At 37.0% G+C, this 121721-nt stretch overlaps 28 protein-coding genes across 28 annotated transcripts; 13 read left to right on the top strand and 15 right to left on the bottom strand.

Moving 5' to 3' along the window:
• Positions 1–1642: 1642 nt before the first annotated feature.
• GCK72_022748 (uncharacterized protein) lies at positions 1643–2308 on the top strand (the record flags this gene model as incomplete). The annotated part of the gene is made up of 3 exons (XM_053735038.1): positions 1643–1727; positions 1931–2156; positions 2212–2308. The coding sequence occupies 3 exons, from the start codon at positions 1643–1645 to the stop codon at positions 2306–2308; spliced, it is 408 nt and encodes a 135-aa protein (XP_053578604.1).
• A 222-nt stretch (positions 2309–2530) lies between these two features.
• On the bottom strand, positions 2531–3232 carry GCK72_022749 (uncharacterized protein; the record flags this gene model as incomplete). The annotated part of the gene is made up of 4 exons (XM_053735039.1): positions 2531–2661; positions 2716–2829; positions 2875–3087; positions 3136–3232. The coding sequence occupies 4 exons, from the start codon at positions 3230–3232 to the stop codon at positions 2531–2533; spliced, it is 555 nt and encodes a 184-aa protein (XP_053578605.1).
• Positions 3233–9432: 6200 nt separating this feature from the next.
• On the bottom strand, positions 9433–9729 carry GCK72_022750 (uncharacterized protein; the record flags this gene model as incomplete). Its single annotated transcript, XM_003095984.2, has 1 exon — positions 9433–9729. The coding sequence occupies one exon, from the start codon at positions 9727–9729 to the stop codon at positions 9433–9435; it is 297 nt and encodes a 98-aa protein (XP_003096032.2).
• Positions 9730–9980: 251 nt separating this feature from the next.
• Positions 9981–11183, top strand: GCK72_022751 (uncharacterized protein; the record flags this gene model as incomplete). Its single annotated transcript, XM_053735040.1, has 5 exons — positions 9981–10001; positions 10704–10763; positions 10806–10885; positions 10930–11107; positions 11154–11183. 5 exons carry the CDS (start codon positions 9981–9983, stop codon positions 11181–11183), a joined length of 369 nt encoding a protein of 122 aa, XP_053578606.1.
• A 4784-nt stretch (positions 11184–15967) lies between these two features.
• Positions 15968–18422, bottom strand: GCK72_022752 (uncharacterized protein; the record flags this gene model as incomplete). The annotated part of the gene is made up of 3 exons (XM_053735041.1): positions 15968–16027; positions 18077–18271; positions 18327–18422. 3 exons carry the CDS (start codon positions 18420–18422, stop codon positions 15968–15970), a joined length of 351 nt encoding a protein of 116 aa, XP_053578607.1.
• Positions 18423–19030: 608 nt separating this feature from the next.
• On the top strand, positions 19031–23108 carry GCK72_022753 (uncharacterized protein; the record flags this gene model as incomplete). Its single annotated transcript, XM_003096012.2, has 5 exons — positions 19031–19120; positions 22541–22682; positions 22734–22824; positions 22870–22987; positions 23031–23108. 5 exons carry the CDS (start codon positions 19031–19033, stop codon positions 23106–23108), a joined length of 519 nt encoding a protein of 172 aa, XP_003096060.2.
• GCK72_022754 (uncharacterized protein) lies at positions 19824–27244 on the bottom strand (the record flags this gene model as incomplete). The annotated part of the gene is made up of 7 exons (XM_053735042.1): positions 19824–19895; positions 20197–20432; positions 23699–23848; positions 23896–23979; positions 24030–24125; positions 24180–24275; positions 27235–27244. The coding sequence occupies 7 exons, from the start codon at positions 27242–27244 to the stop codon at positions 19824–19826; spliced, it is 744 nt and encodes a 247-aa protein (XP_053578608.1).
• Positions 27245–28220: 976 nt separating this feature from the next.
• Positions 28221–28928, top strand: GCK72_022755 (uncharacterized protein; the record flags this gene model as incomplete). Its single annotated transcript, XM_053735043.1, has 2 exons — positions 28221–28681; positions 28727–28928. 2 exons carry the CDS (start codon positions 28221–28223, stop codon positions 28926–28928), a joined length of 663 nt encoding a protein of 220 aa, XP_053578609.1.
• Positions 28929–33009: 4081 nt separating this feature from the next.
• Positions 33010–34889, top strand: GCK72_022756 (uncharacterized protein; the record flags this gene model as incomplete). The annotated part of the gene is made up of 2 exons (XM_053735044.1): positions 33010–33014; positions 34460–34889. 2 exons carry the CDS (start codon positions 33010–33012, stop codon positions 34887–34889), a joined length of 435 nt encoding a protein of 144 aa, XP_053578610.1.
• On the bottom strand, positions 34506–34910 carry GCK72_022757 (uncharacterized protein; the record flags this gene model as incomplete). Its single annotated transcript, XM_053735045.1, has 1 exon — positions 34506–34910. The coding sequence occupies one exon, from the start codon at positions 34908–34910 to the stop codon at positions 34506–34508; it is 405 nt and encodes a 134-aa protein (XP_053578611.1).
• Positions 34911–35982: 1072 nt separating this feature from the next.
• Positions 35983–38729, bottom strand: GCK72_022758 (uncharacterized protein; the record flags this gene model as incomplete). Its single annotated transcript, XM_053735046.1, has 3 exons — positions 35983–36145; positions 38025–38088; positions 38588–38729. The coding sequence occupies 3 exons, from the start codon at positions 38727–38729 to the stop codon at positions 35983–35985; spliced, it is 369 nt and encodes a 122-aa protein (XP_053578612.1).
• A 64-nt stretch (positions 38730–38793) lies between these two features.
• Positions 38794–39156, bottom strand: GCK72_022759 (uncharacterized protein; the record flags this gene model as incomplete). The annotated part of the gene is made up of 3 exons (XM_053735047.1): positions 38794–38879; positions 38928–38975; positions 39030–39156. 3 exons carry the CDS (start codon positions 39154–39156, stop codon positions 38794–38796), a joined length of 261 nt encoding a protein of 86 aa, XP_053578613.1.
• Positions 39157–47267: 8111 nt separating this feature from the next.
• Positions 47268–49384, top strand: GCK72_022760 (uncharacterized protein; the record flags this gene model as incomplete). Its single annotated transcript, XM_053735048.1, has 8 exons — positions 47268–47319; positions 47372–47434; positions 47483–47598; positions 47648–47746; positions 47794–47821; positions 48372–48481; positions 48528–48626; positions 48677–49384. The coding sequence occupies 8 exons, from the start codon at positions 47268–47270 to the stop codon at positions 49382–49384; spliced, it is 1275 nt and encodes a 424-aa protein (XP_053578614.1).
• Positions 49385–53332: 3948 nt separating this feature from the next.
• GCK72_022761 (uncharacterized protein) lies at positions 53333–53688 on the top strand (the record flags this gene model as incomplete). The annotated part of the gene is made up of 3 exons (XM_053735049.1): positions 53333–53457; positions 53505–53595; positions 53644–53688. The coding sequence occupies 3 exons, from the start codon at positions 53333–53335 to the stop codon at positions 53686–53688; spliced, it is 261 nt and encodes an 86-aa protein (XP_053578615.1).
• A 3832-nt stretch (positions 53689–57520) lies between these two features.
• Positions 57521–59030, top strand: GCK72_022762 (uncharacterized protein; the record flags this gene model as incomplete). The annotated part of the gene is made up of 6 exons (XM_053735050.1): positions 57521–57616; positions 57664–57780; positions 57846–57956; positions 58361–58759; positions 58815–58935; positions 58978–59030. The coding sequence occupies 6 exons, from the start codon at positions 57521–57523 to the stop codon at positions 59028–59030; spliced, it is 897 nt and encodes a 298-aa protein (XP_053578616.1).
• An 8104-nt stretch (positions 59031–67134) lies between these two features.
• On the bottom strand, positions 67135–67407 carry GCK72_022763 (uncharacterized protein; the record flags this gene model as incomplete). The annotated part of the gene is made up of 2 exons (XM_053735051.1): positions 67135–67296; positions 67348–67407. The coding sequence occupies 2 exons, from the start codon at positions 67405–67407 to the stop codon at positions 67135–67137; spliced, it is 222 nt and encodes a 73-aa protein (XP_053578617.1).
• Positions 67408–67600: 193 nt separating this feature from the next.
• Positions 67601–68314, bottom strand: GCK72_022764 (uncharacterized protein; the record flags this gene model as incomplete). The annotated part of the gene is made up of 3 exons (XM_003096029.2): positions 67601–67732; positions 67835–68162; positions 68244–68314. The coding sequence occupies 3 exons, from the start codon at positions 68312–68314 to the stop codon at positions 67601–67603; spliced, it is 531 nt and encodes a 176-aa protein (XP_003096077.2).
• Positions 68315–69211: 897 nt separating this feature from the next.
• Positions 69212–69487, top strand: GCK72_022765 (uncharacterized protein; the record flags this gene model as incomplete). The annotated part of the gene is made up of 1 exon (XM_053735052.1): positions 69212–69487. One exon carries the CDS (start codon positions 69212–69214, stop codon positions 69485–69487), a length of 276 nt encoding a protein of 91 aa, XP_053578618.1.
• Positions 69488–70317: 830 nt separating this feature from the next.
• On the bottom strand, positions 70318–70557 carry GCK72_022766 (uncharacterized protein; the record flags this gene model as incomplete). Its single annotated transcript, XM_053735053.1, has 1 exon — positions 70318–70557. The coding sequence occupies one exon, from the start codon at positions 70555–70557 to the stop codon at positions 70318–70320; it is 240 nt and encodes a 79-aa protein (XP_053578619.1).
• Positions 70558–70860: 303 nt separating this feature from the next.
• Positions 70861–71297, bottom strand: GCK72_022767 (uncharacterized protein; the record flags this gene model as incomplete). Its single annotated transcript, XM_053735054.1, has 2 exons — positions 70861–71016; positions 71175–71297. The coding sequence occupies 2 exons, from the start codon at positions 71295–71297 to the stop codon at positions 70861–70863; spliced, it is 279 nt and encodes a 92-aa protein (XP_053578620.1).
• A 969-nt stretch (positions 71298–72266) lies between these two features.
• On the bottom strand, positions 72267–74130 carry GCK72_022768 (uncharacterized protein; the record flags this gene model as incomplete). The annotated part of the gene is made up of 4 exons (XM_053735055.1): positions 72267–72392; positions 72473–72593; positions 73974–74066; positions 74117–74130. 4 exons carry the CDS (start codon positions 74128–74130, stop codon positions 72267–72269), a joined length of 354 nt encoding a protein of 117 aa, XP_053578621.1.
• Positions 74131–75812: 1682 nt separating this feature from the next.
• On the bottom strand, positions 75813–81495 carry GCK72_022769 (uncharacterized protein; the record flags this gene model as incomplete). The annotated part of the gene is made up of 7 exons (XM_053735056.1): positions 75813–75926; positions 75974–76072; positions 76128–76190; positions 76234–76341; positions 76981–77065; positions 77943–80371; positions 81421–81495. 7 exons carry the CDS (start codon positions 81493–81495, stop codon positions 75813–75815), a joined length of 2973 nt encoding a protein of 990 aa, XP_053578622.1.
• Positions 81496–96966: 15471 nt separating this feature from the next.
• GCK72_022770 (uncharacterized protein) lies at positions 96967–97776 on the top strand (the record flags this gene model as incomplete). The annotated part of the gene is made up of 2 exons (XM_053735057.1): positions 96967–96993; positions 97489–97776. The coding sequence occupies 2 exons, from the start codon at positions 96967–96969 to the stop codon at positions 97774–97776; spliced, it is 315 nt and encodes a 104-aa protein (XP_053578623.1).
• Positions 97777–101518: 3742 nt separating this feature from the next.
• Positions 101519–102321, bottom strand: GCK72_022771 (uncharacterized protein; the record flags this gene model as incomplete). Its single annotated transcript, XM_053735058.1, has 3 exons — positions 101519–101662; positions 101710–102117; positions 102166–102321. 3 exons carry the CDS (start codon positions 102319–102321, stop codon positions 101519–101521), a joined length of 708 nt encoding a protein of 235 aa, XP_053578624.1.
• A 4705-nt stretch (positions 102322–107026) lies between these two features.
• Positions 107027–107720, top strand: GCK72_022772 (uncharacterized protein; the record flags this gene model as incomplete). The annotated part of the gene is made up of 3 exons (XM_053735059.1): positions 107027–107060; positions 107108–107619; positions 107667–107720. 3 exons carry the CDS (start codon positions 107027–107029, stop codon positions 107718–107720), a joined length of 600 nt encoding a protein of 199 aa, XP_053578625.1.
• Positions 107721–108069: 349 nt separating this feature from the next.
• GCK72_022773 (uncharacterized protein) lies at positions 108070–108891 on the bottom strand (the record flags this gene model as incomplete). Its single annotated transcript, XM_053735060.1, has 1 exon — positions 108070–108891. One exon carries the CDS (start codon positions 108889–108891, stop codon positions 108070–108072), a length of 822 nt encoding a protein of 273 aa, XP_053578626.1.
• Positions 108892–111575: 2684 nt separating this feature from the next.
• GCK72_022774 (uncharacterized protein) lies at positions 111576–112240 on the top strand (the record flags this gene model as incomplete). The annotated part of the gene is made up of 3 exons (XM_053735061.1): positions 111576–111692; positions 111738–112002; positions 112164–112240. 3 exons carry the CDS (start codon positions 111576–111578, stop codon positions 112238–112240), a joined length of 459 nt encoding a protein of 152 aa, XP_053578627.1.
• A 358-nt stretch (positions 112241–112598) lies between these two features.
• Positions 112599–114816, top strand: GCK72_022775 (uncharacterized protein; the record flags this gene model as incomplete). Its single annotated transcript, XM_053735062.1, has 4 exons — positions 112599–112651; positions 112924–113044; positions 113098–113966; positions 114726–114816. 4 exons carry the CDS (start codon positions 112599–112601, stop codon positions 114814–114816), a joined length of 1134 nt encoding a protein of 377 aa, XP_053578628.1.
• Positions 114817–121721: the final 6905 nt, after the last annotated feature.

Consider the following 121721-nt stretch of genomic DNA (forward strand, 5'->3'; position numbering starts at 1 on the left):
TCAAATCGCTGTTTTTAGTGCGACATAGAGTGATTTTGAAGATGCATAAATTGATAGACTGTAACTATTCTGAGTGGTTTTGTACAAAAAAGTGGTCAACTAGAGAAGTGAAGCTCTATGCTTGATCTATATATTACAGTACCGCTCAAAAGTATATTAAGTTTTGCCTTTTTTAGTTGAAAACGCCCAACTTTGAGAGTGTGTCATAGAAAAACTAACTGTCCCACAAAAAACTTTTTATGGTATCAAACAGAGCAAGAATAGAACTCCATTTTTGTAGTTGACAACTTTTTTGTACGGACACTCCCTAGCAAGTTACATATCGTCGTAATTTCTCCCTCAAATCGACCAATTTCAGTGCAAAATAGTGCGATTTTTGAGCTGTCGTCGAAAAATGACCATAACTCTCTAGGGAGTGTCCGTACAAAAAAGTTGTCAACTACAAAAATGAAGCTCTAATTTTGATCGGTATAATTCATTAAAAATTTATTTGATTATTCAATCAACATTACCATGACACACTCTTAAAGTTGGACCTTATCAACTGAAAAAACCAAAACTTAATATACTTTTGAGCGGTACTGTATATAAGTATTGACATTATGGGATTAAAAGTGAGACCAAGACACACTCTGTTATTTACCACCAAAAACAATGAGAATGAACAACCTTTAGACCGGTACAGTTGCTGAAAATTCGAAAACTTTAAAATTAACTTAAATATTGTATTTATTCAAAGCCATTTCAGAGTTTTCTTTGATTGTATTTGATTTATCTTCACAATTCTTTAAATGAATTTGAAAAATCTTATCTAACAAATTAAAAATTAACTTTGAAATTTGAAATGTCTCGAGGACGCATTTGAACATGGATTCTCGATTAGGATCTTCACATAACTTATTTTTGATCTACCAGAATATTATCAAAATTGAAACTACAAACTAGTTCAACCACAAATTACACCCGTCGCGAAACTTTAATCACCGGGTACCAATTATCTCACGTTGAGATCCAAAAAAACAAGAAAATGGGTGTAGTCAGTGTCTCCTTCTCTGTTTACATTTTTATTTATGTTGGATAAAAGCGTCGACAAAATTGTTAGGATTTCAGATCTTTAAAAATTGGAATTTGTTTATTTTCCAATATTTCTTTGTTCCCTTTTACGTAATCACATGGTAGCTTCCACCTGTTGAAACTTCATCGAAGAAAAAAAAGAGCAATCAGATAAGCGTGCCTCATCAAAAAGAGGGTAATAATTGGCGATGAGATTAACAGGAAATGACAGAACACCATATGTTTTGGTGTAATATGAAGGGTACTTGGATAATTGATGGTTTTTAATAGGAGATACCCGTCTCTACTTTTTTTCTTGCAGACTTCCATAACTCATAGATTCATAAAAGATCGACAATCTTACCAACCACTACTACACTCATGTTGTCGTCATCCAAGGAATGAGTGAGGGTATGTTATCTCCGCCTTGATCTGTTCAATTCAACACGTTCGCATTTCAGAGATTCACAAACTGAAACATGAAAATTTCTCATAGAAAGCCTATATTGAAAACAGCTACAGGGCATCGGACGCCGTGAAAGCGGAGTTGAATTTGAAAATTAATTTCTATTGCAATAATTGTGGTATAATGGCGAATGATGCGACTGAAAACATGAGAAAAAAGGACAATCGTGTAAAGGAACTTGAAATGGAAATAAAGCTGTTGAAGAAAGGTAGATATAATATTATTATGAATTCTTGATTTGAAAACTCTTTTTTTCAGGTCCACCTGGTAACCCGTTTGTTCCATTACTCCATCAACTGACTAGGATCAAATCATAACCTGTTGACTATGAATCGTCCCTCAGTTGGTACAGTTGCTCCAGAACCCTGAAAGCCCTTTTTCATACTGTAAAGACAAATCAGTAATTTCCAGCACATTCGTCTACTCAATTTCGTTTGTCTCTTCTCCTTGAGCCCTCACCACCCAATGACAGCAATGGCTTTCAGTCACAGTCATTCCGTATCAAAATTGAACCCTTGGATGCACCAGAAACAGAGATTACTGTACCAGAAGCAGTACGTGAAGAAATAATCGGAGAAGAAAGTAAAGAGAAAGAAAACAAGCCGCCACCAATAACCACAATGAAAGATACAATCGAGTGATTGTGAGCTGAATCCGAACGTACTGGAACTACGTATAAACTCTAATTTCAGTTGTTCAATGGAGTCCATTCCATCGGTCTGGACAGGAAAACTGGGCAAGCAAATGGCGAAAGATGAAGTTCATCCAAACGAAACAGGAGTGGCATGACTCAATATAATTTGACCCCCCCCCCCCTAAAAAGGAGAAAAGAAGAGAAGCAGCGACAACACCATTTTTTAAATTCCACTTTTGCATTCTATTTACTTTATTTTAAACCAGTTGAGAAAAAATAAAAATATATCGTCAAGCTATGAAAATTTCAAATTTTTTTCCAATTAGAAGACACCATCCTCCTTGTCCTTGACTTTCCTCCTTGCCGTCTTTCGATTTTCACACTGGCACCGCCGTCACCAATCTTGCCTGCACTTGAGCGTAGTGCTCGTTGTAGAGCTCTGATGCTCGGATGGTCCATTCCTTGTATTCGTCCCATTTTTCCTCTTTGATCACTTTCCATTCTTCATCTGAAAACCGCAACTTATACATTTAATGTTCTTCTAGATTTCAATTCACGGGACTTTTCTCTATCATAGTCAAGGAATGCGGTGAAGCTCCAAAAGAGGTGGAGACGGGGTTATGTACCTCTTGCGGCACTTCTTGCTTTGATGGGTCGAACAGAGATGACGAGGTGACTGAAAATATTACTTTCGTATTAGTAATCTGATTAGTTAACATACCCAGCTTTGGGTCATTATAGCATGGAGCCTCCTTGGCGTTTTTCATCGCTATATCCAGACGAGCCTTTTGCTCCGGCGTTCCTGGAGCGACTGGAGCTGCATTTTTCAACTTCTTCTGAGCTTTTCCTCGAAAGTTCCTAATAGAACTGAGCTCAGTGATCGAGTGGAAGTCGGGTGTCGGTAGGAACGCTGGTGGGATGCGATTGCCGACTGCTGTAAGTTAGTTTCAGTTAGTACTGAAATTTTAGAAGGTTGTCTAACTCGAAAGTAAGAAAATGTTTACCTTGAAGAGCTGGACGATTTGCTGGCTGTCTTTTAGATTTTGATCGGTTTGAAGGTCCAACCAAGATCTCCACATCCGTTCCTACATCTGAAAATCAAACTATGCAAAAATCATCTTTCTATCCGTACTCAAACGTACAACACAAAAACATTTGAAAAAATTCAGAAAAACGTTAATTTCGGGTCTTGAAAATGCTCATTTTTGCACTGAGAAGCCACAAAAACGCGAATAACTTTTTGAAAATTTTCTAAAAACCTTGTTACCGCACAAAAAAACAAGTTTAGCTTTTCATTGAAGATATCCAGACTTGCAACGAGCCGGAATTAAAATTTCTCCCGCCCGGAAGTTCTGAAGATGACGAACATATGATCCGTAAATAATTGCAAAAAAAAAGAATTTTGTCTGATTATTCCAAAATGTACGTAAAACTGTTAGAAAATTAATATTTAATGGACTAGCATTGCGAAATTTACTTTTTTTTCAAATTTTTCCACTCACCATTTAGAATTCGAATAAAATCAAAAGTTTGGGGTAGAGCAGCTACATACACACGCCGCTCACGGGGAGAGTGAATGGAATAAATGGTGTTTGAATGTCGTTGCCGCCCCCTCATTAAATGTGACCAGCGGGGCGTGCTTTCCCCAAAAGACGGAGTAAACAACATGAGGGAAATTGAGAAACAAGGAGAGATGAAAAAGCGAAAAATAGAAAGAAGAGAGTAGAAGGAAAATAGAATAATAAATTTTCCGATGGAGTGTTTTGCCTACTTGGCATCTCACTAGGGAAGGATCCCGAGTCAAGATAGAGTTACAGGTCGAGATATATATCACTAGAACCGAACTTTTGCGCTGATTTCAAATCTGCTTTCCAATTTTGCTAAACGATCTCTTGAGAAAAGTTATTCGCCTTTTTGTGGCTTCTCAGTGCAAAAATGAGCATTTTCAAGACACCCAAAATTAACGTTTTTCTTATTCTTTTTCAAGTTTTTTTGTGTTGCACGTGCAGTTCCAATCATGTAAATTGTATTGTTTGTGCTGGAACTTCAGAAAATTTTCAGAAAAATTTTTTGTAGATGGGTCATTTTTGAAAATTTAAGAAACTCCACAAAATTTTTTCTGAAAATATATTCTGAAATTAAACTATGCTAAAACTATTTTTACATCCGTAGTCATACGTACGAAACAAAACAATTTGAAAAAAATAAGAAAAATGTTAATTTTGGGAGCCTTGAAAATGCTCATTTTTGCACAGAGAAGCGACAAAAACGGCAATAACTTTTTTCACGAGTTCGTTTAGCTAAATTGGAACGCAGATTTGAAATCAACGAAAAATTTCGGTTCTAGCGATATCTATCTCGACATGTAACTCCATCTCGACTCGGGATCCTTCCCTAGTCAATTTGTTACGAAATCCGGTTTACGTTGTCATGAAACGTAAAGTTCTTTCAGTTTTTTGAGTTTCCATGACGTTTGTATTTTTCAGCATTCTCCATGTACTGAACAGTTCGCGGTACTAACTGATAAGATCTTCTATAAAGCCCCTGCCCCAACCACTCCTGCTGCTCTTCTAGTGGATACCCTTTCTCCAGTGAACTAAATTTCAAACACCATAAATGTTGAATCGAATGAGCTATCGTGAGGAAAAAGGGCAGGTGGCCACATCTGTAATCCACGACACAGAATGGGGAAGGATAGGGAAGAAGGAGCAGCTGGCAGAGTCAAAAGGTGAATAACAACCCCCAAAGTGAAAAACAACCCCAGCTGGCCGGTTGTTATTCACCTTGCTTCATAATCCGAGCTTGTGCAACTTTTGAACAAAAAGCTGTTGCGTGATGAGAGGAATGGAGAATGAGAGAAATAGAAAAAAGATGGGCGGAACGATCCGTTCCGTGTATAGAGGATATATCTCAAATATGAATGTAGTCACTCATTATCCCCAAGGCTAACTACTGAATGATGGCCGACAAATTGCTTTCTGATTATTATTGAATTAGTTATATTTTACAAATTGTTTGGATGTTTTGAAGGTGAGTTGTTTTGTTTTCGGACTTATTTGTTTCAGAAACATCATAATGTAGTTTTTATAGGTTTGGGAAAAATGTGAAACCTTGACTTTTTCTTAATATACTTTTTTGAAACTTGGGATCTTGACGTGAAATGGAACTGAAAGTGAGTATTAGATTCTATTAGTTTATTTATTTGAACAATATTTTGAAAAGCTGAATGTAAGTTCATTCAGAATATCATCCACTACGGATAATAGCTCTTCTTCACTATTTTTTTGCTCTCACTAGTCAGTATGTTGTCATTTGTTTTCAGTATCATCATTGTTTCTCTTCGTAAGTTGTAAAAACTTTTGAATTTGGAAATTGAAATTTGTCTTTCTCTGTTTCCGAACGGTCTTGCCTCACGACCAGTTGCTGAAGCTGCCGCGGTACGAAAACATTCAGTTTCGCACGTGGGCATTTAGTAGATCAGAGATTAAGCATTTGGACTCTTCATAGTTTTATAAATTCTTATTTTCATTCTGATTTAGCTTTTTTTTCTCTAGGGGCTTGGTTTAGCAACACTTACAAGGGAAGTCTTTGGAGACGCCACTTTCAAACGACCTATAAATTTGGTCATAGGTATTTTCGACCACGGGGAGTCCATTTCTGCAGTCAAAACCTGCTAAATGTCTCTGTGAGCCGAGTTATGAGCTTTTAAACTTTTCGTATAGATAAGCTTTTTCACATGAAATTCTAAATCGACAAGCAGTATACGCTAGATTTTCTCTTTTTTGCAACTTACAAACACAGGTAAACCGCTGGGGAACACAAATTCAACTGTGCAGTGGCGTATATACGTCCGATTTGGAATTCCATGTGAAAAAGCTTGCCCATATGAAAAGTTTAAGAGCTCATAACTCGGCTCACAGAGACATTTAGCAGATTTTGACTGCAGAAATGGACTCCTTGTGGTCGAAAATACCTATAACCAAATTTATAGGTCGTTTGAAAGTGGCGTCTCCAAAGACTTCCCTTGTTAGAGAAAAACCAAAGAGAAAATATTGGCACTAGCGGAATAACATTTTGTTAACAGTGACTGATGTTATCTGTTCTGTCTCTTCTATCTTTTTCAGGATCGTCCAACTCGTCCAGGATTTACACCACCATACTCTCCTGATCCAGTTGCTTCATAAAAATTGATAAACTCGCACTACATTAAGTTCCACTCCTTCCCGATACTCTTTTCCAATGTTTCCCTGTGACTATACATGATTTCGATTCCCTTCCTAAAGATAGTTTGCTCTCTGTTTCATCTCCATACTACTCCCCACCTACATATAATCCCGAAACCTCTCCAATATTTCTCAACCTCATCTTCAAGTATTACTATCTATAGCATTACTTTGTATGTATTTTTACTTTTCTACTCCACCCCATCTCAATTTTGATGCTGAACTTGTGAAACTAAAAAGACCAACTTGAATCAAATGTCAAATCTAACCAATAATCATCATTAAAATAAAATAAATGTTTTGCTCACTGTTCATTGACCAAAAGAAGGCAACATGAATAAAGAATATAGTACTTAATAATAGGGGAAGTTCACTCGAAATCTAGATTTAATTATAGAGGAATTGGATCTTCTCAGAATCAATTTCTATAAGTAACTCAAAGTTCTGAAAATCCTTTGATTCAGCAATTTATTACTTAATCTGACGTTTCGTCTCCCTGCAGAACAAAATCAGTTAGTTTTATTTTTGAATATCAACAGATAGTTATTGATTTTTGAGTTCAACGATGATAGAATGCTGGAACCATTAGAATTGTATTCGTCTGTACTTCCTTCGCTTGTTCACTTTCTCTCTTTTCAACTTGGAGACATCGATAGAAAATGCTGTCAACCACTAAAATGATCCACAAAAAATTTAGTACATTTTTGTAGTTGACAACTTTTTGATATCTCCGCAACTTTTAAGATACACGCGCTTAAAGATGGTAGCTGAACGGCGCGAGAAGGAGAAAAAGGAGTGGAGACGCAGAGAAACGAGACGCACTCCTCGTTTTGCACGCTCTCTTGCCCTTTTAGGAGCTATCAAAAATTGTCAACTACAAAAATATAGCCCTGGTTTTGATTCTCAAGGAAAATGTAAATTTTAACGATTTGAGTACAATTTCGGAAAGTGAAAACAGTTCGAAGTTGGACAATTTATCAATAAAGATGTCAAAAGCTTTGTTAAAACAAATACTGGGATTGACGTTTCGTGAAGTCGTTTTTCTGGCAGATTGACAAATTTTCGCGGCCGCAGTTTCCCATTAGTTAGCTAGTGATATATTATGATTTCCTATTTTTATCTTGAGTAAATGAAGTAGATCACACGTTTGGACTCACATGGAATGTACTTTGATTGCCCCCCCCCCCCCCTAAAGTACCGATTTTTTTTGCTCATTCGATGAGTTTTGCGAAGAATATATGAGCCATAACGGGTTTTCCTGTGACGTGACCTGGTTTTTGAGAAATTGAGATTTTTCGAAAAAAAAGTTTTTTTTCGAAATTTTTAAAAAATCATATTTTTTCTCTGTCTAGAAGTGTTATTGAAAAAAAAAGGTTTATGACATAAATGTAGCAAATTTCAAGTGCTTTAAGAATAAAAATTGAATTTGTTCAAAAAAAATTTTTTTGAGTGTGAAATTTTCCAAAAACTGACACCAACTCAAATTTTCGAAAATTTCAAACCGTTCTAAAAAAATTTAACGGGATTATTCATTTTTTTCCCGTTGAGGGTAAAAAATGCAAAAGATGTACATTATTGTTATGCAAAAAAATTAGGGGGGTACCCCCCATTTACGAGAGAAATTTCGATTTGAATGCTTTTTTCAGTATACAAAAAGGGTCTGTAAGATAAGAGGTCAGAATTCTAGCAAGACATATATTTTAAGAAAACATAAAAGAAATTTTTTATTTTGATGATGCATTGTTGATTTTCTAAAGATTATCGTGCCGTCTAGTCAACTTTCCTTTTCACAAAATTTCATCAAAAATCATTAATTTTCAATGTTTTGAAACTTCAAACACTCATAACTTCTTCAAAACTGTGAGCAAAGAGTTGAAACTTTGGGAAAAAGTTTTTAAACGTGTTCTTGTTTGAAAAAATTAGTTTTGGTCTGTTTTTTGGACAAAATTTTTTTTTCGATTTTTCATAAGGGGGGACCACATGAAATTTCGGTTAGAAATGGGAAAATTTTTTTTTTCCTAAAACGACCCAAGACGGTTTTCTGTTGCTTTGAAGCTTAAATTATCTTTTGAAAACATTTTAGGGTCGTTTTAGGAAAAAAAAAATTTTTCCCATTTCTAACCGAAATTTCATGTGGTCCCCCCTTATGAAAAATCGAAAAAAAAAAGTTGTTCAAAAAACAGACCAAAACTAATTTTTTCAAACAAAAACACGTTTAAAAACTTTTTCCCGAAGTTTCAACTCCTTGCTCACAGTTTTGAAGAAGTTATGAGTGTTTGAAGTTTCAAAACATTGAAAATTAATGATTTTTGATGAAATTTTGTGAAAAGGAAAGTTGACTAGACGGCACGATAATCACTAGAAAATCAACAATGCATCATCAAAATACAAAATTTCTTTTATGTTTTCTCAAAATATATGTCTTGCTAGAATTCTGACCTCTTATCTTACAGACCCTTTTTGTATACTGAAAAAAGCATTCAAATCGAAATTTCTCTCGTAAATGGGGGGTACCCCCCTAATTTTTTTGCATAACAATAATGTACATCTTTTGCACTTTTTACCCTCAACGGGAAAAAAATGAATAATCCCGTTAAATTTTTTTAGAACGGTTTGAAATTTTCGAAAATTTGAGTTGGTGTCAGTTTTTGGAAAATTTCACACTCAAAAAAATTTTTTTTGAACAAATTCAATTTTTATTCTTAAAGCACTTGAAATTTGCTACATTTATGTCATAAACCTTTTTTTTCAATAACACTTCTAGACAGAGAAAAAATATGATTTTTTAAAAATTTCGAAAAAAAACTTTTTTTTCGAAAAATCTCAATTTCTCAAAAACCAGGTCACGTCACAGAAAAACCCGTTATGGCTCATACATTCTTCGCAAAACTCATCGAATGAGCAAAAAAAATCGGTACTTTAGGGGGGGCAATCAAAGTACATTCCATGTCAGGAACAGGTTTATTGAGAAGAAAAAGAGGAGATACAAAAATGGAAGGGAAACCTTGAGGAAAAACAATATTTATAATCTCTCCTGGAGTAATAAGTAAAATAGTTTATTTTCTCTCGACTTTCATCTCAAAACAACGCGTTTTCCAAGAAATAATCGCTTTCTTCTCTCCATCATCACTTTGAATAATCTCATCAGTTTCATCTGCTTCAACATCAATCTTCTTATATGAAATCTTAAGATACTCCAGATTCTGAAGTCCTCCAGCTGTCTTCCAATTCTCCAGAATCTCCTCCAAATCCTCATTTTTCAATTGAGAGTTCTCAAGCTCAATTCTAAACGAAGTGGAGGTAAGAAGGGTTGTCAGGGTGACCCAGGAGGCGTCTCGAATACTAATTCTCATTGGCCACGTGGAGAAAATTGGAATCGAGGAAGGCAATGATTGAATTGTGAGATGCTCCGCGAGCTGCAAGTTTCCACAGAAAAAAGCTTTTTCATTTTTTTTTTCTCGCGGCCGGCCGAGGCCGCGGCCCTACCTCGCCCGTTCTTCTACTTCTTTCTTCAGCATTGTCTCATACCATCCTTTTAACTTTGTCTTACTGACTCATGTATAATGGTTGAGTGACAAGTGAAAAAAGAGTCGTTTTATTCCTCATGTTGGGTACATGTCTTCCAGTTTGTGCATTGTTGTTACCAAGACCTTTTGTGTAATCTAGGATGCTATCGTTTCATTTAAATTCCATAACAGAAAACAAATTACTGTAAAGAGGTTTAGAGATTTACTGGATGAGAAACAAAAAATATTGATACCCCCTGTGTTTCTCCTTTCCGTGTTGTATTTCTCCGGTGACCTCATTCCCAGTGTGTACACTGCCCGCACTACTCACTGCAAGACCATTTGGTCGTTTTGTGTGTATGCTAGAGAGAAAAGAAAGGAGTGATTTACTCTCTTCGTCTAACTCCCTCCTCATTATACTCCGCCCCCTTGGTCCTCTTCTCGTCACTTTACTCCCATTTTCATTTGCAATACCCCCCCACAGACTTTCTCCCTGCATGAAGGTCAAAATAATAATGTATTCTTGATTTTCTTTGAAATCTAGTGTTTCGTGTTTATTCATATCTAATTATTTTATTAACTATTTGCCGGACAATGTGGCAAAAACTGTGGTGAGTTTCATTTTTCAAATTATTCAGAATATGGACTAGACAGCTGCCTAGAATAAGTTCAATTGAGAAACGTTGTCTGTAAGATGATGATTCCTCTTGGAACAGTTTCAAAAAATTGCTTTGATCATTTTTCTTGACGAGTATTCCATTAAAAGCAAAGTACTAATTTTTCCCAAATGAAATCTTACAATAAAAACGTATTAATTCCAGATCGCAAAAGCTCATTGTGGTTCAAATCTTACGGTGTTTCAACGCATTGATTACGACAAGGTAACAATGAGTTTATCTTAATTCAAAAAAAACTTTTTTCAGGTCGATCGTCTAATCCGAAGTGATTCGAGAAACAAAATTTTGGTAAGAAGAGATGGAAAGAGCAAAGAGACAAAATCACGGTAAGTATAGAACAAAATGAAAGTGCAGTATTGCGGAAGTTTAGGAACCAGTTGAGGTGGATCAGTCTTTTGACGCTGAAATATTTTATGGATTGCATAAGCCATTTTCCAGGGTCAACAAAAAGCAGAAGTATTGTGAGAGAGAAGCCGAACTTGAATGAATCCGTCAGCCGTGAGGTCTTCCGTCTCACACCAGCGTGTCCAAACATTTGCCGTGATCAGGTAATCACGAGGTGAATCAAGCTTTAGAAAATCTTCATAATTTTAGCTCACCACCTACTGCCGCAGCTACACCTGAAACGAAGAAATATTTTCATTTTATCACTAATCTATTATTATTTTTTGTGTTAATTGTTTAATTATTTTATTTAAAACTTTAAAAAAATAAACAGGGTAAAAATAATGAAACGTAAGAATATGCAAATAATTCAAAATTAGTAAAATAACTATTTGGATCAATTTCCCAGATTCTAAAAATTTCAATTTTTAAAGTTGAAGTTTGAAAACTTCCTCATTATGAAATATGGACACTTTGTTCTAGATTTTTTTGTGTTTTCAATCAAAAATGTTAGGAACTGAAATCCCAAAAAAAAAAACAGATTTACTGACGTTTTTCCTTCCGAGCACAGACAGAATAACCTTGAAAACACAATTAATGGCAATGCAGGTAGCCAAGAAACAATGTTTGAATGATGTTTACAATCAATAGGAATAAATCATGAGAAACTAAGTGGTCACATGCTTGATTAATCGTTTTATCGACTCCACTCAACTTGTTGGATTAATTCTTATATAGACAATTTGAGTGTATCCATTAGGGATCAATGTCACACTAATGATTTCTGCCATGAAATGAAACTTACAGTACGGGTCAAAAGGTTATTGACTTTGACCGTTTTAAGTTGAAGTTGTCCCCTTTTGAGAGCGCGCCATAGTAATTCTGATTGTCATGTCCAGTAAATTTTTCATGAGTCATGCAGATCAAACCATGCGCTCCATTTTTGTAGTTGACCACTTTTCTGTATTGACACGTCCTAGAAAGTTACATATCGTCAAAGTAATTTCTCAACTATAAAAATGGAGTTCTACTCTGAATGTTTATGATTCATTAAAATCTATTATATTTTATGCGACAATCAGTATTATCATCACACACTTTTGAAATGGACAATTTTAATTAAAAACGGTCAAAGGCGGTACTGTACTCTACGAACGTTCTTCTCTAGAACGTGACATTGTTATTTCAAATGACTTTTTTAAATTTTGAGGAATTTCTGTCAACAATTAGATAAGGCCAAATAGTTTTTTGCGGAATATCATTCCTTCAGTGGGGTATGCGCCAAATGACTCCCGGAGACAGCTTTTTAAAACTTGAAAAATACATGTATAAATCAGCAAACAAGCATAACGAATTCAACGTTGAAACCAGTCGTCAATGTTTGTTACTGAACCGGTTATTGTTCTGAACACTACATTGTTCTCCGCATTCTTCAAACTCCTCCTTTCCCATGCATAGGTGTTAATTGCACATTTTCCCATCTGGCAACAATTTCATCTTATTGATACAATCATTCTTATATATAAAACGCATGGGGAGTCTGTCCATCTGTCCCAATGTCCGCAAATTTTGAGAAATGAGAAAGAAAGACGGCCGGGGCCAAAATCGAACTTGCGCTCTTTGCGCAGAGACCGCCGCCTTAGACCACTCGGCCACGCGGACAGATTTTTGAGAAAGTGAAAACGAAAATAAGGGGAGGCCAGCCGGATGAAACGCCGAAGGCGCGGCAGCCAGGCTGGTAATTAAATAAATAAATGCCATATTGAAACAAAGAGAGATGGTTGAAAAATTCAAGATATACATCTTATCTCTGAATATTACCTTAATATTACAATTATCATTCTTATATATAAAAGACAGTTGGGCGTTGTCTGAGGCACTGTCCGCAGCGGTTTTGGAAAGAGAAGAGAAACTGAGCCAGCGGGCAAAACCGAACTGGCGTGCTTTGGACAACGACCGCCGCTTTAGACCACTCGGCCAAGCGGGCACATTTGAAAAGAGGTGCCCACGTGAATGAGGAGATACCAGCCGGCTCAACCGCCGAAGGCGAGGGAGACAGGCTGGTTTTTCATAAATGAGTAACAGATGGGGAAATATCAAGAAAAGACAGTTTTCTGCGTTCAAATACTCACGAAGAAGAATATTTACCTCGTATTGGGTATTCGACTTCCAACCTGTGCATGGCTGTGCGGGAGTGGTTTGGATTCTTTGATATACATTTATTGAAGAAAACAATTGTCATAAAGAAGTTTATTAGATAAGGGATAGTGCATAAAATAATCATACAAAAATAGTTGAGATGTCAAAAAACATAACGTTGGAACACGTAGATCACTCTTTCTGTGTATTTTGTTGGACTTCTTCCATAGATCTTTCGGAATTCCTTTTTGAGGTGCTGGGGCTTCTCTTCCACCGGAATCCTTCTTTCCAGAATTCCAACATGAAATGCAACACATTCAAGCCATTCCGTTTTCATCGAGTTATTAGTAGTAAACAGATGATTTTTAAGGCGTCCTTAACCACATAGGGGGCGGGGTTTAGGGGTCTGGATTGGATTTAGGCTAGAATAGCCCTATGTGGTTAAGGACGCCTTAAAAATCATCTGTTTTTGTAAACTCCGCCCCCTGTGTTATAACTTTGCCACGTCATCATATGGTTAAGGGATGTCTTAAAATAATTTTTTTCAGTGAATCTGGAAAATACAGTATGATATGATATAAAATGTTTCAAAATGTGTGAATTTGTTTTTTGATATCATAAATCAAATAATATTTCGATATTATTAATTTCATGTTATTTCACCTTTACACTATTTTGATTTACACCTACCTGTAACTAAAAATATTAAAATAATGAAAAATTGAGTACTGTTTGTATATATATACCCCCGGATCTCTAAACCTAGTTTTCGAAATACCCCAATGATGTGAAAACATGTGAGAATTACGAAATATGGAACAATTGTGAAATAACAAGTGTTCAATAAAACATGTTGAAAATGTGTTTAAAGTTGCTGAATTATGAACGAACCGTTAAGCTATCAAGGTTCGTTTCATTTTCTCGTTTGTTAAATGTAAAATGTCTATTTTCAGAATCTATGAATTTCTGGAAAGAAACTACCCTGATGGACTTCTAGAGTACCATGATTGGCTCAAGCAATTGGAAACCTGATTTTCTTTTTTCATCTGAATAAAAAGTATTTGAATAGAAACTGTTTTTTGATGTTTTATTTAAAAAAAAACATGGAATTCCATGAAAAAAAGTTATATTATATGCACACTATTTAAAAAAGGTTAGGATACTTGGACCAGCCGGTCTTTTTTTGACAATCAAAAAAGAAATGTTCATAAACATTATTCAATAGAGATTACCTCCATAGGATATAAATTTTCGACCTTCACTTCCTCCTCTTCAAGGATGTTTCGTGGGATGATTCTTATGACCGGGCGATTAGCAGCTGTTAGTCTTCGTCCATATCGTATCATAAAATACTCTTCAATCGTTATATATTCTCTCATGGGACGATAAAAGAACATGGCCACGCGAGAACTGCAATATACAAAAATAATTTATGAGTAATACGGCACGACAAACTTACTTGAACCTCTCAATTATGATATTTCCTGGGACTAAGTCTCTTGTACGGTGTAAAAAATAAATTTTCACCCAGCCTATTTGGTTGAGGCGCGCGTTGACCACGCGTGTCCCCATGGTTTCCCAATGGGGACACACGCGGTCCAAATATTGAAGTAAGGTCTCAGCCATCACAAGGAAACACTGAAAGAAAAGTATGTGAAAAAAAAATTGCCGAACAAAATCTAAAAATGAACAACTTACCCTAGCAGGCACATATAACGGCCCACCCACTTTTGACCAAAAAATCCGACACTGAAAAATGTCGAATGTAAAGCACTATAACAAAGTGGTCCCTCCCACTCCTACAGGTGCTCATTAGATGTCGCGCTTTTCAAGGGTCAAAAGGATAGACTAATTATACACTCCGACACAATAGGTGCACTATAACAAAGTGGTCCCTCCCACTCCTACAGGTGTTCATTAGGTGTCGCGCTTTTCAAGGGTCAAAAGGATAGACTAATTATACACTCCGACACAATAGCTGCACTATAACAAAGTGGTCCCTCCCACTCCTACAGGTGTTCATCAGGTGTCGCGCTTTTCAAGGGTCAAAAGAATAGACTAATTATACACTACGACACAATAGGCGTCACACCTCGAGAAAGAAAACCTCGTCCAATATTCAGACAGGGCGGAGTTTACAAAAATAGATAATTTTTAAGGCGTCCTTAACCACAGAGGTGGCGGGGTTTAGGAGTTTAGAGGTCTGGATGGGATAGGCTAGAATAGCCTAAATATAATATAAAATTAAAGACTATTTTCTCGTTGACTAATTGTTTCCCGCCCGTTTTAACATACAAACAAGCTCCTTTTTCTTATCTTACTCTTACTAGACGTTCATCTTTTAACATTGATATCTCCCACCAGCTATATGATATCTAAAAACTGTCAACTACAAAAGCATAGAAAAAAAATTCTGAAGCTTTCACTAGTTAACAATATTTTTCTAGCTCTGTCGGTTCTGAAAATACAGACGGAGCAAAGCCTGCGATCTTTCTCCCCATCTCCTTGCCGCATATCTTCAGATACCAGAAGATGGTTGACTTTCCTATCTTCTTACGCTTATATCTATCGACTCTTTGAGACTATTAAAAAATTGGAAACTACAAAAATGTAGCTCTTATCATGATCCAGTTGATTATTTGATATAAATTCAAGTGACGCTTTGGACACCATGCTCCTTTGCGCCTTCTAGAAATTAGGCATCGCCTCTTACTATGATAACGCTTACCTTAGACGTCGATGGTCTTTCCTGGTCACATTTCTGTCTTTTCGGCATCGCTTCCATTTCCAATGCCTCGTCTCTTGTTCTTCTCTATTTCGGTTCCTCCTTTCTCTCTTTTTTCAAAGATTTGACCTTCTTGTAGTCCATTTTCATTTTCCGTTTGTTATCCGTTGTTCATTGAAAATGCTCGTTCCAAAACGGATTTTTTAGCATTTTCGATGTTCTGGAATTATTCAGTTCAGAATTATTAAGAAATGTATAGTTGAATACCCCCGAATTGTTAACTTCCCTTCTAAACTTGGACTAGCTATCAAAACATTTTTAACTACCAAAATATGTGTTAATATAGATTTCAGAATTAGCGGATTTCTTAGTACCGTAAGCGGCTAGACAGTCGGCTTACCCAACGCCGGGTGGATGGGTTATGGTAGATTATATATGTATACAAAAATACGGGAAGGGATTTACACAATTCTCAATCAAAAATCTCACCTTTAAAACGAAAAAATAATGTAACAATAAGTTAGTCACAGTGAGAATTCAGTAAAAATCAGGATACATTTTTTCGAAGGCCATCCAGTAGGCCCTCTATGGACAAGAATACTAAATCTAGATGACGGAAACCGTCTACGAGCAGTGGGCGTGGTCTTCTTTGTGAGTATTTGAACGCAGAAGACACTCTTTCATTGTGTCTGCCCCATCTGTCACTCATTTATACAACATAAGTGTAATATTAAGGAACCATTATGTGATTAGATGCGTATCTGGGGTTTTTCAACCATCTTTCTTTGTTTACATATGACACTTATCCACTTAATTAATATATCAATAAGATGTAATTGTTGCCAGATGGGAGAACGTGCAATTAACACCTACGCATAGGAGAGGAGAGAGGCGGAAGAATGCGGAGAAGAATGCTACTCAGAACTATTACCGGTTGAATAACGAACACTGGCGACTGGTTTTAACGATGTATTTGTTGTTCTGGTTCACTGATTTGTTCATGTATTTTCAACCCGTGTGCAAATTTCACAAAGAGATCACCGGATGTCGTTTGGCGCATACCCCGCCGAGGGAATGATATTCTGAAAAAACTATTTGGGCTAATGTAATTGTTAACAGAAATACCCAAAGTTAAGAAGAATCATTCAAACTAACAATGTCATGTTCAAAAGAAGAACGGGCGTAATATACAGTACCGACTATGACCGGTTTCAGTTAAAATTGTCCAATTTTGAAAGTGTGTGATAATAATACTGATTGTACCATCAAGTATAATAGATTTCAATGAATCATTAAGAGTAGAACTTCATTTTTTAGTTGACAGTACTGATACTTCCTGGAGAAATCTGATAACTTTAAGGCGACAGCTCAAAAATCGAACTATGGCACCGGTGCGGGTCGAAGTCTGGTTGTACGATTGGCAGTAAAAATTGATTGAACAAACGAGATATCAATCTAATGCTTCTGCTTGTTCATGCCTGTGTACATATTTATAAAGAAATATACAAATAAAAATGGACAATTGAAAGAAGGAATGCTGATTTATTCGATTTCAAAAGTTGAGGATAGGCAAACATAACAGGATGAAAAAATATACGAATGAGGTGGATAGAACACAAAAAAAATTTCGTTTCCAATGAATAACTCGCAAGTGATGCATTGGTTCAAAATGTTGATGTTCGCATACTTTGAGTCAACATCGGCTCTGGAGCATCTAAAAGAGAAAAGTAAATATAACTAAAAACTTATTTTTTTGGAGTTGGTGTGTTTTTGTGTCAAAATTTTGCAAAATACCTTTTCAAAGTAAAAATTATGCTGAACTGGTTTCTGTGACCTATATCTTTGGAAAGCTGAGAAAAAGCTGATTTCAAATATAAATTCCGTTTTTGCCCTCCAGGCCTGGTATTCGATAAGAACAAAATCAAAGTTAGAAAATGAAAAGTTATTGCCTTTCTGAAACGCAAAAAAACTTTGAATTTTTTGCAATTTTCGCGTGTTAAAAAGGCAATAATTTGTCATTTTTCCAACTTTGACCTTGTTTTTCTCAAATACCAGGCCTCAAGAGCAAAAACCGATAATAAACTTGTGATCAGTTTTTTCTCAGCTTTCCAATGATATAAGTCACGATCCCTATTTCCAGACCAAATCTATGACCTCCCCTAGTGAGTATAGCGTTTTGAAATAATTTCAAAAAGAAATAGAAACGGTTACCCAAAAAGTATGTACCCAAAAATATCAATACGCATTCAGTATTGGCCTGAAAACATACCTTGCTTTTGGCTCCTTTCTCGATCGATTTCTTCGCAGTAGTAGTGAGACCTTCACCTTCACAATTCTGTGCGATGTATTCGTAGGAGGCGGTAGCAGGCCATTTTGAGACATCGTTCTCTGAACTTCCCGGCACCACGAAAGTTATCTCGACTAGTGGAGGTGGTAACTGCGAGTTCTTGACTAGTGGTGCTGGCTGCAAGTATTAATTGTGAAATGCTCTCTGACCTTGATATTAAATTATCACTTACATTATTATCACTTCGACTCTCGCCATCTGCGAAGTCTTCCATGTACATCACGAGTTTCAAAATGCTTATAGCATCTGGTACATCTGTAGTTGACATGTTGAGGCACTACTAGATAGTCTGAAAATAGAAAAGATATGAGTAGTCTCATACGTAAGGTAGAAAACGTGCTCAGGTGCGATGACTTATCCCATTTGCTTCTAAACCTGGGCAAGCTATCAAAAAATTGTCAACTACCAAAATATGCATCTAGATTTAAGATTTAGCGAATTTTTTAGTTTCGAAAACGGCTAGACAGTCGGCTTACCCAAATGATGGGTTACGGGAAGGGAGTTAAACACTTTTCAATCAGAAAGTCTTACCTTTAAAACGAAAGAATAATTTAACAATAAGTTAATTACAATGAGAATTCAGTAAAAATCAGGATACATTTTTTCGAAGGCCATCCAGTAGGCTCTCTATGGACAAGAATACTACATCTAGATGACGGAAACCGTCTACGAGCAGTGGGCGTGGTCTTCTTTGTGAGTATATGAACGCAGAAGACTGTCTTCCAACGTGACTGCTCATTTATACAACACAAGTGTAATATTAAGCAACCATTATGTGATTAGATGCGTATCTGGGGTTTTTCAACCATCTTTCTTTGTTTACATATAGCACTTATCCACTTAATTAATATATCAATGAAATGTTATTTTTGCCAGATGGGAGAACGTGCAATTAACACCTATGCAGAGGAGAGGAGGGAGGCTAAAGAATGTGGAAATGAATGTGGTGTTCAGAACTATAACCGGGTGAGTAACGGACATTTGCGACAACGTTGCATTTGTTATCCTTGTTAGCTGACTTTTACATGTGCATTTCGACAGAGGAAACCGGTTTCTCTTTATATGCCTTACAGAAAGCGTAAACTCAGAAAGTTGGTTAAATGCATTGAAACTACACAAAACCGAAAATGGTGAATTTCTAAAGTGATTATTTTCAAAAAAGTAAGAGCCATTCCTGCTCAACACTTGATGCAAAAAGCGATGAAAACAAAGTAAACATTTTATGACGAGTCGCAGTTTACTAAATTAAGTTCCAATTTTTTTTTAAACCCAAACTTATTTATGAACAAATGACGGGTGCTTCTAATTATCAGAAACATTCAACTAATCATTTTTGCCCTAAAAAATCCGAATAATTGGTAAAAAACAAAGCTTAAAAACTAGTTTTGAAATATTTTAAGAATTCATTTAAACTAATCAAAATTTGCCAAGCACAATCAAACACTCTTACCTCAAAAAGTTTAGAGTTACAGTTAAAAATCAGAAGAAGAATTAGAATTCAATAACAATCAAAACGCAATTCGCCGGCCGTCATTCAGTAGTCAGCCTGGATTGTTTATAACAGATACTATCAAGATATGTTATTGAGAACTTTGGGCGGAGCCGAACAACCTTCTTGGGCGCTGACGCAATCAGTCCACGTTCCTTCTCCTATTTGCTATTCATCTGATTATGCAACATTCAACGCAACATGACATTTGTCCTTGAAAGTCTTTAGCATATCTTCGAATGTTGTCCATGGCTGTGTAAAAAAATTAGAGTATTTTTACTATTAACAAACGTTGTATAGAGAAACACAATAAATAGACGGTAGAAATACATTTAACAGAAAATAAATTAATTGGAGATTCACTTCACCTTGCAGTCCATGGATTCTCCAATTCAAATTTTTCCAATGTCCCAAGCATCCCAGTCGTCGGTACTCTTTCGATCCGCGTTCGTCTCTTCGCAATCTTCATCGCATCTTCTAGGCGTATTCCAGGCGCAAAAAGTCTCAGAAAAACGGAATTCATCATATGGAAAAGTAAATTTCAAAAACTCACCTTGGCACGTGTCTCCAACGCTGACTTGAAGCAGTATTGCGTGGGATTGTCCGAACTAATTTTTCGAACTTTCGGAAAATTCGAAATACTTGCGGAAATTCCTTCGTGGCGCTTCCTTGTCTTTATCGAGCAAGGATTTTGGCTCTCTTCAGCTTCAGTGATATTGTTTGCTTCATTTGTAGCAAATACATCGTCTTCAATGGTATCGAATTCCGGATGAAGAATTCTGGTCCACTCTGAAACACGTTAATGATAAGGCGTTCAAAATTATTCAAACATCAAAATAATTTCTACAGTTATTATGCTAAAATACGAAAAATCACCTAAAATCGATGAATCGAAACAAGACGCCGGCGACAGCTAATTGAAAGTTGGAAACAATGAAAAAACGGTGAAAACTTATTTTTCAATTTAAATTAATGCAAAATTTGACGAAAAACAAACAAAAACTTCGAAAAATTCAAAAGGTAAGCTGAAAATCGATAAATCTAGCACAGGCCATGGAAATAGCTAATTAAGAGTGGAAAAGGATAATTTGCTCACCAGAAATTGCAACTTCTTAGGATCCTTAACTTTTCAACAAAAAATACTTGATGCTGTCGTTGTTGTTGTGTCGCCCAGACGGCTTCGGCATTGAAAACTGTAAAATTTTAGTTTTTGAGAAATACTAACAAATAGGGAAGAAACTTGACGTGTTACAGCGAAAATAGGAAAAAACAGCCAATTTTGACAAGAAATATGGAAGATAACCTCAAAAACCACACAAAAAATCAGAAGAAAGTAGTGAAAATTCCGAATGTTCCTGGAAAATGTATTTTTTCGCTCAAAACGGGAGTTATTGGGTTATTCAGCGGAGCGCACTTGCATCACACACTATGAGATGACAGGTCTAAAACCTTGATCAAGAGGAATTTTGAAGCATTTTTACGAATTATATCAACTGAAAGTCAATTATGAATAAAAATAAGTAGGTTTTTGGAAAATGTTTTCACCCACAATTATCGATTCGTAGCGAAAAGTGTCAAATTAAAAATATACATTTTAAAGAAAATGTTTGCTTTTTTTAAGTTCAGCCTAGTCTATTTTTCGATAAGTCTGATAACAGTAACTGCGCAGAAAATCACAAACAAGCATACTTGTCAAGGGCCGGTCAGGCCCGTCCTTTTGGAGGGATTTTTTTTTTCAATTTTTTTTCAAATTTTTTTCCGAATTTGATTAAAGGTGTACTAAGATGAACTCAGAGTTTTCTCATAGAGTAATATGTTTGTCTTTTTGCCAATTTTCCGCTTGAAAAATTGAAAATTGAAAAAAAAATTGAAACTTTTTCTCAAAAATCCCATATCCCTGACAAGACGGGCCTGGCGGGGGCCGGGCCGCCCGTCATTTGACAAATATGCAAACAAGATTGTTCTGTGCATAGATGCAAATTACTCTAAGCTATAGCTTGTGGGTACTGGCTAGAAGAATCTGTCCTAAAACATGAAATTCAAAGAATGGGAAACAAACTTCGCGATGAAAACTACAAAAATCAGGGTTACTGTAGTTTTCGGGGTGAGTTTCAAATCACTTCAAACAAACTATAGCTCGTGGTTACTTTTTGGAGCCGGAGAACAATCTGACCTCAAATATGAAAATCTGTACATGTAAAATGCTTGAAAAAAGACACTTACGTCATTAGAACTGAAATAACGTTACTGCTCATGACAACCTAAACCGGATTTCGTAACAATTTTAGATGCAAAGTAGACAAAACACTCCATCGAACAAAATACTCTCCTATTCGCGTCTACTCTCCTTTTTTATTTTTCTTCTATTCTACCCCCCTTGTTTCGCAATCGCCTTCATGTTGTTCACTTTCCGTCTTGTGATGAAAGAGCGCCCCGCTGGTCATACTTCATGCGGAGGAGACAGTGACTCGTTCAATCAACATTTGTTTCCTTCACTTCACCTTGAGCGGCATGTAGCTGTTCTACCTTCAACTTTTGAAGTTTTCCTTCTGAAAACTCTTGATTTTATTTGAATTCCAAATGGTGAGTAGAAAAAAATTGAAAAAAAGAAAGAAACTTACATTAGCTATGTTAGTAGCATAGTTCACCAATGGCGTCAAATTAACACCCATACAAAGCATAAAAACTAGTTTCGAAAATGTATTTTTGTCTCGTATTGAATAGCAGTTACAATTTTGAATGAAATAAGTTTTTTAAAAACAATCACCTTTTCCGTGCTTTATCGAGTGAATTCTGTGAAAATTCTGATGGATTTTTTTGGTTTTTGTTTGTTTAGGCTAAAGTATGTTGTCGATGATTCACTTTTTATACCTTATTTCATCTATGCTTTATTTCAGTTGAATCCTACATGTTCATCTTCTGTAAAAAGTCCAGGACCATCAGTTTCAACTTCTTTCTCTGCTCACACCTCTCCCATTCCTGATGCTCCAATAGCACATATGATGGCTCCATTCGATGACAAACACACCGAGAGCCTCAGTAAGTTTTACAGTGTCTTGCGTAAACTAGGTACTAAAACTTGAATTACAGAATTCTACAAAGTTCAAGTAGTCAGCAGAATCCCCCATTCAAAGCAACTTTTCGACATTTATAATGAGAGTCTCCCCGCTGAACAAAAAAGGTGTGTAATTTATGAGTTATACCTCACAAGCAATTATTATTTCAGAATATGGCGATGTCGAGAGACAATTGGAAAGAGGAAGAGAGCTGCTGAGTTTGAGATGCCTGAGGATCCATCGCCGAGGTACCAAGCTACTCTAGATGCTCATGAACTCTTTGCGAAAGTAAGGTTGTACAGAGTTTCAAGTTTTAACTCTTTATTTTCAGCGAGAGAAAAATGAGGATAAGAATCGCCAGTCATCGTCTTCCTCTGACGTTGTTCAACATTCTATTGCTCCATTTTAACAATTTTTCATCCGGTTTTAATTGATTTTCTCAACTCAATTTATTGTCCGCTTCCCTTCCGTATTTTGTCAAATTTTCATTTTTTTATTCCAATGAACCATAATCATCAAAAGTGAATAGTGTTTTCGAATTTTCTGGAAAGAAAAAAATGAAAGAACACTGGTGGTGTCTGCGTGTGCGGTCCTTGTCATGAGTCACTTTTATACCAGCTGTTCAATTGAAGCGGTGTTTATAATACTCCAAACATACTGAACTATCTTGCCTCTCCACGAGATATGGCTAGTCGCAATGATGACGTTGATGGTCTAGTGGTCTGGTGGTCTAAACATGCCTACTCAACGGAGGAACGGGTGTTAGGGAAATAAATAAATTATTTTTTGTGAAGAATTTATTAAAACAAAAAAAAGCCTGGATAAACTATTATACATATTGTTCCTCGTGACTTCAACTCGGTAGTAAGCATTTGGTAGAAATTCTGGAGGTGATCATCATGCATTCCTTTGAAATCTGAAAATGGTAATTGTTGTAAAATGTCAGAAATTCCTGAAACTAATAAAAATGCTTATTGATGTCCAAAAAATTTAACTCACTCTGTGCAACAAAAATTTCATTGTTCTTCCTCTCAGCTCTCAGTTTCTCTTTCGCTTTCTTCTTTGCGTCCTTTTGTTTTTCGATTTCTTTATCCTTTGCGGCCGTGTCGGCTTCGTGCTGGCTCACGAAGTATTGCCGCATGTTTTTATCTAAAATCAGTCATTTTTAGAGAATTTCTAAAATTTGAATTCCTTACTGTCCAATTTCAGTTGCTCATTATATCTTGTCAGTGTTCTATTGTTCACTCGCAACGCAGCAGACTCTTCTCCAATTGCGGTGTCTAAACTCATGAATCGAAATTGTTGTGTTAGTTCTAATTGAGTATCTTACTGATTTCTTCCAGTTCAATCAAATTCTTCACTTTGACCAACGCCTCCGGATCGTATCCTTCAAAGACCGGAATCCCTTGACTTCTTCTCAATTCCGCTGCAAAGAAACATGTGTAAATATTTACTTTCGCAATTTTGAAATAAAATTTACCCATTTTCTCTTTTTCAACAGCCGTCAGATAACTTGGGTCAATATTCTGACATATTGTTCCACCGATTCTGGTTCCGTCATAGAATATCTCTCGAGCTGTAATTTCGTATCATAGAACATCTCCTACTTTTTTTGTCTAAAAATCAACTTTTTCTGAAAATTTGGCTACCCCACAAAAACAAATTTAGTTTTTATATTGAGATTTTGTTCACATAATTTGTAAATAATTCCAAAAAAAGATTTTGGCTAATTAGTCCAAAATGTACTTAAAATATGCGAAATTGTGAGAAGCTTGACATTTAATGCTACTAACTATTATAATATTGCGATTTTTTTTCTCACCATTTAGAATTCAAATAAAATCAAATGTTTGGGGTAGAACAGCTACACGCCGCTCAAAGATGGGAGAAAATCATGAAATGATATTTGAAAGAATCGTCGCCTTCCCATTATAAAGTACGACCAGCGGGGCGCGGTTCTCACCACGGGGCTGGGAACAAAAACACTCACACAAACATCTAAACAGGCCGATAAAGACATAAGGTAAAGGAAGAAGAGAGTAGAAGGAAATAGAAATGTTTTTTTTCAGATGGGTTGTTTTGTCTACTTGGCATCTCAATGAAATACGATATAGGATTTTAGTTGTCATGAATCGTAACGTTTTTTTGAATTCTCATGATGGGAGTATCTTTTTTTTAGCAGTTTTCATGCACTGAACAAATTCCGATACCAACTGATAAGACCTTCTATACAACCTCACCAACCGCTCTTTGTTGGTTTTCTTATCTATGTTCAATAGACAAATAGTGTCTCACTGAACTTAAAAATCATACTAATCACACTAAAAGAAGAAAAAACTTTATATTACAGGGTGCATATAAGAGGCACTATCTGTAATAGTGAGAATGTTTGTGTTAGGCCTTGGCACAGTTGCAAAAAGTTGTTTCAATCCGAACTCTTTTTGCAGCATATATACTCCTATGGTAGTGATTCACAAACAATAAGTCACCAGTCCCCTATGACGTCATCATAGGAAAATATGACCAATAATTGACTTTTCACCCAAAAATTCACAAAAATTTTAATTTTCCAGATAACTCTGCGAAACTTTCGGTACATGTTAGGAGTGTTCTTGACCTCCTCTACACAAATTTCCAGCCCTCTAGACACCCCAGAAACCGTTCAAGTAAATTTTATTTTTATGTTTTATCAACTTTTCTCAAAAAATCCCTCTAGAAGCCATAAAATTTTAAATCGTATTCATATTCCCCGTAAAGTGTTCTATCAAATCCAATTGGAATCATCAAAAAGTGGGTGGACCATTTTGAGATATTTCGATTTTTTTCAAAAATCACATAAGGGTCCCCCCTTATGAAAATTTTTTTTGGTAAGAAATTTGAAAAAAAAATTTGTTACGAAAATGATCAGAATTTTAATAACACACGTGAAGTAAACCAATTCCAAGATTTTACACCTCAGAAATTGGTTTGAACAGATTTCGTCATTTTCTTCATCAAAATTTTTACCCATTTTTTGACGTTTTCATCAATAATTTGTACAGAAGCCATAAAATTTCAACTGGTGTACTAAATTCCCGCAATATGTAACATACGATCCAGTTAAAATCATCAGAAAACAAGTGGACCATTTTGAGATATTTTCATTTATTTTGAAAATCACATAAGGGTCCCCCCCATGGAAAGAAAATTTTATCTAAAAAATAAGTCGACATTATTTTTATGTAAAAACGTTCAAAACTTTTATACAAATAATTTTGTGATATTTAATCAAAGCTCTGAACGTTTTTACATAAAAATAATGTCGACTTATTTTTTAGATAAAATTTTCTTTCCATGGGGGGGACCCTTATGTGATTTTCAAAATAAATGAAAATATCTCAAAATGGTCCACTTGTTTTCTGATGATTTTAACTGGATCGTATGTTACATATTGCGGGAATTTAGTACACCAGTTGAAATTTTATGGCTTCTGTACAAATTATTGATGAAAACGTCAAAAAATGGGTAAAAATTTTGATGAAGAAAATGACGAAATCTGTTCAAACCAATTTCTGAGGTGTAAAATCTTGGAATTGGTTTACTTCACGTGTGTTATTAATATTCTAATCATTTTCGTAACAAATTTTTTTTTCAAATTTTTTACCAAAAAAAAATTTTCATAAGGGGGGACCCTTATGTGATTTTTGAAAAAATCAAAATATCTCAAAATGGTCCACCCACTTTTTGATGATTTTAATTGGATTTGATAGAACACTTTGCGGGGAATATGAATACGATTTGAAATTTTATGGCTTCTAGAGGGATTTTTTGAGAAAAGTTGATAAAACATAAGAATTAAATTTACTTGAACGGTTTCTGGGGTGTCTAGAGGGCTGGAAATTTGTGTAAAGGTAGTCAAGAACACTCCTAACATGTACCGAAAGTTTCGCAGAGTTATCTGGAAAATTAAAATTTTTGTGAATTTTTGGGTGAAAAGTCAATTATTGGTCATATTTTCCTAGGATGACGTCATAGGGGACTGGTGACTTATTGTTTGTGAATCACTACCATAGGAGTATATATGCTGTAAAAAGAGTTTGGATTGAAACAACTTTTTGCAACTGTGCCAAGAGGAATCCTCATCTTACAGACAACGCTTCATAAAAGATGAAATAACTAAACAAATACAGTTGATTATGGTCGAAATTTTAAAAATTCATCTTCCAGGTTCCATTATTTTGTTTTGAAAACGTATAGCTTTTACGAAATTCTTATTTTTTTCCTGAAGGCCACTCTTTCGTGTTTACATCAGGGCTGGGCAAATTAATTGAGTGAGTGTTTCAATATTTTAATATTTGGAATAAACACAATACATATAGTTTAGACTAAAAATACATGGAAACACGGTTGTAACTTTGTTAGATTGCACAATTTTAGTTGAGCCATGTTTCAAATGTCGTACTTTTTTCATCTAACCACTCGAACAATTTGCCCAGCCCTGGAGTACACCATGAATGATATGTTTGTCTACTTGTAGTTTAAAAAATATGACTTACTTACTCCCATTTTTTTGATTCTTTACCGTAACGTACCTTATTTCAGATGTTGAAAAACAACAAAAAGTACAATAAAAGCATTTCAGAATTGAATAAAAATAGAGAAGAGGGGGGACCGCTACACGAAGCGGTCGAAAAGGGGGTAGACTGACTAGTCGTCTTATTGACAACTTATTTCGATAGAAATTGAGAGACGCAGACAGATGGAGATGACATTCAAATTCTGTCTGTCGTGACCTTTGAATGTAAGTGAAAAGAGAGGGACACCGACAAGACTACTGCTCACGTTTCCTCTAATTGAATTGGCTGGACGCTTACTATTAAATCGATGATATTATACATTAGAACATTTATTTATGTGGCCCTTGTGAACAAGTGGAGAAAACTCTTTTCTTGTAATAAAAAGAAGAATGTGGTTTAAATAAATACTAATTACTGTAATAATATATATATATATATATATATATATATATATATATATATATATATAAAACGCATGTGGGCTCTGTTTGTGGATTTGTCTGTCTGTTTTTCAGTATGTCCGCAAGAGGGTAACATTCAAAATGAGCCCCCACCCTAATTCAAATACAGCTCCCCATGTTGTATATAAGTACAACCCCCCACCTCCATCCAACACTCATCAACTTGTTTTTCAAGTTGCGCCCCCCACCGTGTTTTTCAAGTTGCGCCCCCCACCGGTCGTCATAGTTTCGAATGGAAATGTGTTCGACGACTGGTTGTTTTTTAATTTTTCAAACTTGTTTTGTTGATTTTTTTCTATAATTTTTATTCTTTTCATTTAAAATTAATTCCAGAAGGTAAAATTCGAGAGATTTAAAAAAAATCAAAAAATTAAAAATTCGAACAATACGTTTCAGTGGCGTTGTAGAATTGGGAAAGGCGACTGCAGTTCGAAAAGCATCAAAACCGGCTCGTTTTTCTCATCGACTCGACTCTCTCTAACACAGGCGCTCAAAATTGTGGTCATGTGGACGGGAAGTGAGTGTGAATGGATGTTTAATGTTCACGACCTGCTTTCTAGGTATTCATCTCTTCAAATCGCTCGCGAAGTCAAAACTTCGCCTCAAACGGTCTGTGACTGGCGTAACTTTTTGAGAGAACTCTGTTCTGAAATTGAATCGACGTATCCTAAGATTGGAGGGAACGGACACATCGTGGAGATCGATGAAACTAACGTGCATACCCGCAAGTACGGGCGCGGAAAAGAGAAAAGTGACGACTGGATACTGGGAGGTGTCGATAGAGAGTCAGGAAAGGTGTTCGTATGTCAAGTGCCGAATCGCACAGCCTTGACACTGGTGCCATTGCTGCAGGCGAATATCGATCGTGATAGCATTGTGTATTCAGACAAATGGGCTAGTTACTCCCAACTGAAGAAGTACTTTACCAGTCATTTCACGGTGAAACACAAAACCCAGTTTGTAAAGTAAGCTTTAGAATCGCTAATGGAGAGAATTTAGTCTTTTTTCAGTCTCGTTGGTACACGATTAGTGTGTACAAATGGAATTGAAGGATTGTGGAGTCGACTCAAGAAGCCGTTCAAACAAGGGAACGGAACAAGCGAAGCGCTAATCGGCTCATATTTGTCAGAGTTTGTGGTTCGTGAAAACGAAAAGGATGGATTCTTCAAAGCGATTATCGAACAACTCAAGACGAAAGCGTGTAAAAACTAGAGTGTGAAAACTAGAAAATTTTCTTTCAAAAATCTTGATCTTTTAACCAACGAGTCCATTCATATCAATTTTTTCCTTCTAATGATTTCTCAATTTTTTTGTTTAATTAAATGATGTTGGTTTTTAACAACTTTTGATGCTCGAAAGATTGTTTACTGTGCCAGTTAATGTCAAGTATTGGTGGGGGACTAATATTGAATTGGTGGGGGACTAATATTGAATTGGTGGGGGACTAATATTGAATTGGTGGGGGGTTAATATTGAATTGGTGGGGGGTTAATATTGAATTGGTGGGGGGTTAATATTGAATGAGTGGGGGACTAATATTGAATGGGTGGGGGGTTAATATTGAATGAGTGGGGGGTTAATATTGAATGGGAGGGGGGTTAATATTGAATGGGTGGGGGGTTAATATTGAATGAGTGGGGGGTTAATATTGAATGAGTGGGGGGGTTAATATTGAATGGGTGGGGGGTTAATATTGAATTGGTGGGGGGTTAATATTGAATGAGTGGGGGGGTTAATATTGAATGAGTGGGGGGGTTAATATTGAATGGGTGGGGGACTAATATTGAATTGGTGGGGGACTAATATTGAATTGGTGGGGGACTAATATTGAATTGGTGGGGGGTTAATATTGAATTGGTGGGGGGTTAATATTGAATTGGTGGGGGGTTAATATTGAATGAGTGGGGGACTAATATTGAATGGGTGGGGGGTTAATATTGAATGAGTGGGGGGTTAATATTGAATGGGAGGGGGGTTAATATTGAATGGGTGGGGGGTTAATATTGAATGAGTGGGGGGTTAATATTGAATGAGTGGGGGGGTTAATATTGAATGGGTGGGGGGTTAATATTGAATTGGTGGGGGGTTAATATTGAATTGGTGGGGGGTTAATATTGAATGAGTGGGGGGGGGGGGGTTAATATTGAATAAGTGGGGGGTTAATATTGAATGGGTGGGGGGTTAATATTGAATGGGTGGGGGGTTAATATTGAATTGGTGGGGGGTTAATATTGAATAGGAATTGCATGGAAAAAGGCTTAGCTAGGCTCTCGTGGGAGGCTCAATTTAAGAAATAGGGGGTGGGGGCTCATCTTGAAGTATGCCTAGAGATTCAATATTAACCCCCCACTTTTGCACTGAGGGGGACTCTGTTTGAATAAGTTGATTCAATATTAGCCCCCCACCTTCCAGTTGGAGCCCCCATCGATTTTGTACTGAGTGGGGGGCTCTACTAGGGTTGGTTACAACGTGGGGGGCGATATTGAGGTGGGGGGCTCTACTTGAATTATACCCGCAAGAGTTTTGAAAAATAAAGGGGAGAGCGGGCCATGGGCAAAAGTCGAACTCTCGCCCTTTCAGCGAGAGGTGTGACCGTTAACCACTAGGCCACGTGAACGCTTCTTTGAGAGGGGCGAACACAAAAATAAGAAGATGCCAGCCAGGCTGGTAACAAAATAAAAGGTGTTAACTTTTAGCGTATTCCGCAAAGAACAAATTTATTTTACTGTCTATTTCTACGGAGGTGAACGGTATTTCCGGTTTTTGGAAATTTCTCTAAAAGGATCCCATATCTGGAAAAATTGGAAATCTTTGAGTGTTTCCATAGAATTAGAAACAATTATATCGCTTCAAAAGTGATATGTACATCTAGATCAAGTCCAGGGCTACATTTTTGTAGTTGACAATTTTTGATAGCTCCGCCCACTTTTGAGATACACGTAGTCAAAATTGGGCATCCATGCGGCGAGGAAAGAGGGCGAGAGAGCGTGCGAAACAAAGAGGGCGTCTCTTATCCTCCTCTCTCAATTTAGCACATTTTCAAACTGTAACACGTTTCCAATATAAGCCGTTTTCAAAAATGTTTATTCTAGCCGCCGCACAAAATTTTGGACACCGCCGACTTTCATTTACCTGGATTGCATTCGAATCTCTCAACAGAGTCGAATTAAAAAATTGTTAAAATCTGGCGATATGATTCCAGTAGCATTTCTCCCACAGTTTCAGGTAAGCCTTCTGAAAATGACTCCAATTTGACTAATGTCCCATATGGAATTATGCTCTTCAATGTTGCAAAAATTCTGATTTCAGGCAATCTGCACCACAGAAAAACCTACATTGACAATAACGGAATTGTTCCTGAAAGTTTTACATCTGAATCTGAATTTTACATCTGAATCTGGTGAATTCAATTCTCGACCCACATCCTTTAAAAATCAACGTGACGAACCTCTGGGAGAGCAACAGAAATAAGCGAAAGAGAAATTAGGATCTATGAACGTTTGAAAGTATTCGAAACTACACGAATGTCTGTCTATTTTTTAGCAATGAACAAGAAGATATTGTTGTTCAATGATTTGAATGGTACGCCGTAAAATGCAATTTTAAAACTGAAAATTGTCCTCATGAGGATTAAAACTAGCTCTACATTTTTTTTGTTTACTTTTTTTTTGTTCCGCCCACTTTTAAAATATGCGCTTTTAAAGATAGCAACCTAGAAACGATAATCCAAGAATGCTCAAAAAGCCTCGAAGCCGTATTTTTTTCATGTTTCTCAAAGGCCGAAATATTTGAAATCAGTTGAAACTGTACCTGTGCAGGTCTCTCCAGTACCTCAATGTGAAGAACAGATTACAAGTGTTGAAAAATCCTTTTTAAAATTGCTTACTCTTCCTAATTTGTTGTTTTGTTTAGTTGTTCAAAGTTTCCTTTAATATAAATTGTTGATTATAGCATAAACGCATTGTTAAATCCTATTTCCGGCAATATTTTATTGAAATATATCTGAATACATACATTGGAACTATTGCATCAGTTCCAATTGGCTATCTTACTTTTTTTTTGCTTTTCAATGTAGCATCATGAAAACGCTATCTTGTGCGTCGGTGGCGCAGTGGTACAGGGCGAGGGTGAGAATTTATGGGGTAATGGTTCTGATCCTCGCTAATTTTTCTTTTCTGTATGATCTTTTGAAGACCCGCGAAGCCCACTTTTGTAATATGCGCTTTCAAAATTAGGGCGCACTCCTTCTTTTTTCTTTCCTTTGACTGTATTTAGAATGTTGTATGCAATCCAGATAAATTAGAGTCGACGGTATCCGCAATTTTTGGCGAGGGCAGGGAAAATTATGTTTGAAGACGTGTCACAGTTTGAAAATATGTTTATCCCGAAAAAATTTAATGGCTGTGTAGATGAAAAATAGGGCTACATTTTTGTAGTTGTCACCTTTTTGATAACTCTATTCACTTTTGATATACGCGCCTTTAAAGATTGTTGCTTGGGAGCATTGAGAAAAAAGAGAGTGAGAAACGCAGAGAAGCGATCTCCTCGTTCGCACGTTCTCTCGCCTTCTTTCTATTTCGCCTGGATGCCTAACTTTGACCACGTGTATCTCAAAAGAGGGCGGAGCTATCAAAAATTGTCAACTACAAAAATGTAGCCCTGGACTTGGTCTAAAAGTCTACATAACTTTTGAAGCAATACAATTATTTCTATTTCTGTGGAAAACACTCAAAGATTAATCATTTTTCCAGATGTCGGATGTTTCAAGAGAAATTTCCAAAAAACCAAAAACACCGTTCGCCTCCGCAGAACTGGACAGTAAAATGAATTTGATCTTTCCGAAATACGTCAATTAACACATTGTATTTTGTTATGTAAAATCTATTTCATTACAATGTACAGCATTTATTGATTCCCACATCTTTTTTCAAATTACAAGAGAAGATTTTTTCTCCACTTGTCCACGAGGACTACACAAATGAGTGTTCTAATGTATCGTCCATCTCATAGCAAGCGTCCAACCAATTCAATCAGAGAGAACGTAAACAGTAGTCTTGTCGGTGTCCCCCTCTTTTTGCCAAGAGGTCACCTCGCAATCGACAGACAGAATTTGAATGCCGTCTCCGTCTGTCTGCGTCTCTAACTTTCTATCGAAATGAGTCGTCGATAAGACGACCAGTCAGTCTACCCCCTTTTCGACCGCTTCGTGTAGCGGTCCCCCCTCTTCTCTATTTTTATTAAATTCTGAAATGCTTTTATTGTGTTTTTTGGTGTTATTCAACAGTGATCCGAAATGAGGTACGTTACGGGAAAAATGCGGATATTCGGGTTGAAAACTATTTTTTTTTGTTATTTGTTTTGCAATCTGTAAGAGATTATAAAATCTTATCAGATCAAACCCAGGGCAACATTTTCGATAACACTGCTCTGTTTTGAGACACGCACCTTTAATGATAGATTAGAGATATTTCAAAAAAAATTAGTTTTGGAGCAATGTCACTTATCCAGTATTACTCCAACTGCCACAAAATTATACTTGCTGTGTAGACCAAAGCCAAAGCTACATTTTTGCAATTACCAGTTCTTCTCTATTTCTTTTCTTTCTCGAGTTACGCGCCTTCAAAGTTAGGGGGGGGGGGGGGGGGGGGGGCGAGAGAGAGCGTGCGCAAAGAGAAGGGAGTCTCTCGCAGGTTAGTCTATTTGGCTCTATTTCAGTTTAGATGTCCTTTAAAAACTCAAACGTCCCTTAAAACACTTAGACGTCCCTTCAAACATTTAAACGTCATTTGAAACTCTAATTTTTTTTTAACGTCCTTTCAAAAGTTTAGACGTCCCAAAAAACGTTTAAACGTCCCATAAGATGTTTAGATGTCCCTTGAAATCCCAAAACATAGTTCTGAAGATTTAAACGTCCCAAAAAACATTTAAACGTCCCAAAAAACGTTTAGACGTCCCAAAAAACATTCGAACGTCCCAAAAATATTTAGACGTCCCTTGAACACTTTCAGTGACTTTTAGTGTTGAAAGGACGTCAAAACTTTTTTTGGGACGTTTAAATGTTTTTTGGGACGTTTAAACATTTTTAAACATAATTCGGAACCGAAAGGACGTTTAAATGTTTCAAAGGACGTATAAGTGTTTCAAGGGACGTCTAAGTGTTTTAAGGGACGTCTAAGTGTTTTTTGGGACGTTCAAGTTTTCAAAGGACATCTAAACTGGAATAGAGCCGTCTATTCTTTACTTTCTATGTGGTTGATTCGGGTTGAAAACTATTTTTTTGTTATTTGTTTTTCAACCTGTAAGAGATTATGAAATCTCTTCAGATCAAAACTAGGGCAACATTTTTGTAGTTGACAACTTTTTGAATACACCGCTCACTTTTGCGACACGCACTATAAAATAAGTATGTGAGGAGGGAGAAAGTGGAGGGACATTAGAAGTAATAGCGTTCTGTGGTGGAATAGTGGGTGCAAGGAAATTGACAATAGAAGGTACATTAGACATATTATATATTAGAGACATGGGACGTTGAAAAATTGAAAAATGGTAATTAAGATACGGAGAGAAATAAAGAAGGAGCCGGATAAAAACTTACGGGATAAAAATATAATGTGCTACAGTACCCCAAGATAGGGAAGACATATGTTTTAAATAAAGAAGTGTAGAAATTGACTGTTGGGAGATATGCTTGCGGAACTTCAGTTTTGAGTCAGTGACGAGACCGTAATAAGTTTTTTTTCCAGAACATCCCCCAAAAAATATGGAGGACGACGGCGACATCAGCCAGATTCAGCTGACCGAAAGCTGACTGATGCTCAGCTTCAGGATCCGAGAAGGGCAATGCCAGGACAGCTCGCAACGGATCCAGATGAAATCGTCAAATTCAATGCACCGTTTGACATCAGTCAAGCGTTCAACATCCGGATTCGAAATCAGTCCAATCGACGGATCGCATTCAAATTGATCTCCATCGACTCGGATCGTCTCGAATTTCATCCTCCTATTGGAATCGTGGAGGAGAAAAAAGAACGTGCCGACGTCATAATCGAGACGAAAGTCTTCCAACTCCGTCAAGGAATCAGCGATCGGATCGTCATCGAATGGATGAACGTATTGGAGATGTGGGACCGAACTACTTCTTGGAAGGAAGAAAAAAGGATACGAAGGTGTTGACCGTGGAGTATAACTCCTCATAGATAAATTTCATTACCCCATTCTCATGAATCCCATTCCCATTGTCCTATTCCCATTATTCCATTCCCATTATCCCATTCACATTATTCCATTCCAATTATCCCATTCCCATTATCCCATTCCCTTTATCCCATTCCCTTTATCCCATTCCCATTATCCCATTCCCTTTATCCCATTCCCATCGCTCCATTCCCATGAATCCTATTACCATTCCATTGATCAAAATAAAGTTTACAGTATCCAAAAACTCTGTTTTTTTTCTGTATGTATGCGTGTGTTTGCCATCACATCTACTGCCTGTCAGGGTTGGGAAATTCCGGGCCGGGCCGGGCCTGGCCGACTGAGAAATTTTTCTCTGCCCGGCCTGGCCCGGCCCGGTCGGACCGGTCGGCCCGCCTCCTGTAGAAATTTGAATTTTTTTTTTGAAAAAGATTTTTTTTTGCAAAAAAGTGGATTTTTCGACTGTGTTTTAGAATATCGGTAAAAACATTAGCGTACGAGAAATTTTGATAATTTTGATTTTTTTTAAATGAAAATTTTGCAGAAATTTGTGAAAAAATGGTGCACATATTTTGAATCCGGGCCGGGCCGGGCCAGCCCGGAATTTCCCAACCCTGCTGCCTGTACACTATTTCATTAATCAAATTAGCCGAATTTTCAGTTGGTTCCACAGGAAGGGCGGTCAGTGTCTGCTCTCTAGTACAAATTTGCCGGCTTGCCTTCGGCATGCCATGCAAGTGTAAAAAGCAGATACTGTGTAAGTTTTTTTCAAATTATTATAACAATTCGGCTTTCCAATTTTTCAAAGGAACCCTAACAGAGCTCCCATCGAAAAAAAACTCCTGTGGAAAAAACTCCCAGTCTTCAAACACCTCATTTTGAAGCTCCGCTTGATGAGCCGTGTACACCAGGGAGTGCTCGTTTTGTAAATATTTTATTGAACAATAAAATATCATTTTCAGAGAAATCGGGATTTTGAGACTCCAGCGAGCGATCGGTCAACATCCATGGCGAGTAATTCACGTCCAAAAAGAAAAATAGACAATTTCAAAAAGCTGTTGCTTCTCTTTTCTTAGATTTGAGACGACAATGGCTGATCTCCACCCATATGATGCTCGGATACCTCATCACTGCTATTTTCTTTTTTTCTCTTGCTCCTGTCTTCATTCCTTTTTTCCAGCTTTTCAATCTCCTCCTGCAACACATCTAAGTGCCACAAAACGCCTCCACGTCCTCTATATTTATCAACTTATGTGAAAAAAATTAAATTTTCAAAGATAAATTATAATTCACAAATAAAATTGGGAATAAAAATGGGGAGTGATGTAACGAGAACAGGACAACGGGAGACGGAGTATAGTAAGAGGGAGGGGGGGGGGGGGGGGGGGGGAGAGTTGGACGACGAGAGTAAATCACTCCTTTCTTCCCTCTTTAGCAGGCACACAAAACGACCAAATGGTGATTCAGTGAGTAGTACGGTGCGTGTACACACTGGGAATCTGGTCATCTAAGAAATACGATACGGAACGGAGAGACGAAGAGCGGGACCATTCTTTTTTGTTCCTCCTCCAGTAGCTATTCGTTTTTTTTACCTCTCCTCGTGGTCCTTATTCCCGACGCATGTTCCAAAAAAAGAATGTTACAGTAGGTGAGAGAATAAGCATTAAGAATTGATGAAAGAAAACTACAAAAGTAACCTAACATTTTAAAACATGGGTGTCTGAAATAAGGGATCGATTCTACTGTCCCACAATCATGAAAAAAGCTGTAGTCACTCCTGTTCTGAAGAAAGGTTATACCAGTTTTCCTAATAACTTCTTGAATTGTCCTCTTTTTTACCTGAAATCGTCTCGCGAAGGGCATGTTTCAAGTCTTCTTTGTATCTTGTAGTCATTTTTTCCCTTGAATTGAATAAATAAATAAATAAGTTATTTGCACATTTCTGTTTGTATTAGAACTGAAATAAAACTGTTATAAATTCGTCTGGTGTTATAAATTGATCTAGCAAGACGACTTCTTCGACCATTTAACTATACATCAGTCAGACATAATTTGAAGAATGGTATGAGACAATGCTGAAAAAAGAAGTACAAGATGGAATGTTTGAAATCGAATATTGCAGGATTTCAGAAGGAGTTTGAGAAATCGAATCATGGAACTTTAGATAGGTAGGAAAAAGTGTGAACTTCAAAAATGTAGAACTTCAAAATTTACATATTCTATTCGTTGACAGTTGACAAATAATTTGAAAAATGAGGGAGTTTTCGTCTGATCGGCCGCGACGCCGCCTCCCTCCTCCAAGTAAAGCTAAATTAACATTTAATTCTTAAAGATTGTTGTATTATTTCTGTTTTACAAAAACGAAAGTAACTTAGTTTAGATTTCATCATGAACGTCGACAAAACTCTAATTGTGTCGTCGGCTTCAGAAATAAATGCGTTGGAAAATGGTTTATGAGGCAAAGGTGAGCAAGTCAAAAAAGCCATCGAGTTTCCGCTATCACACAAAATTCACACGGACGGTTAGAAGGATCTCCAGAATGATACTGTGGATTTAATATTTATTTATTTATTGATCAATAGGAATAATACAGAAAACTGGAGGTTAGGTAGAGTCCCTCACGAGACTAAACCTGATAAGTAAAACCGAGTATTACGAATAGAGAAGATCCTAATAGAATTTAAAACTGGAAAGGGGAGAGAGAACAGAGTAACTATCAACATCGAAATCAAAATCGGGTTATATTATTCGCAAAAAACTCAAAGTCAGAAGGGCAAAGGAAATGAGTAGCATGATTAGTTAGGGCGCTCCATATAGGTATTGTAATCGAGAAAAATTACATTTATGATTTATACAAATGTAAATCGTCATGAGTCACTAGTATACCGAATGTCCAATCGAAGCGTATGCGTACTAAACTATCTTGCCTCTCCACGAGATGTGGCTAGTCGCGATGAAGATGATGATGGCCTAGTGTTTTGATGGTCAAATGGTGTGGTAATGGAAAACATGCCTGCTCAACGGAGTGATGGGTATTAGGGAAAGAAAGAAATCAATTTTTGTGAATAATTTATTGAAATAAAAAATATTTTTGAAGATATTGTTCTTCCTGACTTCATCTCGGTAGTGAGCATCTGGTAGAAGTGCTGGAGATGCTCATCACGAATTGCTTTGAAATCTGGAAATGAAAATTGTCAGAATTTCCTAAAACTGATGAAAATACATACAGTACCGTGCAGAAAAATAAACAATTTGTTCTATTTCAGTTGAAAATGACCAAATTTGAGAGGGTGTTATGGTATAACTGATTGTCCGAGTGAGTAAATTATATGTAAACCATACAGAACAAAGATATTGCTTTATTTTTGTAAATTACAGTTTTTTTGTACGGACACTCCCTAGAGCGTTATGGCCATTCAAAGGCGACAGCAAAAATCACCGTTTCTAGCATTGAAATGGTACGAGTTGTGGGAAAATTTACTTTATTGTTATGTAACTTGCTGGGAATGCCCGTACAAAAAGTTGTCAACTACAAAAATTAAATCTCTAACTTTTTTCTAATCGGTTTGTTTTTCTGAGACAATCAGTGATACCGTCAAACCCTCTCAAAACTGGTCATTTTCAACTGACTGTACATAAAAATTGAAAATGAGGGAAATAAAAAAAATTTAACTCACTCTGTGCAACAAAAATTTCATTGTTCTTTCTCTCAGCTCTCAGTTTCTCTTGCGCTCTCTTCTTTGCGTCCTCTTGTTTTTCGATCTCTGCATCCTTTTCGGTCAAGTCGGCTGCGTGCTGACTTACGAAGAATTGTCGCATATTTCAATCTGAAATCAGTCATCATTAGAGAATTTCTAAAATTTCAATTCCTTACTGTCCAATTTCAGTTGCTCATTATATCTCCTTCATCCGGAACAGGAACAACAAGGACTTCCTTCGAAATAGGAGAATCACATCGAGGTTGTACTTCTAGAAAAATTCAGCTTTTGTATTTTTTAATCCTAGTTTTCGACTTACCAGCAACACGAATTGGCTCAAGAATCCCTTGACTTCTTTTCAATTCCACTGCAAGGAAACATGTGTAAATTATTACTTTCACAATTTTGAAATGAAATTTACCCATTTTCTCTTTTTCAGCAGCCGTCAAATAACTTGGGTCAATATTCTGACAAATTGTTCCACCGATTCCGGTTCCGTCATAGAATATTTCTTGAGCAGTAATTTCCAAAAAGTGAATAGCTTTCATGCTAATCTAGAACTCACTTTTCTCATTTATGTAGGTTGGCACACAGTCTGGATAGTCCCGAGACTTTCTCCGACACAGCTACAACAGGAGTTCCACCAACATAGGAGAATCACATCTTCTAGAAAAGTTTAGTTATCACTCGAAATTCGTCAGAATTTCATTCAATTCTAGACGTATCATACAGTACCGCCCAAAACGTTATCAACTTTGGCTGTATTCACATCAGGTGAAAATGACCAACTTTGAGAGTCTGTCATGATAATACTGATTATCCAACAAAGAAATTTTTATATAAACATTCAGAACAAAGGTAGATCTTCATTTTTGTAGTTGACACATTTTTTCTACAAGCACTCTCTATCAAGTTACGTATCGACAAAGTAATTTCTCCCTCAAGTAAACCAATTTCAGTGCAAAATAGTGCGATTTTTGAGATGTCGCATGAAAATTACCATAACTCTCTAAAGAATGACAGTACAAAAAGTTTTCGACTTCAAAAATGAAGATCTACCTTTTGTATAATTTATTAAAATTCTAATTGATGGGACAATCAGAATTGCCATGACACACTCTCAAAGTTGGTCATTTTCAACTGAAAACAGCTAAAGTTGATAACCTTTTGCGCGGAACTGAAGAACATCTAGTACTTTTTTTTCATGCATTGAACAAATTCCGAAACTAACTGATAAGACCTTCTATACAACCTCCCCAACCACTCTTTTTTAGTTTTCTTATCTATGTTCAATAGACAAATAGTGTCTCACTAAACTTAAAAATGATAACAATCACACTAAAAGCAGAAAAAAATCTATATTACAAGGTGCATATCAAAGATGAAATAAATAAACAAATACGGTTACGCAGCTTTTAAAATTTATCTACAATGTTCTACTATTTTGTTTTGAGAACGTTTAGACTTTTACGAAGTTCTCACAGTTTTCTTGATGGCCACTCTTTCGTGTTTACACCGGGCTGGGCAAATTGTTTGAGTGAGTGTTTCAAAATTTTAATATTTGGAATAAACACAATACATATTGTTGCCCTGGGTTTGATATGAAGAGATTTCATAATCTCTTACAGATTGGAAAACAAATAACAAAAAAATAGTTTTCAACCCGAATATCCACATTTTTCCCGTAACGTACCTCATTTCGGATCATTTTTGAATATCCACAAAAAAACACAATAAAAGCATTTCAGAATTTAATAAAAATAGAGAAGAGGGGGACCGCTACACCAAGCAGTCGAAAAGGGGGTAGACTGACTGGTCGTCTTATCGACGACTCATTTCGATAGAGAGTGAGAGACGCAGACAGACGGAGATGACATTCAGATCCTGTCTGTCGATTGTGACCTCTGAATGTAAGCAAAATAAGAGGGACACCGACAAGACTACTAGTTAAGTTTCTTTTGATTGAATTGGCTGGACGCTTACTATTAAATTGATGAAAACATTTATTCATGTAGTCCTCGTGGACAAGTGGAGAAAACTCTTTTCTTGTAATTTAATGAAGAATGTGGCAATCAATAAATACTAATTATTGTAATAAAATATATTTAATATAACATAAAAACTATGTTAATTAGCGTATTTCGCGAAGATCAAATTTATTTATTGTCTGTTTCTACGGAGGTGAACGGTATTTGCGGTTTTTGGAAATTTCTTTAAAAAGATCCTATATCTGGAAAAATTGTTAATCTTTGAGTGTTTCCATAAAGTTAGGAATAAATAGATTGCATCAAAAGTCATACAAGCGTATATATCAAGTCCATGGCAACATTTTTGCAACTTTTTGATAGCTTTTTGATAGCTTCGCCCCCTTTTGAGATACACGTGGTCAAAGTTGGGCACCCAGGCGACGAGCAGGTAGAGCGAGAGAGCGTATGAAGCGAGGAGGGTGTCTGTTCTCCACCTTATCCTCACGCTCTTTAAAAAGATGGTAGATCTATAAAGGGGAGTATCTCAAAAGTCGTGGAGGTATCGAGAAATAATCAGAAATGTAGCCCTGGTTTTCATCTACACGAATATGTTAAAAATTGTAAAGTTCGACTTCACTGGAGTTCTGTAAAAGCGTTCAAAATAAGCCGACTTTTCTGTATATTTTATTATTATTTCAGCGCCCCTTAAAACAGTCTCAAAGGGTATTTCCTTTATGGGTATTCCTTAACAAATTGCATATTACAAAGCAATTTCTCTTTCAAATCGAAGATTTTCAGTACAACATAGAGCTGTCCCCTTAAAATGACTATAACTCTCCAGGAAGTATTCGTTGAAAGCATTTGTCAACTACAAAAATTGAGTTCTATTTTTAATTTGTATGATTCATTAAAAACCTACTGGGTTTTACCATCAGAGTTACCATGACACTATCTCAAAAATGGACAATTTTAACTGAAAACGATCAAAGCTTAGAAACATTTTGACCGATACTGTTATTCCAAATTTGAAATAAAAGTGAAAAATGATATCAGAAATGACTAGTAGGGGACGACATGATTCGTTTGCATGATTTTCATGTCTTTTCTTCTTTTTCCTCATTTTCAATTTATCTCAAAATTTTTATGATTGGAAAAAAAGCAAATTATATTGCGATTTTTCTACTGGTCGCCATAGACACTTCAAATCCCGAAACACGGAAATCTTGACAGATCAATGCCCGGTATTACAGATGAGACTGGAAAACTGCAGTACGGACAAGTGTTTTTCAGATAAACGAAAAATGTCACTGACAAACATCCTTCGAGACATAAGAAGACGACTACGTTGACAAGTGAGCCTGAAAACGTTTGAGAATGTCACACGGCGTAGAATAGCAAATCTTTTATATACGCGTATATATCAATAATAGGTCAACTTTTTCAGTTGACAATTTTCTGATAGTCGGCCCACTTTTGAAATACGCGTGGCCAAAGTAAGGCATCCAGGCGGCGAGGAGGAGAGAGTGTGGGAAAAGAGGAGTGCGTCTCGCTTCTTTACGAGCCGGCCGCGAGAGGAAAAAATGGAAAAGCCAGCGGCTTTTTTCAATGTTGCAAAACTCGGTCGTTTTTGAACGAAATATTGTTGGCTTTTTTATTTTTTGGTACCAATCTGACAATTAGGGTTCGACCCCCACTGGTGCCAAAAATGTTTTTTGGTTTTCGACTTTTTGGTAGCAAAAGACACTTGTAATCTAGAACAGAAAAAAAATGTTTTCGGTTTTGAAATTGCTAAGTTATGAACGACATAACAAATTTAGGCTCTATTGGCAAAGAATGGTCCCAACCGCAAAGAACGGTCCCAAAAAATAAAAGAACGGTCCCAAAGAATTACATGGTCTCTACCGCAAAGAATGGTTACACCCGCAAAGAATGGTCCCAAAATTTTGGGTGACACAAGTTTCCGAATTGAATGGTCCCTACCGCAAAGAATGGTCCCAAAATTTTGGGTGTTTCTAAGAAACCTAAGCCTAAGAGAATGGTGAAAAGTGGTCCCGACAAGAATCACACAGATTTTGTAAACTTTGTTCATCTTTCAGCACACTGATTCAAAGTCCCCAAAAACAATTTTTGAGTGCCCCCCCCCCCAAACTAACTTAGCGTCCCTTTTTTCGTATCAGATTTGAGGGACCGTTCTTTGCGATTGGGATCATTCTTTGCCAATTGAGCCCAAATTTATTGGTAGACAATTTGCCACTGAAATACAAAAACAAAAAAAAGGTGTTCGGTGGGTCGAACCCTGGTTGTAAGATTGCTACCAAAAAGTCAAAAACAAAAAAACAAAAAAGTTTTGGCAGCAGTGGGGGCCGAACCCTGGTTGTCAGATTACTATCAAAAAGTCAAAAACAAAAAACAAAAAAGTTATGGCAGCAGTGGGGGGCCGAACCGATTTCTTGCGATTTCTGACACTCTTTCTTCGGGCCTCCATGTGTAGCCCACTTTTATTGCTTGTGAAACACATTACTTCTTTTTTCGAAATTTTCACAGCTATGCCTTGTCAGCAGATAATAAAACTGAATGTGAATATGAAAAAGTATGCTAATTCACTTATACTAAAGTGAAGATGGAAAAAATAAAAAGTTTTAATGTTTTTGATATTCCAGTGCTGAAATTTTGACCGGTTAGTGAACAAAAATCAGACCTGAACTTTGGTCTAGATTTCGAAATACTAACAGTGTGGAGAGTAAGGAGAAGCAAAGACTTTAGAATGTGGAACTACAAGAGAAGGACTCCCGACGACAACTAGATCCATCGTAGATTTCTAGTGCGAATTGTCATCTATTGAGAGGTTCTGCAGTAGGGAAATTGGAAAAATTGTCAAACTTGTCTGTTTGAATTTACTTTTATCCTCTTCTTTTGTTTTTGGTTTTCTACTTGTATAAAGTTTCCTTTATCATAAATTGTGAATTATATCATAAACGCATTGTTGATTACTATTTCCGGAAAAAGTTTTATCAAAAATATATCTAAATACAAGAAAATATATCTAAATTCTATTGCCGACCGTTTTCTTCTAGAAGGTCTTCGTTCCACTGGCACTCGCATCATCACCAAGCTCTGGCTCAATTCCTTCTTCTGTTTCTCTTTGAGCAAATGTCGAAGCTTTGAGCATTTGTGGATGTCGTCACTGCCATACTCTGAAAAATTGAACAATAGATAGTGAGAATAAATGAAATGACTCACCTTCTCTCTGATCTTCGAATGGCAGCAATCCATTTCAAATATTGAAAAATTCCCTTGTCTGAGGAATACGATACACTTCTTGGATTGGTCGCTTGATGAATTTCATGCAGTATTCTGGAATTTACTCTTTTAAAAATCAATTTTGAGCGATAGACTTACTGAACATCTCCGGCTGGAAATAATTGGCTACCTCTCTCTCGACTAATCCCACTTCCGTGAGAACATGCGTTGAGTTCTCAGAGGAGTTTGATGAGCTTCGATTCCCCGTTGAATCTTCTTTTGGAGTGTACTCTTATCTTGGTTTGACTTTGCAAACAGATGTCTCTCGACAACTCCATTTTCTGTAATGATAACTGAGATAAAACTGATGAATAAGGAAGAATTCGACAAATTAGTCCAAAATGTACTCAAAAATATTCTAAATTGTGAGAAAGTTGATATTCAATGCTTCCAACATTGCGAAATTTCAATTTTTTTACTCACCATTAAGAATTCAAATAAAATCAAAAGTTTAGGGTAGAACAGCAAACGCGCCGATCAAGGGGGACTATACATGATGGAAATGATGTTTGAAAGAATCGTAGCCTCCACCTTATATAGTAGGACAAGCGGGGGCGCGTTCTCACCACGAGGCTGAAAGCAAACAATGTGAACAGGCCGATTGAAAAAGGAATGGTAGAGGAAAAATAGGCAAATATACGAAGAGAATAGCATTTTTCAAAAAAAAAAAAGGATAATAGAGGCAAATAAGGAAAGAGAATAGAAGGAAATATAAGTCTTTTTTCTGATGAAGTGTTTTGTATCCGCCAATCGCTTACAATAATGACGTAGGGTATGATGCCATCGGTTTCCATATGGCTTTTAGCAAAACATCTGAATTTTTAGCGTTTTCCCTTCCAAAATGCGCTCGCAAACCAGATTTTCCTAATAAAAATGAGAATTTTCCTTCATTTCCTGAAGACAAAATGCTCCTCTTCCAAATCCTCAACTTATATTTTCAGGCCAACGGAAAGACGAATCTGAATGAAATGTCGAAAATCTGCGACGAAGCTCGCATCGGTGAACACGATGTCTTCGTCGACTTGGGGTGCGGCGTCGGCTAGTTGGTCTACTTCGTCGCGGCGTACGCCCGGTGCAAGAAGACCATCGGAGTCGAAAGTGGAGATCTCGCATACGAACACGCCACTCGAGTCTCCGGATATTTCGAGAAGTAAGACATGTTCACTAATTAATGATTTTCAGAGCGATTTTAAGTCAAAATTATAAGAAAATTTATGAAAACTATGCTGAAAACAACATTTTTTTGAATTTTTGCTTTAAAAATTTGTTTTTTTTCCCATTCCGAACTTTTCTGGACAGATTTCGATTCTAGACCGTTTTCATCATAAACAGCTAGACGGGAAAATTATTCGGCTGAAAAATGCCATTTTTAAGCATAATTGTGCTTCATTTTAGACGAAAAATCTCTATTTATACTGGTAATTGATGTATTTTTGTTTAAAAAACCTGATTTTTTATTTAAAAATAACGGTTTTTAGTCCTAAAACAGCAATTATTGATATACGTCAAATCTATGAGCCGATTTCCACTTTACAAATTGAGAAATTGACCGAGAAACAAAGCGCCTTATAATTGTAGTGTGTAATTGGTGAAGCAGATGCTAGTAGTCTTACCGCGTCTTATATTTTTTCAAATTAGTCGGTAAGCGTTAAAGGATATTGCGTAGACAGGAAAACTTGTTGAGCACTAGACAGAGGGTAAAAGCCGACGAGATTACAACACAAGGTTTGTAATTAAACAATGGGGTGACGATCAAGATAAGAATCAAGAAAGGGAGGGGTGGAGAGTTTCGTCGGGGAAACAAAGAGACAATATAAGCGGTGACATGCAGTTCATATTTCCAGCTTTATATCTCGATGAGCTTCGATGCAACAAAGTTTATTTCAACTGAAGAAATGTTTACTGAATATTTAACTGTATTTTTCCAGTTTTCAGATTTTCAAAATTTTTTTTTGAGAACCAAGCTATACCAATTTGAATTGACACCTCTGGCAGTCTTTGATTTATCATAAGATCGGAAATATTTTGAACTGAATGCCACCGTTACAATTAATGAACCATCTGTTAATCACATTTCTTCAAAAAAACCATTGTTTTTCTTCAAAGAAATGCATTTTTCACAGGAATATTCTGAAAAGATCTGAATAAATCTCTGGAGATGAAAATTGATAAATCCTTTCCAATTTTGTCTAATTGTCTTTCGAAGTTTATTGAGATTTTAAATTTATTAGTAGTTTGAATTTTATTTGAAATGCAGCGATTTCTTTCACGCTTTGTGTGCATTAAAATACTAGTAGAAAACGAGATCTATGTTTCGTGTAGCCTATAATTATTGTCTTGTTATAGAAATGAAAATCCTGCACTTTTTTTGGTGAATGAAACGCCATAATTTTATATTGTCGAGTCATAACTAGTTTTTTGTAAGCGCTTGTTAGCCAATTTTATAGTTAATTTGTATAACAACAATGGAAGTCTCTTATTGGAAGTATCAACTCTGTACTGTAGACAGTTCATCCCGTAACTCTCACGTAGTTTCTCAAGAAATTCATTTGTTTACAATCCAACAGAACTCTTTCATCTAAAACTTTGAAGACCGCGCCTCTATTGTCCCTTCGCTTCCCAAAAGACTTTCACCACCCCCAACTTTTTCTCGCTCCCCCTTATCTTGATCGTCATTTCACACTCTAATTACATACCACGTGTTGTAATCCAGTCGCCTTTTACCCTTTGTCTATTGCTCAGTTTGTCTACCTGGCCGCGCAACATTCCTTAACGCATACCGACGAATCAAAAAAATGAAGCAATGGGATTACTAGCAGCTGCTTCATTGATTACGCACTCCAATTCTTTGTTTCTCGGTCATGCGCAACGTCGGTCTTATGTCCTTCTGGCTCTCTGTCTCTTCGCTTTCCGATGACTCCCCAACCCCTCTTTTCCCGCTTTCCCTTATCTTGCTCGTCATCTCAGGCTCTAATTGCACACCACGTGTTGTAATCTCGCTTTCTTTTACCTTCTGTCTACTGCTCAAACAGTCTACCTGCACACGCAATATCCCTTAACGCTTACCGACTAATTTGGAAGAAAGATAAGAATCTACTAGCAGCTGCTTCACCAATTATTCACTCCATTTGTGGGTTTCTTTTGTTTCTTGGGGACGCCCTATATCGGTCTCATACCCGTCTCACTCTCACTTTAAAAGTATGACAATTATTTCACGTGATGTCGGACAATTATATATTTTTGAAAGTTGAGCCTCATGTTGGAACGAGATTTTTCAATTTTTTCTTTACCCAAACCACACTAATTTTTGTTTTTACTTTAATTTGTCTAGTTTTATTCTCTAACTCGTTTTAATATTTTACATTCCAATTTCAGCGTTTTGCTACTTCTTAATGGCATCTAACGGAGTAAACGGTACTCACAAAGCGGACGGTAACCTTCAAGGTTAGTAGCTGTTCAATACAACGTCTAGACATCCCGTATATTTTGTATTCAGGTTCTTCCCCATGTTCAACCAGCCGTGTCACGCCTCGCCCCAAAACCCAAACTGGATCGCTCGGTATACATATCCATTGAAGTTTTTCTCATACTATTCAATGATTTCTAGATAACAACGTTCAAATATTCAAGACACAACTGAAACCTATCTTCCGTTCCTTGTTGACTCCACCACTGGTAAACGATAGCAAGAATACCCAAATAACTCTAAAAGAGTGTCTCAAGGTATCATTTGAATATCTTCTAGAAAAGAAGGTGTTTTTTGTTGTTTCAGAAGTTTCAAGAGAACGAAGAAAGCTTCAAAACAGTAGCGGGACCAATACTGATTGAATACCTGGCTGACCTCGTAACACAGCTTATCACGCAGAATGAGGTAAAAATTACAGCTTGATAATAAATAATCACATTTCACTTTTTCAGACACGTGTCAATTATATTGGAACTCCAGGTATGTTTAGGGTTTTTCATTTTTTCTGGACGGTTTTGGCACATAGAGGCAGTTTTTTTTTGTGTTTCTGCTATTAAGGTAGTTTATTATTTCCGGCACCATCTATTCCTTATACGTACATGAATTGTAAGGTTTAGGATGTTAAGTCAGTATGTATTATTACATAGTCTTTACTGATAATAGGATCAAACTACTGTAATAGGTGTGGACACATTTATCTGGTTAGTGGTGGATGCCTAAGAAGACATCCGCCGCATTGAGAGTCACGCCCACAAGTTGTTTACAATAATTGAAATTTTTAATCCAGCTGGTTTTGACTTGTACTAGTCTCAACATGATAGTTACTGATGTAGGTACGACGATTAATCAAAATTAAATAAGTCTTTAGAGAAGTGCCCATTAAAATTTCAGAGCAAAATTGTATACTCCACCATGTTCTAGAGGATTTGCCTTCTTAAAACATAAAAATTTTAGAGCAGATTATGTTTTATGGGTACTGCATATGAAAGATAACTCATTTCGCACTTTGAAAACGTCTGCCTTCTTTCAGCAGCCTTGGCGTTTGAGCAAGAATGGACTAGGAAAATGAGCAACCTTCGAACAACGGAGCATATCCTTAATGCACCTTATTGTAGGGCCACATTGATGGAATTCTCTGTGGTAATAACATTAATCTCTCCGGAAAACGACATAGCTTTTCTTGCAGAAGTTCAAAGCATTCTCAGTAGAAGACCAACATAGTCTTCGGGAGTTCATGTACAGGGAAATTGTAGTGCTGGCCAGCGATTTGATCCACACAATAGATGTAACAGAAACAAAGTAAGAAAACAAATATTTAAAAGTTTGTAATTTCAGATCGAAAGAAACAAAGTAATCGCACATTATGTGGTAATAGTTAATAGACAACATGCGGAGATCAACAAAATGGCAGAGAACTCGCAGGCAACAATAGCAGCCTTCATTAAAAGAGTTGCTGAACGGCAGAAAAGAATCTGTGAGCTCGAGCAAGAAAAAAATGTTCTAAGCTTAGAAATGGAGGGATTAAAACAACGAAATGCTTCCTTCGAGAAAGAAGTCAAAGAAAATAATCTTAGAATTGAACGGTTAGATCAGAAACTCAAGAAAATGGCAGAAGATCTCGAGAAGAAAACCAGGGAAGAGGCAAACCTGAGATCGGCAGCGGAGAGTCACAGAGATGAGATCGAGGAAGACAATTCAAAGCTAGGAGAAAGGATTGCCCAATGCACTATGGAAAACCAAGAGCTCAAATCGCGTCTGGATGAATTGGAAAAGGAGACCAAGGACAATAGAAATGCTGCTGAATGTCTGGAAAGACAGAAGACTGAAAATGACGATCTTAGAAAGCAAGTTGAAGAATTGACTAACCGAATGGAAACACATCAAATCAAAATTCTGGCAGTCCTAGATGACGCCAAAAAAACCGAAAGTACCAGAGAAAGCAATGAACAAATTAGACGTCTAATTCAAGCTATTTGTATTAAGAAAGACGATTCAAAGACTCCGAATATTGCCTCAAACCAGACGGGAGTCATGCTAAAATGAAAAAATCAAAAGATGGTAATTTAACTGAAAATAGACACAAAACATTCATTTAATTTGTATTTCCAGGTTCCACCTACTCCAACTCTGGTGACATCACAACTACATCTCTCTCTCTCTCTCTCTTTATCTCTCTGTTATCTCTGTTATCTCTGCCATAATACACACAAAGTGATATTCTCCAAATGTTTTCAAACAGCTTATATAGTCCTAACGCATTTTTATTCTTTCTTGCTATATCTTCCGCATTTTCTTGGTTTTAGGATCAATTGTGCAGCTCAAACCATATTCATCGATATCCTGAACATGCTTACTCCACTCTCTATCCATTTTCTCATATCAAAACACGATTTTTTTCAAAATAATTACGTCTTTATCTAGAATAAAAAACCCTAAATATAGGATGGAGCAAATAAAATCCAAAATCCAAAATTTTGTTTTTAGATTTTAGAATTCGTTATACCATATTCAGAATCTATGTAAAATTAGCGTAACACAACGTCGGATTCAAGGGTTAAAATTAAGAAAACTCATGAACTACGCAGGATGGCAACAAACAACCGCTACTCACTCACTGCCCCTATCAATTCTATCCTTAGGAATTTAAAATTTCGTCAATTTAATGTCAGCGCAATGCTAACGCGCTCAAGCGGAACCTGTGTCTCGCCGAATCAGACACTCTCTCTCATGCGCATGGAAATGGAAGAGGCTTGAAATTAAAAAAACTCATGAGCTACACAGGTTAGAATTCAGAACCCAGAATCCCGTTTTCAGAATCTAGAATTTAGTCAACAACTACGTCGGATAATGCAAGTAAGTGCTTCTTACATGATAAAAATCTCAAACCGAATGATTCAAGGCTTAAAATTTAGAAAAACTATCCAGGATACCAATAAACAACCGCTACTGACTCACTGCCACTACTAATTCTAACCTTGAGAATTTAACATTTTGCCATTTTGCCGGCAATGCAATGCAAACGCGCTCCATCGTAATCTGTGTCTCTACGAAGTACAATCTCTCGGTTTGTTACTAAATTTTTCTTTTCTAAGACTGGCTGCTTAAACAAATTTTGAAACAAAAACTAAACTGGGCATTTTATGTGATCTACTAGTTATTTTCAGTTTTGGAATAGGATAAGGCTGAAAAAACGGAAAAAACCTTTTTTGCAATTTTTCTGTTCAAAAATCAAAAGAAAAGCTTCCCGACTTTCACGCCACAAAAAGTTTAAAAACTATATTCCTTATTGCTTAGAAACCACTGACGCGCATACAGAATCAAAGCGACTAAACTGAGGCAAAATTTGTCATCTAGGCAAAACAAAAGTCATTCACCGACAAAGCTGCTACATTTTCATAATCAAACGCTGAACTTGGAAACTTCTAGCTAACTGCGTCGATTATAATTGTTTTTTGACTCCCTCTAAGCCGCAAACTCTCACGTTTCTTTCTCTACCACCCGTCCCTACCCCTCTCCTCCCCCAATTTATTATTATTAAATGATGAACAAGACAAATTTTAAACAATTATTTCCGTCTTGTTCGAACCGCTATCGATGCTTCATTGACAACCGTTTGTTCACGCACTCTCATTCCATCCTCCTGAAAATGAAACGATGATCAAAATGGCGGTGAGATCAGAAAACTTACTATTCAAAACTGTTGTTTTGAAAACGAGATATCTGTCCAGTGGCCGACATTGGAATAATGACAGTCTTCCTTTGGTACTCCAGCACTACGAATGATTGGAATATCATTTGGTCCAAGTAGATCAGGGAATCTGAACAATGGCGTGAGGCGGTTTTTATTGTTGAAAAGCTTGTTTTTGAAAATGAGCTTACCAGCTTCTCCGATGACGAGCTTGTGATTAAAACCTTCTCCGGTTGCTGCAAGAGTGCATGCTGGTGGGTCCGTGGGCAAAAACTTGTTTTTGTTTTGCTTGGAGTTCGGCTAGAGTCGAACACATTTCATCTTTTCTTTCCATACATTCCAGATTTGCTCATTGTGCAGGCCATCACAGAAACCTGTTGCCATGAATCTTCGACGATTACTGGAAGTAACAATGTATCAGTTTTGCCGTTAACCTATATACTAATTGTTACTATTCTACTACTATTGGTCAAAAGATTGTCAAAACTTCATTTTTTTTCGGCGAGCAATGTTTAGCGAACTATACAGTCGTAACATTGTGGCAAAAATAACAAAATTCAGTATGAGATTTGCTTTAGCTAGGACTTTCAAGTTATCTATCATACCGGAACTGTAAATTTGACAAAAACTTATCTTAGTCTAGCTTCCACTTTTTTGTTCCTTGTCGTCGCTTCAGTTTTCCCTCAGTTTCGATTTGCTTGCTCTTCTTTTTATTAGCTGTTCCACATTTAAGCTTTCGACCATATGATATATTTTCTCTGTTCCGCGCAGTTGTTTTTTTCTGAAAAAAAGAGAGTAGAAGCTGAAATGTCCTTGTTTCTCTACCTTAAATTGTTGGGATACGAAATATCTGCGTCAAGCATCATCATCACCGGTCAAATCTAGTTTTACTTCAGTCATCTGTATGCGTGTTTGCTCTGAAATTGTAGAAAATTAAGGAAACGTATTGAACCATATATGGTAACTTGAAAATAGGACAAAATTAGAGCGTTAATTAGTTTAAGCAGTTGTGATTTTCGTAAATATGGTTTTTTTTCAGTTATTCCAAGTTATACAAGAAAAATGAGATTTTTAATGTTTCCGCCAATTTCACAGCCAAAAACTTTGTTTTCAAACAAAAACCGTCAAAATTATCAATCTATCCTTGCTTTAAAACTTGGTTTTTAATAAAAATATAATTTTTTCATCAAAAATCCTAATAAAATCATGAAAAAAGTTTGAAAAACGAAACGAAAGAGAAATTAATAGTGCGAAAATCCGAAAAAAAGAGAGAGAAAAGTGAAAAAACAGGGAGACGCAGATTTTCGTTGCGAGACCCGCGACTCATTTAGTAATGTGCGCCTTTGAGAAATATCTGCGTCTCTCTGTTTACACACTCTTTCTCTCTCCCCATTTTTAAATCCTTGCGCTAGTGGTTTCTCCGTTTTTTCTATCGTTTTCAAAGTTTTTCAAATATTTTTTCAATGATGAAAAACAATAATTTCATTGTATACCTGTTTTTCGAGAAAGAATAAACTGATATCTTGAAAGTTTCGCTTGAAAATGACAATTTTTGGTTATGAAAATGTTTTGGGATATGAAAAACTGATGTTTTGTTATTTTGCTTCAATTTCTTATAGTTTCAGAGCAAACACGGCTACAGGAGACCAACATTAAACTCGATCCACTCTGTGACAATAATTTTTCATGCAGATATGACGTATCAAATCAATACAAGGTAGGAAAAACAAGAACATTTCAGTTTTAACTCATTTTTTCCAGAACTATAACTACACGGGTGGACAGTTGAATAAAAATTAGTGGACATAGAGCAAAACTGAGGGAAAACTGAAGCGACGACGAGGAACAAAACAGTGGAACCTCGTCTAAGACAAGCTTTTGTCGATTTGGAACAAAGAAATGATCTCATATAGTTGATAGCTTTAAAGTGGAACAGCTGATAAAAAAGAAGAGGAAGTGAATCGACACTGAGGGAAAACTGCAGCGAGGACGAGGGACAAAACAGTGAACGCTCGTCTAAGATAAGTGTTTTGTCAAATTTACAGTTCCGGTATGATAGATAACTTGACAGTCTCACGGCCTCAAGCGGTGGCCCTCTCAAAGTACTGTGCGCAGTGCATTGAAAGGGCCTCCGCTGGAGGCCGTGCTGTCTTAGCTGAAGCAAATCTAATACTGATTTTTGTCATTTTCGCCACAATGTTACGACTGGATAGTTCGCTAAACATTGCTCGCCGAAAATAATGAACTTTTGACAACTTTCTAATCATAAGTAGTAGTATTTGTAAGAAATAATACATAGTTTAATGGCGAAACAGATAATTTGTAACTTCCAAATCTTGACTCATCTGCATGGTACAATGATTCAGTTTTTGAGCAAATTGGATGGAAAAAATGGAATGAATAGATGGGATAGCATGAAAAATGCAACGTAAGTTGATTTCGAATGACTATCAGTCCCCTAATAGCAATTTTCAGCAGTTTCAAACGGAACGGACGGTTGGTCTATGCAAAGTCTATCCTATTGGATCTGGAAAAAACACGTTGCAAGGAGACAGTTTATCTAATAGTAAGTTTTTGAGTTCACCATCATTTTGCTCATTATTTGATTTTTCAGGATGATGGAGTGAGATGCTTGTTCCATCATCCTGAAAAAAGATAACACTTTTACATTAGTTGACAAAATTCACTTCAGATGACTTTTCAAAACTGAGGACCAATGGTACATCAACTCGAAAATACATCTATGAAGACTCCTGTGAAAGAAGCCTCCGATGAGACGATAAATATGGGAGAAATTCCTCATGAACATCAAGATGCTCGTATGGCAAGAATCCTCCGTCTTGCTAGAGAAACGCCACAGAGTGCTAGGTGAACACCAAATCATGGAAGTTTGAGCTTTGAGAACCGTCAACTATGAGGAAACACATTGCTGGGATGATCCGGAACTGCTGATTCATTTTCCAACGTGGGAATGTACCTCAAATTTCCAATAATAGAAACATTTCTGCGAAATGATCGTTGGGAACCTTCATTGAAAAGCCTCATGAATGCAAAATCATACCGAACAGTTATGTAATAGTGAGTTTTCTGACCTCACCGTGATTTCAGTCATCATTTCATTTTCAGGATGATGGAATGAGAAAAATAGTATTTGTTGTCAATGGAGCTAGCATCGAGATCAACAGCGGCTGGAAGGAAACTTAAATAGTTGTTCACAATTTTGTGCTGTTTATTATATAATAATAAAAAATTAGGGGTGGGGAGGGGTGGGGTAAAAACGGGTGGGTTTCCATCTAATGAGGAAAGAATAAGTAGGAAATTTATCGACCCACTCTGCCACAAGTAACCACTTTCAGCATTTTAGTATCAAAATCTAGCAGCTCTGTCGGTGAATGACTTTTGTTTTGCCTAGATCCCAATTTTTTGCCGCAACAGTCAGTTTTAATCTGTAAGCGTTTCAGCAGTTTCTTAGCAATAGGGAATAACGTTTCAAACGTTTCGAGCCGTTATAGTTGGGAAGCGTTTTTGTTAATTTATGGACAGAAATCAATGCAAATAGGTTATTAAGACAACAATGCGCTGAAAATTGAGTTTTTTGAATCAAAACACACATTTTTCTCAGTTTTCCGGATATTTTTTGTTCCAAAACCAAACCACATCGTAGATCACAAAATCTGCGTAGTTTAGTTTTTTAACCAACCGGTCTTAGAAGGAGAATATTTCGGAACAGACAGTTTTTTTTTCCATGCGCGCGAGAGAGTGTGTGATTCGGTAAGACACAGGTTCGCTGGAGCGCGCATGCATTGTTTTGACGACAAAATGGCAAAATTTCTAATTCTGAAGGTTAGAATTGGTAGTGGCAGTGGCACTAGAAAAGCGCGCACTCAAATTATCCGACGTAGTTGTTGCCTGGATTCTAGATTCTGAAAACGGGATTTTGGGTTCTGAATTCTAACTTGTGTAGCTCAAAAGTTTTCTTAATTTTTTGTACCGGTGGTTTGTAAGTTTCCTGTGTAGCTCATGTAGCTCATGAGTTTTTCCAAATTTTTTGCGTTGAATCTTTCGGTGTTAGACAATTAGGTTGGAAGAAACAGTAGAGATGCGCATTTTTCCAGTATTGGATGTTGATTGAATTCTGCATTCTGGACTCTGTATTCTGGGTCTTTAATTCTAGATTAAGACAAAATAATTAATCAAAGATTCGGGTTTTGATATAAAAGAACGAATAGAGAGTTGCGTAAACATGTTTAGGATATCCATGAATATGGGCGGAGCTGCAAAATTGATCCTAAAACCAAGAAAATGCGGAAGATACAACAAAACGCGATGGCTCGAGATAACGATGACGGATTACTCCAAAAAGCAACAGGTCTATGAGGGGAATACATACAGACTGCGTAGAAGGCGTGGGTGGAAGTGAGACGGTCTGTAAGACACGTAGATTAGTTAATAGTTTTGATATCAGAAAAATGTCATGACAGGCTCCGCTAGACGAGATAGACGAGACGGGAAAAGAAAATGTTTCACCGAGCCCATCGATGGCGTGTGGTTTAGAAGAACCAATAGAATGTGAGTGATCTTAGCAGGGCACAGAACTAGTACCACATAAGAAATACACAGATTCCTTACAATATGTTTGAAGTATCGGAGGTATTTGTAAAAAAACATTCTATTAATATTTCACTTTGGTAGGTGGTTCAAATGATAGGAAAATCAAACCATCCTACTTATCAGAAGATTACACCAAAAATGGTAAATGAGAAACTGGAAACAGTTTTCATGAGACCCGAGACAGGTGATAGAACTTGGATATAAAATATAAAATTTTGTGAATCTATTATATGAAATTGACTGTGTTTTGACGGCTGAGACCCACAGATAGTAATTGATGTTGATTAATAAAGTTTGTTATTAAACATAATTTGCAACATGAAATCGTCTTTTCTATCTAAAGGTTTTTATAATATCAAGCCCTCTAACTACTTCTCTGTTTATATTTTGAGAGTAAAACTATTGCATTCAATCTTGATCACATTCCATTAAAACTTTCAAAAAAATATAGGTTGTTGGATGTTCGTTATTTCTTCTTATACTCACATTCCCTCGTTTCCGTCATCACCCTTTATATACATGTATTATACTGGGAACCATACTTATCATTTGACGGGCCGGGCCGAAAAAAAATTTTGCCGGCCCACTCGGGCCGGGTGGAAAATTTTTTTAAATTTTGGCACCCCAAAAATAATTTTCAAGTGCTTTTTTATCACTAAATTCACTTAAGAACTAATAAAAATCATCAATTCAGTCGAATTTTTGCAGAAAATGCCCCAAAAACCACTTTCTCAAAAATTAATACTGAAAAAAACATGTTTTTCGAAAAAAAGTCACTTCACCCGGGCCGACCGGCCCGTGACAAGTATGCTGGGAACGGGTTATTCTCCTTATTTTTCCTCTTTTTATTTTATGGATTCATAAAAAGAGCCCGACAGGTCTTGTTTACCAACTGACTTCTTTCCCAAATGATATTTCATAATTCAAAAATCTCCCGCCGAACGCATTTTATGCATCACTATCCTTTCACTTTCAATATTACCCTTGATCTCTCCGCTTCTTCAAATTTGTTTGAGTTGAGTGACGCACGTTCTCTCTTCTTTCTTTATGAGACTAGTGACAGACAAGTGAGACTGTTCTTTATCTATTCTCTTCCTCTTTGAATAATTGTTTGTTTCTCTGATGATACCTGATATGAATTTCTAAAATCTTACGCGCCGGAACCATTATGAATAAAAAATAGATTGATTTGTATGGCCTATTGAAAATGTTGTTGTTGGGATAATCAGTAATACCGCAACAAATTTTCAAATTGGACATATGATTCCTTTTTCTCAACATCTTCGACACACGGTGGAAAAGCTAACATTTTTTATTGATATCAATAATATCAATAATAAAAATTTTGAATTTTAAAGTTTAGTCTTTTCTCTTCCAAATTTCATCGATTATCGACAACATATGGTTACTTCTTCCCTATCTCTTCATCTTTCGATATTTTTGACCGCCAAAATCCAACAGCTTCTCAAATTTCACTGTTATTCTCTTAATCCACCTCTGCCTTTAGCCACGCTCTCTCACTTCTTTTTCAAGGTTGAAATACTGACCGTCTCTTCTCTTTTAACTTTTAGACTGACCATTCTCTTCTCTTATAACATCCAATTGTATCATGATTATACGTTTCTGAATCCTCATATTCTAGAATATCCTAAAATGAAAATGATTTTTTAATTTAATACTCATTCGATGACCACGCTTCTCACATTACCCTTATTCTTTTTGGATAGCTTTAATATTTCACTACAGAGGCAAAACATCTGGAGAACGGCGTCTGAACCTGTCAGATACCTTACAACATAGGTGTGAACACCTTATGTTCTCTTTCAATTACTATCTTGTTTTAAGAAATCACTCGTTAATTTTTCATTTTGAGAAAAACCATGAACAACCAATTCAGCCATGACCAGGGAGAGGAGGAGAAGAATTATCCGACTTTGGGGGATGACGTTGAAGATCCTTTGACGGATGACGATATGGTAAAATATATTTCAAATTTTTACTTCAAGCTGTGACCTAATTTTAGGATGACAGTGATGTCGAGGAGCGGGAGAAACCAGAAAACGAAAGATGTTTTAATCTTTCTAGTGAAATAATGGAGAGCGAAAATCCCGATTCAGTGCAGAACGTCGAATACCCTTCGGTTGGTTTTAGAAATAGTAATACATTATTTCTAGTTTCTCTTTATCTCTCGTAAATTATCTTCAGAATAAACATAATGCTGCAGAACCAGAGCTAGAACTGGATCGCAAGGTCAATGAACCGCAACGGGAGCCGATAGAGGACAATAACCATTTGAAGATTGTGCAGCTGTTTAACGTACGTATTTTTAAACTTTTATTGATAACTAGTTTTTACGCCAATATGGTAATCTGGATGTCTACGCCCTGCCTCACCATACTAAGAATAGTCAAAATTTTTCTTTGTTTTGGAACTTCCGTGCAATTTTTTGAAGGTTATTACGAGTTTGCATAACAAACATCAAAAATGTTGATATATTTGTAGTTTGTGCACAAAAATTTCTGTTGTACACGCTTTCTTCAAAAAGCAACAGCCAATCAATGGTCAAAAATGTTACCAATTTTAAATTATAACTTGGTCCAGCATTGCCTAACATGCAATAATCGATAACTTTAAAGTTCGCTCCAAATTTGTTAATTTTTAACTGAAAAAAGCACTGAGGGTTGAACGAAGTCATAATTGTATTTTGACTTTTTTTTCAGAAAAACGTTTCATCGAGTCAACGAATTTTTGTTTCATTGACCCATAACGATTTCTGGGCAAAACTACATTCGATCGGCCACGAGATGAAAATTGCCAGAAGAGGAAGGATCCTCTCTCCCTCATTGGAGTACAAAATTGTAGGATTGGACCCATTAAAACTTTACGCGATGGCACTTCGTTTTGAGAGAACGGACAACGACAAACGTTTGAGATGGAGTACTAAGCAATCACCACCCGGGTATATCGAAATAGAGGATAATCGGCAGATTGAAAATCCGGAGGAAATTCCTCATCCATTTGGTCTGCAGACTGGATTATTTTGGATGATGAAACCATTTGGGTTTGATAAGCTACGACTAACGAACACGGAACGATCAAATGACGATTACCACATATTTGTAAGTTCGAAACTTTTTGAAATAGTATTGTTGACCATGGAATTTTAAATTTCAGGTCCGGATGTCTACTGGTCATCGGTACATGCCCGTCCTCATTATCCGCGAGAGTACCGGAATTGTCCACACTGTGAGAATTCGTCATACCGAGTTTATCACCGTCATGGTATTCCATGTAGGTTTAACTTTATTATTCTTTGAATAAATTTTCCATTTTTAAGATAAACGAAACGAAAGACATCAAAGGGGCATCGAAAATCAAAAGAAGCAATGACGCCGCCACTGACCCATTTGCTTCACATTTTTCATCAGAATCGGTGTTTTCGTTTGTGAAAACTCAACTGTGTACCGAGAACCCGACACCTACACAAATAAACGGTCTCCAGCAAAAATTATTGCAGGACCAGAACTTGATGAATGAATTTCTGTCGGTATTACTCCCAAATTTCCCTGCCTTTTCTCAAGTTTTTTCTTCAATTCTCCTGTCTCACTCAAATCCAAATTCGAATTTTCTTCTTCCACCCAAACCTTCCGCTCTTCCAACTCACTCTATTTTAATGCCCTCAAGCAGTGGGGCAAGTGATCAGAACACCTTAACCATCCCCAGAAAAAATATTAAATTCTCTATCCAAGATATTCTGTCAAATAATTGACAGACAACTGCCTCTCTCTACTTGCTCTCCCCTCTTTCAACCCTGTTCACAATACCATCATCTTTTTATCTCTCTCATCATTCAAATTTCATTATTCTCTGCCGTGAAGAATCATGTTGTTATATTTTTTGTTATAACTGTTTATATGTTAATTTTTTGTTGTTTTGATGTCAATTTTTATAACAGTTCTCTCCATAAACTAGAGAATCTTTTACCTCCTTTGATTACCCATCCAGAAAAAAAAGCTCACTTTTTTCCTCTGTGTCTCCCACCTAATGCGCTTTGTCTGATCTTTACAAGTCCTCACTGCTTTTCACCGAGATTGCTTTTCGGTGACTGATTCACATATTAATTTTAATTACAAGCCCCTCAACAGTAGACGAGTCGACTCCATCAGTAAAAAGACAGTATGATCAGAAGAATAGGCGGAGTCAACTATTGGCGCATCATCGGGTGTGCCTAGAGTACCGAGAATTTCATGTTCGGCCATTGGATAGAGGCAAGTAGACGAGAGAAAAGAGAAATACCTGAAAAAAGAGGTGTTGAGTGAGCGACGAGTGAGATGTCAGTGTAGTTATGTGTGTCTCTCTTGTTTTGTTTTTCTTTTCTGAACGCGCGAGTTTTGAAATGAGAAGACATCCGAGAGAAATGATTTGTCTGCGTATTTGTATCTTTCTGCCAACTTGAATCCGGCACTCATAGAAGAAAGAAGAGACAAAAAGAAGAAAAACTTTCTGTCTTGTAACCTCAATATCTAATTACAAGAAAGAATGAACGTCATTGCGAGAGTGAGCTTCTCACTAACGGAAAACAAAAAGGAAAAAGACATAATATTGGAAGCGGTGTATCGATAAACACTTCTTCGGAATAATCATAATAGAAATGTAGAGGTTTTATACATCCAACTACATGTGTATCTGTTGAACGTGATTTCAAATAAAACTTTTCTTCAGCATGACAGTCTTATCTTGAGTTGATTCTTCAATTTCCCATTCCGATTCGTAGCTAATTTCCCTCTACCCTTCACAAACTTCATAGCAGTCTTGTTCACGGATTGTGCCTGTCTGACCTTGAGTCTGACTTTGTCTATTCTTGAGTCACTACATGTTTTGTCTAGGCACGGCATGGATGCTATTCTCTGCGTCTCGTCTCTCTCAATTGTATAATCCTCACAAGCCCCCACAGTCTCTCACCGTTCTAGCGACACTTCGGCTAGGGGTCAAATCTCAGAGATCAAAAATCTAGAGAACAGTGGGGGGGGGGGGTCGACTATTGCGAAATCAGATGCATAAAAGAGAAGAAAAGTGGCATAAGATTATCATACTCTCAATTATTCTACTATTCTACTATTTCATTCCGATTGTCTTGATCGGCATTGCGCGTTGTTCGGGATTGTATCATGAAACGGATGAATTGATACTTCTCAACAACTTGCAACGCCTGTAGGAGACAAACTTGTATTCATCTGTTTCTAATATTCAAAGCTGTCGACATCGGCATAGCTCATCGAATTGATCTGACACAAAATAATGATGTGAGATCGATCCCGATAGGCTCTGTTTGTGAATGACACTATTAAATATTACGGTGAGGCTCTAGTTTTATTCAACGTGGTCAATAATGAGCATTAGATATGTAATATACGGAACTCTTCCAAAATGATGTAAAGAAAAATAGGAGGCGGAGTCAACTATTGGCGCATCATTGGGTGTGGCCTAGAGAACTGAGACTTCCAAGTTCGGCCATTGGTCGAAAGAAAAGAGAGATAAAAGAAAAGAAACACATGAAAAGACAGGTGTTGACTGAGCGGAGGGTGTTCGGAAAGTGCAAATATGTGTGTCTATCTTGTATTCTTTCCCTTTTTCGAACGCGCAAGTTTCGAAATGGAAACGCATTCGAAAGAAACTATGTGTCTGTGTCTATTGCTACTGCTACAACTTCTTATTCAATTTTGCTTCACGCTTCAATTCTGAAAGTTTCTCTGGCATTGCTCCTCATTGTTCGTGTAACATAAGAAAACATCAGTTTGTTGTCAACAGATCAATGGGCAGCAATGATAGATGGAGATTTTCGGGGATTCTTGTATAGGAGCAGCAGTAATTAAATTCACTTGAACCATTTTTACTAGACATTGTTTTATTATTCGAATTGAGATATCCTGGGCTTGATATTGAAATAGTGGTTCATGATTCATTTCAATCATTTGAGAGAGAACGTTCTTGTGAACAGTGGACACAGTTTTGTCACGCTACCAACAAACTGTTTGCAAAATCAGCTGTTAAATACCGAAGGAAAATCTTGAAGATGTATGATTTTTTAAATTTATTCCCTTTACTTGTCTTTACCGGCGGCGCAAGTGCATAATGGAGTATCAAAAACAGTTGAAAACTTGATCCTCCACTAAGACATGCGCCGCCTGTGAAAGACTATGTTAACATTCAGTTGTCTGTCGCCCACCTTCATCTGACTCATTTTTTGATTGCGGGAAAGAACCTTCTGGAGAAAAAGAGGCGGTACGAGATGTGGTGTTTCTCTGCATCTCCCGCCTCTCGTAAAATTGGATTGCGAAATCTGTTGTATAAATACCGAGAGGGCATGCCGAAAATTTATTATTTTCCATATTGACCTCGGTTCATGTCTCTTCACCGGCATTACAAGTTTTTAGCAGAGTATCAAAAAGGAACATAATTTGATACTATGCAAAACCTTGAACTGTTTGTGGAAGTAACACTTCATATTCACCTGCTCTAATATTCAAAGCTGTCGTCTCCGGCATAGCATATCGGATTCGATTTATCACAAAGTTATGCTGATTAACAGTTTCGCGATAAGCTCTGCTTGTGAATGTCACAATTGATTTTATTGGGTTATTCTCTAGTTGTATCCCAGGTTGTTGAATTCAATGTATAACACAAATTATAAAAAGAAATGTCCGTATTCCATAGATGTTTTTCTCTTTTCTATGAGTTCTTTTTCCTAAACCAGAAGGTGCGTTTTTCAATTTCATTACATCAGTTTCGAGGAGCGGTAAACTCAATTAATGGGAGGACTCCATCAATAGGAAGAGAGGATAACGAAAAATAGGCGGAGTCAACTATTGGAGCATCATCGGGTGTGCCCTAGAGTACCGAGAATTTCATGTTCGGCCATTGGATAGAGGCAAATAGACAATAAAGGAGAGAAGACGTAAGAAGAGAGATGTTGAGAGAGCAATGAGTGCGAATATGTGTGCCCTCTTTCTCTCATTTTTTTTGGAATTTAGTAAAATGTTGAATAATTGGGATTTTAAAGATTATCAACTAGAGTAATGCATAACGGGAAAGATACACCATGAAAATTTCTGAAGTTTTGTGATTTTGAGTGCTGGTGCGATACCAGAGTTGCTTCATTTCTTTCGAAACTCTCAACTTGATAAGAAGTGGGTGAACCTGGGTTTGTAAGGAAAGCACAATGAAAGGCTCTAGGAACTTTTGAGGATCAAACACGCGAAAATTGGAATTCGGAGAATCTCAGAAAAGACAGTGAAATAACGTGACATCAGCAGCCTCAAGGACAGAGGGGCAGGACCCCGTCAACAAGATTACAATACACAATTTGGAAAGCAGGTAAACTATGCAACAAAACAGAGAATTCAAAAATTAGAAGCAGAAATCGAAATTCCCTTGATTTAACTTGTCAAAGAGATCCGTTTTCCTGTCGGGGAAGGCACTATTTCACTTAGAGGGCGTTTTGGAAGAGTTCTGTATCTTACATATCTAATGCTCATTATCGACCACGTTGAATATGACTAGAACTTAACCTGCGACAATTAATAGTGTCATTCACAAGCAGAGCCAATTGGAATGGATCCCACATCATTATTTTGTGTCGGATCAATCCGATGGGCTATGCCGATGTTGACGGCTTTGAATATTCAGAAGAGATGAATACAAGTTAGTCTCCTACAGGCATTGCAGGTTGTTGAGAAGTATCAATTCATCCGTTTCATGATACTATCCCAAATAACGCGCAATGCCGGTAGAGACAATCAAAAAATAATAGTATGGGTTTATGCCATTTTTCTTCTGTATTTATACAGCATTTTTGTGATTCTGGCCCCGCCCATTGTTCTCCAGAATGTTCCTTCAAAAAATGTGACCCTCCTCCAAATTGTCGCTAGAACGTCGAGAAACTATAGAAACATGTGAGGATTAGACAATTGAGAAAGACAAGACGTAGACAATAACATTTCTGATAGATATGTCTGCGTCTCCATTACTCTCGCCATTCAACTCTCTAATTCTCCATTTTATCAATAGTCTATCATCGTCTTTGTCCCTCTCAATCTGAGTCATTTTCTGATTGAGGTAGAGCAGTTTCTGGCAAAAAAGGGGCGGTACAAGCTGCTGTGTTTCTCTGCACCTCCCACCTCTCGTTTGTCTAATCCTCAAAAACTTCCACTGTCTTTCCGCGTGTGCTCCTCCTTCACTGATGCAGAGTCTCCAATCACTGCAAAAACTTATTTAAAAAAGAGGCGGATCAGTTTCGTTCCGTTTTCGAAGAATTGGATTGCGAAATCTGTTGTATAAATACCGAGAGGGCATGCCGAAAATTCAATATTTTCCATACTGACCTCGGTTCTTGTCTCTTCACAAACATTACAAGTTTTTAGCAGAGTATCAAAAAACGACAACTATTGATACTGTGCGAAACCTTGAACTGCTTGTGGAAGTAACACTTCATATTCACCTACTCTGATATTCAAAGCCGTCGTTTTCGGCATAGCTTATCGAATACGATTCCTCACGAAGTTATGATGACGAATCGTATCACGTTAAGCTCTGCTTGTTAATGACACCCTTGTTTTTTTTAACGTTTTGGTAAGATTTTTGATGAGCCTTCAAAACCAAACGTTTCAGTCGTTCTAAAGTTAAGCAGAAAAATGAAGTTCTAGCCGCGAAATTCGAAATTTGTTGGTTTCGGACCATATTTTTCTGATACTGCCGGAAAATACTAAATGATTCACATATTGAACCAGAGAATATGGTTTAGGGATCGGGTGTGGCCTAGAACTCCAAGTTCGGCCATTGGATAGAGGCAAATAGACGAGAGAAATACGAAATCCCTGAAAAGGAGGTGTTGAGTGAGAGACGAGTGAGATGTGAGTGTAGTTATGTGTGTTTTTTTTGTTTCCTCTCCCTTTTTTGAATACGCGAGTTTCGAAATGAGAAGACATTTGAAAAAAATGATGTGTATCTGTGTCTTTCTTCCAACTTGTATTTGATACGCAAAAAGAAAAGGATAAAGAAGAGAAAGAAGAAATTATATTTCGGCAACTACTACTACTCCATATTCGTTTCACGCTTTTATTATGAAAGTTTCTTCGAAAAGCCCATCAAAGAGTCAACATATTTTTCAATGTACTACGTCATGCTGACTTCGAAATTTTCATCATATGTTTTAAAATTTATGTTCGTCCCCTTTTGGAATATGGATCTACTGTTTTCTCCCCCACATCTAAAGAACAAGTTAGGCTAATCGAGTCAGTCCAAAAAACTTTTATTTTTCGGGTTTTTCGTAAATTTAATATTCCTTACATATCTTATTTTGAATCCATTAAACATTGTGATATTCTTTCTCTTGAACATAGACGCATTATTATTGATTTAGTTTTTATGTATAAGATTCTTGTTAGTAAAGAAGTAAGAATTTATAACGACGTGCACATTAGCCTCCCTCGATTTACTAACTTACGCCGTCACCCCTATTATATCAAATCTAAATTATCAAACAGCACTAAGAACACTTGCCAATTTTTTACCAACAGGATTATCTCCTGTTGGAATAAACTCCCCCCTCATATATTCCCCACTTTTCCTAATTCCGATGTGTTTCGATGTAATATTTCTTTTAATTTTGTGGAACCCTTTTTAATACTTAAACACTCTAACTTTTAAATTTTAACTGCTTCTTTTTTCTTATTTGTATAAGTGGTGAAAGTCCTTCAAATAAATAAATCAATCAATGCGTTTCTCTGGCATTGCTGCTCATTAATATTGTGAAATAAGAAAACATCAGTTTGTTGTCAACAGAGCAATGATAGATAACTACTTTTTTTAATCATTGAAATCTATTATTGAGGTTTCTCGTCAAGGCGCAGCAGTAGTGGTAGTCATTTGAACCATTGTCACTAGATTTTTTTCAAGTGTTGAAACTCAATATCATGGATTTCAGGGTAGAGTTCATATTTTGTGCTGTGCCAACAAATAGAAAACATAAGAACTGTAACAGATTTTCATATGTTCTACGTATTTGAGCGCGCAACCGCTGAACAGGACTTTGAAACTTGAATTCAAGCCGAGAAATGGGTCAAAGTTTGTTTTGGCTTGAAACAACCGGAGATGTGACAGGAGGGTATTGGGAAGCTGTTCTCCTCAGAACTAGAAATTTAAGAAAAAAAATCACCTTTTTAAAACCGTTGGAATATAGCACCGTAGAAATGTAGTTTTCATCATAAAACTCAAGGGATCACGATTAATCCACCTCTGCACAAGGCTTTTCAGAAAAAATGAAAAATTCTCCAGATTTCAAGCTGAATGAGCAGTCAATCGGTGTCATAGCAGTAACATGAACACGATTTAACTGGCCGTCTAGCTAACAGTCATGCGGAGAAACTTACCTGTTTCTACTCATAGTAATGAATATAAGAATAATATTAAAGAGAATAGAGAACTGCAAGAAATAAATGATTTAGAACGCGTGGTTCCAATCTTCCGAAGATCAAGACTGGTCTACCAGGCACTGATAACTTGACATAGCAGTCAGGGAATGTGTCGTTAGTGTCCAGTTGACAATTTATTAGCGAATTCACTGTTGGTTACTGTATTCCACTGTTTTTTGGCAAGAAATACGTGATTTTTACAAAAGACTCCTCATTTTGGTGCACAGGTCCTAGTGTTTCAGAAAGAAAATCATCCTGCGACTACCAGTAGACACCTGAAAACAGTATATTTAGAGTTCTGATTATAATTCAGGATTTCTTACTATTTGAATATTTCGAATTGAAGTAAACCTATTATGTACGTCGAAGAACAAGAACTCCTGGTATTGAGCAAGTATTGACCTCGAAACACCAGATGAAGAAGTTTGACATCGCTTTCCTTCCATTTGTGATGATAATTTCTTAAATTCAAAATGAATGGCCATTCCAAAATTAGCAACAAAACATGAAAGAATCCTTTAGTGGAGTATGGTTCCAGCAAACGGGCGGTCATGTGGTATAAAACTAGCTCTGCTAACGTCCTTATCGTGGTGACTGCTGGATAACTTGCCTGACGCAAAGAGTGACTTGTAACGGGCAACGTGTACTTTGCAAGCATCAGTTTGTTGCAATTTTCATCAGCTATTCAAGATTGATGAGCCTTCAAAACCAAACGTTTCAGTCGTCCGCGTCCAGTGCTCTCACCCGTGCTACCAGGTGTTGAACCTGTCCACTAATAACATTAGCGTCCTCCACAGAAACCAGCTATGCCAACATCTAACTCAAGAATCAAGCTCAAATCATCCGATTTATAGACGAGCTCATCTTGCAACGCCTGCTGCTTGGCGAGCATCTCCCCAGCCTTGTCCACCGTAGTTGGAACCTTCGCAAGTGTATAAGGTTATTTTTCAGCTCCTTGGAGTCATTAAGCGGGAGTATTTGAATTCTTGTAGCCGTTCCGCCAAATCCACGGCGTCTAGAAGTTTTCATTGTCGGTCGACCGCCGAGTGCAAGAATTCCTTATAGCGATCATCGATCTGTTGATTCTTATTGAGCAACGCTGGTCTCTTGTCATCCGATCCGTCGGCTCCTACCTCCACCATCTTCTCAATCATCGTCTTGAATCTATCGACACTCGGTTTCGTATCCTAAACATGTTTCTTCAACACCTCATACGCATGCTATTGAGCCTTAGCAACCATCACGTCGGCAGACGGTGTCCTCTGATTCTCCATCACTTCCTCAGTCTCTTCCAGCATATTCAACAGAGCTCAATACGCGTTTTCATACTTCCCCGTATTCCGATCCAGCCATTTTTATCATCAATTTTGTTTCCGAATTGAACGAATCAATTTTTTCTCCGACTGGTTTCAACGATTCCTTCAGTTTTTGCACTTTTTCGCCCCTTGTTTCGGATCTTGAAGCTATTGAAACTGTGTATTCTGAATCGATTCATCTTATGAGATTCCGACGAGTTCGACGCGACGATTTAATTGGCGTCGCTATGAAGTTAATCGATTTCTGCTTCGGTTTCGACGAGATTCTTCTCACATTGATCCAAACTTTTCCGGCACGAGTGGCGAGCTGAAAATATTGAAATTCGTTTGGGTTCAGCATAAAAGTATCCCGATTTTCCGCTTTTCAGCAAAACAGTTTTCATAAATGTCATTTTCAATTGTCACAAACCTGTTTACTGGGCATCAGGAATCGTCCGAAATTACTTGTTGAGTACCATCTACTGTAGACTAACAGTCCGGAACGCATTGATCGGTGTTTCATTCCCAGAGTTTGGATAGAATTCACTACGACGGCGACTGCACAATCAAAAAGTGCTTGAAACGAATGTTGTATTTTCATATTCACTCGGTGAGCCAGCAACCTATTCCCGTACGGAAGTAAGAACTTCTTTCGGGGCGATCCGTCTGCTTGATCTTTCGGGGCGATCCGTCTGCCATGCTGCTTGCTGAGCATCTTACACCTAAAAAACCAAGTCCACAGAAATGGCGGAGTCTTCCTGAAAACAGAAAAATTAACAAAATGGCCCAAAAATAGTCTACTTCCTACGAAAAAACCGAAAATTACGCTCAAAACTCACCGTTCCGACTGCGACGATGCGAAAACGTCGATAACGTTGACAAAGTAATCGTCGACAAACTCGCCGAGCATCAGACTTGACCGAGACCATCGTCGAGACTGCCGGGTCGAAGGAATGGTTCAACTCCATGCCTGAAAATTGGAAATCAATTATATATTAAGTTTTCATGCAAAAAAGCCGATACGAGCACAATTCCAACCACATTTCGAAGCGAAAAATTATGAACATTTACATTTTCAGATGAATTTCGTTATTTTTTCGCTCAAAATAGTCGAAAAACACAAAAGTTAGATCAGAAGAAGTGTGTGACGTTCGAAAAAACGGTGGATTACTTTTGGGGTGTACGCAAACACCGCCGACACACACACTTCGGACTGTGCATTTTAATTTACGCGCAAAACGTTGACGCATTTTTAGAAAATGGTTTCTGCTGGATTGGTTTAGTTTTTGCAGATTTGCAGATGCAAAATCAATGAAAACAAGTTCTAAAATTATAATATCACTGGAAAATTTTGAAAGCTCAATACTTTCATCCAAAAATCAGTATTTCTATTAGAAATCAACAAAACAAAACGATTTAACCGCTGAAATTCTGCAGAAAACTGATTTTTCGAAAGTAAGTTTGCCAAAAATAAAAAATGTTTTATCCGTTCTTAATGACAACTCTTCGATGAACACTTTGGATTCTTTCGATGACTATTCGCGACAAATAATAAATCAATGTCCCAAAGACTGACAAATAGGGATTTTGTAGTTCGCACATACACAAATGTCCTAAAAGTTGCGAAACATCGAAATATTTGCAAAAAACGGTTCACTGGTATGATATCTCGGCGACGGTCCCACACAAACTATTTCATAAGCTTTTTAGCTTCAATCAATGAAGCTTTACTTGTTCACTCAGTCAGTTTTGGTTCGAATAGAGTCGAAACGTTCCGAAAATTAACAAAATGGGATTTTGTAGTTCGATGGTACATTGGTTCTGGCAGCGGCTCCGCCAAAACGTTCTCAATTTCTATCGATTCTCGGCGAGTCTCAACTCGAGCACACTCGGATCCGCCAATATCCCCTTGTTCTCCTTCAACTTGTCGGTGGCGCATTTCAGATTCGCCCCCAACGTCTCCAGCCGCTCTCCGAATCCCATCATGTTGTCAATCGCGTGTCCACGAGCTCGCACCGGCTTTCAAACTTCCTCGTATCACTGTACAAGTTCTCCAGCTACCGATGAAAACAACGGCGACTGATCCTCCGCAAGAATCTCTTCCAGAGCACCCAAATCTGAATTGAATCCCTTTATAATCGGTCGATACGCGGCCACCGATCTCTCCAACTAATCATTATGATCGTGCATCGTTCTGAGCTCATCTGATCCAACCACTTGTTCAACTCATCAAACTGAGCCGTAAGTTGCTTCATGAGCGCCAGTGCTATTTCGAGTGTCTCCGTGCGATCCGCACACAAGGACATCACCTCCTACATCAACTCTTCTCTTTCATCTACCGGATCCAAGATATTGTCCTTCGCCTCGTTTCCCTCCATTTATCACTGTCGCGCCACCTTCTAAGCTTCTCCAGTCACATTTCTGAATTGCACTTTGTTGGCACCGGCGTCCTCGTTAATAATCCTCTGATGATTCAGTTGATTCTTCCGAATCCAATGATGGCAACGCTCCCTCTGTTCAGCTTGGCTAGCAAATCTATCCGTCCCCGAGTTCACCAGTTTATATTGCTACCGTATTAGCAACTCGTCAGCCGTGTCGTCAGAGCAGAGCGCCTGAAGTTGTTTGGAGAGTACGGTAAGATCATCGTCTTCAGGACGAATCTTTTGCAAGATGTCCTCTTCCAATAGGAATATCAACTCAGCTTGCGTATATAGATCCTTTTCGTTTCTCGTCTACAATTCTCTTGCCATATCCTCCATTACTTGCATAACATTGTCAGATCCATCATGGATCCCTTCAGAAGGCGGGATTGCTTTGACAAGTAGTGCGTTCTTCTCATATGCCGACGTCATAAAATATGCATATCTAAACTTCTAATCATCCAATCTCTTATGTGCAACAATCAACGCTTCTTCAGGTTCCCCTCGATTCGCCAGTTTCAAAAACATTCGCCATCATCTCATTCCTATCAGCTGTCGACACAGCAATTTTGGTGCGTATATTTGTCTGCTCCTTCAAGTCATCCGGCTCAATCGGCAACTCATGCAAATCACTTATCTTGATCTTCGTCTCCCCAACAAATTGTGTCATATCCTCCTTATTAAGCCTAAAGCCTTGAATCTGTTGTAGGAATGACTTCAGCAACGGTTTCATGTTGGTAATGCCCGCGTAGAGTGCTCTAACTGTCCACTAACAACATTCGCGTCCTCCACAGAAGCCAGTTACGCCAACATCGGGGCCAACTCAAGAATCAAGCTCAAATCATCAGATTTATGGACGAGCTCCTCTCGTTACGCCTCCTGCTCGACGATCATCTCCTGAGCCTTTTCAACCGTAATCGGATCTTTCGCAAGTCCCTGAACTCGTTTTTAGCTCCTTGCAGCCACTGATCAAGCGGGAGCGTGAATTCTTGAAGACGTCCATGGCCAAATCCACGGCATCTAGAAGTTGTCGTTGTCAGTCGACCGCCGAGTTCAAGAGTTCCTTATAGCGATCATCGATCTGTTGATTCTTATTGAGCAACGCGGATCTCTTGTAATCCGATCCTTCGGCTCCTCCCTTCACCATCTTCTCAATCATCGTCTCGAATCCATCGACACTCGGTTTTGCATCCTCAACATGCTACGTCAACACGCATCGACAGACGGTTTCTTCTTCTTCTCCATTATCTTCCCTGTCACTTTCAGCCAATTCAACAGTTCTCAATACGCGTCTTCATCCTTCCCCTGTTGCTGAACGGTTGCATACACTGTCATCTTCTTATCCGAAACCTTTGCGACGGCGTCGGAGTAGACGTCGGCGACTCTCTTCAACAACGAATCTAACTCTTTTGTATCCACTTCCGGTCCAGCCATTTTTATCACCAATTTACAGTCAGAATTGAACGAATCCATTTACTCGCCGACGGGTTTCAACGATTCCTTCAGTTTTTGCACTTTTTCTGCATCTTGTTTCGGATGTTGAAGCTGTTGAGACGGTGTATTCTAAATCGATTCATCTGATGAGATCGCGACAAGTGCGACGACGATTTCATCGGCGTCGCCGTGAAGTTTATCGACTTGTGCTTCGGTTTCGACGAATTTCTTCTCAAGTTGAAGCAAGCGTTTTCCAGCACGAGCGGCTAGCTGAAAATATTGAAATTCGTTGAGGTTCAGCATACACATAAATTAAATTTAGATGTGTCAGTGTGTCCCAGTGTCCGGATGTCCACAATACGCGCTTTAAAGCAAAACACGTGAAAAATTTCGGTAGACAGTTCTAGGCGCTAAAATTTAGTAGGGAATCTCAATTTTGAACAACTTTCAGCCAATTTTAGCTAATTTTAGCAGAAACAAGAGGATTGCATTTCAAAATTTGGAAAATGTTCAAGTAAACGCGCTCTGCAGCGGAGACTGGAAATTTCGATAGAGCCCGTTAGCTTTAAGTTATGAAAAACGCGCTCAATCTAAAAAAAAATACAGAAATTCCTGTAGAGCGCGTTTACAACCAGGTTCGTTGAAAAATATTATTTTTGAACGATTTTCAGATAGTTTTAGCCAATTTTAGCTGAAAAAAAAATGAAAAAACTCACCTGATCAAATAATCCCATCAATGAACACTTGTCTCAGCACATTTCTAGTATGAAATGTATAAATTCAACGGAATAGATCGGAAACTCTCGCCTTCCCATGAACATTCTACTTCACATATCTCTCCTTCCAATCCTCCCATTTCCATCCCTCCAACCGCTTCATATCTTCTAAAACGGCCCCTTCTGATTGTCGAGAGCCGACTGCAGTCCCATCGCTTCCAGCCACAATTGCTTTCATTCCGTCGACAACATTTATGCCGCCGGACTCCAGACTCTGCTCTTTTTGGATGCTTTACACGCTTTCGAGCACGTCGCCGATGAAATGCTCCAACTCGTGGAGTCCATCTTCCCACGTCGCCACTTCATTTGCACGTTTGGCACTTCGTCCGGCGACCTTCTCCCACAGTTTTAGCGGTGACTATCTGAAAAAAATTTAACAATAGCTCAGAAATGTTTTTTTTTTCTGCGAAATATTTCAAATTTTCCCTCAAAACTCACCGTTTGTGTATTTTTGAGAGCTTTCCGATGTGTCGACTGACTTCGAATTCTGAGTGTCCACGCCAAATCGAACAAGACCACCGTCGAGACTGCCAGATTGAAGGAACCGTTCCATTCCTCTCTGAAAATTGGATAAAACTTATTTTTCAAATTTTCTTATAAAAAAGCAGATAAAATCACATTTCTAACTACATTACGAGATAAACAGCAATGAAATTTACCAATTTTAGATGAATTCCATGATTTTTCGTTGAAAAATAGTCGAGAAACTCGTAAATTAGATGAAAAATAGTGGGTTACTTTCGAAAAATCGAAGAAGGACAATTGAGGTGTACGCAAACACCGCGACGCGCACACTGCGTACTTTGTATTTTATTTGACGCGCAAAACGTTGACGCATTTTTAGATGATGATTTCAGACGGATTGGTGTAGTTTCTGCAGATTTCTAGATGAAAACTAATTGAAAAGTTAATCTAAAATATAAAATCACTGGGGAACTTTGAAAAATCGATAATTTCAACCAAAATCAGTATAACTAGAAATCTTTCCAGCACAAACTATTCCATTTTCGTTTTAATTGATGAAGCTTGTTGACATTGTGCTCTCAATGTCAGTTTTGATTTAAATGAAGTCAAATTCATATGTTCCCAGAACTGACAAAACGGGGTTTAGTAGTTCGATGGTACATCGCCCCTGGCAGCAGCTCCGCCGAAACTTTCTTAATGAGTGCTATCACTTTCTGAGTACTTTTTTCTGAGTATTTAAAACAAAATATTAAAACTTAAGTGACTCGGAAGCCAGACTGAAACGACACGTGGCCAGCGACGGTGATAACCCTAATGATTTTTTTCAAAATCGTATGGGTTTCCGTTAAATTTTGGCCAAAGTTGATGCTGGGATGCATATCGTCAAAATTTTGGTTTTGCAAAGCTCTTTTCTGGTCTTCCAGAAAATGAAATTTGGTTTTTTGAGAGTTCAGTGGAATACCGATACTTGAAGTGGCACTCTTCAAGCTTCAATTTTTGGAAAATGTGGACTGAAACATTTATTTTTAGTTTCTTTTGCTGAATTTATTCAAAAACTTTGATTAAACATTAGGTTTTTGAATAAATTAAAAAGAAAACATATAACTTTTTTAATGGACTGAAACATTTTTAACATCCCAAAAGAGTTGGCGCATTTCTTAGTACGACATTTTCACTCGAATTTGAATAAAATTGTTAGAGCAACCTATTTTCTCTCAATGAGTCAGAATATGAAGATATTTATTGTTTTTTTGGCGAAAAAAGGAAAATGCTTACTGTAGATGACTTCTCCGATGGAAAATTATACTTTGTCCCAGTGATAAATCTGATTATCATCTGTCAATAGAACATGCGCATTCACTGCTTTCTGGCTAATCTTTGTTGATCGAAACAGAGGAGACGATTCCAGAGCTGGTAAAATGACTGGTTGGAAAGCGGATATGCTCGACGAGACGAGGATTGTTTCTATTCCAACCCGGTTCCTCGCCATATCGGATGAGGAAAATCCTTCATTGGAAATATTTGTTCTGATGCTGTACAGGTTGCCTTGGTATCGGATTCAAACTGGCTGGAAAGAAGTTGATTTTAGAAAAACTGAAATCTTTTGAAGTGACTCACCACAATGTTCTCATTCATAACTATCCTGTAGTCAAATTGAAGTACAGGGTATGTGACACTGTGACGATCCCATCGTCTGTTTCTTGATCCGCTATAAATAAACATGTAGACTGCAACTGCAAAATACTGGTTTTAGAAGTGTATGTACGTAGCACCATTCAAGATTTTTTTCAAAATGTGTTATTGTAACGTCTCTCTTCTGCTTACCTCTTGCTAATGTCACTTAAAAAGCTACATGATGCTAACGAATTGCTTGTTTGATAGACTGAACTACTTTTGATCTCCCAAAATAGCTGGCGCGTTTCCTGATAACACTTTTTTCTCCAGAAGTTTGACAATAAAACTTGAATCGGCTGAATCAGAACGTTGGTGATTGAACTCACTAAACTTTACAACTCAATTTTTGAACATTTCATTGTATTAATTTAATTTATATATATATATATATATATATATATATATATATATATATATATATATATATATATATATGCTTATATATTGACTGGGATTATAAACAATAAAATATACAGAAGACCAGATCAAGTGACCAACAGACTTATCTCCAAAACATAACATAATAATAACTAACATAATAAAATCCTAGAATTCTTTCCATTTCTTTATATTTCTTAATTTTCAAAACGACAATCAACCAATTGAACAAAACCAAATCCTTAAAAATCATGAGTCCCGAAATGACTCTAATTCCAGCCTTTACACAGTTTTGTGTCAGTTCTACAGATGGTTTCGCAAGGGAGCAACACACGAAGTATCTTGAAATCGAGAACAATGAAATGACAATGATGTACATTTCAGAGAAAACTTTCACTATATATGCACTGTTCCACATCGGATACCAGAGGATTTTGACAAGCCATCCGAGATGGAAGAAGTGGGAAAGAGTTTTCATAAGACAGAGGATATGAATCAATGTCATTAATCTACTACTAGTTTCATTAAACCTGGCAGAAAGTGGAGTTAAAGACGTGTTCTGAAAATTTGTTTCACATTCTTAAAGCCCTTTTCACTTACCGTTTTCTTCGAGTCATTGAACATCCAAACATGAGATGCTCTCGAAATAATATAACACAAAACCAGTGGTAGCACAAAATAAGCGAAATACTCCAGGTCTTTAACAGTTCCAAGATAATTATAAAACTCGTCTTTCGAGAATCCTTTCAGGAAGAAATTCATTGAAGAACTGGACAGAAATGAGAGAGTTTCAGAGTTTATAACACAAGCTGAAACCAGTGATTAAATTTTCGAAAGCGTGTCGCCTAGCAACGAGTGCAGGAAGTGCGAAAAATTGTGTTTCATTCGTTAGATTCCAAGTTTTGATGTGTGAAAAGGTTGAATAATTTCATTATTTTTTGAAAATAAGTTTGGATTTTAAAAAGATAATTCAAGGTTTTCCAGTGTTGTTTGGTGTTATTTTTCAACTTTTAAAGTTTGAAATCATCTAAAATGAATTGCGGCTTTGGAACTATTTATTCGAGTGGGGGCATGTGAAGACAATCGGTAAAATATAAACGTCGAGGTTTTTTGAAAGGAATGACAATAACTAATGATAATGACACTAATTTGATATTATACAAAAAATGAATGAATTAGAGATAATTGAGGTTTGGGTGAATATGAGTTAGATGTTTGAGGAGAGTTTGAAATGTTCAATACGAAATAAGAACACACCATATCATTGCTGATTATTGTCATTGAATCCATACGAATTCTTTGATTCTTCAACTTTTTGGGTTTTCCTTTCTTTTCTTCTATCAGCAGCTTTCTGATTGTTAATGTACTGTTTCACCTGAAATTAGTAAGATTCTATTTGAAATCCGTGTGAACAAAAAATACCTGGAAGCCGGCCAGCCCGATTGGCTGACCCAGTTTTGCATAATCATTTTCGATGATTTTATGCTGCTTGTACATCTCATAGATTGAATTCAGATGTTTCTACAAAAAGTATTGTTAGGTTTTGACTCCATTTAGTATGAATTATTTGTCTTACCAATTGAATTTTAGTATGCTTGTGTTTGGTCCTTTTAACATGGGGTATTAGTGGATACGGATTCTGAAAAAGTTTTAATACTCGAATGATATTGCTTATGTTATACCGTTGGTGTAATATTCAAGACTCTCGCCCGCGGTGTTTTGGTGACATCATATTTATTGTAGTCCGGGGGGATAAATTGTTTGGTTGGATGATGTTGATCGACGCGCATCTGAAAAATGTTTTTGAGAAACTTCCAGTTAACACCGTTTTTCAGAAGAATCTGAAACTCTACAAGTTATCAAATTCCTACGTCGGCTATATAAAGTTATCTACAGTATCATTAATCTGTGGAATATTCCTTGACTCCACATTGAGAAAAAGTACTAAAAATTAATTCTTGGCTGAAATATTATTTCCGTAAAAACTGTAACAGAAGCACTCCTCTCAAAGAAGCGTACCCTGAAAAGCTGCTTGAATGATAGTGGGGCAAATAAAGGCACACCCTCAATATGTTAAACAAATTTTTTTTTCTTATTTTTAATCATCATTTTTATAGATCGGGAAAAAAACAAAATAAAAACCAATTTTTTCGTTTAAAGTACTGCAAGTTCTGATGTTTTCGTGTAATTTTGTGAGAGAAAATGGTAATTCGGTTTAAACTGGATGACTTAGACAGTTTTAAAAATACCCAAACAGACAGGTTGAAAAATAGAGGCGCACTTTCAAAAGGGGTTTGAAAAATAGAGGCGCATGCGCCTATATCACAGTTTTTACGGTATAATCAATTACAGTTCTTATTATCTGTGATACGTTCTCATAAAAATGAATTAGTAGAAAAATAGGAACTAAATTACTCAAAAAAACTTACCGATTTATCTTTCTGCTCACAAACATTCTGATGTCTCGGCTCTGTCGATCCCGAATTGGCTTTTCCAACAGAGTTTTGGCTACCACTGAAAATAAAAATATTTGAAGGGATCTAAATCAGAGTCATCACTGCAAAAAGTTTAATTACACTTTCCTAGTCCGTAAAGGAGGACTAAAGTCATATTTTTTATTTCAGATTCTGATACTTCAGAAAATTCTGAACAACTTTCATCATTGGAGCATGTGCTAATAATCGCTCTAAATGCCCTAAATTCACGTTTTCCCGGCTTAAAATTTCGTGTTTCTTCATTTTTTTAACGATATAAGACACACTCTCTGTGAAACTCGAGCATGGGGATGTACAGAATAAAATCAAACCGGTTTTTATGGGTTGGAATTATGCATAGTAGTACCCAGACAACTAATAACGTATTGGTCCATATTTCATTTGGCTCCGCCCCCTACCGTCTAAAATACCCCGTATGGGGGGTTGAAATTCTAAAAAAAAATTTAAAAGTTTTTTCGATTAAATTTTGATGGGAACAAGTCAAAAACGTTATTTTAAGCATTTTTTGTGTTAAGCCCAAAATTTTAACACCTCGTTTTCACTGTGAAAAAATGTCATTTTTGTAAAATTTTTGGGTTTTTTCAAACTTTTGCTTATAACTCAAAAAAACATTATTTGTTTAGATGAGATCTTTTTAGATTCGGAATCTACATAAAATTTGGAGTAATATAGGCACTCTGGTCAAAAATCTCGGGGTACCTATTTTTGCTACAGAGCAAAATAGGCGATTTTTTGAAAAATTTCAACGTATCCCTACTCATGGAGCAAAAATTCAATGTCGCCAAATCGCTTGGCCCGGCCCGGGCCGGACCGATTTTTGACAAGTCTGAATTTTACGGATTGTTGTAAAAATCAGTGCTGCTGATTACCTACTCGCGAGTCATACATTCTCTTACCTCGAAATAGAAACATTTTGAAGCGAGGTGTCAATTCCAACTGAAATTTCCTCCTCTTCGTCGCCAGTGAGATCGATTAACTCCACATTCGCATTACTTCTATTTTGATAATCCGAAACCCTGGTGAAAGGCACGAGTTTCTCCTTCTTCCGAAGCTCATCTAAGGAGGCAGCAGCAATTTGACGATATCCAACGATTTGACCTCGGAATGGAGAAGTATTGTACACAGCCACCAATACACTTTCCGTCACTGGCTTCATATTCTGATTCAGCCGAGCGACTTTCGCTTTATGCTGCTCGTTGTCATCTTGTTGCAGCGTCTGAACTGTTTCGTTCAGCCTCCGACGAGGATGAAGGTTCTGAACACCGTGATGATGTAGTTTCGGGTGCATTGCAGTGACAGTCTGGCCGGTTGGTTGTTTCATCTTCTCACGAATAGAAGGATGAATCTCTTTTTCACCGAACTTCCTATCAGGTCGATGACTGAGATTCGAGAGAAGTACTTGACCTTCTGTGAAAAGCTGACGGTATATTCTTTCGTCATCTGACTGCGTTGGTGGAATCAGTTCAATTCCTCTCTCAAAACTGTCTTTCCGATAAAGACGTACCCGACCATTTTTGAATGGTCTCCCGAGCTGATATAGCCCCGGCGGATATGTAGGCAAATTATCGCGAATCGCTTTATTTTGTAGTTCAATTAATTCGCTATCATCCGATATGCCGGCGCCTATGTTAATCATATGGGGCATTTGGGGCTTGACCACTGGGTGGCACTCAATTTCTGGCAGTTTCCGTTTTTTACTTTTGCTACCAGATTTTCCTATGGGCGACTGAATATCAGCTGGTATGACCGTAGAAATTGGTCCAGTGGCAGGAAACACATGTTGAGGAGCAGCTGTTGAACCTGTTGCTGGTTTATACCCGGATTCTTTGGAAGAGTCATTGTCGGGCGCCTTCAAAACTCCATCTCGATTTTTTTGATGAACTAGAAACATATTCGAATTGACTTCCGATCCGAAATGATGAGAGGGAGATGTGACGACAGGAGAATAATGATGGAGTTGATTTAGGTTCTGTCCTCCTACTCTCTGCGATATCGGTGAACTCAAAGATGCATTACTGTTCAACGATAGTGTTGGGCCACGGACAGGTTCAATCAGATTCCAGTTCATCAGGTTCGGAGGATGTTGAGCAATCATTGGTTTATGGTGCATCATCAACTGCGCGTTTATCATATTCTGTTGGTGTTGAAGGAACATTAGAGTCGGTTGGTAAATCAGATTCTGAGGAAATTTAAACTGTCCTTCTTGTTGAAGTATTGGCTGGTTTGGCGGAGCACCTGGCAGATGAAAGAAAGTATGAGGCGGTGGCGGATTTGGAGCTAATAGTGGGATGACAGGGTTAATGGAATGCTGGGAACTTTGTGAACTGACTCCGATTTGAACTGGACTTGGAAATTTCTGACTATTTGATTCAGAAAGAAGTTTCTGACTTTCATTGACTTCTCCCGTTGGATCTCTTCTACTGGCCAGGTGAATTTCTGAAGAGTTAGAGGCAAGTGTTGTGTCATCTGACTCCATTTGAACAATGTCAGTTTCGACAACAACATCCGGTGCAACAGAGTTTTGAAGTTTGGTTACATCCATAGATTCCTGAACTTGAGATTCGCTCAGTACCTGATCGGTTGTTTCTGCTACGAATTCAGTGTCGTTGATCTCTTCATTAGAATCCGTAGAGCTCTGAACCACTACATGGTGCATCGGTTCATCCAGTTTGTCCTTTTTTGTGACATTCTGTGTTGTATCGTCAGGCACTGGTTCCTCAACCAAGAAAGTTTGTTCTGAACGTGAACAATCTGTAGCATTATCCAGTATCTCGGCACTCGATTCATTTGGTGTTTGAATTTCCACTGCCGGATTGATTGGACTCTCAACATTCCTAACATCCGGAGTTTGTTGCGACACAAGAATTTTCTCAATGAAAGTTTTTAAAAACATCAACAATTCGGTACGCGATGCGTTTGGAGATGTGATACCCGGAATTTCATTAACTTTGGAGAGTTTGTGAATCAATGTTTCGAGTACTGAACGAGGCGGAGTACAGTCAGGCAAAGGTGTCTGAGACGCAGAGTTGTGTGTTGACGACGTTTGAGAATCCGTTGAAGAGTCGATCGATGGCGTTTTGTGGACTCTATGATGTCTAGTAGGGTAAGGTTCGTTGTCACTGTCATCTGCTTCACTCATGTCAGAAGCAGAAAGATGCTCAGGACAACTGCACGTTCTGGATCTGGGAGCTTGATGTCGAGCATGTGATGTATTTCTACGTTTATTAGACTTTGTCCTATTCCGTCCTTGTTTTGGTGGCTGATCAGTTGGGAGTTTGGGGTCCTGGAGATTGTCGGTGATATAGAGTGCACAAGCATATTGTTTCTGAAATAGCTCGAATAAAACTGAAATACAAGTCTTGATCTAGAATAACTTAAAAATGAAATAAAATAGATCTACAGGAGCGAGCATAAGTGAGTACCCTTTCATACTTTTATATGTAACTCTGTTGAATCGTGTCCGTTTTGCATAAACTTTTTTTTTGAAAGAAAGCCAAAGTATTCAGCAATAAGAAAATATGTAAGTATCGTGCTAAAGCTCCAGAAGTCAAAAGTAGTGCTCTCGGTGAAATCATCATAACTCATCGAAAAATGCTCCAAATTTTTTGAAACATGTATCAAAACACATGTCTTGAGTTTTTCGACAAATCAACATCAAAAAATAACAGTTTTAGAAAAAATAGTTTTTCAAATTTTTTTCACTCAAAAATTATTTTATTCTCATTTTTTCCCAATTTCCGTTATTTTCTGGCTATAAAACGTACATCCGTTACATAAACTGTATGCAAAGTGCTTTATCACAAATAACAAAACACACGCATGTATTCCTTGTTCGTGTTATAGCCAGAAAATAACGGAAATTGAGATAAAATGAGATTAAAATAATTTTTGAGTGAAAAAAATTTGAAAAATTATTTTTTCTAAAATTGTAACTTTTTGATGTTTAAAAAAAAATTAAAAATTTGCATTTTTTGATGAGTTATGATGATTTCACCGAGGGCACTACTTTTGACTTCTGGAGCTTTAGCACGATACTTAGAAGTTGAAAACCAATTCAACATAATTTTTTGTTTATTTGAGTGTTTTCCAACATTTTTAAACCAAAAACTCAATATCTCCAAGAGAAAAATAAAAAGTTTTTTTTTTCGAATTTTCAAATCAAGATCAGGAAAAATCGATTATCGAAAAAATCAGTGACGCAAATTTTTCGAAAAACATATTTTCTTATTGCTGAATACTTTAGCTTTCTTGCAAAAAAAAGTTTATGCAAAACGGACACGATTCAACAGAGTTACATATAAAAGTATGAACGGGTACTCACTTATGCTCGCTACTGTATGTGAAAACAATTTCCCAAAGTTTTGTCCCACTAACCGCTAGTTCAGAAAGGGGACCGCAAATACCGGTGTCGTGGAAATCATCAATTATCAAGTAACGCTGATGCTTCATCTCAATAGTCTGAAAACAGATAATTACCAAATAAATGTAAAAATAAAACGGCGAAACAATAAAACGGAACAAGATTTAGACCCCCCCCCCCCAGAAAGTCTATTTTTCTAGAAATTAGGATTGGAGACTATCAGATAATAATGGTTGAGATGATAGGAATCGATTCAACCGATAAAGAAAAAAAAGTAGAAAGGATTATGAAGAAAGTATTAATAAAATGGAAAAAAAACGGCTGGGCTGGAAAAAATTATCAGATTTAATGGATGAAGCGGGAACAGACAACATGTAAGAAACAGATGAAGCAAAACATGTATTAATAATGGATATTCAGCTGGCAAGAATCATATTTTTCCGACTCATCTCAATTAGAAAAGAGGTAGCTAATACGGGCGGCATGACGGCTCAACATATGGATGTTCACAAAAAAAGGGAGGTAGCCTAATCGTTTGATGGAGCTCTTAGATAACTCCATTTTACTGTAACTTCTGCCGCACCATATGGATCACCTACTAATGATCGTACTCATCTTCTCTTGTGTGTTTGGAATGGAGGTTGAGTAGAATTGAGGGAAATAATGGAAATAATACTATAATGGAAATAATGGAAATAATACGAATTGAAGGAAATAATGGAAAAAATAACCGAATTTTTGCGGTGATTTCAAATCTGTATTCTGTTTTTGCTGAACGGCCTCGTGAAAAAAGTTATTTGCATTGTGCCATCCCAGTGCAAAACTGACCACGAGATCGTTTAGCAGAAACAAAATACAGATTGAAATCAGCGCAAATTTTCCGTTTTAATGATACATGTCTCGATCTTTGACTCTATCTTGACTCGAGATCCTTCCCTAGTTAAATTATATAATACAACATATTTGATATTTTTATTTAACTATTTAATTATACAGTAAAAGTCACTGGAGGTCAGGTAAAGTCCCTCACGAGACGAAACCTAAGAAAAAGAAACCGGGCGAAGTAGAAGAATTATAAAATAGGAGTTGGGCAAGGTGGAAGGAGAATAAAATAAAAATTATCAGAATCGTGCAATGTTATTCACAAGAAGGGACTTGAATTCTGAAGGGCAAAGGAAATGAGGGACATGTAAAGTTATGGCATTCCGTATAGATATAATAGTTGAGAAGAAATTAGTAAAATTAGGATTTACACATATGAGACACATTGGGCAACGAGAGGAGGAGCTTAACCTGACATGGGTTTCAAGATTAGGGAAATATGAGACGCCGATTATGAAGTTATATAGGAGAAGAAGTTGTGCTTTGAGTCTACGGTGGCGCATAGAAAATAGATCGAGCTGGGAGAGGCGATCAGAGTAGGAGAGATAAGGTGTGTTACAGCGTTGAAGAATTTTCCGCGAAAAGAATCTGAGAGGAGTTTCAAGTTTGAGGGCTAGTTTCGAAGATGGGGGAGGAGAATATACAACAGAGCAGTATTCAACTAGAGGAAGAACGTAAGTTTTGAATAGGAAGATATAAAATTGGATTTGAAAGATTTCAGTACTTGTTTTGACCGGAGTAAGGCGAGAGCAACAGCCCGATTAATGTGTCTAGTGAATTTGAGATTGGGTTCAATTAATAAACCTAAGTCCCTGACAGAATCGACGAAAACAATGAGGGTACCTCCAATAGTGTACGGGTGAGATGAGTTGCGAGATCCGAAACGAAGAAGGGCTGTCTTAGAGTGGGCCAGAGGTAGAGAGCTGTTAGAAGCACAAGAATTAATACAATACAATGACATTAGAGAGTTGTTAGAAGCCCAAGAATCAATACAATACAATGAAATTCGAATTATCAGAAAAACTTATTTTGAACAACATGAAAACCTAGATTCAAATTGTATAAGTTTAGCTTCCAACACATCTTCTAACAAAAGTTAAAATTGTTGAAAAGCCATTAGTCACGTTAGAGAAGTTTAACTTTTATGCATGGAAAGAGTTATTTTTGTTGAAAGAGGTGAGTCAGTCACCGTCAACAGATGCGCAGTTGGAATGGGGGTTGAAACGACCTCCTAGTTCATTAATGCAACGATCGGCTATGGTTCATCTTTCTTATGTAGTTGGAGAGGAACAACGAAAGTTGAGGGAATGCTACGGATTGTTCAGATAAAAGTCTTAGGAAAAATGGGTTAAGTCAAACCGTGTTCACTTTCTTCTGTTACCGATTCTTTCACTCAAGATATTTTCATAATGTCTTGCAACCGGTCATATCTTCTCAACAGTCAACGTCTACTCATTTGTGGAAACAATACACTAATTATCAATTGGAAAAAATATCACTATCCCCTAGGAAAGTATGATAACGTTTGGCTATTTTTTCAGAGCATGAACAAAACTCGTTTGTCGAAAACTAGAATAAATGTTTTGTTTGGCATGGCTTGACATCGGTGTCACCTGCCTTCGCCCTAATAGATAATCCCTGAGGTGGAAGCTCATGATGTAAAAATCTCCATAGAAACAGAGTAAATCGCGAAATCTCATATTTCTCAAATCCGGACATCGCGAGAATATTTGTAGTTTTCACGTGATAATGTGAGCTCAGTTTCAAAAAATGCAACAGAGGATTATCAACAAGAGCTCTTGGAAGAATACAAAGTGAGACCAAGGGCGATTAAAAAATAAAATAAAAAATGAGAAGATCCATAAGCATATTTCGACTGACCTACAGTATACCAACAGTATACCTACAGTCTAGATATACTAACAATAGTTTTTCGGCTAACAAGAATCATATTTTTCCGACTTATCTCAATTAGAAAAGAGGTAGCTAATACGGGCGGCATGACGGCTCAACATATGGATGTTCATAAAAAAAGAGAGATAGCCTAATCGTTTGATGCAGCTCTTAGATAACTCCCTTTTACTGTTGCATCTGCCGCGCCATATGGATCACCTACTAATGATCGTACTCATCTTCTCTTGTGTGTTTGGAATGGAGGTTGAGTAGAATTGAGGGAAATAATGGAAATAATACTTCAGATACGTATAAGTAGAGTGCCCAAGATTCTAATCAGACAAGCACGCTTTCGCGCGTAAAAGTATGATGGGATGAGATAATTAATATCATGTGATAGTGTTTGCAACTCCACAGTGAATTGGTGGACAGATCACGAATCGATTCGTCTGCAGATCTATCAGAAGAGTAAAGCAAATAGACAAATCGCTTTCCGGAAAAAGAAGAAACGAAGGTATAAGCTAGATCGAGGTAGAGATTAATAATCGAGCGGGACCTTTTTTGGGGGCTTCATTGGGCGGGGAAGAGAATAATAAGCATAGAGATCTAGCGGGTAGCGTAGAGGTACAGAGGGAAGCATGAATTAACGGGTATGAGATAATTAGAAACAAATGAGAGGAGAAAATAATGGTTCCCACGGTAAGGAATGAGTACACAACTTTTTGGTTTTAGTGAGAAAATGTATGATGACAGCGATCTGGAAACAGCATAGTTTAATGAAACTCATGTTTGTATGGTCAGGAAAGGTTGAGAATGCGACCAGGTGGGATATAAAACACTCCGAAAGCGAGCAGAGCAGATGGACAGAAAATTATGAGATTATATCTAGATTATACAGTGCGTCCAATAATGATAGGACCCCCCTAGATTTTGGGGTTCCAGACAGAACCAGAACAGATACAAAAAATCTGTGATGACCATTCGATTCAGGGTACAAAGAAACCCCAGGGGCCATTTTTTCATGATTCTACCACTTTTCTTATAAGCGTACCACCAAATGTCATTTTTTCAGCCGTCCAATAATGATAGGACCCCCTCGAAAATCGAATTTTCAGTTGATTTTCAAGAAATTTTTTTTCTCGGAAAACTTTTAAAATCGATTGAAATATTCGTTTTCTGTTGTTTTCAATTGGTTTCATTATAGTTGTGGCGTTTTCAACCCCAAAATCAAATGTTAGCCATCTTCGAATTTTCACCCATCTGAAAAATTCACTGTTTCAGAACTTCGAGACCTGTATCCCAGCGCTCCGATCACGTATCATTCTGAAACTTTTTGGTAAAGTTAATCGAGCCATTTATGATGAAAATAAGCAATAGATTTGTAAAAATATTCATTTTCTGAAAAGTTATACTCAGGATTCTCAAACACATTTTGACCAAATTCCACTATTTTCATAAATTGTGTCCAAGATATGGAAAAGTGTCTAAACTTTTTTTTCCATCATTTTGGCACTATTTTGGCATATTTTGAAATGTTTCTTCATTCAGATCCAAGAATTCATATTTTTGACACAATTTATGAAAATAGTGGAATTTGGTCGAAATGGGTTTGAGAATCCTGAGTATAACTTTTCAGAAAATGAATATTTTTACAAATCTATTGCTTATTTTCATCATAAATGGCTCGATTAACTTTACCAAAAAGTTTCAGAATGATACGTGATCGGAGCGCTGGGATACAGGTCTCGAAGTTCTGAAACAGTGAATTTTTCAGATGGGTGAAAATTCGAAGATGGCTAACATTTGATTTTGGGGTTGAAAACGCCACAACTATAATGAAACCAATTGAAAACAACAGAAAACAAATATTTCAATCGATTTTAAAAGTTTTCCGAGAAAAAAAATTTCTTGAAAATCAACTGAAAATTCGATTTTCGAGGGGGTCCTATCATTATTGGACGGCTGAAAAAATGACTTTTTGGTGGTACGCTTCTCAGATAAGTGGTAGAATCATGAAAATATGGCCCCTGGGGTTTCTTTGTACCCTGAATCGAATGGTCATCACAGATTTTTTGTATCTGTTCTGGTTCTGTCTGGAACCCCAAAATCTAGGGGGGTCCTATCATTATTGGACGCACTGTATACCACTTATAAGCCGTCTCCCTCTGTAGTCTCAGTCTGGCTCTTATATAATACACCTATTTCCAAAAAGAGTATGATCGCAATTAGACTCATGTACAAGATATTAACTGATTTTAACTTTTCCTATTTGGCAATAATGTAATATGTTGAACTATTTTTGACATCAGCCTACAACTAAACTAGATAGAAATCTCACGTATTGTTTTGGATACTCTCGAATATTTTTTTTTTGTGGCAGGAGCTCTGATCTTCAAATACATCATTCGTTGATAATGATATCACATTATCCACTCGCTTTACTCTAAAATTGTCACTCCAGTTGATCTCTCCTAACCCGCTTTCCTCTTCTACAGAGATCACGAGAGAGGAAAGTTTAGATCAGTAAAATGAAGCGAGTTGGAAGCTCAACAACAGGAGTGAACCAAAAGTTTCCCTGTCGCGTAGCAACGAATCATCACGCCTCACATAATCTTTGTTATGTCTCCTAATCATAGTGTACATGCCATTTGGAGGTGAGCATTTGGTAAACAACGCGGAGAGCATTCGAGGTACATGAGTACGCAGGGAAGAATGGGAGGTTGGCATGTGAGGGATTTAGAAAGAAGTTGTGGGGTAGATGGAGGGAAATTTGGTAGCGAATAGAATAGAAAGAGAAAGTGATAGTAAACTTTACAGATACAGATTGAGATTATACAATGACACTCCATTTATCAGAAAAACTCTCTTTGAACAATATGAAAACCTAGATTTAGACTGTATGAACACATCTTCTAACGAAAGTTAAAATTGTTCAAAAGCCATTGTTCAGGTTAGAGAAGTTTAACTTTTATGCATGGAAAGAGTTATCTTTGTTGAAAGAGGTGAGTCAGTCACAGTCAACGTATGCGGATTTGGAATGGGGTTGAAACGACCTCCTAGTTCATTAATGCAACGATCGGCTATGGTTCATCTTTCTTAAGAAACCGGGGAGGTACAACAAAAGTTGAGGGAATACTATGGATTGTTCAGATAAAAGTATTAGGAAAAATGGGTTAAGTCACGTCGCAATCATTTTCATGTTTCCAGACCCGTAAAAAACTATAATAACATCTGGCTATTTGTTAAGAGTATGAACAAAACTCGTTGTTTGAAAACTAGAAAAATTCTTTGACTTCGCATGGCTTGACATCGGTGCCACGGGCCTCCGGCCGAATAGATAATCCCTGAAGTGAAGGCTCATGACGTCGAAAATTCTCCATAGAAACAGAGTAAATGGCGAAATCTCCTCTTCTTCTTATCATTCTCTTCTCATATCTCAAATTCTTATAAAGGTTTCTCAAATCCGGATATTGTGAGAGTATTTGTAGTTCCTACGTGATTATGTGAGCTCAGTTTAAATGCAACCGAGGATTATCAACAAGACCTCTTGGAAGAATACATATTACTACTTCTAATCTTCTTCGGGCTTTCCACGTTTTCTTGTCAATCCTCAGGATTTTGAATACCTGAAGTAACGTTCTGAAGACTAAAAATATCAAGGTCCAAGTAAATACAATAAATAAACACAAAAAGGAGCATATTTCGACTGACCTACTGTTTACACAAACCAGAAAATGGTTGTTCTCCCTTCCGTTATCACGTATTCTTTTTATTTCATCAAATAACAGGTGGCCCTATATGGGTGGATTATTGGTTACGCAAGCGTCATAATAATGCACCCAGCATATTGATTCATTGATGGGGGAGGAGGAACATTTTTTACGGAAGAACAAGACTGATGGACGGGTTGTATTGGTTAAAAAATTGAGGAGAATAGGTTGTAAAATAATTTCTCAAAATTTGGGATTACTAAACGCTAGTTCAGAATACGGACTTTAACTCCACTGTTGCGCATATCATCAATTACCAAGAAAAGCTTAATCATGATGTCTCAATGGTCTAAAAACAAATTGATGCAAAATATATGATAAAACAAAATGGAGAAACAATGAAACGGAACAAGACTTTGACGGAAAAACGCAAATAGTGTATATTCTCTAAAATTTGGATTTTAGATTATCAGATAGAAAGACTGTAGGAGCTCAATTCAACCGATAAAAAAAAGTAAAAAGGAATATGAAGAAAATATGAACAAAATGAAAAAAAGTAGGGTTGGAGTGAAAATCCTATCAGATTTAATGGATAAAGCGGGAACAGACAACATGTAAGAAACAGATGAAGCAAAACATATATTAATAATGCATATTCAACTAGCAAGAATCATATTTTTGCGACTCATCTCAATTAGAAAAGAGGTAGCTAATACGGGCGGCATGACGGCTCAACATATGGATGTTCACAAAAAAAGAGAGGTAGCCTAATCGTTTGATTCAGCTCTTAGATAACTCCATTTTACTGTTGCTTCTGCCGCACCATATAGATCGCCTATTCTTTACCATACTCATCATCTCTTGTGTGTTTGAAACGGTGGTTGAGTAGAATTGAGGGAAATAATGGAAATAATATTTTGGAAACGTATATGTTCAGATAGAATAGGGTACTTACTATTCTGAGAGATTTGAAGAAAGTTTGATATTTTTTTGTCTAGAAATAGAATCTTATGAAGGCTCTAACCATCTCTAACCAATAAATTATTTTTACACATCATGTAATGATCATACCTGTCCTGGACTAGTTTCCCCTAGACTTCACTCGAATCTTGCTCTAGAGTTCATGTCTAGGCTTGTTGGATAATTGGGCTGAGCATTGTCATAGAAACACACATCCTACAAAATTACATCCTCAATTTTGTCAAATTAAAAAAAAAATTGTATGTCGAAATTTTGAAGAAAGATTTATTGGATTCTGAGTACTCACAAAAATTGAGATCGAAAAGTGAGACAATTATAATCCAAAACTAGACTGCCCAAGATTCTAATCAGACAAGCACGCTTTCGCGCGTAAAAGTATGATGAGATGAGATAATTAATTTCACGTGACACCTAATTGTGTTCGCAACTCCTTTGTGAATTGGTGGACAGACCACTAATCGATTTGTTTTTAGATCAATCAGATGAGTAAAGCAGATGGACGAGTCGCTTTCCGGAAAATGAAGAGACGAGGTTATAAGCAAGATCAAGGTAGAGATTAATAATCGAGCGGGACCTTTTTTGGGGGATTCATTAGGCGGGAAGGAGAATAATAAGGATAGAGGTCTAGCGGGTAACGTAGAGGTCCAGAGGGAAGCATGAATTAACGGGTATGAGGTAATTAGAAACAAATGAGGTAGAGGAGAGAATAATGGTTCCCACGGTAAGGAGTGAGTACACAATTTTGTGGATTTTGTGAGAAAATGTATGATGACAGCAATCTGGAAACAGCATAGTTTAATGGAACTCAAAGACTCCGAAAGCGAGCAGAGCAGATGAACATAAAATTATGAGATTATATCTATAATAGATTATATAGCACTTATAAGCCGTCTCCCTCTGTAGTCTCAGTCTGGCTCTTATATAATACACCTATTTCCAAAAAGGCGTGGGCTTGCAATTAGACTCATGTTCAAGATCTTATCGGATCTCAATCGTTCCTACTTGGCAATAATGTAATATATTGAATTATTTTTGACATCAGCCTACATCTAAACCGAGATCACGAGAAAGGAAAGTTTAGATCAGTGAAATGAAGCGAGTTGCAAACTCAACAACAAGAATGAGCCAAAAGTTTCCGAGTCGCGTACTAACGAATCACCACGCCTCACATAATCTTCGTTATGTCTCCTAATCATAGTGTACATGACATTTGGAGGTGGGCATTTGGTAAACAACGCGGATAGCTTTTGAGGTACATGAGTACGCAGGGAAGAATAGGAGGTTGGCATGTGAGGGATTTAGAAAGAGAAAGTGGGGGGGGGGATGGAGGGAAATCCGGTAGTGAAAGGAATAGAAGGAAGTGATAATGAACCCTACAGACACAGTTTTAGATTATACAATGACACTTCAATTATCAGATAAACTTTCTTTGAACAAGATGCAGCCTAGATTCAAGCTGTATGAGGCAAGCTTTTTGACAAAAGTAAAAATTGTTGAAAAGCCATTTGTCACGTTAGAGAAGCTTAACTTTTATGCAAGGAAACAGTTATCTTTGTTGAAAGAGGTCAGTCAGTCACAGTCAACGTACACTGCGGGACACTGCGGCCTCAATTCCGAAATATGACTCATTCTTTGAATTTGAAGTCACGTAAGTTCTACAAAATGGTCAATGACTCTAAAAAAACGATTCTAAACGAACAATCAAGAGTGTTTTATAAGATTATAACTAAAGCTAGAGATGACTTGTTCACAAAATATATACAAAAAATGAAAAGACTCGAAAATTTCCCGAAATTATAGTTTTCCTCAAAAGTTTTTTACTGAAATTGTTGGTGAAATATCTTTATACAATTCAATTTTGGACGGAGAGTACGATTTCAAGGTTTTTAGACAACGTATTTTGCGGTTTTTCCTTTTTTCAGGGGTGGCTCCATACTTATGTGACATAGAAATAAGCCTTTTTTCACACTTTTTTCAAAAATTTCAAAAACCCCAAATCTTTCAAAATTTCTACAAGTGTATCGCTTTTGAGACCAGGAAAGTACATTTTTGGCATTCAAAGAATTTTTGAAAACGACAAAATTTTTCCAAAAAAATTAAAAATTGAAGTGGCTCCATATTTATGTCCCGCAGTGTATGCGGAGTTGGAATGGGTCGAAAAGACCTTCCAGCTCATTAATGCAACGATCGGCTGTGGATCTTCTTTCTTATGTAGTTGGGTAGGTACAACAAAAGTTCAGGGAATACAACGGATTGTTCAGATAAAAATATTAGGAAAAATGGGTTAAGTCAAATCGTGATTTTTTTTTTGTTTCCGATTCTTTCACTCAAGATATTCTCATAATATCTTGCAACCTTTATGTCTACTCAACAGTCGACGTCTATTTCTTCGTGGAAACAATACACTAAATGCCAATAGGAAAAAGTATCACTATCTCCTAGTAAAGTATAATAACGTTTGGTTATTTGTTCAGAGCATGAAAGAAACTCGTTTCTCCGAAAACTGAAATAATTCGTTGGCTTCGCATGGCTTGCCATCGGTGCCACCTGCCTCCGCCCGTATAGATAATCCCTGAGGTGAAGGCTCATTATGTCTAAAAGTCTCCATAGAAACAGAGTAAATGGTGAAATCTCATATTTCTCTAATCCGGCTCTGAGAAGAATTCATAGTACTACTTGTAATCTTCTTTGGGCTTTTCACGTTTTCTTTTCAATCCTCAGGACTTCGAATACTTGAAGTAACGTTCTGAAGACGTAAAATATCAAGGTACAAGTAAATAAATTAATTAAACACTGAAAAATATTTAAATATAGTACTTTACTTGAAACCAGGTTATTCGAATCGGCGGTTCAGAGGAAAGCATGAAGGTTTAGCGGGTATGAGGTAATTAGAAACAAATAAGGTAGAGGAGAGAATAAGAGAATAATGGTTCCCACGGTAACACAATGTTTTGGTTCTAGTGAGAAAATGTATGATGTTAGCGCTCTGGAAACAGCATAGTTTAGTGGAACTCATGTTTGTATGGTCAGGAAAGGTTGAGAATCCTACCAGGTAGGATATAAAACACTCCAAAAGCGTGCAGAGCAGATATAAAGAAAATTATGAGATTTTATCTAAATGTAAATTGTTTTTTTATATATCCACTCGCTTTACTTTCGAAGTTTCACTCCAGTTGATCTCTCCTAACCCGCTTTCCTCTTCTACAGAAATCACGAGAGAGGAAAGTTTAGATCAGTGAAATGAAGCGAGTTGCAAACTCAACAACAAGAATGATGCAAATGTTTCCTAGTCGCGTAGCAACGAATCATCACGCCTCACATAATCTTCGTTATGTCTTCTAATCATAGTGTACATGACATTTGGAGGTGGGCATTTGGTAAACAACGCGGATAGCTTTTGAGGTAGATTAGTACGCAGGGATTAATAAAAGGTTGGCATCTGAGGGATTTAGAAAGAGGAAATTGGAGAGATGGAAAGAAATCCGGTAGTGAAATGAATAAAAGGAAGTGATAGTGAACTCTAGAGACATAGTTTTTATTTGTTTTTTGTTGCTCGCCTTTCTCACCTTAACCCACCTTTTGATCGGCCTCGTGAGGGACACATTTTCAGCCTCTCGCCACCTATACAGTGCGTCCAATAATGATAGGACCCCCCTAGATTTTGGGGTTCCAGACAGAACCAGAACAGATACAAAAAATCTGTGATGACCATTCGATTCAGGGTACAAAGAAACCCCAGGGGCCATTTTTTCATGATTGTACCACTTTTCTTATAAGCGTACCACCAAAAAGTCATTTTTTCAGCCGTCCAATAATGATAGGACCCCCTCGAAAATCGAATTTTCAGTTGATTTTCAAGAAATTTTTTTCTCGGAAAACTTTTAAAATCGATTGAAATATTTGTTTTCTGTTGTTTTCAATTGGTTTCATTATAGTTGTGGCGTTTTCAACCCCAAAATCAAATGTTAGCCATCTTCGAATTTTCACCCATCTGAAAAATTCACTGTTTCAGAACTTCGAGACCTGTCCAAGATATGGAAAAGTGTCTAAACTTTTTTTTCCATCATTTTGGCACTATTTTGGCATATTTTGAAATGTTTCTTCATTCAGATCCAAGAATTCATATTTTTGACACAATTTATGAAAATAGTGGAATTTGGTCGAAATGGGTTTGAGAATCCTGAGTATAACTTTTCAGAAAATGAATATTTTTACAAATCTATTGCTTATTTTCATCATAAATGGCTCGATTAACTTTACCAAAAAGTTTCAGAATGATACGTGATCGGAGCGCTGGGATACAGGTCTCGAAGTTCTGAAACAGTGAATTTTTCAGATGGGTGAAAATTCGAAGATGGCTAACATTTGATTTTGGGGTTGAAAACGCCACAACTATAATGAAACCAATTGAAAACAACAGAAAACAAATATTTCAATCGATTTTAAAAGTTTTCCGAGAAAAAAAATTTCTTGAAAATCAACTGAAAATTCGATTTTCGAGGGGGTCCTATCATTATTGGACGGCTGAAAAAATGACTTTTTGGTGGTACGCTTCTCAGATAAGTGGTAGAATCATGAAAATATGGCCCCTGGGGTTTCTTTGTACCCTGAATCGAATGGTCATCACAGATTTTTTGTATCTGTTCTGGTTCTGTCTGGAACCCCAAAATCTAGGGGGGTCCTATCATTATTGGACGCACTGTATTGTAAATGTTTTCACCTGAATAAAATAAATAAATAAAAGTCAATTATTGGTCATATTTTCCTAGTATGACGTCATAGGGGACTGATGACATATAATTGTAAATCACTACCATAGGGGTGCATATGCTGTGAAAAGAGTTTGGATTGAAACAACTTTTTGCAACTGTGCAAAGTGGAATCCTCACCTTACAGACAACGTCTCTTACATTAAGAATAGAAATCATAAAATAATACAAGAGACAGGATCAAGCCCCTCACGAGGCTCTAGGCCTGGTAGGAGGGAAAAATAAGAGGAAAGCAAGATATTAAGTCAAAAGGCATTAGGGGAAAAATGGGGGAACTGGTGAAGTTGTGAATTAATTAACAGAAAGAAAGAATAGAAGTAAGAAAATGAATGAAATAACCGAGATGAAAAGAGGGACCACGGTGACAGCGATTTAACATGGGGAGATCAAAGTCTATTAATTGAATTATTGAGTAAGGAGACAAATTTACAGGGGAAAAGGAAGTCATGGGTATTACTTGTAATATAATTCCATAAGGGGATTGTAGTAGAAAAAAAGTCATTCACGTCGGCCTAACACAAATTAAAGGTTTTTCAAGTTTATGAGACAGAATGCCATTGGGTGATGAAGAGTAAAAACAGAGCAATACTCAAGCAGAGGAAGAACATACGTGTAGAAAAGATGTCTGTAAAGTGATTAAGATCTAGACTTAAAGACTTTGAGAAGTTGATTACAGCGGAGTTCGGCTAATGAAGATATTTTGGAGAAGTGAAGGTCGAATTTGAGACATGAGTCAGTTAATAGACCCAGATTCCGTACTACTGTGGATTCTGGACTGAGATAGGAATGAAGTATACATGAAATGAGAGACGTTTAGAAAATGCGTCCTGTATGGAAATAAGCGCCTTTTGCGAAATCCTTAGAAATGCCTAACAATTATCGAAGAACGTCTTCTCCGATTATTATCTGGGTTTTAGACGCTTTACTGCATAAGCTTCGACAATCAAACATTGATTAATTAAAAATTCTAATTATTTCTTCCACACATTATATTGATTTCGGCAGTAAAAGGATTTTAAGGTGAGTTTAGTTCAATATAAAGCAAATTAATGACAACAGACTTGAGTTCTGTGCCCTACATTTTGGGTATAATTCTAGATTGGATACTTTCTAGTAGATCACAAATGTAAAGCTGTGGTGCAATTAAATGAAAATTTTGAATTTATCGCTTAACTTTCTGCTCACTGATATCCTCTTACAGAGGAACTTTTTTATATGCCGGCTCGGTCAGAGTCGTTCGCAGTTTTGGTTCGATTTAATGGAAAAACGGTACAAAAAGTAAAAAAAAAGAAGACAATTTAAAGAAAATTGTGACACAGGCCGGGTCGAACCTTCATAGTGTGCTTCCCACACCACCTCGCTCAAGTATCTTTAGATGCAGAGATATATGGGGCGAAACAAAGGTAAATTTGGTGGAAAATCGAGTAAATCACATGTATCAAATTTGGATTTTCCGACGAGAATATTTGGATTCTGGAGACCATTCAGCAAGTTTTGAAAACTAATTTCCCATTAGAATTCAATTGTCTTCGGATTTTGCTAGTCTCGTTGCTAAACACTAATGTCAGTGAGAGTTTGAGTGCAGTTTAAACTCCGCCCACGATCTCCAAGAAAACTTTTGTTTCGGAAAAATTGGATTCCTGACACGTGAAATCCCATTTGAAAAACATTCTGAGATCTCCGAGTGTTGGCCCAGCAGGTTGAATTTCCAAAAACGATTTCGTCGTCGAGGACCATGACTATCTGGGAACCACCGTCAAGAAAGAAAAAAAACTGCTAATCAGAATTATTATATTCCTAATCCATAATCCACTAGATTTACCGTTGAGAAAAATCATTCTTGTTTATTTTAAGACCATTGTAAATCGAATATTTATTTACCAGTTGGTTGACTAAACCTACGGCTTCTTTCATTACTTGTTGGTAGTTTATGTTAGCTGACATTGAGCAGTCCGTTTTGGCAGAGCAGAGCAAACGAATCGGAACTTTCTTCTTATGTTTTCCTTATTTTCAAATATTCTCGATGATCATTCAGAAATCAATTTTTGAACTTTTGTCTGATCGGCGGCGACACTGCTTCCCTCCTGCAATTATGACTAACATTTATTTAAGATTTCATCAAGAACTTCGACAAAACTCCAAATGTGTCATCGGCTTCAGAAATAAATGCGTTGGAAAATGGTTTATGAGACCAAGCTAAGCGATTGAATAAACCCATCGAGTCTCCGCAATCACACAAAATTTACACGGACGGTAAGAAGGATCTCCAAAATGACGCTGTGAATTTAATTGTTTTCTAATTTATTGATCGATAGAAAAAATAATACAGAGAAGTGACTGGTGGTCAGGTAAGGTCCCTCACAAGAGTAAACCCGATAAGTAAAACCTGATATTACAAATAAAAATAAAATAATTGAATCTAGCATTGGGAAGGGGAGAAGGAACAGAGTAACTGTATTAAAATCAAAATCAGTATTAATTGTTTACAAGAAGCGACTTGTAATTTATAGGGGCAAAGGAAATGAGAAGGAAGATTAGTCAAGGCATTCCATATTGGTATTGTAATTAAGAAAAATCTAGTTATGATTTATACAAATTAAAATTATTTAAACAGATGGAAAGGATTGACATGGAATGATCGCAAATTGATACCACTGGTTTTGGCGCGTTACAGTTTCTAACAAACACTGATGCAAAAGTAAAATGTTTCTCTTCCAGCTGCCAAAATGCGTTTTAAAAAACTTGAAGAAATTGCAGAACCAAATAAAACAGTTTAGAGCCAAGTAAAAGAGAAAACGGTTGCGGTTGTTAAGACTTGTTTCCTTTTTTTCTAACGTTTAGTCTTTGAGACGCCATCCTTATCATACCAAATCCATCTCATCTAACAAAACCAAGTTTGGTTCCCAGTATTTATCTAACCGGTTGTTACCCTTCTGGAATTCTCTCCCCGTGCATGTTTTCCCTGTGAGATCTGTCTCCATTGTTTCAAAAATAGTGTCAACTTTGGTCTCCTTTACAAAAAATGGTTTGAATTGCCCATTTTCCATCTGTCAATAATTACACCTTTGCGGGACATATGGTAGAACAGAGAGATGGGTTTTTATTTTTCAAACGGTACATTAATCCTATAATTGTGTGTTTTAATTAAATGACAGATGGGTTCGCCACTCTAAAAGGGACGTTTTCAAATGTGCACATATGGTCATTCCCAAAGCCCCGCCCATATCTCATATACTTTTTCTTTTTGATACAATCAGTATAACATGCGATAACCTACTGAATGGCTGTCGAAAAAAGTATTCCTATTTTTATTGAATTTAACTAAATGTTTCAATTTTTCATCACTTTAAAGGTAAGAGATTATATTTTAAAAGTGTGTAATGCTTGCATTGACCAATTCATTCTAGAAACAAACACAACTCTGATCACATTTTGATTTTTGGTAAACAATTTAAATCCCTGAAAAATTTTCTTGAAACGGTCGTCATCTGAAATTGATCATTTTTCAAATTTAAGTTTTACAGTATACTGCTTTGCCCCAAACAGGATTTAATTAGTTTTGAATTGTATTATAAAGTAAAGTTCGGAAAGATAACAAGCAAGTCAAGGTGTACTTATTGGCCAGATGTTTCACTTCCGACGAGGAGAAGTCGCCGGTTTTATAAAAAAAACGCGACGTTTAAAGACAATGATGAGAATTTGCATCAGAGGCAATAATGAGAATTTGCATATAGTAGAGCTTGGATAAATAACCAATAATTAAGGTTTGGAATACCAGTCTCCTTACCATCATCTTACCTTCTGCTCTCTCTTTTCTAAATTCTATGTATCTTAAATTTTTTTACAGTACCTTCAAAACTCAAGTCCTCCAAGAAACTATGCCAAAAATCGTCAAGCAAGAGTCTTTGGGAGTGCCGCCTCCACCTCCAACCACACCGACTCGCTTCTCCGTGGAGATGGAGAAAATGAAGAAAAAAACCCGGTCCTTCAAAGACAGGAAGCTTTTGATATAGATGATAAAGAAAATGAGAAAGAATTCGACCTTTGTAAAGAAGTCGAGAGGATTGAAATTGGAAAAGAGGAGGAGGAGAAGGCGGAGGCAGATGAAGGAGACGAGGACTTTGGGAAAGTTTGAAAGTAAGTTTTCTATAATTGTCAAAGTGCACTCAAGTGTTACAATCTTGTACTTGAATAGCCCATCTTCTAATTAATACTTTCTCAGGCAGGATCAGAGTCATGCCCGTGGCTTTTTTCCTTTTGTCCCTTCTTTCCCTCCATCTCCTAAACTCCAGAATCTGGTAAGTCTGAAACCACTTTATTGTTCCAGAATTTAAGATTTCATTCATTTCAGAATCGCCTCGCCTCTCTTCCCTTCATGGACCTCCTCTTCCAATTTCAGAGCCTCTTGCAACTGCAACTACACTGCTCAAGAATTTACTTTTTCTGCCCCCTCCCCCCATCTTTTGAATTCCTGCCTATCGTGCCTATCTATTCCATTATCTACTTTCCTATAACCCTGTGAACTTTCCTTTTCAAACCTCTTCTTCCTTCCCGTGTTCCCTATCTCTAGACATTTCAACGTTCAAGTTTTCTCTCCCCTCCCTCCCTATTGGCACGTTTTTTGTGATTGCCTCTGAAGATTTCTATCCGGACCTCGATTTATCCCGATTTCCGTTGACTTATCCTTTTGTGAATTCCCTCCGGTTGTATCAGTGGCTATCTACCCTTCATCTCCAAAATAAATAGATCAAAGACGGAATATATTTCAATACATTGATTGAATGAATTTCAATACATTGATTGAAATGAAAAAAGTCATTTTTTTATTTCAGAGTCTCCATTGCAGCATATGCTAAAAATCGCTCTAAAGGCCCTAAATTCACGTTTTCCCGGCTCAAATTGAGCTTTCGTGGAAGAGTTTTAGGACCGAGATTCCGACAATCGCGCGGCCGAGTAGTCCTCTCGAACAAGTTGTTTTTCTCAATTTCGCGTTTTTTTGCCTTTCAGATTATTTTCGTCGATTTTTTTAAATTTCATCGTTTTTTCGACAAAATATTAATTGAAAATGCATTATTGGCAATATTTATATTTATTTTTATTTTATACGATTTTTTGACTTTTCAAACAGAAATTGTTTGATTTACGCCGTAACTTTTTCTATTCTCTGTTTTTTCCTTTGTTCTATGAATTTTGTCGTTTTTCAGATAAAAGAACCCGCAAGCAGCCACTCGACGTTGAAATCTCCAATTTTCTTCATTTTTTGTGTTAGTTTGTCTCAGAACTTCTGATTTCTCTCCGCCAATATTTCATTTCAGTGTGATGGCTCCCGATGGACATCCTTCGGACATTCCGCAAAGCTGTCGACAACTTTGACATCGTCTTCAGCAAGGAGAACAACGAAATTAGTCATGTTAGTTTCAGATTTTACTATTATTTTTTTCTCCGCCTAAATTTCCAGATCCCCCGCATCACAATTGGAAGAGAAGATTGCGCCGACTCGATAGACAATACAACAAAAGGAAATTGAAGGAATGCTAAACGATGAAAGAAAACTATTACTTAAATGTCTTTATTTAAAATATCAATTATTTGCTTGGAATGTTAATAAAAACGATTTCTCAATAAATTCTGATGAAGTAGATCTTTTTTCTGTCGTCACAGCCATTACGTTTCTCTTGCCTTCAGTCGAAACTCGATTTGAAATCTCTATGGACGATTGTATTAAAAACCAGTGTTGTGTGCTTAGCACTACTTACCATGAAGATATAAATCTTTCTCTCATTCCAGAGTCGTCACCTCCCATTATACCCATCGCCAAGAAAGGTGACTACAGATTGATACTTTGGCTCTTTATGATTTAACGGGGGTTTTAAGAATCAACGGGGGTTTTAAAAATAGACGGGGGTTTTAAGAATAGACGGGGGATTTCAGAATAAACGGGGGTTTTCAGAATAAACGGGAGTTTTCGACAAGTTCTATTTACTTATACTAAGAAAACCCCAAAATGGTCAGAAATGACTACACTCCCTCCAGTATACATTTTTTTCATAGGCTTTTCCAATTTTTTTGGTTTTTTTTGTTTTTTCTGCATTTTCTCATTTACTTATCTATTTTGTACGTCGCATTGTTTTTTGATCATAGAAGTGTAATAATTGTCCTCCTTCTTTCTTTTGCTCTACACTTGAAATCGACGAAACGGCTGGAAAGGAAGACTAATAATCTTTTACAAAACATTTTGTGATATTGCATCAATGTTTTGAACGTTTTTGAATCAAAATAATGTTTAATTATTTTTTCGATAAAAATTTTGTTCCATGGGGGGGGCCCTTATGTGATTTTCGAAATAAATAGAGAAATCTCAAAATGGTCCAATGGTTTATCAATTGTCTTATTTTGATTGTTTACATTTGAAAACGTTCCCTTTAGTGTGGAAAACCCATCTGTCACGTAATTAAAACACATAATTATGGGGTTAATGTTCCTTTTGAAAAATAAAAACCCATCTTTCTATTCTACCATATGTCCCGCAAAGGTGTAATTATTGACAGATGGAAAATGGGAAATTCAAACCATTTTTTGTAAAATAGACCAAAGTTGACACTATTTTTGAAACAAGGGAGACATAAAATTTAGCGAGCAATAAGTACATTACTTGCAATTTGTGTACTTCAGTACAAAATATTGATGAAAACGTCAAAAAATAGGAAAACATTTCGATGAAGAAAAACAACGAAATCGGTTCAAACATATTTCTGAGGTGTATAATCTTGGAATTGGTTTATTCTATCTCTCTTAGCAATATTCTGATTATTTTCGGAACAAATTTTTTCTTGGAATTTTTCGAGAAATTTGTTTTTTTCATAAAGGGGAACCCTTATGTGATTTTTGAAAAAATCAAAATATCTCCAAGATGGTGCAATGGTTTTTTGATGACTTTAATTGGACCTAATAGAACTTTTTGCGGAGAATACGAATACGATTTGAAATTTGAGTACTTCTAGAGGGATTTTTTGAGAAAAGTTGGAAAAACATGAAAGTGAAAATCACTTTAACGGTTTCTGGGGTGTCTGAGGGGCTGAAAATTTGTGTAGGGGTAGTCAAAAACTCTCCAAACATGTTGCAAAAGTTTTCTAATGTTATCTGAAAGATTGAAATTTTTATGAATTTTTTGGTGAAAAGTCAATTATTGGGCATATTTTCCTAGGATGACGTCACAGGGGACTGGTGTCATCTTGTTTGTAAATCACTACCATAGGGGTACATATGCTGTGAAAAGAGTTCGGATTGAAACAACTTTTTGCAACTGTGCCATGGCCCAACACAAACATTCTCACTCTTACAGAAAGTGCCTCTTAATAACTTTAAATAGTTGTGTATTTTACTTATGTACTTTATTGACAGAAATAGTATTAACAAAAAAAATGCATTGAAAAAGGGGAAGACTAGATACATCACAGTTGTTTCTTATTCTGAATCATAGACAATTTTTTTTTCGAAAAAAGTTGAATGTTACTTGTATAGAAAAAAAAACAACTTTTTTCTCAGAATCCAAACAAAGCTCACTTATACTTTAAATTTTATTAATACGGAGCTTGGCAAATATAAAAAAAATTATTTGATTTTCGAACCTTTCTTCCTTTCCAGTTGTTTTTCCATCTGAATACATTCGATAATTTCCATAATTTTGATTGCGAATGAAAACGAAAAGCTCTCAATCATCATATAGAACATAGAGACCTGAAAACGTTTAATTCTTGCTGAAAAAAACTATTGAAAGCTTACATCAAAGGGGTTGAATTGTCTGCCAAAGACGAAAAAACCAAAAATAATAAGTTGGCCCTAAAAAACAGTTTGATTTGAAGGAATTGCAAAAACGATTAGCTTACCAGCTTGAACAGCAGAAAAATGTTCAGTCGACGATAGAGAATGTTTCCGAGAAAATCGAGTTTCAATTTGTCTTTGAACCGAAGATGCCATACCAAATTTGTGAGACAGAATAATTGAGTGAACACAAAGAATACCTAAAATGAGGACAATAAGCTGAAATCACTTTTTCACATCGACTTACAGAATAACAGATGAAGAGTCCGTAGGCATCCAAGACTTCAAATTCAGATGTACCGATGTACACGTCGATTACAAAAGGTATAAGAAAAACTTCTTTTACAAACGCGAATTGAGTGACGAACGACATACGTGAGCGTATAATGTCTGCTGACCAGTTAATAGTCGATTTCGGGTTCTTTGAGCGTTGATTGAAATATAAAAATGAAGAAGTAAGAGACATCGTGATTGTAAAAATCTCTGCAATTGGTTTAGCAATGAATGCGATTGGAATGAGAGTTCCATATAAAACAAGAAAGACATCAAAACGAGGGACGGCAATGATCATCACACTGATGATCGACAATACAAATAACACGACCATATCGTGGTAATGGTGAAGTTTATCCATGTATGGGATGATGCCAGGTATCTATAAAAAATTGTTTGAAAAAATAGATCTTAAAGAAACAAAACCCACCGCATCATTGCAAGTAGAATCATTTAACATAAACTTATGAACGGTGAAAATCACCGTGAATAGTACAAAACATGAAGCCAAGGTAGCACCTATTAATGCTGGGTCTGAACCCGCAAAATAATTCCACACATAAGTGAAGTTGGACGCCATTTGCATCCGAATGAGGCTTTCGATGAGAGCCTCTCGCTTTTATATGAGAGGGTAGCCTAGCAACCGGATGTTTGGCGTCTCTATAAGGAGTCCTATCTCTAGCCTTCTGACTTGCACTTTGCAAACCCCCAGGGATTTAGATTGGAAATTTGAGTTTGTTTGTCGTGAATGAATAGAATGATTCAATCTTTCACGAGGCGAGATATTTCAGAAGATGACATTAAATTCTAAACTCATGAGCATGGATTGCGTCACAAAACGTCAGATGTCAGGAGTATTTTCTGAATAGCAGAAATTGAAAAACATGTTTTTCGGGTTAACAGTTAAAATAAATACAGTTAATATATTGAGTGATAACAATTATAAATAAACCTAGCTTTTGGAATCACATTCATCGGGACCACAGTAACCCACTTCTATTCATAAAAGCTGGAAGTTAAGCGTCTCTATTTCATTCCCTCTAGAACTAAAAAAAAGATGTCAACTACAAAAATGATGAAGAAGACATGTCAAATGGTTTGGATTCATTCTTATCAGGACTACAGTAACCCACTTCTAGTCACTGGAAGTTAAGCCTCCTCATCTTTTTTCTCTCTAGAACTAAAGAAAGATGTCAACTACAAAAATGATGGAAAAGACATGTCCAATGTTTTAGAATAACTTTTATCGGGACTACAGTAACCCACTTCTATCCACTGGCAGTTAAGCCTCCTCATCTTTTTTCCTCTAGAACTAAAAAAAAAATGTCAACTACAAAAATGATGGAGAAGACATGTCCAATGTTATAGAATCATTTTTATCGGGACTACAGTAACCCACTTCTATCAACTGGCAGTTAAGCCTCCTCATATTTTTTTCTCTAGAACTAAAAAAAGATGTCAACTACAAAAATGATGAAAAAGACATGTAAAAAAAGTTGGTCAGCATTTTTTAAAAATTAAAATGTTTGTTCAGTTCACTGTTCTCATCTGTCAATTCCAATTGATGTCTACCGCTTTTCATTGCATGACCTTCAATATCTGTTTGTCCCATACTTGTCACGGGCCGGGCCGGGCCGATTTCCAAATTTCCACCGGCCCGGTCGGCCCGGGTGAAGCGACTTTTTTTCGAAAAACATATTTTTTCAGCAGTAATTTTTGAAAAAGTGGTTTCGACTGAATTGATGATTTTTATTAGTTCTACAGTGAATTTAGTGATAAAAAAGCATCTGAAAATTATTTTTGGGATGCAAAAATTTTTTTTTAATTTCCACCCGGGCCGGCAAAATTTTTCCTCGGCCCGGCTCGCCTGGCCGGCCCGTCAAATGACAAGTATGGTTTTTCCCGAAAATGGGCGTGGGGAGTAAGAAGGGGAGTAAGAAGTAAACTTTCGCTTTGACCCGCCCTTTTTTTCGGTATAAAAGGGAGACCTACGTCCACACTCCACTCGTCACTACTTGATGGCTTACCAGTATAGCCGTCCCTGTATTATAACTATTTTCATCGAATTCTAATTGATTCCCGATTGGGATTGTTGATTTTGGTGAATGGAGGATATGAAAATGTGAGTTTGACAAGGGGTATCGCAATTTTGAGACGCGTCAAGTGGATCCCGCTATGAATGTAAAATTAAAAACTCAATTTTTGGGTGTAAATCTTTATAAAAAACAAATTTTCGAACAGTTCAGCTGGTGAAGAAAAACCGTCATCTGTAAATTGTGCAAAAAGAGTCAGATTTTTATTTATCAAATTTCAGAGCATCACTGCACCTCCAACTATTGATTTCGAAAGAGAAATGTCTCAAATCACGCACCACGCCACTCGAATCGTCAGGGAATAACCGCATCGAGTCAAAATGATACGAAAAGTTTTGCTCGATTCGGTGTTCGATTTTGACGAAAAAGAATTTGATAGAGAAGTGTCTCTCTTCCCCCATCCGATCCCAACGGTCCTCTTCAGGGCCACAAACCGAAAAAATCCTTTAAAATTTTTTGAATAAAGTTGATCATGTATTTATTTTTGCAATTTCTTATTCACATATGCACTCTATGCCGTCTGACCTCCAATATGTCTCATTCTCTATTTTTTCTACGAGTCGCTTTTTTGAATGAGTGGTAATCATTGACCATTTCGGAAAAGTGCAGATAAAAGGCACAAATTGCGTCCGATGTACTTTTTGTTTGACCTCGGAAAGCGGCAATCCGTTTGATGTTTGAATGGCAGACAGAGAAAAAGAAGTATAATGTGGAGGATATGCGGATTTAGAAAAGCAGAAAAAGTGAGAATGAAATAAGAACAGCAAGTAGAAAACAAATTGCAGTGATATGAAAAAGTTATTATTGAAAATTATAATATGATTACGTTAGATCGACAATCGGAAATCAAGAAAATGTTTTTTTTCAAAGAGACGTTTTTTTCAATGACGGCAAATTGCATTTTGATGTTTAGCTAATGTTAAAAGTGGATTTTGAAATAGGGACAGGAATTAGTAAAGACTGCGGTGATCAATGTCAAATTTGAAAATCAGAATATATTTCATTACACATTGGTTCTACAATCAGAATTCAAAGAAAATTTTCGGATACAAGACACTTTTATATTTTCAATAAAACACAAACATATTTACAATAGAGTCTACTGGCTATAATTCAGTTTTTACAAGTTTTTACGAGTGTGTTTTGACCTCACTACTTGTTTCATAATTTTAATACAGTACATCAATTGATACAGCTCCAAAGCCTGCTATATTTTGCACTAAAATTAAGCGATTCGAGAGGAAAATCACTTTCAAACTAACTTCAGAGTAACTTTTTAGAGAGGACTCTCACAAAACATTTGTCAACTTCAAAAATGAAGCACTAGGTTTGTCAAAATCGTCATATAAAACTGGCGCGCCTCTCCAATAGTGCCTCCCTAGAAATCTATCTTCTCGATCGTTTCATCCCCTTCTCTGACGTCATCTCAAAACTTCTTCATATTAGACCAGCTAATGATATCATGGACTTCAATTCTACTGGAATAGATGCTGCTATTTTTGAAATTCAAACTGGTAAACTTGACTGGTAGATGACTGGTAAATGGGATACTTCCCCGGAATTGGTTGCAAGTGAGGATCGATTCGTGATTTTGAAACAGATAAAAAGTTTGAAAAATACTCGGCGAGGGATAAGACGATTCATTCCACTCTCATCTTCATCCACAGACAGACTCAATCCAATTTATTCGTTGATCGCTTCAGACGAAATTATGAGAACGAGAAATCCGTCCTTTTATATGTATCTCTGTCTCAATATGGGATAGCAGTTGTTTATTCACTGTGTCTGTCTATGTGTCCCTTCATCCAGATGTCCCATTTATTCGCGGATCGCTCCAGAGAAAATGATTAGAACGAGGAATTCGTCCTTTTTGTAAGAAAATTGGTCATTCATGTCATTAGCAACTCTGATGGGAGTCTGTGGATAACAAATTATGATCACTCTGACCTCTAAAGAGCACATGTCTTGCAAGAGTGATGGCAGAGTCAAATTAGTCTTTAAACAACACGTAAATTAATTGGAAACAGCGAGGAGACAGGGAGTTAAGGGAATGTCTTGTCAAATTTTCAGAAGTATCGGAATCTACGATGAAAAATGTGAATGCAGTCTACCTTCAATCTGATTTTCAATACATATTTCTTTATTCGAACATTCTATTTATTTTCTAACAACAATCGTAATGAAAATGATAGAATTTTCCGGACTCTCCTTCATCAAATGTTGACAGTATCTTGGACCGACCAACCACCAATAACTACTTATTTTTCTCTTCCATTCATTATTTTTATTTATGCAGTTCCAAGCTTCAATCTCGCTTTTCATCATAGTTCAGAAATACTTCATCAGTCTTCATAACACTCTTTTTCTTGATTTTTTTAAAGAAAATTACTGTATTCTCTGTCATAGAAGCACAGCGCTTTTAATTTTCAGAAAGATTTTCAGTCCACGTCCACTGAAGTAAATTTAGTAAGTCAGTCATCAGATCGTTTACACAAAATATATATCTTCCCATTGGCAGTTTACAATACTTTAGAACCGCCTCTCAACCCAATAATTTAGTAACAATGATAGTGTGGAGAACCACAGAATTTTCCGGAACTCCTCAATGACTCATATTCCAATGGCACCCCCGACGACACTGGTCGGTCCAATCAGAACGCTTTTCTTTTTTGACCAATCTCTTCATTTCGTATCACCAATGACCACGAAGACAGCAGGTCTTTCCGGAAAAAAGGGTGACTCATAGCAAGTGTTGGTCCATGACAGTATTTTTGTCTCCACTCATATTATGCACTCTAACCACTTCTCCCTTCTTTTTGTGTGGTCTGTTTCCTACATTTTTACGCCTTCTTTATAGTGTGAGGAAACAAAACCGCTCTCAATAGATTTTTGCTAATTTTTACTAAGTTTTTTTAATTTGCTAAATCTTGGTCAATCCAAGAAAATGTGGAAAATTCCAGAAGTTTTCAACGGAAATTCCAAAATCATAATTTCAAACTTTTTTTTTGATTACCAAAAATTATAGTTTTCTTGATTCGGAGTTCTCTAATTATGCTTGAAAATAATTATTGATGTGAGTTATACATCGTCACATCAATGTTTTCTACTTTTCATCTCAATTCAAATTTTGTAAACATTTGATTCATTTCGTGTTTTCAGGTAGTGAAATAACTGTCACGGAGAGTTTTATCTTTCAAAATGGATCTTAGCGGACTTATTGCTGCTGCGAGAAGTGAGTTCACATAATTAATCCCTTTTGTATCAGTTGTTTATTTTTAGGCCAGCTACCGTGTGGATCATGTCGCCAAGTCTTCGATAACTCGGTTGATCGTGATCACCACCGTCAAGCAGCTCATCCACCAATTCACCACTGCTTCTTATGCGACAAGAGAATCAAGTGCAAGAAAATTGCCATTCATATGGTCAGGAAACATAAGATTCGTGGAACAGTCACTTGTGAATGCTGTGATTGGACGTTCACCAACAAAGCCAAAGCTGACAAGCATTTGGAGGCTGTCAGAACAACTGGAGAGTTTGGAGTTGCTCCAATTGCAGTCACCAGCCAATATCATCCGGAGCGCCCCAACTCCACCACCAACAACCGCACAGAGGAGGAACAAAAGGATTGGATCCGTTTGAACACGCAAGTCGCAGCAATTCTGGATCATCAATTGTTGCCAGCCGGAGCCCTTGTGTTTCCCGAATCCTGGAAGTCCATTGTCGATGCTTGCAATGTCATGACAGAAGCATTGCGAAGAACCGATGCTTCCCTTGGTCGTGTCGTAGACTATGTGAGTTTACTTGAGGCATTTCAAATTAGTGAATTTATATTTTACAGAATGCAATCCATACTGTGCCGAAAGATCAATCAGCTGCTGGCGAAGACATGTAAGCTGTCCATCATATCATGACCAATAACCGTTTCACTTTTGTTAAATCAATTCGCCTTGAAATTTTGTCTTAACCAAGTTCACAAAAATATATGAAATGTTTGTCCTGATGTTCATTCCAAAAAGAGAGTAGTTCTTGGCCATATTGGAAAAAATTCAGTCGTGAGAATTAGTTATCTATTTCTATCGCTTAGGACAGAAACAGACTTTAAGAACTAAGAACACAACTAAAACTTACAAGTCAAAGAGCGTTTATTTATTGCCAATAGCAAAACTTAGAACTTAGAACTTAGAACTGATTAGTTAAGGAAAGTTCAATTTCACATCAGCCTTTGACGTGGCTTGGGTCGTCTAGATTCCACGTGCCTTTTCTCCTTTTGTTTCTTCTCTTCCAATGGGTTTCGAGAATGTAGAACTTCGGCGAAGCCACTTCCCCCTCCTCTCGGCGATCGGGCATCCTTTTCCGAGGTCTTTCTTCAATCCAGATTGTGGTCTTCTGTCTGCGTTCTTCTCCCACTGGCATCTAATTGAATGGCTCGGCAATGCATTGTATAAGTACTTCTGTAGACCATCCAGCGACTTCCGATGCCATTTCTCCAAGATCAATGGTGTCTTGTGATTTCCGACGGGCATCAACGGATCCACAACTTCCACGTTCGCTGATGTCTTCAGCCATTCCTTCCACTGTTTGGCCACCTTGTCGACGTCCCCGAGTTCACATTGTAGACTTCTCGGCATCATCCAGACTTTCTCCACTTCCTTCGCAACTGATTTTACGAACTCAACTTTCTTGCTATTCTCATCCTCCTTATCAGTGTACTCAACAAGCACCACTGCCTCCTTCACTTCTCCCCAATCGAACTTCTGAGTCCACCCCGTTATCGTCTTATTACGATACTCGAGAACACCTGGCCCCCTCGCCTCCAATCTAGGTCCGATGACCGCCACACTCGCCCGAATCTTCACCTTCTTTCTTTCCTTCTCCTCCCCTTCCGACTTGAACACCTCTCCCACGTTACCCGTGCTTGCCCTTCTCCCCCTCTTTCCACGCACGGCAACGCTCTTGCACTGTATCTCTGATACCTCCGGAAACCTTCCGAAGTTTCTCTCCTGGTCTCTCCAGTTTCTTCTCACCTCCAATGAACTGTACTTCTGCCGAGTTCTCTTCGGCATTCACCAAACCATATGGATCTTTCCATTTCATAGGTGTAACGAGTATCCGGATCTCTCTTTTCCCTCCCTTTTGCCTGTTCCGATTGTCGTTGCGCGCACCGCAACGACTTTATCCTTCATCTCGGTGCGATGTTATTGGCATTGGGCGGCTGAATGTGAGATAATTTTCAGATCATGGACCAGACTTCTGACTCCCAACATCACATTTCCAGAGGCTTGGTGGATTTGATATGTTGGTGGGATGGATGCTGACGTCTGTGTGATTTGGGATTCACTGCAAAAAATCGGAGAAATGAGGGGTTTTTGGGTGGAAAATGTGGGATTCACGCTGAAAAAATGAAGTTTATTTGTAATTTTGAAGCTAAACTTTGGATAAAGGAGGCTTTTCGGTGATAACATAGATTACATATCATGGTAATTCAAAAAGACAAGAGCGTTTTAGACAACTATTCAGTCATTTTTGGCGGTTATAGGTCGATTTTCAGCGCCTAATTTATATATGACTTTTTTTATTGTTTCTAATTTATTTTCGTCAAAATAGAGGTTTCGTTAAAATTGGAGGTTTTATTATGCAATTAGAACAAAATTCTAAATAATGATATTACAAAAAAAATGCAATTAGTCTTTTTTAAATGACGTCTGAGATTCTGTTGACATTGATATATTTCACTTAAGACAAATTATCGAGAAGTGTGGAAAATTGTTTTGAGCTTCGTTATGTTTGTTTGATTATTGATATTAATAATTATTCCTTTGTGGATTGCAAAAATTACCTTTAAAAAAGTAGTAGTGAAAAAAATGAAGAGAAAGTACGCATGGCAATAAATATTTGAAAACCGCTGCGTGGCCACGATGTGTACTAACTAATTTGCCAATGATCATTCGAGTGTTTTGAAGAATGATCTTGTGATCTTTTGGATATTCCATTTTATATTATTCTGAGACTTCGTTAACTATACGAATGCACAAATCCCCTTTCTCCTCACATTTCCCGCTTTTCTAATTACACCTTCTTCCTAACCCTAAAATTAGGAGTTTATGTTCTGCGTCTCCCCCTCCCGCGCTATGCTTTTCCACTAATCCCCGTGAGTGTCTCTCAGAAATTCCAAATGTGAAATATCATAATATCAGAATGTTAGAGATACGCAGTTGTTAGAGATACGCAGCTCGGTAAAGTTTGATCTTCAAGAGTTGATGACTCCGCCCTTCTATTGAAGAGGTATATAAACTCTACCAGCAGAGGAGCATTTCATATTAAGATCACAATGTGTAAGCGGTCTGGTATTACTATTTTTATTGAGTACTAGTATATTCATTCAATTTTTTTTAAAATCTCGGGTTGGATGTAGTATTTCATCATGTTTTGTTGGAAAAAGTAAGTTTGGGTACGGAAACTAAAAAAAGTGCTTAAAATAACGTTTTTTACTGGTTCCCATCAAAATTTAGTCAAAAAAACTTTTTAGATTTTTTTAAAGAATTTTCACCCCCCATAAGAGGTATTTTAAACGGTAGGGGGCGGAGCCTAAGGGAAAAGGGGTACCCACTATGCATAATATCAACCCATAAAAACCGGTTTTACTTTTTTCTGTACATCGCCATGCACGAGTTTCACAGAGTCATAAGTATTATATCACTTCGACATATCTCTGCGTCTCTCACCTTGTCTCTTCTTTCCGCTGCCTCCAAACTAAAATATTTAAAAGCGCATATTTCAAAAGTGTGTGGAGATTTGAAAATGTTGTAAAATAGAAAAATTATCTGCAAAACGTTTTGCACTTTTTTGTAGTTGACTGTTTTTGAATAGCTCCGCCCACTTTCAAGATAGGTGCGTCTCATTCTGGAAATTCTATCTAGATTGAGGCTGCTCGTGACCCAAGCTAATGAGTATATGTGGTTTTTGAAGATAATCGCTTTCTGACAACTCTTTTTTCTTTGCCTCTTTTTTTAAAAATGATCGGGAAAAATGTGCAAATGCGTAAAAAAAAGATCTACGTTAAAGGGGGACACCGGTATTCGAAAAATTGTGATTTTTTTATATGAATCGGCTCAGAATTTTGTGAAATAGAGAAAAGTCTCTTGGAACCAAGTCCGAAAATTAGTCTAAAACGAGTTATGAGGCCTCAAAGTGTCAAAAAAGGCTTCTCGCATAGATTATATTTCAACGTAAAATTCTCTCGCCGTGCACGTGAAAAAATGTTGAAATTTAATGAAAAATTCCATGCGAGAGAGTCTTTTTTGACACTTTGATGCCTCATAACTCGTTTTAGACTAATTTTCGGACCTGCCTCCAAGAGACTTTTCTCTATTCCACAAAATTCTGAGCCGATTCATATAAAAAAATCACAATTTTTCGAATACCGGTGTCCCCCTTTAAGTCCTTTTATATAGTAGGGTGTCCTATTATATAGTAGAGCTTGGACAAATAACAAGTAATTAAGGTTTAGAATGCCAGTCTCCTTATCATCATCTTACCTTCTTTTTTCTCTTTTCTAAATTCTAAGTATCTTAAATTTTTTTTTGCAGTACCTTCAAAACTCAAGTCCTCCAAGAAACTATGTCTTATTGAAGATCCATTTTTGGCATATATCTTGAGCAATAGCGTTGCTCAGTTTATAAAGATCCAGGACCATTTGCTATTTCTTAAGAATCATTGGCTATATAATTATCTAGCAGTAAAGATAGCAATGGGCGGTAGTCCATTCTTGCGCTTTTTTGTATTCTACAGCTTCGGGAACTATATTATTTTCGAGTCTGTCCAGGTGAACAACCCAGCATGGCTTGCAGTTTTGATGCCGTTGTCGGTGAGAATTTAGCTATCGGGATCCTACTTATTTCTGTTTTTTTAGGTACTTATGATACAAGCTTCCGCTGACTATATGTTCTTTAGGAACGAGGAGCATCAAAGTATAAATATGAATCGAGAGCTGGGCAAAAAAGTCCTAGAGCTCAGTATAACCGAAGTTGGAATCTATTTAGTCCTATTTCTGTTCCCCTTGGCATTTGGAACTTGTTTTCAATGGCAGATAAGCGGGACCTATCTGACAGTATTCTATGCTGGAATTCCACTTGTTATATATGGACCGAGTTGTTATTGTGTGTGGAGGACAGCGAGTAAGTATGGAGTTATTTCGTGACATCTATCATTGGAAAGCAGACAAAACGCTGATTCCAAATATATACTCAAAATCAGCGGAATTTCAGCTTTTCAATGGTATAGTTCACGTCACTTGAAGACGACTTCATATCTTAAAAGATTCATCTGATAATTTCAGAAAAACTATCAAAAATCGTGCCAGAAGAAGCGGTGGCAAGTTCTCAGTCCACTCAAATGGAGGAGTACAATTTTTAAATTCTGTTAATTATTGGTTATTAGTTTTCTTAAGAATCATTGTTAATTATTATTATTCTATATTTGGAAAATATAAAAGTTTTTTTTTTCAAAAATGTGGACCCAAAATTTAGGTTTAGCTTAGTGATATCTTGCTCAATAACAAATATTGTTATAATTATATCTATACCTATCTACATACCTATTCATTATATATGCAAAAGTTATACACCCACGGTGAGAACAGGGATAACCTACAGATAATTTAAATGCAAGTTCCAGATTGGAAATTTCCTATTCCGTATACATACATACCAATCAATATACCGATAGAAAGCTGATGTCACTAGGATTTTGAATCTGTTTACAGATTTTATATATGTCAAAAATAAAGCAAGATACAAAGGATACCTACAATGGTATTCAACTACAGTATGCCGAAAAAGATAAGTACCGCCTGTATTCTTCCTTAGAACAGTCGCATATGGTTTTCAGCATTTCCTACTATATACATTGCTATTAATACAAGAACATGTCGAAAAAGATAAGTACCGTATTCCCCTTAATGAAGAAGTCGGTTATTTTCAGATTGGTCACTATAATACTGCATTTTCCAAAATTGTTTAAAAAATTTTCTTTTTACCTCTGTTATCTCCCGTTTCTCAACTCCTACATTTCCCAAAACTATGCCAAAATCATTTCAGCTCTGTGCTACAGTATCCCTATACTGTACCCATCGACTGTACTCCGCTACAGTATCGTGCAACTGTATCTACAGTGTCGGCTACAGTACTTCTTGTATCTACTGTATCGATTGAACCTGCGGTACGAAATCTACAGTACCCTTTTATCTATCTACAGTACCCCTTGATTTACAGTACCATGTTCTCCTTGGTCTCGAGCGGTGTCTCCGCTATCCTCCATATTGCTTCATGGATTTTCCTCTGGAAACGTCGCGGCTTGAAGTCCCATCACCTTATCACTCTTCAACTAACCCTCTTAAAAAACAAAAAAATCTACTCCTAGCCGTGGGTCTCGCCACGCTTCAACCGGTGAGTATACTGTACTATGGGGGTACTGTAGTGCGCTCTGTTTTAGTCCACTTCACCAACTCCACCATCTCCCTCTCCACCGATGCCACTGCTATCCCCTTCCCCCAATCGCACTCGATTATTGAGATATCTCTAATCGGTGCCAGATCCATCGCTATCATCATGAAAACTTCGGAGCATGTTAATGTGATAGCGGAGTACAAGCACTTGAATAGTTGGTACATTCGATCGCTCTTTTCGGCATGCCCAGTGTTTGCCGGTGTCCTTTTCGGAGGTGCTAGCGGTTTTTGGATTCCTGGCTCTGACGACGGGCTCGGGCTCCACGGGCTCGAAGCCGGAGCCATCACCATGTCAAATTCCTGGCCCGCCTGGCTCATGGTACTCTTGCTCTTCATGGTTATAGTCATCGCTATCTCATATACCATCTATATCTATCTCACTTTGAAGGATATACTCAAAAACTATTCAAGAGTTTCCAAACTCCGAACCTCTCTTCTCTACTCAAGTCTCTTCGAGCTATGGTTCACCATGAGCACTTTCTATATCCCCTTTACCATTTGCCTTCTGCTCACCACACTATTCAATGTGTCGAGTGACTGGCTCGGGCTCTATTTCACAGTGATCAATGGGGTGTCTCCGATTGTGGAGGCCACTGTCAGTTTCGCTATCATTTTTGTGTTGAGAGTTTTTGGGGGGTCTGAGCTGCGGGGAATTTTTGAATTTTACAGAAAATCCGACTAGCGTCCCGCGCCTCCCGGCGGGCTTCGCAGTTCTTGTCTGCGCCTCGTGCGCGGTGCTTAGCAAGTTTCAAATTCAAAAGTTAGCTTGCTCGACTTGAATGAAAAGGAAAAAACGTCCAGCTTTTGAGTTCAAAACAATGACACCGACTGGCCATATTTTTCCCGTGTTTGATCAGAAAATTCGAAACTTTTACAATATTTCTTTTCATAATCTTTTAGAAAATTTATACAAAAAATACAAAAACAAAAAAAAATCAGTCGGATTTGTTCTAAACGCTTTAGATTCACGTTTCCCGGGCACAAATTGAGCTTTTGTGAAAGAGTTTTAGGACCGAGGTTCCGATAAACGCGCGGCCGCGTAGTCCTCGGACAAATTGTTTTTCTCAATTTCGCGTTTTTTGCCTTTTCAGAGGTTTTTCGTCGATTTTTTTAAATTTCGTCGTTTTTTTTCGACAAAATATTACTCAAAAATGCATTATTGACAATATTTAAGTTTATTTTATACAATTTTTTGACTTTTCGAACAGAAATTGTTTGATTTACGCCGTATCTTTTTCTAATCTCTGTTTTTTCTTCGTTGTGTGAATTTTGTCGTTTTTCAGATTTAAAAGAACCGCAAGAAGCCACTCGACGTTGAAATCTCCAATTTTCTTGATGTTTTGTGTTAGTTTGTCTCAGAACTTCTGATTTCTCTCCGCCAATATTTCATTTCAGTGTGATCGATCCCGATGGACATCCTTCGGTCATTTCGCAAAGCTGTCGACAACTTCGACATCGTCTTCAACAAGGAAAACAACGAAATTAGTCATGTTAGTTTCAGAATTTACTATTGTTGTTCTCTCCGCCATAAATTTCAAGACTAATTGCAGTTTTTAACTGCAATTAGTGATGAAGCTATTCACAGGGTAGCAGGAAATGCAAAAAGCTATTTTTATTCTTAAAATAGTTGTTCGCTTCCTTTTCTGTTACCTTGTCAATAGGCCCAAAACTGTAACTATCCCACCACTTCTCCTCTTTCTGTTATAACTCCCTTTGACTCTCCTTCCCGGTTGTCGAATAAGTGGCCTGTCCCTTTGTCATATAATATCTCATTCATTTAGTCAGACAGTCCGTGGTGCATGTATTTCTTGGCAGATGGCTCACTAACATTCCCAGGAGATGGAAATATTTAGTACATTAGTATTGAGAAATGACGTGGCAACAACGACAAATAGTACACGAGCGAGAGAATATAGAAAAACACGAGAAATTAGACAGATCAGATGAACGAGCTCCGGGGTCTTTCAGAGGCTTTACTGCATGAGCTTTGACAATCGAACACTGATTATTTTGAAATGCTAGCTATTTCTTCTTCGGCGACAAATGAATTTCAAGGTAAATTTAATTTATTGTAAAGCAAGTCAGTGACAACAGACGTTAGTTCCAGTATTCGGCAACCATGATCGTCAGCTCCAAAGGCAACTACCCTTTGCGTTTCCAGAGACGGTAGAGGGTCATATGAACCTTCTAAACAAGTTCAATGAGCAGCACCAACTTATCGTGACGCTGGATGGAATAGTAAAGCGAAAATTCGAGAATCCGAAGCTCAAAAAGTGAGTACTGCCTCAGAAATCTTGAAAGAAACTTTTCTGCTCAAAACCGTAAGCGTGCAGCGGAAAGCAACAAATGAAACAAAGATAATAAAAATTTAATGAAGGAGAAGATCAAGAGTTGTCAAGGCGATTCATCAAGTTCTTCGGTAAATTTATTATCGGTAAGAAACTCATGTAGCCGGAATCAATAACGTATTGTTTGACTATTGGTTATTTCAGGCGGTACTCAAACGTCAAACGTCAATCGTCCAAAAATGTCAATAAACTTTTAGAAAAAAGCGGTTGCCGCTGAAAAAACCGGAAGAACACTGGGATAATGTAGTATTCGAAATTCCACAGAACCTAGGTTTGTGGGTACTTTTCTATAAGCTCATGAGACGCAGATTCCAAAATTGTTGATGAGTTTTTTAGAAAAATGCTTGCAGTTAAAAATACGGCAGAACATTTTTTTGGAATTTTTTAGAGCGTATAAACATTTCTCTGGTTTTCAAAGTCATTTTTGAATTTTGCTCGTCAAGACGGTTCGAAAAAGTATAATCATGACTAGGTTCACTTCCATTTGGGTCTCATCGCGAAAACTAGTAGTTTCCAGAATTCCACAGAACCTAGGGTTGTTGGTACTTTTCTGAAAGCTCATGTAATGCTGGTCCCCGTTGTATTTCTCTCTTCATTTTTAACCCATTTCCTCCAAGTCAATAGAAGGCGTTCATCAGTAAAAAGCCAGGATGACTAGAAAACAGGAGGCGGAGTCAACTATTGGCGCATTATCGGGTGTGGCCTAGAATATTGACAATTCCATGTTCGGCCATTGGATAGAGGCAGATAGATGAGAGAGGAGAGAAACACATGAAAAGAGAATAGTTGAGTGAGGGGAGAGTGAGCGAAGAGTGTAAACATGTTTGTCTTTTTTGTGTCCCCCCCCCTTATTCGAACGCACAAGTTTCGAAACAAGAAGACATTCGAAAGAAAGCATGTTTCTGCGTATTTATGCTTCAAGCTGTTATTCTTAAAGTTTCTCTGACATTGCTGCTCATTAATCGTAAAACATATGAAAACATCAGTTGTTAAGTGATCGATGAGCAGCAATGATAGATGAAGACTTTTTATTATTGTCATAAAATATGGTGAGTTTTCGGTTATTTATTTATTTTTTATTCTGGCCATGAGAAACGAAATTGAACATATCCAGTAATGTTTGAGTGAACAGCCGGTCACTTTGTAATCGTTTTCCTTTGCGAGAAAACCGTGAAATTAACTCAGTGCCAATGAATCGTAAAATAGCTCGGTTGACAGTTTTCTACGATTACAATCTCTGAAATGCTGGAAATTGCACTTGATGAGCTGAGAATCTAACTACAGTTATCAGTTATAGATTTGTTTATTTTCTATCAGGAAATCAAACGTTTTCCGATTCCGTTTCGATTTCTGAATTTACCGTTTTCTTTTAAATCCAATCGCCCTTCAACAAGTTCATAGCAGTTTGGTTCACGCTTTGATCCTGTTTATCCTTGAGTCTGCTAGTGTCACGTTTTTGCTGCATTATTTGCGTCTTCGCCGCTCCCAACTTCCGAGACTCTTATTCTCAAAAGTTGCTTTGCAACACTGCGAAGAAATCAGATAGCGAGTTGTAACCGCACTGTGTCAAAAAGTGACATTTTGATTTCTGTATTTCGCAGAGTCTGCCGTTTTGCACGCGCCGGAAGAGAAAAAATTCTGAATAAAAATGAGCGGGATCCGTATTTCTCCAATTCGAAAATCATATTGCGAAATCAGATGTATAAATACTGAACGAAAACGACGGGAATTCATCATTCCCTCTACTATTGTTTCTGATTGTCATACCCGGCGCTTCGTGTTGTTGACAACAGCATCTTATTATTCAATGTCGTCATAACAGGCATAGCCTATTGGATTGAGTATCATCAAAAACCAATATTGATGATACAATCACAATGGGCTCTGCTTGTGAATGACATAATTAATTGGATAGTTTGTAATTTGGTGAAATGCTTTAAAAGGTAGTATAGAGAGCTACAAGTTAGTAGATCGTGAGTTTTTCACGAAAGTTTTAATAAAAAATTGTACGGACAAGAGACATTTTGCCGTCGAATTCCGTTTTCAGATAGGAAGTTATGGTTGATTTAACTTCACGTCGAATCTTGATTACCTTTTTATTCTTGAGAAAGTTTGTTGATTTGTGCCCTACCTATCAAACAATTACAAGTTCTCAAAGATTGTGTTCTGCGCTTCCAAAACTCTCGTCATTGAATTTTCTGATTCTCCTTAATACCAGTAGTCCATTATCACGCTTCATCCTCTTTCTCTCTCTCTCTCTCTCTTTTTTGAACGTGCGAATTTCGAAATGAGGAGGCATTCGGAAGAAATCATGTGTCTGCGTGTTTGTGTCTTTCTGCCAAATTGTGTTCGATACGCAACAAGAGAAGGATGAAGAAAAGAAAGAATTATCGTTCGGCTATTACTGCTGCTCCTTATTCAAGTCTGCTTCAAACTATTATTCTTCGTGTAACATATGAAAACATTGGTTGACTGTTACGTAGTCAATGAGCAGCAATGACAGATTGAGACTTTTTGTTTTTTTATAAAATATTGTGAGTTTTTTGATATCTGATAATAATTTTTTAAGGGTGTTCCCTAAGAAAAGTGTGTAATTGTTTTATCTTGTATCCAAAATGAGGTTCTTGTCAGATCCAACAGACCGATTTGATTTCTTGCTGAAAATCATCTAAAATTATTTTTATAATAGTCCTGCGATGAGTGGAGTCCTGATGACGCCAGACAATCGCCCTTCTCTATTTCTCAGTCTCTCTCTCTCTCTCTCTCTCTCTCTCTCTCTCTCTCTCTCTCTCTCGCTTTTTTTGAATCTGGATGACCAATAATAATGTTTACAATAGTGAACGGAGGAGAGTGACCATTTGTCGTCAAAAGTACTCGTTCAAAAACATTCAAAACATGTTTTCGCAATGTTTCTTGTAACGTCATCTGGCACCGCTGTCTCGCTTACACTATCTCACTCATGAGAGGGAGAAGTATCCAATTTCATTAGACGGGGACCAGGTTGGCGGTGGCGATGATAGTGTTGGAGACGTGGCTACGAGGTACGCTACACCTGGTCTCGGTTAAAATACAAAAAAAAAGAATTTCACATCGTACACGGTTGTGTCATTTCGAGAACCGTGGGAAACGGGGTGCGTCAGGAGGAAAGTGATACGAAGATGTCAGAGGGAATAAATTTTTGAAAATTCCATAGATAAACAATTTTATTATCAGAAAAAAAACAAAATTAATCAACAATACTTCGAACTGAACTTATCTTCATTGAGTCTGTATTCTTTTTTCTGCCAGGGTTGCCAAACACAGTAACGGGATCCAATCAGAAAGCTTGTAAGAATTGGAACCACTAACATTGTATTCCGTGAAATGAACGATTGACGTCTTATCTTCATTGTCACTTCAGTACCGTCTTCGCCCAAATTCCTAGAGTCGCGGTCATAGATGATGAGTTGTTTTGAAAAAAAAACTTTTCCACCAAAAATAAATCAATATAATCCGATAGTATCCAGTGTTTTCTCCACTTTCCTCTAGCCCTTTCTCGCTCCTTGTGCTTATGTTCACTCGCCAGCACAGTGTTCCCAAAGACTTTTTATGATCAATAATAATATCTCTATTTTGGTGATTTTTAATGAGCAAAATGACAATGAAATCAACCATTTACAATTAAATATCCCGCGTTTTAGTATATTTATGTGCTTGTGAACGTCAGGTGAATTTTGAGTACCCTCCTGCATAATGCCTATTTAATTGCACTTTATCATTTTTATAACGCATATCGGCGGCACCAGGGATGTGCGGAACTAAAAATTTTCGAAATTTCGGAATTTAGAGGTTTCCGTATTTTATAATTCAGGAATTTTGAAACCCGCAAATTTTCCGAAGTATTCTTTCCGGAAATTGCGGAAATTTTGGAAAATCGGTTTTTATAATTGTTCATAGTCAAAAAATTTATAAATATGCAATAAAAACTAAAAATTTAGTGAATGTTGACACAGGTGTGATGTCTTGGTTTTGAAGCGAATTATTTTGATTCCGCACAAATTTCTTTATTATCAGCACAAAAATGTAGGAAATTTTGGAAATTTTGAAACAATAGTTCTTCCAGTAAAATTTATCTGAAATAGGAATTTCCCGGAAGTACCGAGAAAAACCTCGGAATATTTCCAACGAAAACAATTCCAAAAAGTCTGAAAAATAAGTTATTGTCAATTTTCTACTATTCTCTATTCAAATCTACTATACTCAACTATTTTGAAAGTCTCTCAGGCATTGCTGTTTATTGATGGTGTAACATATATTTTTTATCAACAGTGTTAATTGTTCCACTATCTATAACCGGCAATGGTTGATTAAGACGGTATTTTTGGTCGATCAGAAGTGTTGTAAGTTTTTGGAATTTTTATTTCCACGGTAGTTTTTACGGAACAATTTTGAAAGTAGCTTTAAAGTTCGGCCCCGAGGGTAAAACTGGGCGGAGGCGGCCTTCGCAATCCTGGCAAGCAGTTTTTGCAACTGCGGCACAGATTGTTGCTCTACTCTCTCGTGCATGCAGAAAGAGCGCGTTTGGAACACGTAATTTTTTTCACAGTGTTTAGTGTTAGGCCAAGTATAGTAAATGGTAAAATTGATTGTCTGGATTTATAGAACGAAAATTAAAGTACTCCGCGTCTTGAAATTATAAAGTCGCATTGGTGCGGACTTGCTCGCGGCCGCTTGGCAATGGGATTGACATCAAACCAAGTGGTTCGAAAAAGTCACCGTGTATTTTACAGATTAAAATTCAATCATTAGTTTCACATCTTTCCGCTGATTTCAGACACTGGTTTTGATTTTGTCATCACGATAGTTCTGATGCTTAACACCATTGAATATAACGTTTCCCGTTCTATGTGAACGTCTAAAGTCAAAAAACTGACTTTTCTATTCGGTATTTTCCGTCTATTTCAAAACGTTCATAACAGCTTCGGAAATGGATTGTTCATGTATGTTCTTGAGTCCGATGATGTCACGTTTTTTTCTATTTTCTCGGCGTCTCTGCCATTATCGTCTCCTAAGCACCTGATTCTCTCACGCTTTTGCAGTGCATCACCACATATTGTGTATAGACACGGCAGTGATGTCATGTTCTGTGTCTCTCAATTGTCTAATTCTCACAAGCTTCCCTTGTCTCTTCGCGCATGCTTCACTTTGGCTGGGGGTCACACATCAGAAAAGAACAGTCTAGAAAACAGTGGGCGGGTCCAGAATCACTGATTCGGATTTATAAGTATTGAAATTTAGTGAAATACATACATTGATTATTCTCTCAACTATTATTTTCTGATAGTCTTGATAGCCCTAACAGGAGACGAATTTGTATTCAACTGTTGCCATCTTTTCATGCCGTCGACATCGGCACAGCTTATAGTTTTGATATCCATCACAAATACTAGTGATAGATATCGTCACGATAGGTTCTGCTTGTGGCTGACAGTATTAATTGACTCTAGTGAGGTGATGTGTGAAAAATATTAACATGTAAGTTTGGACGAAAATTTAAGAATGGAGGGGATTTGAATGGAAAACTGGTGGGAGTGTTGTCGGGAATTCCGATTTCCGACTTCCGGATAAGGAAAGTTACTTCCGACTTACGTCATTTCATAACGGTGAATTTAGGAAGAGTACATTTGACAGAAATACTTGGAAAAATGGTATAAAAAGGAGAGAAAATAAGATTTTCCAAAAACAATTTTTAGATAATAACATAAATGTAGCAAATTTCAAGAGCTGTCGATTAAAGATGAAATTTGTGAACAAAACCTTTTTTGGATGTGAAATTTTCAAAAAACTGACTTCAACATGCAATTTCGTCAGGAAATGAAAAAAAATTTTTTCTAAAAATGGCCCAAAACTGTTTTTTTGTTGCTCTGAAGTCTAGAAAATTTTTAAAAAGCTGTTTTGGGCCGTTTTTAGAAAAAAACTTTTACCCGAAATTTTCAAGATTTTCCAAAAAACTTGAGCTTCAATTTTTGTAAAAAATTTTTTTTTTTAGTTTTCATTTATTATT

The sequence above is a fragment of the Caenorhabditis remanei genome, chromosome X (assembly GCF_010183535.1).
Source record: "Caenorhabditis remanei strain PX506 chromosome X, whole genome shotgun sequence".
Taxonomy (NCBI): Eukaryota; Metazoa; Nematoda; class Chromadorea; order Rhabditida; family Rhabditidae; genus Caenorhabditis; species Caenorhabditis remanei.